The sequence below is a fragment of the Muscardinus avellanarius genome (genome assembly GCF_963383645.1).
Source record: "Muscardinus avellanarius genome assembly, chromosome: 16".
In the NCBI taxonomy this organism is placed as follows: domain Eukaryota; kingdom Metazoa; phylum Chordata; class Mammalia; order Rodentia; family Gliridae; genus Muscardinus; species Muscardinus avellanarius.
In genome coordinates this window covers 2,592,411-2,704,904 of record NC_137802.1, presented here as the reverse complement: position 1 = coordinate 2,704,904, position 112,494 = coordinate 2,592,411, and the positions used below count along the sequence as shown (strand labels likewise).

The window sequence follows — 112,494 nt, the reverse complement described above, 5'->3', positions numbered from 1 at the left end:
ATAAGAAAACAGCCAGGCCTGGTGTCACATTTCTATAATCTTTCTATTTGGGAGGCTGAGACAGGAAGAGGCCCTCCACAACTTAGACCTTGTTTCAAAATAAAAAGGAAGCTGGGCATGGTAGTGCACGCTTGTAATCCCAACATTTGGAAGGCTGAAACAAGAGGATCACGGTTCAAAGACAGCCTCAGCTATACCACAAAAATAAATAAATAAAGAGTAAAATAGGAGCCAGGCGTGGTGGCACACGCTGGTAATCCCCACACTTGGGAGGCTGAGACAGGAAGATCACACAGGTTCGAAGCCAGTCTCAGCTACTTAGGGAGGCTCTCAGCAATTTAGTGAAACCCTGTTTCAAAATAAAATATAAAATAGGTCCAGGAGCCGGGCGTGGTGGCGCACGTTTGTAATCCCCGCGCTTGGGAGGCAGAGACAGGAGGATCGGATAGCACAGGTTCTAAGCCAGCCCCGGGCTGGCTTAGGAGACCCTGTTTCCAAATAAAAATGTAAAAATAGGTCTGGGAGTATAGCCCAGAGGTAGAAGGGCTTCCAGGAACCCCAGTACCAAAAAAAAAAAAAAAAAAGGTCCAGGAGTATACCCCGGAAGTAGAAAAGTCTCTTGAGTTCCACCACCAGTAACACACACACACACACAGACACACACACACACACACAAAGAGTAAAATAGGGTGCCAGGCGTGGTGGTGCACGCTTGTAATCCCAGCATTTGGGAAGCTAAGACAGGAAGATTGTGGTTCATGGCCAGCCTCAGCTACTTAGTGAGGCCCTTTGAAACTCAGTGAGACCCTGTTTCAAAATAAAGAATAAAAAAATAGGGCAGGGGGTGCAACTTGGAGGTAGAATGCCCCTGGCTTCCATCCCTGGTACCACACACACAAAAAAAAGAATAAAATAGGGCTGGAGGTATAGTTCAGATGTAGAAAGCCCCTGGGTTTAATCCTAGTACCACAAAAAGGAAATAAAAACTAAAAAGAAAGAGATGGGCATAGTGGTGCATGCCTATAATCTCAGTACCTGGGAGGATGAAACAGGAGGACCGCACGCAGGTTTGAGGCCAGCCTCAGCAAGTAGTAAGATTCTCATCAACCTTGTGAGACCCTGTATCACTGTATCAAAATCAAAATAAAAGAGGGCCAGGAGTCAAACTCAAGAGATAGGATGACCCTGGGTTCAATGCCCAGTGCCACAAGTGGGGGGGGGGCGCTTGGGGTATAGCACAGAGGTAGACTTCCTCTGAGATCAATCCTCAGTGCTACAAAATACAAACTAAAAACCATAAAAGAGAGCCAGGCATGGTGGCCCACACTTATAAACCCAGTAATTGGGAGGCTGAGACAGGAGGAGCCACACAGATTTGAAGCCTGCCTGAGCTACTTAGGTTCTCAGCAAATTGATGGGACCCTGTTTCCAAATAAAACATAAAATATATGTTCCATCCCCAGTACCACAAAAATAAATAAATAAATAAAAAAGAAAGAAAGAAAGAAAGCTGGGTGGTGGCATATGCTTGTACTTTCAGTATGGGGGAGGCTGAGACAGGAGGATCACTGATTTGCACCCAGCCTCAGCTACTTAGGCCTGCTGCAACTTAGTGATTTAGTGAGACTTTTTTTTTTTTTTTTTTTTTTTTTTTGCAGTACTGGGGGTTGAACCCAGGGGCTTTTCTACCTCCGGGCTATACTCCCAGACCTATTTTATTTTTTTTTTTAATTTACTTTTTTTTTTTTTTTAATGGTACTGGGGTGGAACCCAGAGACTTTCTACCTCCGGCCTATACTCCCAGACCTTATTTTATACTTTATTTGGAAACAGGGTCTCACTAAGTTGCCGAGAGCCTCACTAAGTAGCTGAGGCTGGCTTCGAACCTGTGCGATCCTCCTGTCTCAGCCACCCAAGCGCGGGAATTACAAGTGTGCGCCACCACACCTGGCTCCCAGACCTATTTTATATTTTATTTGGAAACAGGGTCTCACTAAGTTGCTGAGAGCCTCACTAAGTAGCTGAGGCTGGCTTCGAACCTGTGCCATCCTCCTGTCTCAGCCTCCCAAGCACGGGGATTACCAGCGTGGGCCACCACGCCCGGCCCTAGCCCAATTTTTTATTCTTTATTTTGAAACAGGGTCTCACTGAGTTGCAAAGGACCTCACTAAATAGCTGAGGCTGGCCATGAACCATGATCCTCCTGTCTCAGCCTCCCAAATTCTGGGATGACAAACCTGCTATATACCACAGCCAGCTTTTTTATTCTTTATTTTGAAACAGGTCTCACTACGTTTCAGAGGGCCTAAGAAGCGGCCAGCCTGAGAACCTGTGATCTTTCTGTCTCACCCTCTCAAGTACTAGAATTGCTCACTGTTGCTATTTTGGCAAGAAAAATGGGATCCCGGTGTATCCTCCCCGGGCCTCCTCAACAGGTTCGCTAAGGCTCCCAGCATCAACCGGGCACTGTCGCCACCTACTGGCCAAACTTCCAGGGCCGCTGTCTCTGTCCGCCTGCCTGGGCGAGCCTCTCCCCCCCTCCTCCTCTCTCTCCTCTCTCTCTCTCTCTCTCTCTCTCTCTCTCTCTCTCTCTCTCTCTCTCTCTCTCTCTCTCTCTCTCTCTCTCTCTCCTCTCTCTCCTCTCTTCTCTCTCTCCTCTCTCTCCCTCCTCTCTCTCTCCCCTCTCTCTCCTCTCTCTCTCCTCTCTCCTCTCTCTCTTCTCTCTCTCTCCCCTCTCTCTCCTCTCTCTCTCTCTCTCCCTCTCTCTCCTCTCTCTCTCTCCTCTCTCTCTCCTCTCTCTCTCTCTCTCTCTCTCTCCTCTCTCTCCTCTCTTCTCTCTCTCCTCTCTCTCCCTCCTCTCTCTCTCCCCTCTCTCTCCTCTCTCTCTCCTCTCTCCTCTCTCTCTTCTCTCTCTCTCCCCTCTCTCTCCTCTCTCTCTCCCTCTCTCTCCTCTCTCTCTCTCCTCTCTCTCTCCTCTCTCTCTTCTCTCTCTCCCCTCTCTCTTCTCTCTCTCTCTCCCTCTATCTCCTCTCTCTCTCTCCTCTCTCTCTTCTCTCTCTCTCTCTCTCTCTCTCTCTCTCTCTCTCTCCTCGCATTCTACCTCTGAGCTATACCCTCAGGCCTTTTCTTTCCTTCTTTCTCTTTTTCTTTTGCAGTACTGGGGATGAAGCCATGAAACCCAGGGGCATTCTAACTCCTAGCTACAACCCCAGCCCTATCTTTTTTTTTTTTCTTCTTTCTTTCAGTACTGGGGATGGAACCTACCTCTGAGCTACACCCCCAGCTCTATTTTTAATTTTTTTAATTTTTTTTTTTTTTTTTTTTTTTTTTTTTGCGGGTTTGGGATGGAACCCAGGGGCATTTGACCTCCGAGTTACACCCTCTGCCCTATTTTTTACTCTTTATTTTGAAACAGGGTCTTACTAAATTGCAGAGTGCCTCACTCAGTAGCTGAGGCTGTCCACGAACCGTAATATCCTGGTCTCAACCTTCCAAATGCTGGGATTACAGGCGTGCGCCACCAGGCCTGGATTTTTTTTTTTTTTTCCTTTTTAAAAAATGTATTCAGCAAGTTAGGCCTGGTGGCCCAGGCTTGTGATCTCAGCATTTGGGAGGCTGAGACGGGAGGATCATATAGGTTCAAAGCCAGCCTCAGCTATATAGGCTGTCAGCAACTTAGTGAGACCCTGCTTCCAAATAAAGTATAAAATAGGTCTGGGAGTATAGCCCTGAGGTAGAAAAGCCCCTGGGTTCCACCCCCAGTACCACAAAAAAAAATATTTTTTTTATTCATCTGGGCATGATGGCACAAGCTTGTAATCCCAGCTTTTGGGAGGCTGAGACAGGAGGATCAGGGTTCAAGCCTCAGCTACTTAGTGAGGCCCTTTGCAATTTAGTAAGTCCCTGTTTCAAAGTAAAGAATAAACAATAGGGCTGGGGGTGTAGCTCAGAGGTAGAATGCCCCTGGGTTCAATCCCTAGCACCACACACACACAAAATCAATCAATCAATCTATCTATCTATCTATCTATCTATTTATTTATTTTGGAGCCCAGAGTGGTGACGCACACATGTAATCCCAGCATTTGGGAGACTGAGACAGGAGGATCACTGTTTGAAGCCAGCTTCAGCTACTTAGTGAGGCCCTCCGTAACTCAGTGAGACCTGGTTTCAAAATAAAGAATAAAAGATAGGGTAGGGGTGTGGCTTGGAGGTCGAATGCCGCTGGGTTCCATCCCCAGACCCCCCCCCCCCAAAAAAAAAAAAAAAGCATAGGGCTGGGGTGTTGCTTGGAGGTAGAGTGCCCCTGGGTTCCATCACCAGTACCGCAAAAGAAAAATCAGAGAAGACTTTCTGGGGCTTCGCAACGTGGATAAGTGTCACAGCGCGCTGTGGTGTCAAGTTTGCTACCAGATGAGGACAACGTGTACTGAGTCCATTTATGGCAAGTACAAAAATTGGCAAGACAATGAGTTGGTGGCAGAAATCACCTCTGGAAAGGGAGCCTCTTGGGCCACTGAAAATGGGACAGGGCCAGGTGTGGTGGCGCACGCTTGTCATCCCTGCACTTGGGAGGCTGAGACAGGAGGATGGCACAGGTTCGAAGCCAGCCTCAGCTACTTAGTGAGGTTCTCGGCAACTTAGTGAGACCTGTTTCCAAATAAAGTATAAAATAGGTCTGGGAGTATAGCCTGGAGGTAGAAAAGCCCCTGGGTTCCACCCACAGTACCACCAAAAAAAAAAAAAAAAAAAGTAAAAATAAAAGAGCTATCTCTGTGGTTGAATATTCCAGATTCAATTCTTTATACCACAAAAGAAAAAAAAAAAAGAGTTGTTGCCCCCTTTTCTGGCTCACTCTGGTCCACTGCCTGCCCCACCCCCACCTCTCAACAGCTGGGTCTGTGGTGCTATTTTAAGATGTCCCCTACTTCCTTCCTTGCTTAGGAACCCACTTCCTGACCTGGTCTCATTCTCTCCCCTTGAAATTATCTTTGACTTGGACACGCCCACACATAAATTTATTTTCTTTCTCTTTTTTCTTTTTTCTTTCTTTCTTTCTTTTTTCTTTTTTTCTTTCTTTTTTTTTTTTTTTTTTTGCAGTACTAGGGATGGAACCAGTGACATTCTACCTCTGAGCTAAACCCCCAGCCCTATTTTTTATTCTTTATTTGAAACAGGGTCTCACTGAGTTGCAGAGGGCTCGCTAAGTAGCCGAGGATGGCCTTGAACTCTGATCCTCCCGTCTCAGCCTCCTAAATGCTGGGATTACAAGCGTGGGCCACCATGCTCGGTTTATAAATATCTTACCTTAAATTGTGTTCTAGGGAAAGTCCCCAGTCTTTTATACTAAAGATCTTGCAGTTTTGATGGCCTTCTCTTACAATGGGTCTGAAGCCAGGCGTGGTGGTGCAGGCTTGAAATCCCAGCATTCGTGAGGATCCCGGTTCGAGGCCAGCCTCAGCTACTTAGTGAGGCCCCTTGAAACTCAGTGAGACCCTGTTTCAAAATAAAGAATAAAAAATAGGGCTGGGGTATAGCTCAGAGGTAGAATGCCCTTGGGTTCCATCCCTAGACCTGCAAAAAAAAAAAAAAAAGGGTCTGAAGCCAGGAATGGTGGTGCACACCTGTAATCCTAGTACTTGGGAGGCTGAGACAGGAGGATTGCGGGTTTGAGGCCAGTCTCAGCAAAGTCATGAGAACCTTAGCAACTCAGTGAGACCCTGTTTCAAAATAAAAAGGAGCTAGGCCGGGCGTGGTGGCGCACGCTTGTAATCCCCGCGCTTGGGAGGCAGAGACAGGAGGATCGCGCAGGTTCAAAGCCAGCCGCGCGCGCTGGCTTAGGAGACCCTGTTTTCAAATATAAAATGTAAAAAGAGGTCTGGGAGTGTAGCCTGGAGGTAGAAGGGCTTCCAGGAACCCCAGTACCACCAAAAAAAAAAAAAAAAAACCAAAATAAAAAGGAGCTAGCCGAACGTGGTGGAGCACGCTTGTAATCCCAGCATTCGGGAGGCTGAGACCGGAGCATCACAGATTCACAGCCAGCCTTAACTACTTAAATGAGGTCTTCTATAACTTAGTGAGACCTTGTTTCAAACGAAAGAATAAAAAATAGTGCTGGGGGTATAGCTCGGAGGTAGAAGGCCCATGAGTTCCATCTCTAGCACTGCAAAAAATAAAATAAAATAATAGTTTGGAGGTAGACTGCCCTTGAGTCAATCCCCAGTACTGCAAACACACACACACACACACACACACACACACACACACACACACACACACACACACGCTTGTAATCTTATCATTTGGAAGGCTGTCTAGCAGGATCCTGGTTCATGGCCAACCTCAGCTGCTTAGTAAGGCCCTTTGCAACTCATTGAGATCCTGTTTCAAAAGAAAGGATAAAAAAGAGGACTGGGAGCCGGATGTGGTGGTGCATGTTTGTAATTCCAGCGCTTGGGAGGCTGAAACAGGAGGATCGCGCAGGTTCGAAGCCAGCCTCAGCTACTTAGTGAGGCTCTCAGCAACTTAGTGAGACCCTGTTTCCAAATAAAGTATAAAATAGGTCTGGGAGTGTAGCCGGAGGTAGAAACACCCTGGGTTCCACCCCCAGTACCACCAAAAAGAAAAAAGAAATTGGTAAAGGCATCACTAAATTGCTGAGGTTTACCTTGAACATGCTGTTCCTCTGTCTCAGCTTCCCAGGGACTGGAATACAGACATGTACCACCATACTGGTTCAATTTCTTTCTTTCTTTTTTCTCTTTCTTTCTTTCTTTTTTGTGGTACTGGTGACTGAACCCAGAGACATTTTATTTTAGGTACTGGGGATGGAACCCAGGGGCATTCTACCTCCGAGTTACATGTCCAGCCCTATTTTTTTATTCCTTATTTTGAAACGAGGTCTCACAAAGTCGCATAAGATCTCACTAAGTACCCGAGGCTGTCCACGAACTGCAGTCCTCCTGTCTCAGCCTCCTGAATGCTGGGATTACAAGCATGCGCCACCACGCCCAGCTATATACTTTTCTTCTTTTTCTTTTTGCGGTACTAGGGATGGAACCCAGGGACATTCTACCTTCAAGCCAAACCTCCAGTCTTAATTTTTATTCTTTATTTCAAAACAGGGTCTCAATGGGTTGCAAAGGGCATCACTAAGTAGCTGAGGCTGTCTGCGAACCGCAATCCTCCTGTCTCAGCCTCCCGGATGCTGGGGTTACAAGAGTGCGCCTCCGCGCCTGGCAAAAACCTTTGAATCCTGTTCACTTCCCTCAACCTAGTTCTTGCGCTGGGATGAGGAAAACCGCAAATGAATGAGTGAATGAATGAATGAACAAATGAGGAACGAATGAATGACTGCTGGATGAATGACTGCTGAATGAACAGACAAACGAATGAAAGAACAAATAACTGTCCGAATGAATGATTGCTGAATGAATGAACGAGAGATTGAAGAGAGCTGAGGCCTCGCCCACTGCCCAGGCCCCGCCCCGCCCGGATAACTCCACCCACCCACTGGCCCCGCCCACAATCCCGCCCGCCGGAGAGCGCAGAGCCTCGGCCCGCGCATGCGTCACTTCCGGGGCGGCGGCGAGAGCGAGGCTCACTTCCGCCCGCGGGGGAGCGGCGGCGGCGGCGGCGCAGGAGGCTGGGCCCGGGCGCGGAGGGGTCGACGGACGCACGGGCGGGCGGCCGGGAGCCATGGAGCGCGGCCCCGGGGCCGGGGGGCGCGGGCCGGGGCGGTGAGTGCCGGGGGCGGGCGGGCGGGGCGGCCCGGGGCCGGCTGTGGCGGTTTGGAGAGCCGGGCAGGGCCGCGCGGCCGCGGGAGCCGGGTGGGACGCCCCGAGACCCCCACTCGTGGATCGGCCCGAGGAGTCGGGGCAGCGGGCCAGCGTCGCGGGCTCCGGCGCAGCTGTCTCGGGCCCCAGCCCCCGGCGTGGGGGCGACGCCCACCCTCTTTGGGGCTAGGCCCCGGCTTCGGGCAATGTCCGACCGACCCCGGACCTTCTCCAGAACCTGCCCCCAGCGGGATTCCCGGCTCCATCCTCCGGCCTTCCTGCCGCCGTCTTCCCCTGTCAGGCGGCATCCTGCGGACTGGGACCCCCGAGCAGGTGTTCCGTCTTGCGCTCCAGCCCATCCCCAGGTGCAGCGACCATCATCACAGCCCCTCACCTGTGATGTCCACCCCGGCTCTAGACTCCTACGTGGCTCCCTATTTCCTCCAGGATGAAGTCCAAACTCTGCTGCAGTAGGGCTACGGTGCGGCCTGAACGGGCTCTGGCTCTGTGTGGGACCCCCGGTGTTGGCCCCCTCTTCCTTCCTCGTTCTGCCCTACCCTGGATCCTGCAGTTCCCGGAACCCACTGTCACATCCCCTCCCGCCTTAGTCCGAACTCTTCCACCTGTCCAGTTCTCTGTCACCTGGCCACTTTCTTTGAACCTTTCCTTCAGGCAGTTTTCCCACCCGGACTGGCTGGGCGAGACGCCATGGCAGGCAGCCCTATGTAGGTCGTTTTTTGAGTTTCAGTTGCCTGGATGTTGTTGGTTCACAGAAGACCGGCAGCTGCCTGGGCCCTGGCCGAGGGGCGCCCCGTTATCTGCTGGTGGTTGCAATACTTGGAGTTCTGGGTGCCAGGGGTGTGTGCCCAGCGTGTCTGTGTTGACAGTCCCAAGGAGGTCCCAGGTGCTTGTGGTGGGAGAAGACACCATGGGCCCTTCCCGGTCAAAGCTGGCAGACCCTGGAGGCCCTTGGCCTCCTGTGGCTTCCTTCTTTTCCTCTTTCCGGTCTGGTGAATGGCTGCAGGAGCATACTTACAGGTCCTGCCCATTGTGGAGAGAACCCAGGAACTGTGAGAGCAAGATATGATAGCAGGATTTGGGGCTCCTTAGTGGGGTAATTGAGGCCCCAAGGCAGGAGGTACTCTCATGGTTTTTGTGTGAGAAGTTGAAAAAGACCCACCGGGTCAGTGGAACCGGACTGTAGGACCCTGGGCCTGGCCTGGCCAGCTGCAGAGGGGGATGTGGCCTTCTGGGAAGAGTCGGAGGCTATGGGACACCCCCCTCCAAAAGGAAGGTGGTAGGATTTGTGCTTTGAAAAGATTGTTCCTGCTGGGTGTGGTGAAGCCTATGATCCCAGTACTTGGGAGGTGACGCAGGAGGATCACAGGTGTGAGGCCAGCCTTGGCAACCTAGCAAGGGCCTAGACAACTTAGAGAAGGCATCTTTCATAACTGAAGAAGCGCAGGTTCAAAATGAGCCTCAGCAACTCAGCGAAATCCTTTGCAACTTAGTGAGATCCTCATTTATTTATTTTGTTTTTGTTTTTTTGTGGGTCTGGGGATGGAACCCAGGGCATTTGAGCTCCGAGCTACACCCCCTGCCCTATTTTTTTTATTCTTTATTTTGAAACCGGGTCTCACTGAGTTGCAAAGGGCCTCACTAAGTAGCTGAGGTTGTCCGCGAACCGCGATCCTCCGGTCTCAGCCTCCCAAATGCTGAATTACAAGCGTGTGCCCCCACGCCCGGCTGAGATCCTCTTTTAAAATTAAAAAAGTAAAGCTGGGTTTGGTGGTGCACCGTTGTAGTCCTAGTACTTGAGAGGCTGACACAGGAGGATCGCAGGTTTGCAGTCAGCCTCAGCTACTTAGTGAGGCTCTACAACTTAGTGAGATCCTGTTTCAAAATAAAGAATAAAATAATAGGGCTGTAGCTGGGCATGGGAGGCTGAGATGGGAGGATCACGATTCATGGACAGCCTCAGCTACTTAGGTCCTTTACAACTCAGACCCTGTTTCCAAATAGTAAAAAATAGGGCTGGGGGTGTAAGCTTGGTGGTAGAATGCCCCTAGGTTCCAACCCCAGTACAAATAAATAAATAAGGCTGGGGGTATAGCTGGAAGGTAGAATTCCCCCTGGGTTCAATCCCCAGCACCAGGAAAATAAGTAAATAAATTAATAGGGCTGGGATGTGCCTCCTGGGTTCAATCCCCAATACAGAAAGAGAAAGCCGGGTGTGGTGGTACATACTTGTAACCCCAGTCCTTGGGAAGCTGAGATAGGAGGATCACAGGTTTGTGGCCAGCCTTGGTTATTTAGTAAGGCCTTTTACAACTCAGTGAGAACCTGTTTAAAAAATAAAGAGTAATAAGCCAAGCGTGGTGGCCCATGCTTGTAATCCCAGTGACTTTGGAGGTTGAAACAGAAGGATCGCAGGTTCAAAGCCAGCCTTGGCCACTTTGCAAGGTTCTCAGCAACCTAGTGAGGCCCTGTTTCCAAATATGAAATAAATTCGGATGAGGGTATATCTTGGAGGTAGAATGCTTCAGAGTTCAATCCCTAGTACAAAAATAAAAAAATAGAGCTGGAGCCAGGCGTGGTGGCGCACGCTTGTAATCCCTGCATTTGGGAAGCTGAGACTGGAGGATCGCGGTTCGCAGACAGCCTCAGTTACTTTAGTGAGGCCCTCCGCAACTCAGTGAGACCCTATTTCAAAATAAAGAATAAAAAATAGGCCAGGCGTGGTGGTGCACGCTTGTAATCCCTGCGCTTGGGAGGCAGAGACAGGAGGATCGCACGGGTTTGAAGCCAGCCGCGCTGGCTTGAGACTCTGTTTCCAGTTAAATAAAAGTATAAAATAGGTCTGGGAGTGTAGCCCAGAGGTAGAAGGGCTTCCAGGAACCCCAGTACCACCACCAAAAATAAATAAATAAAATAAAAAATAGGACAGGGGATGTAGCTTGGAGGTCAAATACCCCTGGGTTCCATCCCCAAACCCGCAAAAAAAAAAAAAAAATAAAATCTGGGAGTGGTGGTGCATGCTTGTAATCTTGTAATCCTGGTACTTGGGAGGCTGAGACAGGAGGATTGCAGGGTTTTGGCTAGCCTTAGCTACCGAGTGAGGCCTTCCACCGTAGTTCAAAATAAAGAGTAAAAAAATAGGGCTGGGGGTGTAGCTTGGAGGTAGAATGCCCCTGGGTTCAATCCTCACTACCACAAAAAAATAAAAAATAGACCACTGGGGTGTCGCCGGGTGTGGTGGTGCACACTTAAAATCTCAGTACTTGGGCGGCTGAGACAGGATCTGGGTTCGAGGCCAGCCTCAGCTACTTTAGGCCCTTCGTAACTCAGTGAGACCCTGTTTCAAAATAAAGAGTAAAGACGCCGGGCGTGTTGGTGCACGCTTGTAATCCCTGCGCTTGGGAGGGTGAGACAGGAGGATCACACGGGTTCGAAGCCAGCCTCAGCTACTTAGTGAGGCTCTCAGCAACTTAGTGAGACCCTGTTTCCAAATAAAATATAAAAAAGGTCTGGGAGTATAGCCTGAAGGTAGCCTCTGGGTTCCACCCCCAGTACCACAAAGAAAAATAATAAATTAAAAAAATAATAAATTAAAAAAGAGTAAAGCCGGGCGTGGTGGCGCATGCTTGTAATCCCAGCACTTGGGAGGCTGAGACTGCAGGATCTTGGTTCGCGGACAGCCTCAGCTACTTAGGCCCTCTGCAACTTAGTGAGACCCTGTATCAAAATAAAGAATAAAAAATAGGACAGGGGGTGTAGCTCGGAGGTCAAATACCCCTGGGTTCCATCCTCAGACCCGCAAAAAAAAAAAAAAAAGTAAAAAATAAAGTTGGGGGTGTAGCTTGGAGGTAGAATGCCTCTGGGTTCAATCCCCAGTACCAAAAAAAAAAAAAAAAAAGTAAAAATAAAAAGGGCTGTCCGGGCGGGGTGGCGCACGCTTGTAATCCCTGCGCTTGGGAGGCGGAGACAGGAGGATCGCGAACCAGCCTCGCTGGCTTAAGAGACCCTGTTTCCAAATAAAAATATAAAATAGGTCTGGGAGTGTAGCCCGGAGGTAGAAGGGTTTCCAGGAACCCCAGTACCACAAAAAGAAAAAGGGCTGGAGTTGTAGCTTGGGGGAAGAATGTTCCTGGGTTGAAGTTGCAGTACCAAAAACCAGAAAGTGTTTGGCTGCCTGTGTTGGGGGGGGGGGCGCCCATAGTGGGCTGATGTTGGCCGAAGTGCGGCCTTTGAGCCTGGAGACTTGTTGCCCCACCCAGGGAAAGGTAGGGGGGTGGGGAACAGGAGGGTTTCAGGGAGGACACTGGTGTTTCTGGCTTTGGTAGCACGGCCTTGTCCAAGGCTTGTCGGCTCCAAGGTTGCGGGGACTTCCTACTTGCCCCTGGGCTTCAGCCAGGCCTCCCTCCCAGGCAGCACCAGCCGAGCGCACTGATTAGGGTGTGCAGTCCTTTGGGAAGATGTTGGAGCCACACCTCTCAATATTGGAGGTGAAGTACCTTACTCGCCGGGAATGAGGGAGTCTGGGCACTGTAGAGTGCCAGGCAACGTCCCTGGCCCCGACCCACTCCTTTGCCAGCCGCTCCCCTAGTCATGACAACCACAAACGTCCCCAGACGTCACTCAGTGCCCTCGGGGGAGCAGGACTACCTCTGTTTAAGAACTGGCAGTGAAGACTCCCTGTTGAGTCCTCACAGGGAGGATTGCATCTTGCTTGGGAGTGAGGGGCCGGTGCGCGCCGTCCTCGTGCTTGCCCCGGCCCCTGTTCACAGCTCCCCTGCCTGCGTGCCCCTGGGTCCTGGTGCTTGGCTCTCGCCAGCGCCTGGCCTCGCCTGCTGGGTGTTGAGGGACCAGGTGTGTTTCTGGGCCTCCAGCTGGGATGTACTGGTGTGTGGCCCATCTCTCCCTGAACTGCGTCTGCAGCCCAGTGCTTTCCCGGCGCTGTGGCCCGAGGGAGCGGCCCCGGTGTTCTCTGCTCAGGCCGAGCTGTTTCTCGTACCTCTGTTTTCTCCATAACTCCATTTGATAGCTCCATACTCAATAGAAGTTGTTTTGGCAACTTAGCTGTTGCCAATTTAACACTGTGTGCGTGTGTGTGTTACTGGGGAGTGAACCCAGAGGCATTCAACCTTTGAGAGACACCACCAGTCGCGCCAGTCAGATTTTATTTCTTACTTGGAAGCAAGGTCTCTGGGTTGATGAATCTCACTGCTTTTGGAGGCTGTCCTCGAACCTCAAAGGCTGCCCTCCTTTTGCAGTCTCCCAAGTACAGGGGTTACAGGTGTGTGCCCACCACCACGTTTGGCCCACTTGAACACATTTTAAAGTGTCCTGCCAAAAAGAGGGGTGTCTAGGTTCCTCCCCAAGCCAGGAGTTCTCCCCCTGCTGAGAGCAAGCACAGTGTCCACGTTGCAGATAAGGCCAGGGAGGCTGGCAGGGCGCAGCCGCTCACCCGGGTCAGTGCTGGGAAGGGCGCCCGGGCAGCCCTGCCCCACCCTCCCGCCACGGCCCAGCACGGGCAAGGGCCATTGTCCCAGCCCGGTGGGGCCTTTCCAGGCCTGGATGTGTCCCGCCTTTGTTTCTAAGCTTTTGTTTGTTGTTTGCTCTGTTGGGCGCCTGTTTCTGGACACCACAGTCCTCTGAGCCCGTGTGTCCTGGGGTCCCTTCAGTCTGACACCATTGCCCCCTGCGGCTGGGTCCTGCGAGGCCTGCACAGAGATGGGCGGGAAGGGCTGGGCAGCAGCATGGACAGGGGCCAGGGTGCCGAGGCCACTGCTGCAGGCCAGGGATTGCAGGCTGAGCGCAGGCGGTGGGCTTCCCTCAGGGAGCAGGAAGGCGTGGCGGGCTGAGGAGGAGCCCAGAGGGTGTGGGTAGCACGGGGCACACCTGGCTTGTCCCTCGGCTTCCCGGAAGGAACCATGTTTCCGTGTCCCCGCAGGGTTTCCCACTGCACCACATGGAGGCCTGCGGCTGCAAGGCTCTTGGGGGCTCAGCTTGGACGGCAATGGGGCCGGGCCGCGGCCTCCTAACGGGGCTGTTGTCTGGGGCGGTGGCCTGGGAGACGCCCTCCCCACTGCCCGCATCCCCGAGCACCCCCGCACCTTCCCCGCCAAGCCAGGCCGGGCAGCGCAGTTGGCGGGCACCCCAGAGGAGGCCCGGTGCGGGGCCCTGCCCCCGCCATGAACGGCCTGTCGGTGAGCGAACTCTGCTGCCTCTTCTGCTGCCCGCCATGCCCCGGCCGCATCGCTGCCAAGCTCGCCTTCCTGCCGCCTGAGCCCACCTACTCGCTGCTGCCTGAGCCTGAGCCTGGGCCTGGTGGGGCGGGGGCCGCCCCTTCAGGCACCCTGCGAGCCTCTGCGAGCACCCCAGGACGCTGGAAGGTCCACCTGACGGAGCGCGCCGACTTCCAGTACAGCCAGCGGGAGCTAGACACCATTGAGGTCTTCCTGACCAAGAGTACCCGTGGCAACCGCATCTCCTGCATGTACGTGCGCTGTGCGCCCGGCGCCAGGTGAGGCCCGAGGGTGTGGGGGGCTGGAGGAAGGGCGAGGGTGCCCTGATTCCCGTGGGCAGAGGGGCGGCTTCCCAGGTGCAAGAGCAGGCCTTCCCTGGGGCTGCCCCGGACCCTGGGCATCCCGAGCCCCCGGTGCCTCCTCAGGGGTGCCTCAGGCTCCACGGCTGAGGGCTTGAAAGTGAGGGCGGCCAGTGGCCCGGCTCCTCGGTGGCCTCCCTGCCACCTGCTTGGGAGGGCTGCTCTCTCAGGTCCCAGGCAAGGTTGAGGCAGGGGTGGGGCCTGGGGCCTTCTCACCTGGTGGGGAGTCCAAAGGGCAGACTTACCCTGGTTGGGCTGGAGCTGCTGGAAGGAGCGGCCCAGGGGGCAGCCTGGGATTCTCTCTTGGCAAGTTCTCACTGGGAACATGACTGGCCTAATTCATTTTTTGGGTATGGGGGCACTGGGATGGAACCCAGGGGTACTCTACCTCAGCTACACCCCAGCCAGCCCTATTTCACATTAATTTATTCTTTTTTTTTTTGCGGTACTGGGATGGAACCCAGGAGCATTCTACCTCCGAGCTCCACCCCCAGCCCTATTTTTTCTTTTATTTTGAAACCAGGTCTCACTGAGTTGCAGAAGGCCTCACTAAGTAGCTGAGGCTGGCTGCGAACCGTGATCCTCCTGTCTCAGCCTCCCAAATGCTGGGATTACAATCGTGCGCCACCACACCCAGCTTTTATTTATTTATTTATTTATTGTACTGGGGGTGGAACTCAGGGACCTTCTACCTCTAAGCTACACTCCCAGTCCTGTTTTATATGTATTTATTTATTTATTTATTCTTTTTTTTTTTTTTTTTTTTTTGGTGGTACTGGGGTTCCTGGAAGCCCTTCTACCTCCGGGCTACACTCCCAGACCTATTTTATATATTTTTAAAAATTTGGAAACAGGGTCTCTTAAGCCAGTGCAGCTGACTTCTAACCTGCCCGATCCTCTTGTCTCCGCCTCCCAAGCATGGGGATTACAAGCGTGCGCCACCACACCCGGCTATTTATTTATTTTTGATACTGGGGATTGTATGCAGGGGCATTCTACCTAAAGCCTTTTTAATTTTTTTTGTTTGAAACAGTCTCAGCCTGGGTGTGGTGATGCATGCTTATAACCCCAGTATTTGGGAGGCTGAGACAGGAAGGTCGCGGGTTTGCGGCCAGGGTTAGCTACTTAGGCCCTCTGCAATTTAGTGAGACCTGATTCAAAATAAGGAATAAAAAATAGGGTTGGGAATGTAGCTCGGAGGTAGAATGCCCCTGAGTTCAATTCCCAGTATTGCAAAAGAAACAAATCTTGCCAGGTTGCTGAGGCTAGTCCTGCAACCCTCTTGTCTCAGCCTCCCAAGTACTGGGATTACAGCTGTGTGCCACTAGGCCCAGTGGCCTTCTTCTTTTGTTGGGGTCAGGGTTGGGGTTCAGCTGTCCCCAGCATAAAGGGCTATTTTTGGAGGGGGTGCAGATGGCCCTGCCAACAGCAATGCCAGCTTCTGCTCCCAGGAGGTCCCAAGCAGTGGCAGGAGCCACCCCAGGGTCTGCCAGGGCCACTCCAGGAGAGCATTCGCAGTAGAGATAGCCATTTCTGCGGGGTGGGAGGGGCATCTCTCTGGCTTGCTGGGCTCACAGTGTGGACCACCCAAATGGCCTCTGCTCCACCTTCAGGTGGGGAGCTTGAGGCCCAGTGGGCTCCCACCACAGCAGGAGGCGCTGGCCACTCGCAGCCCCATGGCCTTGTGCCCTGTGTGGCTCTTCGCCCTGTGGGAATCTTGGACATGGAGCTAGGCCATCTCGCCTTGGCCTCCAGCGCTGGCTGCTGGGATGAGCGGTCACAAGTCCTCTGCCCTGGCCAGTCTCCCCAGGCCAGGCCGGTGCTCCTGTCCCCCTGACCTGTGCCCCCAGGTACACGGTTCTCTTCTCGCACGGCAACGCGGTGGACCTGGGCCAGATGAGCAGCTTCTACATCGGCCTGGGCACCCGCATCAGCTGCAACATTTTCTCCTACGACTACTCTGGCTACGGTGTGAGCTCGGGCAGGGCCTCCGAGAAGAACCTCTACGCAGACATTGACGCTGCCTGGCAGGCCCTGCGCACCAGGTGAGGGGTGCTGGTCAGCGGGAGGGCGGAGCCTGGGGGCACTGGGTTCCTGTGGCGGAGCCTTCTGGGAGGAGCTGCAGCAGCTCCTGGGGTGGAACTGGGGTGCTGCACTCTGCTTGGGGCGTAGACACCCATCCCTTGTGGCTGAGGTGGGGAGGCCTGGGGCCGCACTGGGTGGGGCTGTGGGGAGGGGAGTGAGGCTCCCCCTGGCATCAGAAGCTTGCCGGGGCATACTGGGTGAAGGAGGTGGGGGGCCGGAGCTTGGCCGAGTTCCCTGGGGTGCAGGGGCGGGGCTGTGGAGCCCGGCCTTTGCCAGTGCAGTGGTGAGCGGGCTTGCTGCTGGGCCTGTGTGGTAGTTTGAAGTCCAAGCTGGTCGGTGGTCGGTGGCGTGGGCCTTTAGCACACACTCGAGGTCTGGGCCAGCCTGGCCTCCAGACCTTAGCCACAGGGTTCCTCCACCCACACCTCGCCCTCCTGGTCGCCTGGGCCTAGGCTGGGACACAGATGTGCGCTCAGTGTTCCCCGACTGCTGTCGCTTGGGCCGCCCGTATCGCCCTTGCCTGGCCACCTGGTCTCACCCACTCTGGAGGAACCAGGTGCTATGCTGAAAGTCAGCCACCCTGGGAGGTGGGGCCCTGGTTGCTGTGGAGATGTGACAGGCAGGCCCAGCGCAGGCCCGAGAGCTGGGTCCCCTGGCACTACGCCGGCACCGGGGACGCATCTGTGTGCCGCTTCCCCAGGCACAGGTGCCAGCCTCTCCTGACTCCCCTTCTGAGGTGCTGGCAGTGCCAACCAGTGTTGTGTACTGCCCTAGCTCTGTCCATCCGCCTGCCACCAGCACCTCTTCCAGGGATCTGTCCCTTCAGCTCCACAGTTGGGCCGCGGGAGGGGAGGCTTGGGCAGTGACTCGAGGTGGGACGGGCCATACATGTCCATGCGGTGTGAGCTCCTGCTTGCAGCTGGGTGAGGGGGCTGGCTTGTGTTCTGCACAGTGGTGGCCACGAGGCCTGGGCAGGCCAGGGAGGCTGGGACCGGTGCAGGTGACTCCCGTGGGTAAGAACATGCCAGGCCCTGGCCACCAAGGGGGACAGCCCTGGGGTCCAGGCGGTGCCCATGGGAGGAGAGCGGACCACCGTGAGCAGGTGGGCGGGGTCTGGGGCCCAGAGGTGGCTCATAGGCCCTAGCATTATTGTGAGGAGCTCGGGGGGCACCTGACTCCTGGAGCTGCCCATTCCTGCCCTAGCCTGTTGTCCCAAGCCCTTGACTGGCCACTAGAGGGGTCCCAAACTGGGCTGAGACCTGGGGGACGCCGCTGCCCGATTCCCACTCCTGGGGCTGGTGGGAGGAGGTTGGAAGGAAAACAGCCCCACCTCACAAGTGTGCTCGGGGAGGCTTCTGACCGTGAAGGGCCGGGGCAGGAGGCCGAGCAGATCCAGGGCTGGGCTGTCTGCCTGGGGAGATGGGAGTGGGCAGGAGCAGCAGCAGGTGCCTGGGGGTGGTCGGGCAGACACCCTGGAGGAAGCGGAGGCGCCTGGGAGCAGGGGCCGCGGCTGGCCCGCCTCGGTGGGGGCAGGGAGGCCAAGGTCTGCAGCAGCGCGGCCTGGCGTCACTCCCCGCCCGGGCCCCGGCTAGGTACGGCATCAGCCCGGACAGCATCATCCTGTACGGGCAGAGCATCGGCACGGTGCCCACGGTGGACCTGGCCTCGCGCTACGAGTGCGCCGCCGTGGTGCTGCACTCGCCGCTCACCTCAGGCATGCGCGTCGCCTTCCCTGACACCAAGAAGACCTACTGCTTCGATGCCTTCCCCAAGTGAGGCCCGGCTTTGGGGGCGGCGGGCTTGGGGGGCGGCGGGGTGGGCGGCGGCCGGGGCTGACCGCTGCATCCTCCCACAGCATCGAGAAGGTGTCCAAGATCACGTCCCCGGTGCTCATCATCCACGGCACAGAGGACGAGGTGATCGACTTCTCCCACGGGCTGGCGCTGTACGAGCGCTGCCCCAAGGCCGTGGAGCCGCTGTGGGTGGAGGGCGCCGGGCACAACGACATCGAGCTGTACAGCCAGTACCTGGAGCGCCTGCGCCGCTTCATCCTGCAGGAGCTGCCCAGCCAGCGAGCCTAGGCTGCCCGCCGGCCTCAGCAATAAGGCGCCGCTCGCCGGCCCCGAGGGCTGCATGCGGACCGGCCTCCCAGGCCCAGGCCCTCGGTGGGCGCAGCCGGACCCCGGCCAGGGGCCGCAGCGCTGTACAGCGGGGGAGCTATGCGCTCTTCCTTTTGGAAGCAAGACGGAAAGACGTGAAAGCAAATTAAAGATTTAAGATTTTAGGGTTCCTCTCCTTTGGTGGCCCTTGCGCGCGCGCTCTCGAGTGTTGGCAGGTTCCAAGAGGCAGGGATTGCGGGACTCCCATTGGTTAAAAAATACTCATTTGCAGCCAGGCGTGGTGGTGCACGCTTGTCATCCCAGCATTTGGGGGCTGAGACAGGTGGATCCTGCTTCGCTGACAGCCTCAGCTACTTATGCCCTTTGCAACTCAGTGAGACCCTGTTTCAAAATAAAGAATAAAAAATAGGGCTGGGGCAGGGCGTGGTGGTGCATGCTTGTAATCCCAGCATTTGGGGGGCTGCGACTGAAGAATTCACAGACAGCCTCAACTACTTAGGCCCTTCGGAACTTAGTGAGACCCTGTTTGACGATAATAAAGATTAAGGCAGGGGGTATAGCTCAGAAGTCAAATGCCCCGGGTTCCATCCCCAGACCCATACACACAGAAATAAATAAAAATAAATAAAATAGGGCTGGGGGTGTAGCTCAGAGGTAGAATGCCCCTAGGTTCAATTCCCAGTACTGCAAAGAAAGAAGAAAAAATTCATTTGCGGTACTGGGGATTGAACCCAGAGGCATTCTTCCAAGCACTACCCCCAGCCTGAATTTATTTATTTAGAAACAATCTTGCTAGGTTGCTGAAAGCCTCCTAAATGGTCCATTCAAGCTTTGAACCTGAGTTCCTCATCTCGGCCCCCTGAGTACTGGGATTTCAGGTTTGCGCCCACAGCGGCGGGACTCCCAGCTTTAGTTTGCACCTCTCCTGGGCTTTACAAGCTCAGGAACCATTTCACCTACCCTTCTGGGGGGGGGGGTAGAGATGGGGAGGGATGGTCTCCTGGGAAGCTGGCTACCTTCTGGAGTCAGCGGGCTGGGAGGTGCACGGCTTGCTCTGGGAGAGCCCCTGCGCGGCCTCCCACCGCCCTCTGGTTCTAGTTACATACAGATCACAAGAGAATCCACTCTGGACGCCAAGAGGCCACAGACCCCAGGTCCTCTCCCTAGTTCTCCCTCCCTCCACGGGCCCTGCCGGGCCCTGCAGAGCTTCTGAGCTGTGTCCTTCCGTCCTACCCCTTCTCTTCTGTGTCCTTGAAAGCAGAGCAGGATCCGGTCCCTAGACTCCAGCCCCAGAGGGCTAGCTGCGACCTCCGGGGCAGGGGGCCCCTAGAGCAGGGGCTCAGCCCCGGTGGCATGACCAGGTGGTGGTAGGGCAGCCCGGTGCTGCCCCGTGTCCGCGGTCCCTTTAAGAGGGGGCGGTGCTTCAGCCTGGGGGCGGGCAGACGCCGGGGGCGTGGCCTCGCGAGGGGGCGGTGTTGGCGGGGACCCGCCAGTGTGGTCGGGCGCGCTCCTCCGTGCCAGCGCCATTCCGGGCCGGGTCGCCTGCCAGGCCGGCGGGAGGGCGCGGCGGGGCCCGCGGCCTGGCTCGAGCCCGAGCTTCGCAGCCGCGGCCGGGCAGGTCGGCCATGTCACCGTTAGAACTGGAGCCGCGGGCGAGCTGGGACCTGGCTGCGTCCGGGCGCAGTGGGCCAAGCAGCTGCTCAGAGGGCGGGAAAGGCAAGGGGCCCTGGGGATTGAACCCAGAGGATTCTGCCTCTGAGCTACACCCCTGTTATTTATGCATGCATGCAGTAGTGGGGATGGAACCCAGAGGCATTCGACCTCCGAGCTACCCCCCAACCCTATTTTTTATTCTTTATTATGAAACCGGGTCTCACTGAGTTGCAGAGGGCCTCACTAAGTAGCTGAGGCTGCTCAGCCTCCCAAGTGCTGGGATGACAAGCGTGCGCCCCCTCATCAAGCGACACATGTCCCTTAAGGGTTGGACGGTGTTTATTAGTAGTACTGTTATTCATTTATCCTGTTTTGTTAGGTTTTTTGCAGTCTTTTATAATAAGGACCAAAGCTATGTTGACTATTTATGTGATGCTGGGATGGCGCCCGGGGCCCTGAATGCAGACTATATGCCCTACCACTGTGCCACGCACCCAGCCCGATATTGATTATTCTTGTCCTCGTATCACTGGAGGACTGTTTGCATAGGTTAAGTTCCTTGGTATGGACGTGCTAGGTCAAAGGGCTTCCTGGAGAACTCGGATAGCGACTGCTATCTTTAACTGGGTTGAACCAAATCGCCCCTCCCCGCCCCAACAAAGTAGGGGGCCGATGTCCACACACAGTTTTGAAGATCTTGTTGATTGTATTTCACTGTGGCTTTATTTGAATTTTCTGTAAGTCACTTCAGCGTTTTTTTTTTCTCCTTCTTCTTAGTATGAAGATTGAACCTCCAAACTAAACCCCAAGCCCTGTTTTATTTTGAAACAGGTCTCCCTAGGTTGATGAGTCTCACTACTTGCTGAGGCTGTCCTTGAACCTGTGATCCTCCTGTCTCAGCCTCCCAAGTGCTGGGATTACAGACATGTGCCACCACACCTGAATCGCATCCATTTTGTTTTGTTTTTCCAGTACTGGGGATGGAACCAAAAAGCATTCTGCCTTTGAACTACACCCTCCTGGCCCTCAGCCCTATCTTTTAAATTTTGAAACAGGGCCTTAGTAGCTGAGGCTATCCGCAATCCTCCGGTCTCAGCCTCCGGGGTACTGGGATTATAGGCGTGAGTCACCACACCCGGTTCAGGTTCTTTTCCAAAAACCATCACGAAGTTCATCTCATTTTCTCACCCTGGTCTTCCTTGGGGAAAAAAAAAATTGCTTAGCTTTATAGATTAAATTGCAATAAAACTGCCATATTCAGGGAGTTGATGGCGTGACTATAATTCTTGTTATGTCCCTATGGCGCTATGGTATCGGATCCTTCGCGCCTGAGGACGGGACCCTCTCCCCTCCCCACCAGCGGGGACAGTCTCCATTTGTGGCCTCTATTGGTTAGGTTGACTTGGGGCGTGCATGCAGGCTCCCGCAGTCTCCTCCCGGGCCTGCCTACTTTATTGGAGGGAAACATTGGGGCCGGGCCTGGGTAAGGCAGGCTGCTGCCGGGGCCAACCTTTGTCGCTGGGTCCTGGCTCCCCGCTCTCTGGCCGCTGCTTAGGAACTCTCCCAGGGCCCCTTCTTCCCACCCACGGTGCTCTGGGGCCACGGAAGCCAGCTGCCTGTTCCAGGAAGGACCGCCCCCTCCCACCAGGGAGGGCTCCAGGTCAGGCCTCCTGGGACAAGGGCCAACTTCTCCAGTTCTCCATTTTGTAGGTTTTGCAGGACAAGCTTGTTCACACCCCGACAGCAACGGAGTTCCCTGGGCACACCTTACACTCGGGGTCCCAAAAGCAAAGACCTGTCTAGCTGGTCCCTGGTTCACCAGTTGGGGGACCCTGGGGCCAGGCATGCGGTGGTACCCAGAGAGCCAGGGGTTGGCACATGCCCTGGGGTGTGTGGCTGTGGCAGGGTGAGTGCGGGGCAGGGCAGACACCCCTACTTAAGATGTTCCCAGCTCCCCCAGTGGGCCTGGCCTGGGGTGACGCCCATACTGCCCACCCTGGCACCCTGAGCGCCCAGGCTGGCACTCCATGTGAGGCCCAGCACCTGTGGGCCGTGGGGCCTGATCTCCACTCTGGTAGCTCCTGGTCGTCTTTTCCTCGCATGACCCTGGACTGGCAGGACCCACGTAGTGGGCTCCCCCGTCTCTGTGTGGACAGCAGGACCTGTTGAGGTTTCAGAGGAAGGTGACCGCACTGTGGGGTTCTGTCCACTCCTTCACCTGTGCTGGCCTCTGATCCGAGATGGGGCCTCTGGGGCAGGGCCACGCCTTCCTCCCCCAGGACACCTGACCTAAGGCGTGCGCGCTCCTAGGGCGGGCTGGCCCTTCTGTGCACCTGGGTCCCGGTGCCCGGCTGGAGGTCGGGGTGCAGGACTGACCTGTGGACTGTGATCCAGCCAGGTGAGTGCCCGCCCGGCAGCGGGGCCGAGGGCCGGCCGGGGCCTCTGCTCGCACCTCCTTCCTGTTTCCCCCAAGCTTGATTATCACAACGCCAGGCCGCTGTGGTCACCTCACCGGCCCCAGGAGAGAAGCCCCAGGGCCCTGTCCTCATAGCCCTCAGGCACCCGGCCACTGCAGCAGGGTGACTAAGAAGTAAACAGCAAAGCGGGCGTGGTGGTGCACATTTGGGAGGCTGAGACAGGAGGATCGCAGTTCGCGGACAGCCTCAGCTACTTAGCGAGGCCCTCTGCAACTCAGTGAGACCCTGCTTCAAAATAAAGAATAAAAAATAGGGCTGGGGCTATACTTTGGATGTCGAATGCCCCTGGGTTCCATCCCCAGACATGCAAGAAAAAAAAAGAAAAAGAAAAAGAAAGAATCTTACCATCTAGCCCTGCACAGAGACATGCCTCTGTAATCCTACCTACTTGAGAGGCAGAAGAGGCAGGAGACTTGGGAGTTTCAGAGCAGTCTGAGTAAGCAAGTAAGACCCCAGAAATAAAAGATAACCTTATGACCCATCTGGCCCTGTTAGAAGGGAAAGGCTCTAAGCCGGGCGTGGTGGCGCATGCTTGTAATCCCAGCATTTGGGAGACTGAGACCAGAGGATCGCAGCTCGGGACAGCCTCAGCTACTTTTTTTTTTTTTTTTTGCAGGTCTGGAGATCTGGAGATGGAACCCGGGGGCATTCTACCTCCAAGCTACACACCCTACCCTTTTTTTATTCTTTATTTTGAAACAGGGTCTCACTAAGTTGCAGAGACCCTCACTAAGTAGCTGAGGCTGGCTGCAAACCGCAATCCTCCAGTCTCAGCCTCCCAAATGCTGGGATTACAAGCGTGCGCCACCACACCCGGCTCAACCTCAGCTACTTAGTGAGGCACTCGTAACTTAGTGAGACCCAGTTTTAAAATAAAGAATAAAAAATAGGGCTGGGAGCCGGGCGTGGTGTCGCACGCCCATAAACCCAGCATTCGGGAGGCTGAGACCAGAGGATCACGGTTTGCAGACTGCCTCAGCTACTTAGTGAGGCCCTCCGCAACTCAGTGAGACCCAGTTTCCAAATAAAAAAATAGAGAAAAAAAAAAAAAAAGGTCTGGAAATATAGCCTGGAGGTAGAAAGCCTCTGGGTTCCACCCTCAGTACCACAAAAAAAAAAAAAAAAAAAGAATAAAAAATAGGGTAGGGGGTGTAGCTCGGAGGTAGAATACCCCTGGGTACCCGCAAAAAAAAAAAAAAAAAAAAAAAAAAAAAAGCTGGGCATGGTGGCTCATGCTTGTAATCCCAGTATTTGAGAGACTGAGACCGGAGGATCATTCCTCAGGCTCTTGGGTTTCATGGATTTCTCTAGATATCATGATCCTTTGTTCTTCTGGGCCTCCGCATATTAACTCTCACTTCACCTATATACATGTTAAAACACTTTTTTCTTTTTCTTTCTTTCTCTCTTTCTTTCTTTCTTTCTTTCTTTCTTTCTTTCTTTCTTTCTTTCTTTCTTTCTGCGGTACTGAGGATGGAACCCAGGAGCATTCTGTCTGCAAGCCAACTTGGGCCCTGTTTATTCTTTACTTTGAAACAAGGTCTCACAACATTGCAGAAGGCCTCACTAAGTAGCTGAGGCTGTCAGAGGACCCATGATCCTCCTGTCTCAGCCTCCTAAGAACTGGGATTACAAGCATGCACCACCATGCCTGTGTTTTCGCCCTGGTACTGGGGATTGAACCTAGGAGCATTCTACCTCTGAACTACATGCCCAACCCTTCTTTCTCTCTTTTTTTTTTTTTTTTTTTTTTTTTGCGGGTCTGGGGATGGAACCCAGGGACATTTGACCTCCGAGCTACACCCCCTGCCCTATTTTTTATTCTTTATTTTGAAACCGGGTCTCACTGAGTTGCAGAGGCCTCACTAAGTAGCTGAGGCTGGCCGCGAACCACGATCCTCCAGTCTCAGCCTCCCGAATGCTGGGATGACAAGCGTGCGCCACCGCGCCCGGCTCTTTCTTTTTCTTTCGTTTTGTGGTACTGGGAATGGAACCCAGGGACATTGTAATTTTGAGCTACACCCACAGCCCTATTTTTTAGTCTTTTTATTGTTTTAATTATTTTTGCAGTACTATGGAGGGAACCCAGGGGCATTCTATTCTCCAGCTATCCCCCAGCCCTATTTTTTATTCTTTTCTTGTGGTACTGGGGGTGGAACCCAGGGGCTTTTCTATCTCTGGGCTATATACTCTGAGACCTATTTTATACTTTATTTGGAAACATGGTCTAAGTTGCTGAGAGCCTAAGTAGCTGAGGCTGGCTTTGAACCTGTGCGACCCTCCTGTCTCAGCCTCCCAAGTGTTGGGATTACAAGCGTGCGCCACGCCTGGCTTTTATTCTTTTTTTTTGAAACAGGGTCTCACTGAGTTGCTGAGACCCTAAGTAGCTGAGGCTTGCTGTGAATCTTGGTGCTCTGGTCTCAGCCTCCCAGAATGCTGGGATTACAAGAATGGGCCACCACGCCCAGCCCAGCTAAAACCCTATTTTAAAATTAAAAAATAAAAAGGGAGAGCAGGGCATGGTGGCGCATGCATAATCCCAGCATTCAGGAGGCCGGAGACAGGAGGATCATGGTTCGCAGACAGCCTCAGCTACTTAAGTGAGGCCCTCTGCAACTTAGTGAGACCCTGTTTCAAAATAAAGAATAAAAAATAGGGCAGGGGCTATAGCTCGGAGGTTGAATGCCCTGGGGGAACCCCCCCCCCAAAAAAAAAGAAAGAGCTGTGCGTGGTGGCTCATGCTTGTAATCCCAGTACTTGGGAGGCTGAGACCAGAGGATCACATAGGTTCAAAGCCAGCGTCAGCTACTTAGGGAGGCTATCAGCAATTTAATGAGACCCTGTTTCCAAATAAAATATAAAAAATAGGACTGCGGGTGTAGCCCAGAGGCAGAACGCCCCTGGGTTCCATCCCCAGTACCACAAATAAAATAAAAAGGGCTGGGGGTGTAGCACAGAGTTAGAAAGTACTATTCAGAGCCCTGTTCTCCCCCCCCACCCCCCCCCCAAAAAAAAAAACAACAAAAAAAAAGCGGAGGCTTCACTTTTTTTTTTGCCAGGACCCTCAGCTCTGCTTAGCAGGGAACAGCTGCTTGGTTTCTGTGTGCAAGATGGGGTGCCAACTCCGGCAGGGTCACAGTGAGGACAGGGTAACACAGCACGGGCCGGGTGGTTGTGGGGTGCAGGAGCAATCCCCGGCAACAGCGGGCCCTGGGGGTTGTTCATGTCTGGGCACCTGGGGCTCCCTGGGGCTGAACTGAAGGGTGGACTGCAGGGAGGCCTGCTGCCTGCACAGTCCACTTAAGGTGAAGGTTTAAGTCCTTCTGATAGGGACCAGAAGGGGGAGATACATGGGGCCGGGTGTCTCTTTAAGGTACAGGGCCTGGGGCTCCATGGGGGTTCCTCATGCTTTGGTGGCAGGCAATTCCCAGGGTAGCCTGTCCAGGTGGCCCACGCCGCCCCACCTTCAGAAATACAGGCTGCTCGGCCAGGGCAGGAGGGCAGATCGCTTTGCCCCCAGTGTGGGCTTCAGGGCTCAAGTCTGGGGAGAGGCCGGTGTCCAGAGGCACCTGTACCCTCCCGCTCAGAGCCGGACTCGACTCTCCCTCCTTAGGGCGGGCCTCAGTTTCCCTAGGAAGAAACACTGACACCACCCGGCACGGGCGTGGGGGGGTGTTGAACGTGGTCAGTCCCAGAGCAGAGGGGCCGAGCCGGGCCAGGTTAGTGGGCTGCGGTTGTAGGTGGGTGAGAGCGGCCCCAGAGACCAGGTCAGGCCACAGGGCAGCGGCTGTGCACTCTGGGCGGCCCTGCCTCCTGGCGGCAGCGCCGGCCACTGCACGGCCTCCGGCGCCCGGCGGGAGCCGGGAAGAGGCGGGAGCCTGGTCGCCCACTTCCGCGGGCTTGGCGCCCGGGGCCTGCCAGTGTGGGGGCCCCCGGCCATCCCTGTCCCTACCTAACTACTTAGTCTGGACGTCCTGGGGGCGTGCAGAGGCCCCAGCAGCGGGCCTGCGTTTCCCCGACCCAGCAGGAAGGGTCCTGGCCCGGGGCGGGGACGCGACAGCACGGACCCCGGCGCCCCAACAGGGCGGAGGTCCCTGGCTGTCGCCCAGGCGCCCCGAGCTCGCCCTTCCTCGGCGGCTTCGCCCGCCTCCACTTCCCCTCCCGCTGCCCGGCTCCCCCCGGCTCCCCCCGGCCCTCGTCCGGAGCCTGGCGGGGAAACAGGCCCGAGCCAGGCTCCCCGCCCCCCGGGCCGTCCGCCACCGGGCGCCCCGAAAAGGCGCCGGGGACCCCAGGGCGGGCGCGGGGCGCGCGGCCTCCGAAACCCGGCAAGGGAGGGGGAAGGGTCGCGCACGTGGCCCGGGGGCGGGGCCGGCCGCTCCCGCACCCCCACCCCGGCCACGTGCGGGCGAGCCCTCCCCCCACCCCGAGCGGGGGCGCGCCCGGGCCAAGGTGGAAGCGTCCGGGGAGGGGGCGGGCTCCCGCCGGCCGCGCGTCCCGGCGTGGGGTGGGCGCGCCTGGGGGCGGGGCGCGCCGGGAGGGGCGGGGCGCGCCTGGGGGCGGGGCGCTCCCGGGAGAGGGGCGTGGCGGCTGGCGGGCCCGCGCCCGGGCGCGAGGAGGGGGCGCCGCGGGGCGGGCCGCGGGGTCAGCGCCCCGGCGCGGGGGGAGGGGGGCGCTCGGGGCGGGGGCCGGGCGCTCTCCCGCGCGGCGGGGGCGCGCCGGGGAGGGGGGGGCTCCTCGCGCGGCCCCGCCCCGGGCCGGCTCCCCGGCGGGGGCGTGGCCGCGGCGCCCCGAGGGGGCGTCCTCCGGGCGGGGCGGGCCGGGCCGCCCCCGCGGGCTCCGGTGCGTCAGGGCGCGTCAGGCGGGGCGGGGCGGGGCGGCGAGCGCGGGCGGCGGCGCGCTCCGGCCTCCCCCTCCTCCTCCTCCGCCGCCGCCCGCACTCGAGCAGCGCCGGCCGGACGGGCGGACCCGCTCGGCGCCCTCCGGCATGTCGGCGGCCGTGGCGTGCGTGGACTACTTCGCGGCCGACGTGCTCATGGCCATCTCCTCGGGCGCCGTGGTGCACCGCGGCCGGCCGGGCCCCGAGGGCGCGGGCCCCGCCGCCGCCGGCCTGGAGGTGCGCGCGGCGCGGCGGGAGACCCCGGGGCCGCCGCCGCCCCCCGCCCCGGCCGCCGCCGCCGCCGCCGCGCCCCACCTGCTGGCCGCCAGCATCCTGGCCGACCTGCGCGGCGGGCCGGGGGCGCCCGGGGGCGGCTCGCCCGCCTCCTGCCCCGCGGCCGCCCCGTCCCCGTCCTCGGGCCGCGCCCCCGCCGCCGCCGCCGCCAAGAGCCACCGCTGCCCGTTCCCGGGCTGCGCCAAAGCCTACTACAAGTCCTCGCACCTCAAGTCGCACCTGCGGACGCACACAGGTGAGCCCCTCCCCCGCCGCCGCCGAGGGGGCGCGCCGCCGCCGCCGCCGGGGGCGGGGCCTGGGTGGGTGGGGCGCGGGGGCGTGGCGGCCACGCGGTCGGGCGGCGCGGAGGGCGGCGGCGGCGGCCCCCCCAGCCTCGGCGCCCTGCTCGGCGCGGCGGGGCGGGGGTCCGCGGGGCCGGGGCGGGGGCGTCCGGCACGCTTTCCGCTCCGCCCTCGGCCGCAGCGAGGCCGCCGGCGCGCTCGGGAAGCGCGGGCTGGGCCCGGGGTGCGGTGGCGGCTCGGGAGGGGCCCCGGGGGCGAGCGAGCCGGCCCCTCCCGGGCCTCCCGGGACCCGCGGGCCGGTGCGCCCCGGCCGCCCGGGCGCGGAGTTGGGGTGGGCGGCGGGGGGCGGGCCTGGGCGCCGCTCCAGCTCCGAGGTGTTGGCGTGTTCGCCCCTCCCGGAAGGCGCAGGCCGGCGGGCAGGAGCGGGGGTCTGGGGGCTGCGCGGAGATGGATGCGGGCTGGGGCCTCTCTCTCAGGCCGTTTTGGGGTTGGCTTTGGGCCGCGGGACGCTCGGGGAGGCGGGCAGGGGCTCCCACGGAGCAAACGCTGGACAGGATGCAGGGATCCGCGACCGAGATCCCGAGATGGCCCTGCCGGGGTCCCCGGGCGGGGCCCGCGCCTCCCGCGCCTGGTGGCGTTGGACCTCGGTGTTGGGTGTGAAGAGCCGCACCCGAAACCAGGGGCAGGAGGAGAGGAAGGAGTGGGGTGGTGGGCGCAGGGGGCCTGACTTCTGTTCGCCCCGAGTGTGCCTGGGCCCTGTCCCCCTCGGGGACCAGGAGGGGATTTAGGGTGGGTTGTACTTTGGCGTTGAGGCGTCCTGGGTGTTACTAGCCACCTCTGCGGGAGGGAGGGACATGGGTATGTGTGCGAAGGTGGCAGGGTGGTTTTGGGGGTCAGTAAAGGAGGTGTCTCTAAGCTCTAGGTTGGGGTCCAGGACTTAGAGCAGCTTGTAGCAGAGTTTGCTGGTCTCAGTAGCCATGGGGAGAAGTGGGGGTCTGTGGAGGGAGAAACTCCGACTTTCTCATCCCAAACCCTCAGTTCGGGTCCTGCCCCAAGGAGGCGGGGTGCAGATGGCCGGGCTCCTTCAAGGCCTAGTGTGCCGGTTTGCTACCTTTTCTCTCAGGCTCTCCCTGCCTGACCTGGTTTCTTTTCTTTCTTTCTTTTTTTTTTGCTGGGTTCTGGAGTTTGAACCCACATGAGCTCTGTTCACTGAGCTATATCTCCAGCCCCTTTTTGTTTTACTTTGAGGCAGGGTCTGGCAAAATTGTTCAGGCTGGTTTAAAAAGAAGTCTCTTTTTCTTTTTTTGTGTGTGGTACTGGGGACAGAACTCAGGGGCTTTGTGTCTTGGAGCTACACGCCAGCCCTATTTTTTATTCTTTATTTTGAAACAGGGTCTCACTGAGTTGCAAAGGGCCTCACTAAGTAGCTGAGGCTGGCCGCGAACCGTCATCTTCCTGTCTTAGCCTCCCCAAATACTGGGATTACAAGTGTGTGCCACCACGCCTGGCTAAAAAGGACTCTCTTGATGGAAGAGGCTTTGGTTCTCCCAGCCCCCAGGGAAGGACAGGGGGCTATGGAGCCCATTTTGGGGGGTCCTGAGGCCAGCTGGCTTCTCCACGGCAGCTCTGGAACAGCTCTGGTGAGGAGCCCTCAGGGATGGTCACCAGCTGTTCACAGAGCCATCTCTGAGGAGCACTGGTTGTAGGAGTCCTGTCCCGCTGCTTCTGCCTGGGGACGGACTTCTGGGTTAAGGTGCAGCGCTCTGGCTTAGCTCCATTTGACAGACAGCAAACTGCAGCGGGGAGCAGGAGGTGGGGGCGGTGTGAGGCCTGGCACCCCCAGAGTCTCTGCCCCACGTAACCCTGGGGGTGAGAGGCGGAGAAGACCTGGCGAGGAGGGAGGGGCTGAAGGATTTTTTTTTAATAGGAGGGTAGAGCCGGACCCACAGACCTAGGGGATCTAGCCCCTAGGGCACCCCTGCGCAGGGCGGGGAGGCCTTTGGAAGCTGTGGGAGATGTTGACGTGTTGCCGTGGATACTGCGAGAGCGAGCAGGGGATGGGGGCGGGAGGAGAGGCTGGCTGTCACTCCTTGCTCTGTCACCACCTCCATCTCCTCTATCCCCATTTCCGCTCTCCTTGGAAGGCCTTGGGCCCCTGTGGGGATCTCTGACCCCTCCCCGGAGAGGAGTCAGGCCTGGATGAGGTTTCCAGCGCTCCAGGCCCTGAGGTGCTTCTCAGGGGTGGGCCTTGCAGGGTGCTGAGCAGTGACCCTGGCTCCACCCAGTGGATGCCGAGAGCTCCCCCAGTCGTGACAGCCACAGGTGTCCCAGGGTTGGGGGTGTGGCAAGGTCACACTCCCCAGCTGCCTTTTTTTTGGGGGGGTGGTACTGGGGATGGAACCCAGGTAGGGGCATTCTACCCCCAAGATACACCCCCAGCCCTATTATTCTTTATTTGGAAACAGGGTCTCACTGAATTGCAAAGGGCCTCACTAAGTAGCTGGGGCTGTCCTCAAACCGCCATCCTCCTGTCTTAGCCTCCCCAACGCTGGTATTACAAAAGTGTGCCACCACACCAGGCATATTGCACTGTTTTTTTTTTTTTTTTGTGTGTGTGTGTGTGTGTGTGGTACTGGGGGTGGAACCCAGGGGCTTTCTATCTCCGGGCCATACTCCCAGACCTTTTTTCTATTTTATTTGGAAACAGGGTCTCGCTAAGTTGCTGAGAGGCTCATGAAGTAGCTGAGGCTGGCTTCGAACCCATGCAATTCTCCTGTCTCAGCCTCCCAAGTGCGGGGATTACTAGCGTACACCACCATGCCCAGCTGCACTGCCAGCTGCACTTTTTTATTTTTTTATTTTTTTATTGTTTTGTCCTAGGGATTGAACCCAGAGGTATTCTACTTTTCAGCCACACTCCCATCCTGTTTTATTTTTATTTATTTGCTTATTTATCTTTTGTGGGTTTGGGGATGAAACCGAGGGGCATTCGACTTCCAAGTTACACCCCCTTCCCTATTTTGTATTCTTTATTTTGAAACAGGGTCTCACTGAGTTGCAAAGGACCTCACTAAGTAGCTGAGGCTGGCCTTGAACCGCATCTGCCTCCAGAATGCTGGAATTACAAGCATGCGCCACCACGCCCGGCTACTTATTTGTTTACTTATTTATTTATTGTGGTACTGGGGATGGAACCCAGGGGCTTTCCACTCCCAGACCTATTTTAGATTTTATTTGGGAACAGGGTCTCATTAAGTTACTGATAGCCTCACTAAGGTGCTGAGCTGGCTTCAAACCTGTGCGATCCTCCTGTGTCAGCCTCCCAAGTACTGGGATTACAAGTGTGCACCATCACGCCAGGCTTTCTATTTTATCTTTATTTTTATTTTTGGGGGGCCTGGGGATGGAACCCAGGGGTATTCAACCTCCAAGATATAGCCCCTGCCCTATTTTTATTTTTTAATTTTTGAAACAGGGTCTCCCCTAAATTACGGAGGGCTTCACTAAGTAGCTGAGGCTGTCCTTGAACCAGAGATCTCTGGTCTCAGCCTCCGAAATGCTGGGATTACAAGGGTGCGCCACCACGCCCGGTTTATTTTTCTTTTGAAACAGGGTCTCACGAAGTTGCCGAGGCTGTCCTCCAACCTGAGGTCCTTGGTCTCCCAAGCACTAGGATTACAAGTGTGTGCCGCCAGGCCCGGCTTGAGCTGTTCTCTAGAGATCCTTTTTACCTAAGATTGAAAAGTATTTCTGAACCGCAGATGCCTGCTGTGCAAGGACAGTGGGGGGCAGATCTTGCAAGGAGGTTGAAGGCTGACCCCCCCACACACACTGGTTTTGAGGGCGGGGCAGGCAGGTGGAGGGCTGCACCTAATCCCATGGTTGAGGTGGGGGTGGGTTGGGGAAGCCAGGAGGCAGGCTTGGCTTCTCAGGAAAATCCGTTTAGAGAGAAGGGATTAGGACGAAAGGGGTTGAGGTGGGGCACCTCTGGAGGGAGTAGTGTGGGACATGGGGTGCAGAAAGCCAGCGTGGCCCCACTTTTCTGGTTGGGCAGCCCTATTCAACCAGAAAAGTGGTTATATGACAGCTTGCTGAAAAGGGGCCCCAGGAGAAGAGGCAGGTAGGGAAACGGGCCTGGGAGGGGAAGCAGCCCCTCACGCCCAGGCAGAGCTGGGGACTCCTGTAGGGTCAGGCTGGCAGTCCTGGAGGGTGCTGGGCCCGAGAGGGTGGAAGTGGGGTTCCGCCAGCCCCCCACTGCTCACTGCTCCCTGCCTCTACATCTAGGGGACAGCTGCAGGCTTCCCAGCTGGTGGGAGGGGGAGGATCCCCACATTGCAGGGCTCGATAACGACCCCCCACCCAGGCTCCCTGATAAAAGTGGTTCAGACGGGCTGGGAGGTGGTGAATGATACCCGTGGAGGACCGGCCTTGGGGGGAGCCGCACGGGGTGTCCCCTCATTCTCGCCCCCGAGCCCCTCGAGAAGGGGGAAGTGGCTGTGGCCTGGGCTGTTGATGGGTCTCAAAGGGTCCGCACCTCCTGTGTATGGTTCTGTGAATTGAGCTGCACCAGAGGCGACATCTCCAGCCCTGTTTATTTATTCATGGTATTGGGGATTGAGCTGCACGCACCCCATTTTAGCATTTATTTTGACAGCGTCTCACTAAGTTGAGAGTGAGGCTGGCCCCGAACCTGCCATCCCCTTATCTGGGCGGCCACCACGCCCAGCCTGCACCCCTCTTTTAAGCCAGGTTGGCTTCCACAGGGCAGCTGTGAGCAGTTGAAGGGCAGATCCCTGGCTGTGGGCTCTGTCCAGGGAGAGGTGCCAAGCCCATGCTGGCCCCTGCCCTGGGTTCACGGTTGGGCTTGGGCGGGCCAGATACCACGCCCACAAGATGAAGGACTTGAGGCCAGGAAAGCCGACCCCTCCCCTTGTGGAGTCAATGGACAGTTTTTTTTTTTTTTTTTTTTTTTGTATTGGAGATGGAACCCAGGCGAATTCTACCTCCAAGCTATACCCCCAGCCCTATTTTTTTAATTCTTTTTTGTGTGTGTGGTATTGGGGGTGGAACCCAGGGGCTTTTCTACCTCAGGGCTGCACTCCCAGACCTATTTTATTCTTTATTTGGAAACAGGGTCTCACTAAGTTGTTGAGAGCCTCACTAAGTAGCTGAGGCCAGCGAGCGCCACCATGCCCGGTGTTTTATTTCTTATTTTAAAACAGGGTCTCACTGAGTTGCACAGGGCCTCACTAAGTAGCTGAGGCTGTCCACGAAACCCGATCCTCCTGTCTCAGCCTCCCAAATACTGGGGTTACAAGCATGCGCCACCACGCAGGGCTGGACAGCATATTCTGAGCTTGCATGGCACCCCGGTGCCTGCCCGTGTGGCTGCCCCTCGCTTACCCTGGCCCTGAGGCAGAGGGTCAAGTCCACCTGCCCCGCCCACAGGCCCTCCCGCTGGCCCCGCCTGCAGCACCCTCCTCCCCGGCCACCATCCAGGCAGGCCAGGTGGCCAAATTGAACTCCACGCCGCTCGGGCTTGAGCCATCCCCACCTGCACCCCCAGACTCAGCCCCAGCCCCCTCCCCACGAGTGGCTGGTGAGAGGGTGCTGAGGCTGGGCAGGCCTTTGGTGGGCGTGTGGCCGGGATCGCGCTGCCACCCACGAGCGCACTTGCGCCCCAGCCTGGGGAGCGAGGGTGCGGGGCGGGGGCTGGCAGGCGCCCAGGCCGGCGAGGCCAGACGACCCTGGCCCGGGCCTCTGCTCCGGTGGGCGCAGGACCACGTGAGCGGGGCCGGCCGGGGCTGCGGATGACCCGCCGCCGCCCGACTTACGTGCGGCAGCTGTGTTCCCTGCGGGCGGCGCTGGCACCGCTCCCGCCCGCGCAACCTGCTCGCGAAGTGGAACCGGGGGCTGGAGGGGGATGGGAGGCGGGACCAGGCCTGGCCCTGAAAGGGGAAGTGAGCCGGCTCCTGCCCCCTGCAAGATGGCGACAGGGTGGCATGCCCCCTCTCAGAAGAACAGCCCCCATCCCGGCAGTGCTCCCGGAACCAGAGGCCCCTGCCCCCAGACCGAGGCCCTCTGGAGCTGTCAGATCTGGATGGGGAGGGGTAGAGATCCCTTTCTGAGCCCCTTGCTGCCTTTCTGCTGCCAAGCCCGCCTCTTGGATGGTTTAGGGGAGGCCTGGGGTGTGGAGGGGCCAGCCCCAGGGATATGGGGCTGCTGCTGGTCTTGGGGACAGTTTTTCCACACTCTGAAGATGGTACTAGCTCCCCTTCCCAGCAGCCTGGGGTCATACTCCTGGGACCTGTGGGTCCTCTAGGTGTGAGCGTGACCCGTGGTACCCTCCCCGCAGGCCTCGCAAGACAGCTCAAGACAGCTCGGAGGGTGTGTGCTGGCTCTGATCCCCGTCCTGTCCCTCCTGGGGTGCTCTATCCCGGGTAGCAGGTGGGGGGAGGGAAGTGTTCTTCTGGCTCTTCCTGGGTGGGGTGATGGTGGGGGCCCATTGGTGCTCAGGCCCTGCCCACCTTCCCTCCCCTCTCAGCCCTTCTCCTTTGGCCAGCCCTTGAGCTGCTTAGAGCAGAGATGTCACCAGGTCTGTCTAAGCCCAGCTTTGTGTCTAGCCTGTGGTCCCTGCCTTGGGCTTTTGGTCGCCTCTGTACTCCTCTCCTGGGTCCTCCTTGGGGCTTTTTCTCACTAAGTAGCTGAGGCTGGCTTTGAACCTGTGCGGTCCTCCTGCCTCAGCCTCCCAAGTGGAGCCCGCTGGACCTCGTTCCTTCTCCCGTAGCTGTCCCATACTGGTGACAGTGTTGCTCGGGCCAGCTTGAGTAGCTGCAGGCCCAGTAGGTGGTGCCCACCATCCTGGCCCTGTCATGGCAATACTGAGACTAGGTGGTGGCTCCCGTGGGGGACTTGGTCCTCTGTCTCCCGCGCAGACTCCCATGCCAGCCTGTCCAGACCGTGCACACCTACCCAGCTTCTCAAAACTGAGCAGCTAGCTGGGCTCAGTAGCGCACCTGTAATCCCAGCCACTGGGGAGGCTGAGGCAGGAGGACCACAGGTTCAGGCCAGGTCGCCTTACTTTAGCCAGATCCTGTTTCAAACTAAAGTAGTCCAGCCTGGTAACGCATGCCTGGAATCTCAGTCCTCCAGAGGCTGAGACAGGAGGACCCTGTTTCAAAAGTAAAAATGTAAAAATAGGGCTGGGTGTGTACCTCAGAGGTAGAATGCCCCTGGGTTCGATCCCCAGCACCCTACACACCCATGCAACAATACAAGACGTACACTTATAATCCCCGCGCTTGGGAGGTGGAGACAGGAAGATTGCACAGGTTTGAAGCCAGCGGCGCTGGCTTAAGAGACCTTGTTTCCAAATATATATATGTATATATGTATATATGTATGTATGTCTGGGAGTGTAGCCCGGAGGTAGAAGGGTTTCCAGGAACCCCAGTACCACCAAAAAAAAAAAAAAGACGAAATAAGATGTAAAAATAAAATGGGGCTGAGGGTGTAGCTCAGAGGTAGAGTGCCCCTGGGTATAATCCTCGATTTTTAATTTTGAAACAGGGTCTCACTAAACTGCAGAAGGCCTCACTAAGTAGCTGAGGCTGTCCTTGAACCGCGATCCTCCTGTCTCAGCCTCCCCAATGCTGGGATTACATGCCTGCACCACCATGCCTGGCTAGATTCATTCACTCTTTTAAGGTGCAGGGCTCCTTTGACCCCCCCCCCCACCACCACCACCACATAGTCCAAGTCCTTGGGGTCCTGAGTGACCCAATTGATTGTAAGAACAGAACCAGCTTGTCCCCTCCCCAGTCCATGGAGACCATTTGCCCAGACCACCCAGTTGTTAAACATGCTGTGTGCGCGAGGCAGGTTACATGGGGGACCGGGTTCTACAGCATTGTGTATGGGGTGTAGCGGCAGCAGCTGCTGGGCCCCTCGAGGACGGAGGGGGTCTGTGGAGGAAGTTGCTGGAGGTGGCCCTCCTCTTTCCAGTGCCCTCTGCTGGGGGGGCGGGTCAAGTGCACCTGGGCCCATCCCTTCCCTGAGGCGCCGCCCCTGGCACAGCCTAGCTCTGCCCTTTGGGTGGTAGTTCCTTTGGGCATCCTCCTGCACCGGCCCACTCCTACTCTGGGCAATGTACCAGGGGTGGAGACCAGCCCGACCTGGCTGTACCAGGCTGCAGGTGACCCGGGGTGTGTGTGTGGGGGGCTCTTCTCGTGACCCTCGATCCACAGAGGGTCAGTGGAGGGGGTCCTGCCAGGGAACCTGCCCCTGGGTCTCCTTTCTTTGCACCAGGCTCAGACACCTGAGGCCTTTGGGTGCCCCAGGGCACAGCGGGCAGAAGTGGGCAGGGTAGTAGAAAACACTTGCTTCAGGGCAGGGTCTGGCTTGGGTACCCCCGTCTGGAAGATCCTAGCACAGAGGAGGTGGGCTCGCTGGGACTTGGGGGGATGAGGAGGCTCACAGGTTGAAGGACAGCGCCAGCAGCTTGGGGAGGAGCTCCTCGTGTGGGCTCTTAAGGCTGGGTGGGGGCTGACTCTGTGGCTGTTCGTTTTATTATCTGTTACTGCTTGGTGGTTTTCCTGGGGCTGGGGATGGAACCCAGGTCCTGGTGCGTGCTGGGCACCTGTTCCATCGCTCGTCTCCCCTTGTTGACCGCGCTCTGTCCTCCCTCTGTCCAGGTGAACGCCCGTTTGCCTGCGACTGGCCCGGCTGCGACAAGAAGTTTGCGCGCTCCGACGAGCTGGCCCGCCACCACCGGACGCACACGGGCGAGAAGCGTTTCCCCTGCCCTCTATGCACCAAGCGCTTCACCCGCAGCGACCACCTGACCAAACACGCCCGCCGCCACCCCGGCTTCCGCCCAGAACTGCTCCGCCGCCCTGGCGCCCGCAGCACCTCACCCAGCGACCTGCTGCCCTCCAGCCTTGCCAGCAGCCCCGCGCCCAGCCCCGTGCCCAGCCCAGCCCCCGCCGGCATGTAGGGCCCTGGTCCACCCACCCTGAGTGTGGGCCCCGCCGGGCCTCGCCTTGGACCACCAGCAAGGGAGGACGCTCCTGCCCTCTGGGGCCTGTGCGGGTACCAGTGGGGACCCCTGGCCCCTTCCAGCCGACTGCAGACCCTGAAGATGTCCCCCGCTCCTCATGAAAGCAAGGAAGGGCCAGAGACTGGACCTGGGTCAGCGGGCCTCGGAGGTGGCCCCGGGCACCGGGCAGTGTCTGTAAATAGCCATGGTTGTTACTGTCTTCCTGTTTGTTCTGCAGGGACCCCCCCAGTGGGTCGCCCAGGCCCTCCCCTAGCCCTCTGCTACTTTCTGCCTTCCGCCCAGAGTTGGGGGTGCCCGTTGGGGGTGGAGCAGGCCCTGGGGAGCTTTCCCCTCACAGTGCTTGGCCCTCAGGCCGCTCCCTCCAGGTTGGGATGAACTGGGTACAGAGCCATAGACGGACCAGGGGTTCCTGTGGACCCCTGCCTGTCCCCACCCCACCCCACCCCACCGAAAGCCATTGGAGATGTTCAGGGAAATGGGGAGGGGTGCCGCCCAGCCCCCCTCCCCAACTCGGGTACTCAATCTCAGGTGTCCACAGGTTCTGCCCTCCCGAGGGGCCACCCAGCACCCCGGCCCCTGGGAGGGGGCAGGTGTTGATGTTTCCAGAGGCCTCCGGGCCCTGCCTGGGAGACTGAGGCAGGTAGGGAATCCCGGTTCTTTCAAGGATGATTTAGACTCACTTTGGGACAGAGCGGTGGCAGATACTGGTTTATTTATTCTCCTCTCTGGCTGGGCCAGCTGGGGGCCTCGCTCCCCCTCTGGCCGTGCGTGTGTGTGACTGGGGGGGGGGTATCGCCATGGGCCCTGCTTTTCCTGGGGTTGGGCCCCCGACTTTGGCCTCTGGCATTGCGTGACAGACAATCTCTTACAGGACCTTGGTTGTCATGGGGCGGGCAGGTAAGCTGGAGCCCCGTGTCCCTTCTCCCTGGGTACCGGAGAGGGGGTGCCCTCCACTCCCCCGGCCCCATGGACTGGAAGCAGGAGGCCCAACTATTGAGACTCCTGGGGTAGCTCGGTTTTTTTTTGGACCGGATAGAGTATTTTTTCAGGCGCCAATCCCTTTCCTGTTTGTCTGGGTGGGTGGTCCTGCCTGTCCTCAGGGGGTGTGAGTGTGGGTGGGTGGAGAGTTGTCTCTCTGGGGCCATCTGCTGGGTGGGTCTCCTGTCTTCCTGCAGAGTGGGGGTGGGTATCCTTTGGAATGGAGGGGCCCTGACTCCCTGCCCCAGACCCAGAGAGGGCCTGGCCCCGCCTTGACGCTGGCTGCAGGTTTTGGGTACCCTAATTTGTTCCAGAATCTCCTTGGTCCTCCCCTGACTGGGGTTTTTGAGGTTTAGACACCGCTGGCCTCTACCTGTACCCAGGCCCCCCTGCCCGCTCCCGGTCCCTGCAGGGGTGGGGGGGGAGGCCAGGTTTGCCCTTTGGAGCTGGGCTTGGCGGGCCACCACCCTCTGTCCTCCGCCCCCCTCCTGAACGACCTTGTGGGGCAAGCCCGTGCTCTGGCACACCCTAAGGATGCCTTAGTCTGTGGGGTGGGTGGGGGAGCTGGGGCCCTTTTCCTCGTGTCTCCGGATGTGTCTTGCTAGGTCCCAGCCCCAGCAGGTGCCTGCCCCCTGCAGGTGGGCGGCCTGCAGTCCCAGGACCCGGGGACTGCTGGGAATCGGGGGCTCCTCTCTGAAGGACTGGGGGGGGGGAGCCCCAGGAGCCTGTGCTTTTGTGAATGGTACCCTCCTCGCCTGGCCTCATCCTTGTATTTAATTAAACGAGCCCTTTTGTAAACCCTGCTCCCGTGTCTTAATGTGGTTTGTTCGCGTGGAGGGCTCTCAGCTTGGGGGTTCACTGCCCCACCCGCTGGGGAAACTGAGTCAGTGAACGGGTGGGTGGGGGAGTGGCCAAGCCTCTCTGGCTGGGACTGGAAAGGCCCCGGCCCCGAGGCCCAGGAGGGGCCGCCCGGGCCTCCCGCAGCAGTTCGCGCACACTGGCACCCACGCCTGCACAGCTGCGCCCCCCGCCTGCCCCGTTACCCGGCAACCGTGGCTGGGTGACACGGCTCGGCTCCCGGGGGCGTCCATCTTCCGCCCCCTTCCGGCGCCTGCGGAGGCCGGGAGCCTGCGCCCCTGGGGCAGCGCCATGGCGCGACTGGCCCGGCTCAGACCCTCGCTTTCCGCCCAAGCCCCCGTTGGGCCTGGCTCACGTATTGAGCGCCTGCCTACGCCAGCTGCCAACTGGGGGGCCCTTCGGTGGGCTGGATGGGGGCTCCCGGGAGCACTGAGAAGCGGGTGAGAGCTTTGAGCCCCTCCCTGGGAAAAAGAGACTCCACATCCCGCCAATGCCCCGCGGTGGGGGCGGGGCGGGCCCTCCTCTGTGCACCTGCCCTTCCCGGGCCTCGCCAAATCCCGCCCAGAGAAGGCGCTGGCCCGCCACCTGGTGGCCGCCCCTTGGCACTACGCGGCTGGTGCCAGCTCGGCTTGACCTCTCCCCGGGTCCTGGGACCTGTCCTCGGATGGGTATGCTTGTGAGTGTGTGCTGGTACGTGTGTGCATCGTACTCACCACTTGGGAAGCTGAGACGGGATCGCAGGTTCGAGGCCAGCCTCAGCTATTTAGTGGAGCCCTCCGCAACTTTTTTTGGTGGTACTGGGGATGGAACCAAGGGCCTTTGATCTCCGGGCTACACTCCCAGACCTATTTTATATTTTTATTTGGAAACAGGGTCTCTTAATCCAGCAGAGGCTGGCTTCGAACCTACGTGATCCTCCAGTCTCAGCCTCCCAAGCGCGGGGATTACAAGCGTGCGCCACCACGCCCGGCTCCCCTCTCCCTACTTACAGCCCACCTGGAAGAGGGTATACACACCAGCCCTGGTTCCCTGGTGCAGTTCTGTCCTCCCTCCCTTAGCCACCAGAGGGTACCTGTTCCCCGGAGTCAGGTCCCGAACCTCAGCCTGCACGGCAAAGCCCAAGTCCTCCAGGTGACCCTCAATGTCCCTGCACAACCCGTCCCGCTCCCTCCTTACCTCTTCTTCCTCTCCCCCCTGTTCACTCTTCTCCAGCCAACACAGGCCTCTTCCAACATGTCAGGCCCTGTCCTGCCCCAGGACCCTTGTACAAGCTCTGCCCTCTGCCTGGAACACTTTTTTTTTTCCAGCTTTTTCGGGGCACTCCCCCTTTCCCCCTCATTCAGAACTCTAAAAGCTACTTTCTCATGTGAGGCCCATTCCCTACCCTAAATAAAGGGTACCCTAGCTGGGCATGGTGGCGCACACTTGTAATCCCAGGGTTTGGGAGGCTGAGACAGGAGGATCGCACAGGTTTGAAGCCAGCCTCAGCTACTTAGTGAGACCCTGTTTCCAAATAAAGTATAAAAAATAGGTCTGGGAGCATAGCCTGGAGGTAGAAAAGCCCCTGAGTTCTACCCCCAGTACCACAAAAAAAGGTACCCTATATAGAGAAATAGACATTTCTCTATAAAAGGCCAGTATGTATGCACGTGAAAAGATAACCCATATTATTAGCCTCCAGGAAAATGTCAACCACAACCACAAGGAGATAGCACTTTATACTTACCGAAATGGCTAGCTTCCAAAGACTGATAATAGCAAGTACTGGAGAAACGGGAACCTTCACATTACTGCTTGTCGGGCTGTAACCTGGCGCAGCTGCTTTGGGGGCAAGTTCGGGACTTAGTATACAGTAGGCGCTCTATATTCTATGAACAAATGAGAGAATATGCGGTGGATTAGGCTGCCACCCCAGTGGAGGAGATTAAAGCATTGTTAAGAGCCCACTGCACACGGGGGCCACGTGAGCTTTGGAGCGTGAGGCACGCGAGGGTCTCGGGTGGGCCCTGTTCAGGTGAGAGCCGCCCGCAGGATCCGCCTTGTCCCCCAGGGGGCGCTTCAAGGCGCTGCGTTAATGAGTACGAATAAAAGATGCTATTTTTTTCTCAGGCGCGCCGTGGACAGCCCAGTCGCAGCCGGGGCCTGGGACCCAAGATGGCGAGGCGGTAGCCGCGGAGGGCCAGGCGGCGGCGCCCGAGAGGCTCCCGGGGCCCAAGAGCAGACCGTCCCGAGCTCTTGAGACCTCCTCGTGTCCCGGTCCAGGAGCCTGGCGTCCGCCACGGCCCCGCGGGAACGCGCGTTTCTGAGCAGGCGCGCCGCGGGCAGCCCTTCCCAGGGTCCCTTGCGGCGGCGTCTCGGGGGCCTCCGGGGGCCTCGGAGCAAGATGGCGGCGGCGGGGTCCGTGAGGCGCGGGCGGCGGCGACCGCGGCGCCAGTGAGGGGCCCGGGGGGCCCGGGCGGCTCCGGGCCGGGGCCCCGCCGCGGGACGGACCATGCTACGCTCCACTGGCTTCTTCCGGGCCATTGACTGCCCGTACTGGGCGGGGTCGCCCGGGGGGCCCTGCCGGCGGCCTTACTGCCACTTCCGGCACCGCGGGGCCCGGGGCTCCGGCGCGCCCGGCGGCGGCGGAGCGGCGTCCCCCGCACCAGGTAATGCCCGCTCGCCTGCCCCGCTCGGCTCTCCGGCTGGGGTCTGCACCGCGCCGCCGGGCCCGCGGCCTCCCCGTTCCCGCCCAGCTCCTTCTTGGCCTGTGCGCGGGCGACGGCCCCCCCCAGCGGCGCCAAGACCCCTCGCCCCCAGACCCAGTACAAGTGGCACGTCGAGCTTCGTTCCTGGGAATGTAAACACGTAAACCACAAAAAGGACGCGCCCTCTGGGGTTGTCGCGAAGGCGGAGTGAGATGGCGCAGGCGGGGCGCCCGGCCCCGAGCACAGGGGGCTTGGGCAACGGGCGCGGCCTCATGTCTCCGAAAAGGAACCGCTCCCGCCGCTTCCCTCGGCCCCACGTGCTCGTGGCAGCCTTTGTTTATTTGCACGACACTTTCCCCGGCCGCTCCTCTGATAGTGGCCACCGTTGGCCCCAGTAGCTGAGTCCTGGGCGGCGTAGGCGCACGGGCTATCTGCCTAAGCTTGTGACAGACACGGCGGAAAGGGAAATAAAAGGGTTAGACAGGCCGAGGCTTCCAAGGAATGCCCTGCTTGTTTGAGCCGAGAGCCCTGGTAGACTTATTTGTTCGTCCCGCCATCATGGTGATTAGCCCGTCTTGGCAGCCTTCAGGGATCAGCAGGGTTTCTCGTAAACCGGTGGGAATTGAAGTGAGACGTTAGAAACCCTGAAGATTTGGAGAAGAGCAAAGGAGGAGAGAAGCGCACAGAAAGGACTGGAGGGAGATTATTAAGATGTAGTGTCGCCGGGCGTGGTGGCGCAGGCTTGTCATCCCAGTACTTGGGAGGCTGAGACCGGAGGATTACAGGCTCGCCGCGAGGCCATCTGCAACTTACCGAGACCCTGTTTCAAATAAAAGTAAAAATAGCCGGGCGTGGTGGCCCACGCTTGTCATCCCAGCATTCGGGAGGCTAAGACCGGACAGCCTCAGCTACTTAGGCCCTTTGCAACTTAGTGAGACCCAGTTTCAAAATAAAGAATAAAAAAATAGGGCTGGGGGTGTATCTCGGAGGTAGAATGCCCCTGGGTTCCATCCCCAATACCAGGGAGGGGGGAACACGGCTGGAGTTGTAGCTCGGAGGTAGAATGTCGCTGGGTTTCATCTCTAGTACCACAAAAGAAAAACTAGTTGTAGTGTCAGTCTTCTCCCAGAGATCTCTCCTTTGGGGCCTCTCCCTTCAGGCTTGGCCCTGGTGTTATTTGATTTCCTTCTTTCTTTGATTCCCTTTCCCCCTCCCCCTAGACTTTCTTATTGAGCCTACGGCATTCCACCTCTGAGCTACACACCTAGTCCTATTTTATTTCACTTATTTATTTTTGTCGTACTGGGGAGTGAACCTATGGGCATTCTACCTTAAAGCTACACTCCCACCCCTATATTATTTTGAAACAGGGTCTCATTAAGTTGCTGAGGGCTTTGGTGAGTTGCCAGGGCTGGTTTTGAACCTGTGACCCTCCTGTCTCAGCCTCCCAAGTACTGAGATTATAGGTGTGGGCCACCATGCCCGGCCCCTAATATATATTTATTTATTTATTTGCAGGTCTGGGGATGGAACGCAGGGCATTCTACCTCTGAGCTACACACCCTGCCCTATTTTTTATTCTTTATTTTGAACCGGGTCTCACTGAGTTGCAGAGGGCCTCACTAAGTAGCTGAGAACCGTGATCCTCCAGCTCTCAGCCTCCCTCCCGAATGCTGGCATTACAAGTGTGCGCCACCACGCCCAGCTATCCTAATATCTTATCTCCCAAGATTCCTTATCCAATATCAGTTTCAAACATGTCTCACATTCTCCTTAAAACAGTGACCTTGGACTCGGGATCTTCTGACTTCAAAAAAGGACCATTCTTCCTAGATCATGGGCCTGTTTTCCTTTGCCAGAGAAAAGAGGATATGTATTTTTTCATTTCTCAACTTTCCCACATAACTGCTCAGAAGGCCTGCACCTGCAGCCAGTTGTCTGCAGAGCACTCGTGGTCAGTTTCACACCCGGCACATGGCATCCTCGCTGCACTAGATGTGTGGATTCAGAGCTGAATAGGACGCGGGCCTCCTCCCAGCCTACCATGGGCAAAGCCAGTGTGCCCGCAGACACCTTAGCAAAGGTGGGGCTATCCGGGGAGCCCTGGGCCAGCTCGGGTGGGCACTGGGGAGATGGCGGAGGGAGTGCGTGTGCGAGTCCTCAGCCATTATGCCGGCTCACTGTGCCTGTTTTTACCCTGTTCAAGTGCAGTTTCTCAACTATGTTCTTACTGGCATTTTGTGTGATTTTCTGCAAGAGCAGTTTGAGCCAGGCATGGTGGCACATGCCTGCAATCCCAGTACTTAGGAGGCTGAGATAGGAGGACCTCAGATTCGAGACCAGCCTTAACAGCTTAGTGTGATTCTATTTAAAAAAAAAAAAAAAAATTAAGGGAAAAAAAAAAGGACTGAGGGTGTAGCTAAGAGGTTCAGTGCCTAGTACAAAAAAAAAAAAAAAAAGCATCTCGATGGCCAGGCCCCTCACCAATCCTTTAATCCAGATACATCCTGGCTGTATGTGTGGGGAAGGGGCTGCTGGAGATGTACCTGTGGCTCCCTGTGTGCTAGGTCAGTGCTAACCACTAAGCAGCAGCTCCAGCCCAGCCCTGGCTTTTTGCTGTCCACATGCTGCCTTCCAAGCATGGGTTCCGTAGGTTGTTCCTGCTGTGCTATGGCAGTCTTAATGTCTTTCTATACCACAAATGGCCAGTTAGCTTCCCACAGGATCATTTGGAGAGGGGGTTCTTTGGTGATGTCCTGTGTGCCCCGCAGACCCATGGGAAGAATGCACCTGCTTACCCTTTATCCCAGGGGGGCCTTCCACATTCTCCTTTTGTTGGCAGGAAATAAACAGCTAGTTCCCATCTCATCTCTGGTGGGGTATAGGCCTCTGGTTACCTTTGGGTAAAGGCTGCCTCCCTTTGGAAAGAGTCAGGATCCCACCCGAGCTCAACTTACCTTTTTTCTCTCTCTCTCTCTCTCTCTCTCTCTCTCTCTCTCTCTCTCTCTCTCTCTTTGTACTAGGGATTGAACCCAGGGCCATTCTGTCTCCGAGCTACAACTCCAGCCCTATTTTTAATTTTTTTTTTTTTTTTTGCGGGTCTGGGGATGGAACCCAGGGACATTCGACCTCCGAACTACACCCCCTGACCTATTATTTATTCTTTATTTTGAGACACGGTCTCACTAAGTTGCAGAGGACCTCACTAAGCAGCTGAGGCTGTCCACGAACCGCAATCCTCCAGTGTCAGCCTCCCAAATGCTGGGATTACAAGCGTGCGCCATCATGCCCAGCTCCTATTTTTAATTTTTTTTTTTTTTTTGGTGGTACTGGGGATGGAACCAGGGGCTTTCTACCTCCAGGCTATACTCCCAGACTTATTTTATATTTGATTTGGAAACAGGGTCTCACTGAGTTGCTGAGAGCCTCACTAAGTACCTGAGGCTGGCTTGGAACCTGTGCAATCCTCCTGTCTCAGCCTCCCAAGAACTGGGATTACAAGCGTGCGCCACCATGCCTGTCTAATTTTTTTTTTTTTTTTTTTTTGGAGGGTCTGGGATGGAACTCAGAGGTATTTGACCTCCGAGCTACATGCCCTGCCCAATTTTTTATTCTTTATTTTTGAAACAGGGTCTCACCGAGTTGCAGAGGGCCTCACTAAGTAGCTGAGACTGTCCACGAATCGTGATCTTCCGGTCTCAGCCTCCCAAATGCTGGGATTACAAGTGTGCGCTACCACACCCGGCTCTAATTTTTTTATTTTGAAATAGGGTCTCACGAAGTTGCAGAGGGCCTCACTAAGTAGTTGACACTGGCCATGAACCCGCGAGCCTCCTGTCTCAGTCTCTCAAGTACTGGGATTACAAGCGTGCGCCACCACGCCAGCCTCCAGCACAACCTTCCTTGCCATGTGGGGCTTCTCTTTTGCCCTCTGTTTCTTCCTCTGCTTGTAGGGCAGCCGTCTGAGGGGGCTGAGGGAGTGCTGGCACTGTGCCCTGGCCCTGGGCAGGCGGTCTTTTGAGCCTCCCAGTGTGGCTCTAGGCTCCTGGATCCTGTGCAGTTCTGTGTGCTTGTTCAGCCAGGTTCTATCTGTGGCCTTCACAGGGTAGAGGGAAGAGTTGTGCTTAGTTTACAGATGCGGAAGCCAAGGCTGAGGTAGAGAAAGCCCACGCATGTGTGACCGCTGAGCGGGAGGCCGGGCCGGGCCCCGTGAAGGCCTGGTGACTGCTTGGGGGCAGAACAGAATTACTGGGCTTGAGCACCTCTTCTCTGAAAGCTGAGTGTTCCCTGTATGAGCTAAGTGCTGTGTTGCCAGAGAGGTCCGGCCCAGGAAGGGGGAGAGGCAGGGAGATGGTGGCCTTGCTGCTGTTGGCGGGGCTGTAGCGTGCTGCCCACAGGTGAAAGCTGAGTGCCCACTGGGCCCACACACAGCTTGGGGGTGACATCCTTGCCACTCTCTGCCATCTTCTCAAAGACCTAACACAGGGTGCCTTGGGGGCCCAGGCCCTGAAAGGGAGTGGACTGCCACGGAGCCTCTACTCCCAGGGAGGCCTGCCTAGGGACCCCAAAAAGCTGTGGATGTCGGCCAGCCTCGCTGCCTCCTTGGTCTGCTTTGGGTGCTAGGGGCAGTGGGAGGAACAGTTGCATGTGGACGCTGGGGCCCTTGCTCTCTGGGGAGCCTCCTGTGGATCTGGGGGCATGGAACAGCTTCCCTGCTCTTTCTTAGTGGTGGCAGCACTCCCCTCCCATCTGCCCCAAATACTGCCAGCTTCTCTGCTGGGCAGTCACCCTGCTAGGTGCCCTGGTCTTGGGTGGTTTCCTGAGGAGGCCACTTGGTTTTCTGGGGAAGCCCTTTTCCTCCCAGCGAGGAGCCTGCAGCTCAGCTAATCCTGTCTGTCAGTCCATGGGTGGCTCTGTTCTTGGTTGCTTCTGAAAATGGTTAGAGGAAAGGGCCTGGATTTCCGAAGCAGTCATCTTTTTGGAAGGACTAAATCCACCTCCCATGACTTCTACTGCCAGTCCACCTGTGCGAAAATGGCCGCTGGATGGTGCCTGCTGAACAAGTCACCTCCACTCACCTGATGCTTTTATCTTTAAAGCACTTTTTTTCTGGACTGGAAATAACAGTGTGTGTGTGTGTGTGTGTGTGTGTGTGTGTGTGTGTGTGTTTACTGGGTAATAAATCCAGAAGTGTTCTTCCTCTGAGTAACACTCCCAGCGTCTTACTAAGATGCTGAGGATAGGCCGGGCGCCGCACACGCTTGTCATCCCAGCACTTGGGAGGCTGAGACAGGAGGATCGCAGGTTCTCGGCCAGCCTCAGCTACTGAGGCCCTCTGCGACTTAGTGAGACCCTGTTTCAAAATAAAAAATTAAAAATAGGACTGAAGGTGTAGCTTGGAGGTACAGTGCCCCTGGGTTTACACATACATGATGTTGTCTCGAACCTGTGCTCGTCCTATCTCAGCCTCCCAAGTACTAGGATTATAGGCCTGTGCCACATGCCTGGCTGGGAGTGACATTCATTTGAGACTCGTGGGGGAGGCCGGGAAGGTCAGAGGTGCTCCTTACATTGCTCAGCGTGCCGAGTCCCTCCCGGATGCAAGCACGGAGCTCCCTGGGTTTGCGCTCCGCGGAGGTTGTGGCAATGCTTCACAGATGAATTCTGCTGTCCGGTGGCCTTCACCTGGGCCCTCTGGATGGCTGAGGGCTTTCGTTTCTAATTTTTTATTTGGTACTGGGGGTTGAACCCACGTATTCTACCTCTGAGCTATACCCTTATCTCTATTTTATTTTTCATTGGGGAAACAGGGTGTTGCTCAGTTGTTGAGGCTGGTCTTGAATCCACTATCCTCCTATCTCAGCCTCCCACATACTGGGATTATAGGTGTGTACCACCACACCTGGCTTTATTTATTTGGTACTGGAGCTTGAACCCAGGGATGTTCTACCACTGAGCTACATCCCAGGATCTATTTAATCATTTTTGTGGTGCTGGGTATTAAACCCAGGGGGCATTCTACTCTGTGTGTGTGTGAGAGAGAGAGAGAGACAGACAGACAGACAGACAGACAGACAGACAGACCAGACTGAGACTGAGACTGAGACTGGGGATGGAGTCCAGGGACCTACCTCCATACTATATACCCCCAGACTTTTTTTTTTGGTGGTACTGGGGTTCCTGGAAGCCCTTCAACCTCCGAGCTACACTCCCACACCTATTTTTACATTCTTATTTTGGAAACAGGGTCTCCTAAGCCAGCACGCACAGCTGGCTTCGAACCTGCACGATCCTCCTGTCTCTGCCTCCCAAGCGCGGGGATGACAAGCGTGCGCCACCACGCCCAGCCTGCCCCCAGACTTATTTTTCTTTTTGGAAACAGGGTCTCACTAAATTTCTGAGAGCCTCATTAAGTTGCTGAGACTAGCTCTGAACCTGTTATCCTTCTGCTTCAGCCCCCAAGTACTGAGGTTACAAGCATGCACCACTACTCCCAGCCAGGGTGTTCTATTCCGAGCTACTCTCCCAGCCCTATTTTATTTTTTATTTGGAAACAGGGTCTTGCTAGGTTGCCAAGAGCCTCACTAAGTTGCTGAGTCTGGCTTTGAACCTGTGATCCTCCTGTCTCACCCTCCCAAATACTTGGCCTGAAATCATGTGCCACCATGCCCAGCTTATTTAATTATTTTTTGTTCTTTTTTTTGTTTTTCAGTACTGGGGGTCAAACCCAGGGGCATTTTACCTACAAGCTACACTCCCAGAACTATTTTTATTCTTTATTTTGAAACAAGGTCTCATTGAGTTGCAAAGGGCCTCACTAAGTAGCTGAGGCTGGGCGTGAACCATGATCCTCCTGTCTCAGCCTCCCGAATGCTGGAGTTACAAGCATGCGCCACCATGCCCGGCTATTTAATTATTTTTAAATTTACTTTAATTAATTAATTAATTTTTTGCAGTACTGGCGATGGAACCCAGGGACATTCTACCTCCGAGCTACATCTCCAGCCCTATTTCTTAATCTTTATTTTGAAACAGGGTCTCACTGAGTTGCAAAGGGCCTCACTAAGTAGCTGAGGCTGTCCTCAAACCGCCATCCTCCTGTTTCAGCTTCTCAAAATGCTAGGATTATAAGTGTGTGCCATCATGCCACCATGGTACTTGGGGTGGAACCCAGAGACTTTCTACCTCCAGGCTATACTCCCAGACCTATTTTCCTTTGGAAACAGAATCTTTTTTTTTTTTTTTTTTTTTTTTTTGATGGTACTGGGGTTCTTGGAAGCCCTTCTACCTCTGGGCTACACTCCCAGACCTATTTTAGTATATTTGAAACAGGGTCTCTTACACCAGCGTGGCTGGCTTCGAACCTGCGCAATCCTCCTGTCTCCGCCTCCCAAGCGCGGGGACTACCAGCGTGCGCCACCATGCCCGGCAGGAAACAGAGTCTTACCTAGTTGCTGAGAGCCTCACTAAGTAGCTGAGGCTGGCTTCAAACCTGTGCAATCCTCCTGTCTCAGCCTCCCAAGCGCAGGGATTACAAGCCTGTGCCACCATGCCCAGTTTGAATATTTATTTATTTATTTATTTATTTGGTGGTACTGGGATTCCTGGAAACCCTTCTACCTCCAGGCTACACTCCCAGACCTATTTTATATTTTTATTTGGAAACAGGGTCTCTTAAGCCAGCGAGGCTGGCTACAAACCTGTGCGATCCTCCTGTCTCCGCCTCCCAAGTGCGGGGATTACAAGCGTGCGCCACCACGCCGGCTATTTTTATTTTTGAAACAGGGTCTCACGAGATTGCAGAGGGCCTCCTAAGTCTTCCTGTCTCTGCCACCCATGTACTAGGATTATAGCCTGCTCCACTGTGCCTGGCTTGGGCCACCTGTGAGGCCTCTGTGGGAAGAGGGGGCTGTTCTGGTGTTTCTAGAGCCTCTGCTTAGTCTGAATGGGTGGAGTAGGAGCGCAGACTGCGCCCTGTCCCGGGACCCTGAGTGAGTCTGGAGACGTGGCGGAGCTCCTGGCATGGGGCGGGTAGAGGCCAGCATGCTGCTCAGCACCCTCCAAGGCCCACGCCTGTGTCAGAGGACGGTCTGGCCTGGTACCCACATTGGTCAGCTAAGGGGACACCTTAGTCTTGTATCCCAGCACCCCCACAACTGCTGTGCCCCTTCCCCAGCCTGGGTGCCAGGGAGGGGCCTGCTGGGGCCGGTGGGCACAGCATGCCGGTGGGGAGAGGCCGGGGACTCATGCTGGTGGTTGGTGTGCGCTACCCCAAGCCCTCGTGGCTTCCCTGCCTACTCTGGGGTTTCCAGACGGGAGGCGCAGGGGCCCCCAGAGTGGAGCCCCACAGGAAGACACCTTGACCCCTCTGTGGTGCGGCCTTGCCTTGGTGTCCATTCTGCTTGGTGGGCTCAGCTGGTGCGGGCTGCGTGTGTTAACATTCTTCTCCTCCCTCTTCTTCCCAGCCCGGCCACATCGATGTCACCTGGCCCAGGGCGGCAGTGAGGCAGGCGGGGTGTGCTGTGCTCATTCTTGGGGCCATCGGTGTGCTTGCTGTGATGTGCTTTGCAGGGGAAAGTGGGGTCCTAACTGGAAGTGAGAGGCAGCCACCTTGGTGCCTGGCACCTTCCCTGCCTTGCCTTGGTACCAGGGTGAGACCTGGGAGCACTGACCTGGTCAGCGTGCGCCCTCTGGGAAGTAGATGTGGGCCCGTATGCTGGGTGGTCCCGTGGGCACCCCAAGGTTCTCCAGAAGCAGCCGTCAGGATGGAGCTCCCATCCAGGAGGGCTGCAGGGCACAGCCGAGCTTCTTGGGAAACTGCCCTCCTGCCTCCCCTCCCACTTGGCTGGGACTGGGGTGGGGGTCTGGGCACTCCCACCCGGGCCTCAGCGTCCTCTCTAATAGTGGGAGCTGCCTTGGTGCCCACCGAGGGCCTTGCCAGGGGTCTGTTTGAATCAATACCCGTGGGACTACAGGGGACTAGGTGGCAGGTTTGGGGGCCGCAGCGCAGTGCGGCCAGGCTTTGCAGCTGGCACCCAGAGGTGCAGGGGAACTGGGCCATCCATAGGCGGTTACTAACCTGGATTTTTTTTTTTTTTTCCACTTTGGTCCTGGGGATTGAACCCAGAGGCATTCTCCCTTCACGCTACACTCCCAGCCTGATTTATTGCTCATTTGGAAGCAGGTCTTGCTAGGTTGCTGAGTCTCTCTACTTGCTGAGGCTGTCCTTGAAACTGTGATCCTCCTGTCTCAGCCTCCCAAGTGCTGGGATTACAGGTGTGTCTACCACAGACTACTAATCCAGGTTTTGAGGGATATAGATACTGGGAATTGAACCCAGGATTATTCTGTCTTCGAGCTCCACCCCCAGCCCTATTTTTTATTCGTTATTTTGAAAAAGGGTCCCCTGAGTTGCAAAGGGCCTCATTAAGTATCTGATGCTGTCCTCAAACTGCAGTCCTCCTGTCTCAGCCTCCCGAATGCTGGGATGACAAGCTTGTGCCACCATGCCCGGCCCTCCAGACCTTTTTTAGTTTGAAACAGGATCTCACTAAGATGCTGCGGGTCTCAAGTTGTTGAGGCTGGCCTCAGACCTGTGATCCTCCTGTCTCAGCTTCCCAAGTACTGGGATTATAGGCATGTGCCACAGGGCGCAGCTCTGATCTGGGTTTTGAGGGTGAATAGGAGTTGCCTGGCGGCTGGAAGTATGACTGCAGATACACTACGCGGGGTCCTGGTAGGGAGGCAGAGCAGAGGGGCCTGGGGTGGCCTGTGTGGTTCTGAGTGCGTGCTTGGGGCTCCCGCACCTTTGGGAGGGTGTGCTTCGGGGCTCCCAGCAGTGCTCCCCATTGAGGTCTGTTCACCGCTTGTCCTCTAGTACAGTCTGGAGGTGCTGCTGGGGCCCTTCTAGTCTGCTCCGAAGTGGGGAGCGCGTGCTGAGGATGCAGCTTCGGAGCCTGGGTGTTTCCCTTGGGCTGTGCTGCGCCCCCTCTCCTGGCGTCTCCTCACCACAGGCCACAGCTCTGTCACCGGGTGTTCCTGGTTTACGCTCCCAGGTCACTGCAGACTCTGGGCCCCACGCCCGGCTCAGGGTGTGGAGCTGCTGGCTGGGGGCCGTAGGTGGTGGAGGGTGCACTCGGGGCTCTGGCACCGGGCTTCTCCTAGGGCGCCTCCTAGCACTGGACCAATCAGCGTGTCCCTTTGTCCTGGCAGACAGATGGCCCAATGCAGCTGACGGTCACAGGCCGCTTGGGCGCATGGCGGGGGCTGCCAGGGGCACGGCTGGTGGTACAGGAGGATCCCGAGGGCTGCCTGGAGGAAGTGGACTTCAGGGGGTGGATGAGACGTGAGGGAGGGAGCCGCACTGCAAAGGCCCTGAGCTTCCCTGCCCATGACCTTGCTGCCTGGCATCTTGCCGTGAGCGCCGTGGTGGTCCTTCAGGCCTTAGTCATGGGCAGTGCTGCCCACTGGGCGTGGGGGCAGCCCAGCAGGCCGAGGTGAATGAGCTCTCGGGGCTGTCCTCCGGTGTCTGTCTGTGCCTCAGAGCTGAGCTAGCTGTCCCCGGAGCTCCGGCTGGGCAGTGTTTTCTGTGTTTTGGCTGTGTGGCTCCACATGCCAGAAGCCCTGGTGTGGCGCCTTGGAGCAGAGGGCCGGGCTCCGAAGGTGGAGGGCTCTTGCTGATTCCCTCAGGGTGGGCTCCCAGGAGGCCTGCGCGGTGACCTGCCACCCTCCCATGGTCCACTGTGCGCAGTGCAGAGGGCATGGAGAAGCCTGGATGCCCAGGAGTAGGGCCTCAGGATATCCTGCGTCAGGGTGTCTGGGCGGCCTGGAAGAAAGTATGACAGCTTGCTGTGGGGACCTTGGACCGTGCTGCTGGAACCCCCTTCCTGGGAAAGACCAGGGCAACGGGTGCACTCGTACCAGCCGTGCCTCCGGGCTGTCCTCCACCTCGGACCCGTGCGCCATGCAGGAGGCTTCCCCTGTCCACCCGGCGACTCTCCATGTCTGGCCAGGCTCTGGGGCGGGCCCTAGCTGCTTCCTCTTTGGGATCAGGATGCTGAGACCATCCCTTAGGCGGGGGAGCTTGCTCAGAGCCCGGAGTTGGTGGGATTGTGCACAATCACTGGGCCTTGGGGAGAGATGTGGGTTGGGGCAGTGGACATCCTGAGGACTCACTGGGCCTCCAAGTTAGCGGAGACAGGCCGGGTGCCAGGGTGGGCAGCTCTCCAAGCTTCCCCTCTAGGCCCGCTTTGCTTCTCTGCCAATGGGCTGCCTGTGGTGGAGCAGTGACGGAGTGCATGGCGCGAGCCGGGGTTCGAGGAGGCCTGTGTGCTCCAGCTTCTTGTCATTCAGGGTGTTCTGGCAATTCCAAGTGCAAGGGAGCATGCGCCAGGTCTCCTGCTCACTGGGGACCCCGGGTCCCAGTTGAGGGCGATGGCAGGTCAGTGGGGGAGGGATGAGGGCCCCTGGAAGTAACGCTTACAGGTGTGCTTGCAGGTGTCCAGCCTGACCTGGAGCCCTGCTGCCGGACGCCTCTGAGGAGCTGGTCACCAGGGACCGAGGTCAGGCCTGGGTCGGGGAGGGCTCCAGCTGGGGGCTGGAGCTCCGGCAGAGAGAGCTGGCTCTCCTGGTGCGCAGGGAAGGCTCTGTCCTGGCTCTTGGGAGCACTTAGAGGCTTCCTAGCCACCCTGGCAAGTGCCAGGTCCTTTTTCTGAGAGAAAGCAAATTAATCTTGTTTACCAAACTTGTCCGCCAAGATGAGTTCTCAGCACCTCTCTCCCCTTCGGGCCCTTCCCACCTTCGCTTTCTGCTTTTTATAACCCAGGGCATTCGACTTCGGAGCTATACCCGAGCCCTATTTTATTTATTTTCAAGCCTCTTGCTTAGTTGCAGAGGCAGTTTTGAACCTGTGATCCTCCCATTTCAGCTTTGCGAGCACTGAGGTTACTGGCAGGCAGGCCCCACTGGGCCTGGTGGCATCTTTCTGCTTAAATTTTATCTTGAGGTGCCTCGGAATGAAACCCAGGGACCTGTGCTAAGCAAGCCCTGTACGCTAGGCCAGGGTCCTCCTTTAGCTGTATCTCCCACCCCACACAGGCGAGCTCCCAGGGACACTGGGCAGCATAAAAATATTTTCCAGGCCAGGAAACCTGCCTCTAAGGTAGGGTGGGGCAGTGGGCCGCTTTGGGGCTTTGGGGCATGGACGGCACCTTCTGCTTCAGGGCTGGGTTCCTGTCCCCATGGCATGGCCCCTGTGCTGTGCCAAGCTACAGGTTGTCTGACCCAGCACCTGGTGGTTGTGCTCAGCCTGTAGACCTGTCTAGGCCAGGATAATACCTTGTATTCATGTGGGGAAATGGGCCGTGGGAGTGAAGCCCAAAGGGATTGTGGGTGTGACTCCCTGGCTGGTGGTTTCTTTACCTCTGGTGCAGTGTTTCTGGAGCCTCCAGTGGCTTAGGCTCAGGTGGGTACTGTGTTTGGGCAGAGCAGCTGGCTAGGAGCTCAGGTTCTGAGCTGCTAGTGTCCGTGCTCACAGGGAGCTCGCCTGTGTGGGGTGGGAGGTACAGCTCAAGGAGGACCCTGGCCTAGGGTACAGGGCTTGCTTAGCACAGGCCCCTGGGTTTCATCCCAAGGCACCTCAAGATAAAATTTAAGCAGGAAGATGCCACCAGGCCCTTAAAAACCAGTGCTGCCAAGTGCAGTGGCACACACCCGTGATCCTGGAACTGAGAGGCTGAGACAGGATTACAGGTTCAAGGCCAGCCTCAGCAACTTAGTGTGACCTTGTCTTAAAATATAAAGAGCTTAGTACACCCTTGTAATCCCAGCACTCTGGAGGCTGAGATAGCGAGGATCCCATTTGAGGACACCCTCGGGTATGTAGGTCCTTCCAACTCAGTGAGAACTTGTTTCAAAAAATAAAAAGACTAAAAATAGGGTTGGGGGGTATAGCTCGGAGGTACAATGCCCTTGGGTTCCATCCCCAGTACAGTAAAAAATAATAAAAGTAAAATAAAAAGATCAGCGGGGCATGTTGGTGCATGCTTGTAATCCCAGCATTTGGGAAGCTGAGACAGGAGGATCCTGGTTCCAGGACAACATCAGCTATTAGGCTCCTTGCAACTCAGAACCAGTTTAAAAAATAAAATAATAAAAAATAGGGCTGGGGTGTAGCTCAGAAGTAGAATGACCCTGGGTTCCAGCCCCATAACCCCCCCCCCAAAAAAAATCCAGGTGTGGTGGGATAGGCTTGTAATCCCAGTACCTGGGAGGCTGAGACAGGTGGATTGCAGATTTATAGCCAGCCTCATCTTAGCGAGGCCCTCCGTAACTTAGTAAGACCCTGTTTCAAAATAAAATAGGTCTGGGGGTGAGCTGAGTGTGGTGGCGCACGCTCGTAATCCCAGTGCTTGGGAGGCTGAGACAGAAGGATCACATAGGTTCAAAGTCAGCCTCAGCTACTTAGGCTTTCAGCAATTTAGTGAGACCTTGTTTCCAAATAAAATATAAAATAGGTTTGGGAGTATAGCCCAGAGGTAGAAAAGCCCCTGGATTCCACCCCCAGAACCACACACACACACAAATAGGTTTGGGGGTATATTTTAGGGGTAGAATGCCCTTGGGTTCAAGCCCCAGGACCACAAAAATAAAGGACTGGGGGTATAGCTCAGAGGTATACCCCCCAACCCTTTTTATTTTGAAAGAGTCTGGGTAAATTGCTGAGGCTGGGCCTGAACCTGCAGTCCTGTCTCAGCTTCCCAAATGCTGGGATTACAAGGGTGTGCCCTCAGGCCCGGCCATGTCAGGCTTATTCATAGTAAAGTAAAAAGGGGGTAATCATCACACAGTGTTCAAGTCTATTTCTGGCAGACTTTAGTCAGACGAGGAGCCAAAGCACATTCTATTAATTACAATTTAAATTCACATTCACATAGTTCAGATCGGTTCAAGTCCAATTTGAAAGTCCGGTCTGAAGCAGAAGGTTCTGGTTGCTGGCAGTCGTCTGGTTGTCCCTGCCGTCCTGCCCCAGGCGAGCCACTGCCCCGGGCGAGCCACTCGTGGGTCTCCAGAGGGCGCGGTCAGAGGCGGGCTCATGTCTGCCCTGACACAGCAGCCTGGTGCCGGCGACCCGCAGTCAGCACTCGGGCTTATCTTGCGGGGTGACTGGGCTCACAGCGGTCCGCTCGTGGCCCTTGACAGTCACTTGCCTTGGTTGCATTTCGCAGGCTTCAGATCCTTGAAGTAGAATTTTTCTGTGCAGTCATAGATTGCTCACCTCTCTTCAGATCATTAATGGATTGCAAGAGTTACTTTTTTCCAACTGGTCACTTATAATCATAGTTTGTAACTATCCTGTAGTATTCTGCCCCACAATATTTGTTTACAACTTTGCTGTAATATGCCTGGGTGTGGTGGTGCACACTTGTAATCCCAGCATCTGGGAAGATGAGGCAGGATGGTGGCTTTTGCCGACAACGTAAGATACTTTTTTTTTTTTTTTGGTGGTACTGGGGTTTCTGGAAACCCTTCTACCTCTGGGCTACACTCCCAGACCTATTTTTTTATATTTTTATTTGGAAACAGGGTGTCCTAAAACAGCGAGCCTGGCTTCGAACCTGCGTAATCCTCCTGTCTCTGCTTCCCAGGCGCAGGGATTACAGGCGTGTACCACCACGCCCGGCTTACTTCTTTTGTTTTGCTTTTGTTTTTTGTTTTATTTTTATTTTTTTTCAGTACTGGGGATGGAACCCAGGGGAATTCCACCTTAGAGCTACACCCCTAGCGCTATTTTTATTTGGAAATGATCTCTTAAGCCAGAGAGGCTGGCTTCAAATCTGCGCAATCCTGTCTCCGCCTCCCAAGCTGGGGAATACAAGCCTGCACCACCACGCCCGGCTTTATCCTTTATTTGGAAACGGCCTCACTGAGCAGCTGAAGTTGGTGATGAACCGTGATCCTCTTGTCTCAGCCTCCCAAGTACTGAGACTACAACCTTGGGCCACCACCACCCCTGGCCAGCTTCAGCTGCTTAGTGGGACCCTTTGCAACTCAGTGAGACCCTGTTTCCAAATAAAGAATCAAAAATAGGCTGAGGATGTAGTTTGAAGGTAGAATGCCTCTGGGTTTCATCCCCACTTGTGAAGAAAAACCAACAGAACACTGTTATCTGGGCAGTGGCCCACACCTGTAATCCCAGTGCTTAGGAGCCTGAGGCAGAAGGATCATAGCCTCAGCTATTTAGGCTCTCCACAATTTAGCAAGACCCTGTTTCAAGATAAAGAATAAAAAAAAGGACTAGGGGTTTAGTTCAGAGTAGAATGCCCCTGGGCTCAATCCTCAGAGACACAATACACAAAAACTGTCACTTATAACAGAAACACACCAGCTCAGCCAGGTGTGGTGTTGGTGGCACACACTTGTAACCCCAGTACTTGAGAGGCTGGGACAGGAGGATCACAGATTCTCGTTCAGCCTCGGCAATTTACTGAGATGAAGAATAAAATAGGGAGCTGGGCGTGGTGGCGCATGCTTGTAATCCCACCATTCGGGAGGCCGAGACCTGAGGATCGCGGTTAGAGGACAGCCTCAGCTACTTGTGAGACCCTGTTTCAAAATAAATACAAAATTGGGCAGGGGATGTAGCTTGGAGGTCGAATGCCCCTGGGTTCCATCCCCAGTCTGGCAAGAAACATAACAAAAGTTCTTTTCCTACTCTTGTGCAAGTCCTGGAGGGGTCTCCAGTGCTGCTTGTCAGAACGCCCCAGGGCACCTCTTGGCTGTCCATCCGTGTGGTCCCCTATGGCCGCGGCTGCAGGCCCTCCCCTGAGCGTGGCAGTGGGCCAGGGCGTGGTGACCGAAGTAGTCTCTGGCTTCCATCCTCAGCACAGAGGGGAAAAGCATACTTGATGGCGCTCAGAAAGCATGCACACTCAGATGCAGGCAGGTCGGCACAGGGTGTCTCCCCACGGGCTGAGCGGTGCCTGGTTCATCCCCTTTGCCATGGGGTTTCAAGGCCAGTCTTCTTTATCAGCATTGCATTAGAGTAAGATACAATTGTATCTGCTGCCCCAGGGGCTGCCCTGCAGGCCACTGGCTGGCCTGTGACATCCAGTTGGTTTAGGTTCCTGGTGATGCTTTCAAAGGGAGTGAGCTCCCTTGATCCTAGCCTCTCCCTGCCTCTGTGCTCTCCCTGCCTCTGTGCTCACCCTTCTGCCTTGGTGGCCCTACATTTAGGGTTTCAGGTTCTCAATTTCTTTTGTATGGTACTGAGTGTAACACATACAAAGGTTGGTATTCTACCTCCAAGCTACACCCCCAGTCTAATTTTTTATTTCGAAACAAGGTCTTATGAGGTTGCTGCAGCTGGCCTTAAATGAGAGACCCTCTTGCCTCTGCCTCCCAAGTACTGGGATTACAGGCGTGCATCGCACCTGGCTAGAACGCTGGGTTTTTGTCATGCAAGTTGCACATGTGTATTCTCTTCTGCCTCTGGACTTTGGGAATCCTTCCCATAAGTTTTCATTTTTAGGGTATTAGAGTTCTCTGGATGCTGTAAATAGTCATCACAAAATTGTGTCTTAAACACGTCACGGACTTACCCTCGTGCAGTTCTGGAGGGCAGAGATCCTAAACTCCCATGTGTGGGCAGGGCTGCTCCCTCCAGAGGCTGCAGGGAGAGCCGCCTCTTCCAGCTCCCTTTCTCCATCTTCACAGCCAGCAGCCCAGCATCTGCTAGTCTCTCGCTTCTCCCATGTTCATGGTATTTTATTTTTTATTTTTTTTATTTTTGGTAGTACTGGGGGTTGAACCTAGGGGCTTTCTACCTTTGGGCTACACTCCCAGACCTATATTTTATTTGGAAACAGGTTCTCACTAAGTTGCTGAGAGCCTCACTAAGTAGCTGAGGCTGGTTTCAAAACTGCGCGATCCTCCTGTCTCAGCCTCCCAAGCGCGGGGACTACAAGTGTGCACCACCATGCCCGGTGTTCGTGGTATTTTAGACACCATACATTGTTTGAACATATTTTCTTTTTTACGCTAATGGTATTTCAAAGATATTTTTTCCTTAAAAGCCTTGTGTGGAAAACAAAAGTCTTGTGCAGATGTAACGAGATGGTAGTTGAGTGGATACCCTCTGTCTGCCCAGTTGTGCATAGCAGACACACTAACTGGCTTCTTTCTTGCTGGGCCAGTGAATTCTGCTGTAAGCAGGAGAGCCTGTAGGAACCAGGTGTGGTGGCGCTACCTGCAGGCTGTTCAGGAGCTGAGGTGGAGTCATTGCTTGAACCCAACTGGACATAGCAGTGCCCAGGGTAACTGCTGGCTGGGTGGGGCCACGCTGGGTGGGGCCACGCTGCCTCTCGGGTGGCCCAGCCTTGAACTGTGTGGGTTTCAAACCCACCCCCTCCCAGGTAGTTCCTGTCTGTCACGTCTGCTTCATTGCACTGTTTATTCATCATGTGAGTTTGTGAGCCTTGCCAGGAGGTCCTGGAACCCTGCCCCTTCCTCCCTCCTCTCTGACAGCCAGGGGCCCAGTGGGGACCGCTTGCCACCCTCTACACTGGGCATGGTCGACATCTGCTGGGGCCTGGCTCACCCGCTCTTCTCTCCTTTTCCCTCAGGCCTTGGCTATGACCCGTACAACCCTGAGCTGCCCAAGCCCCCAGCGCAGAGGGAGAATGGTGCCCTGGGTCGGGGGGACGAGCCCCGCTCGGACATCCTGGAGCTGGAGCTGGTCAACCAGGCCATCGAGGCGGTGCGCAGCGAGGTGGAGCAGGAGCAGCGTCGCTACCAGGAGCTCCTGGAGACGGCCCGTGAGTGCGGCTCGGCTGGACATGGTGCTGGCGGGGCCTCTGCCCTGGCTCCCTGTGGCCCTGACACCAGCCCCACCACTGGACTGGATGAGGACACCTTCCCACTGGCCTTCAACTATACCCCTGGTAGCCACAGCCTGCGAACCTCCGACACCAGCTACCAGCCCACACCGCTGGCCGCTGTGGCAGAGCCAGGCAGCAAATACTCACTGACATCTCTGGACAGGGCTCAGGGCAAGGTGGGAGGGGGTGGCGGTGCCCTGGAGTATGTGCCCAAGGCCGTGAGCCAGTCCCGGCGGTACGGCCGCCCCGCGCCCAGCGCCAAGTACGTTGTGGACAACTCGAAGCCATCAACAGACCTGGAGTACGACCCGCTCTCCAACTACTCCGCAAGGCACCTCAGCAGGGCCAGCACCAGGGCCGAGAGAGCCACCAAGCGCTCCCGAGGCTCCCGGGGCAGCGAGCCCTACACGCCTGTTCTCAAGAAGCCCTGTGACCCCTTTGGCAGCTGTGATGCCAGGTTCTCAGACTCCGAAGACGATACCACCACTGCGCCAGGGAACGGGCCTGCCACAGCTGGTAGCCCCAAGGCCGCCACAGCTGGTCCCCCCAAGGCTGTGGCCAGCCCTGAGTGCGAAGCCCCCAGGAAGCCGGCCTCCAAGGAGGGCCTGGAGCCCGAGGAGGGCGGCCTGCGGGAGACCAAGGAGATGGCTGTGCAGTACGACGTGGGGGACCTCGGGCCGCCTACAAACGGCCTGGACAGGGTGGCCTCAGCCAAGCCCAGCTCCCCAGCCAGGGCCTCGCAGGATCGGGGTGGCCCCAAGGAAGGCAAACCCAAGAAGAAGAAAAGTGGGACCCCACCAGTCCTCAGCCACAAAGACAGTGCCCGAAAGAAGGACAAGACAAAGGACAAGATGAAGGACAAGACCCGGGGGCGGTCTGAGGAGAAGCCCCCTGCCGACAAGAAGAGCCCACAGGCCGGTGGCAGCCCCCGGGGTAAGGCTGAGCGGCCGGAAGGGACCAAGAAAAAGCCATCCATAGCCACCCCGGTGGCCAGCTCAGGGAAAGGGAGGCCTGACCGCCCAGGGCCGCGACCAGGCCCCACCAGTTTGGGTTCCTGGCCCCAGGACTCTCGTCCTGGAGCTCACCAGCTACCAGACGGCAGGAGCCGTGGGAAGACGGCGTCAGGGAGGCTGGTGGAGCGCAAGGCCCGCTCGCTGGATGAGAGCACCTCCCAGGATGCCCCCAAGCTCAAGAAGCGGGCCTTGAGCCACGCTGACCTCTTTGGGGACGAGAGTGAGGATGAGGATGCGGGGCCCGAGGCGCCTCGGGGCTGGCCACCCACCCTCCCCAGCCTCAGCTCGGACTCGGACTCGGACTCGGACTCCAGCCTGGGCCTCCCCCAGACGCAGCCGCCCAAAAGGCTGAAGGCGGCTCCGCCCCCCTCCCCCGCACCGGCCTTGTCCTCTTCTGAGGCCGGGGAGGACGCGGAGGAGGATGTGGACTACTCGGCCCTGGAGAAGGAGGTTGACTTTGACTCGGACCCCATGGAGGAGTGTCTGCGGATTTTCAACGAGTCCACCAGCGTGAAGACGGAGGATAAGGGCCGGCTGGCCCGGCAGGTGAGGGGCGCCGGGGAGTCGCGGCTGGCGGCTGGGCTCCTGGTTGGGCCAGCCTGGGGTCTGGTCCCGGCCCCAGTGAGGGCCCTGCTCCGTCCTGCAGCTGTTTCCAGATGACGTGCACCTCAGCGACGGAGGAAGCTGCCTCTTCAGCGTCGGCCTCTTAACTCGTTTAAAATTCAGGAACCCTCGGTGGCTGCCTGCTGCCCCCCTGCACCCCATCCAGAAAGAGGACATTCGCTAACAGCCCGCCCAGCCGGGTTCCGCGGCAGCGTTCGGACTGACCGTTCAGAGTGACCAGCAAAGGGGTATCGGGCCTCACCCGCCCCTCCTGTCCCGCCTGCCAGCTCCTTTCTGCACTCTGCCCCGTCTTTTCTCCCTCCTCTCCTTTCCCTCAACCCAGTCTCCCCCTCTCCCTCCACCTCCCCGCCCTTCGCATCTTTGTCTTCTATTTTATCTTCTCCTTCCCTCGAGCCCTCCCTTCCGAGATTAGGGATCCCTGCTCTGGCCGCTCTGGCCGCCCTGACCCTTCTGGGCCTCCTCCTCCAGTGTCCCCCACATCAGCCACCAGAGGGAGCTCTCCCTCAACAAAGCCCTCTAGATGGTGGTCTGCAGTGGCCACCTGGTGTCAGCTGCCTGGCGGGGTTGACGGAACGCACTGCTCCGTGGGCCTGCAGGGCGGTCAGGCCAGGGGCTGGTGCTGAGTGTTGGGTCCTCTGCCAGACCCGCACAACACCCGCCAGCCCTACCTCTGGGGGCCTGGAAAGTCTCGTCCTTCACTTGGGGGGCTGAGGGGGCTTGCAGCCTCGGTGGGGCGGAGGGCGTGTGGTGTCAGGTCGTTGGGGCCTGTGTTGAGGAGAGGCTGTGTGTTTCAGCCCCCTAAGGATGAGAAGAGCGAGAAGGGGCATGCAGGCCTGACCACTCTCTTTCCGGGGCAGAAGAGGAGAATCTCGCATCTTTCCAAGCAAGGCACAGAGGTAGAGCCTCCGTTTCCTGTCCTGCGTCGAGGTTGGCGGCGGGAACCTGGGGTTGGAGGGTGCAGCCCCGTCTTCTCTCACTACTTGTAGAGCCCAGGTCCCCTGTGCCCTTGCCCATGGGTGCCTTTGGCAGACCTGCACCCAGCACTCCCCTTTCCTGGCAGAGACGTGTGCCCCGCCCACGTGCCGCCCCAGTGCTCCGGAGGTGGCGCAGAGCAGGAAGTACAGCGAATCCTGGCCCTGATGGGCTGTGTGATCTGGGGCAAGTTCCCCACCTCTCTGAGCCTTAGCTCTGCACCAGGCAGAGAACTGGTCAGACTCCTCCCTGGAGCTGAGGAGGGTCCTATCAGGAAGTTTGGGCTGAAGTTTGACTCTAATTGGATGACGGAGAGAGCTCTGCTCCACCTTGCCGCTATATAAGGGCTTGCGCAGGCTAGGTGCGCACCAGCAGGCAGCGCAGGCAGCACGGGGAAGGGCCATGGCTCTGTGCTGGTTCCTGCCAGGGCTTTCAGAAGCTTGGGTTGCTGTGAAGATGACCCCTCTTCTCCTGGAGCCCCCGCTGCCTTGCTGGCCGCCTCCCTGGAGCCCCCTGCCCTGGGTACTCCAGATGCGCAGCCAGATTCCAGAACATATCTTCACTCAGACGGAGCCCCCGAGGAGGGGCCCAGCGGCCCCAGCCCGACCCCCGACTGCCCAGGAGGTGTGCTACCGGCGGGCCCAGCAGGCGCAGAGGGCGTCCGCCAGCTGGTTGCAGGCTGCCCCACAGCCAGCCGAGAAGCCCCCCTCGGTCCACATCTCAGCCCCTGGAGAGAAGAGGAGGATCGCCCACGTCCCCAACCCCCGCGTGGCTGCCGGTGAGTCCTGCAGGCCTCTGTGGGAGAGCTGGGGGAGGCGGTGTCTTGGGAATGTTTCATTTTGGATACAGGAGGAGGCAGGCTCCAAGGTCACCGGCCTGGTCTCCCCCTGCCACATGATGACCTGGAGCATTGTTCTAGGCCCTCCATCTGTCTGTGAAGGGGGAATAGGAGCCTGCCCGCCTGGCCCTGTGCCTCAGTTTCTCCCCAGCCAGTCCCCCACCATGGCATGGGAGGCCGGGAGACCAGTGGAGACTGGCCTGAGGCGCCAGGGTGTTGCCATCCCCAGCCCAGGTGTGGCCTTGTGCATGGTAAGGACTGCATGAGTGGGCCTGGCCTTTCAGGGAAGCTGAGCTAGTGAGGCCGTGGTCAGGACGGGTCCTTGCTTAAAGACCACCTTAGACTGGGTGTGGCGGCACACGCCCATAATCCAGTCCTTGAGGGGCTGAGGCTTCAAGATCCCAGGTTCACGGCCAGTCTCAGCTACTGAGTGAGGCCCTCAGCAACTTAGTGAGATCCCTTTTCAAAGTAAAGGATAAAAAATAGAGCTGAGAAGCTGGGCGTGGTAGCACATGCTTGTAATCCCAGCATTTGGGAGGCTGAGACAGGAGGAATGTGGTTTGCAGACAGCCTCAGCTACTACTTAGGCCCTTTGCAACTCAGTGAGACCCTGTTTCAAAATAAAGAATATTAAAAAAAAATAGGGCTGAGCCGGGCGTGGTGGCGCACGCTTGTAATCCCCGCGCTTGGGAGGCTGAGACAGGAGGATCGCACGGGTTTGAAGCCAGCCTCAGCTACTCAGTGAGGTTTCCAGCAACTTAGTGAGACCCTGTTTCCAAATAAAGTATAAAATGGGTCTGGGAGTATAGCCCGGAAGTAGAAAGCCTCCAGGTTCCACACCCAGTACCACCAAAAAAAAAAAAAAAGAGGTAGAATGCCCTTGGATTCCATCCCCAGTTCTGCAAAAAAAACAAACTAGTCGGCCTGGCTTTCAGAGACCTGTGGATCTGCAAGTCTTAGGGGCCCTTGCAGATTTAGGCTTGCCGCAAGCCTGACATTTCTATTGCTGAGGACCTTCTTGACTTGCTCTGAGTCAGGCATGGTGGCACATGCCTGTGATCCCAGTACTTGGGGAGGCAAAAGCAGGAGGACCGCAGGTTTGAGGCTAGCCTCAGAGGCATCATGAGGCCCTCAGCAACTTAGTGAGACTGTATTTCAAAATAAAAGATAGAGCCGGGCTGGGTGACACACTCGTATAATCCCAGCATTTGGGAGGCCGAGACAGGAGGATCACTGTTTGCGGCCAGCCTCAGCTACTTACTGAGATCCTGTGCAACTCAGTGAGACCCTGTTTCCAAATAAAGAATAAAAACTAGGTCTGGGGGCATAGCTTGGAGGTAGAATGCCCCAGGGTTCCATCCCCAGTACCGCAAAAAATAAAAACAAATAAAATAAAAGCTAAAATAGGCCTGGGGATATAGCTCACAGGTAGAATGCTCCTGGGTTAATTCTCCAGTGCCACCAAAAAGAAAAAGCTCTAGGCCAGGCATGGTGGCACACGCGCCTATAATGCAGTACTGGGGAGGCTAAGATAGAAGGGTTGTAGGTTCAAGGGCAGCCTCAGCAATTTAGCAAAGACTTTCAAAATAAAAAGCAAAGCTGGGAGTGGTGGTTCACTCCTGCAGTCTCAGTACGGAGGCTGGGACAGGATCGCAGGTTTGAGGACAGCCTTAGCAAGACCCTGTTTCAAAACAGAAGGTAGAAAGTGGGTGTTGCTCAGACATAAACCACCCCTGGGCTCCATCCCCTGTAACAACCACACCCCCACCCAAAAAAAAGCTCTCTGGGTGGTTCAGGTCCATCTGTACCTTTTCTCAAGCCTGCATCTGCACTGGGTCTCAACTCAGTTGATGGCTGGGGGTCCTTCTGCCAGCCAGGCACTGTCAAGGCCAGCCAGGGGAAGTCTGGCATTCCCAGTGGCTGCCTGGAGCCCGCCGGGCTTGGCTGCACAGAGGTGCTACAGGTCTCTCTCCTGGCGAGAGGCCTGTGTACACCTGCTTCGCAGTTCATTTTCTGCCCAGGACCCCTTGATGGGCGACTGGCTGGCTTCCCACACAGGAGGGGCAGGGACCTGCTGTGAGGCCCACCAGGCGAGGAGAGGTCAGGGCAGTAATCCCACCCAGAGCCTGTCCCCGAAGCCTGTCACTCACCCTCAGCAGTGCCGCCCTGGGTTCAGAGCTTCTGAGCCCAAACTGAGGGCCCCCCACAGGGATCAACCTCACTTGGCTGGCCTCGGCTTCTGGTCTGTGACCTCATCAAAGGGCAGGCAGAACACCGGCCGTGTCAGCAGGCAGGTGGCTTGTCACAATGGCCAGGCCGGGGCGCCCCACACCTCTGCTCCTTTGCCCAGGAGCCAGGGCCTTCCCTCAGACGTCAATGCCTCAGAGTTGGGGGCCGGAACATGTGGCAGAGGCCCAGCACACCCCTTGCCACTCGCCAGACCACCCCGACGGCGACGTCGCCTGAGCCGGCCTCCGCAGCTGATTTGTGTTTCCCCGTCTCCATGGACTTACCAGAAAGCAGATAGAGCCTGATGTCATTCCACAGCCCGAGCTCCGCGCCCCGGCCGCTGCCCCTGCACTCAGAGATGCACGTCCTGCTGACGCTCAACGACCGAAGCTACCTGGTGCTCCGCAGCTCGGTGATGGGCATTCTCTCTTCCTGCACTCACGTCCCCTGTGCCCCGCCAGCCCCCACAGGTGCCAAGAGGACCCTCTCGGCCAGCAGCAGCCAGGCCTCCCATGGCCCCGAGCCCGGCAGCCAGCCGCTGAAGACTCGCACACTGTCGGGGATGGCGTCCAAGACTACCACCACCGTCACCCCCAAGCGCATCGCTCACAGTCCATCTCTACAGGTACTTGGCACCGGCCCGCTGCCCACGCTCCCTGGGCCGCCCGCCCGGCACCCCATCACTGGGTCCTCCAGCCTCACCTGGACCTCCCACCCGGTACCCCATCACTGGGTCCCCCACAGCTCCCTGGGCCTCCCGCCCGGCACCCCATCACCGGGTACCCCAGCCTCATCTGGGCCTCCCACTCTGGGCACCCCATCACCGGGTCCCCCACAGCTCCCTGGGCCTCCCGGCCGGCACCCCATCACCAGGCCCCCAGCCTCACCTGCTCACTGTCGCTTCGCTGCAGAGCATGCTCTGTTCTTGCCGCTTCTCTCTGGGGTGTTTTGTGCGTGTGTCTATGTTATTTTACTTGTGTGTGTGTGTTTTCAGTTAAATAGCCTCTCTTAGCTGGGCATGTTGGTGCATGCCTGTAATGTCAGTGTTTGGGAGTCTTAGGAGGATTGTGGGCTTGAGGACAGCCTTGGCAGGTAGTGAACTCACCAACCAAGGGAGACCCCCTTTCAAAGGTAAAGAGGGCTGGGAGGGCTAGCGTGGAGGTAGATCGGCCCTGGGCTCCATCCCCAGAGCTGTGCACACACTAAAGCAATAGCCTTTCTCCCTTTGGCATGTTGGGAGGAACCCAGAGCCTTCTGCATGCTTGATGAGTGCTCTGCCAACGAGCCACGTTCCAACCCTAGTGGATGGCTTTTGGAGTGGTTTTGGCTTACACAGACTGAGCTGACGGCAGCGAGCCCTGGTACCCTTCCAGCTGTTGCTCCCAGCCTGTGTGGGAGGGCAGGTGTTTCAGCTGGGGAGCCGTGTTGGCGCCACCTGCACACGCCGTGGCGTCCAGAGTTCACGGGCCTAGGCTGCACTGGGCCTGGTGTACTGACACCCTGCTGTGCCTCACCCTGCTGGTTCTCTGTTGTTCCAGAGTCTAAAGAAACCTGTTATTCCAAAAGAGTTTGGGGGCAAGGTCCCCACTGTCATCCGCCAACGCTATCTCAACCTGTTTATCGAGGAGTGCCTCAAGTTCTGCTCCTCCAACCAGGAGGCCATAGAGAAGGTGGGGCACCCAGTGCGGGACTGGGGCCACTGTTGAGCAGCGGGGCCCTGGCGGGTGCTCGGCATCTCCTTGGCTCTTGGCCAGGCATCTTCCCCAACACAGATTCCGGGCCCCTCATACATCCAGACCCAGTCACCTGGCTGCTTCGTCGAGACCCAGCTGCCTGTCAGGGCCCTGGGGCTGATTGCTGTGTCTTCCTAGGCGCTGAACGAGGAGAAGGTGGCCTACGACCGTAGCCCCAGCAAGAACATCTACCTGAATGTTGCTGTGAACACCCTCAAGAAGCTGAGGGGCCTGGTGCCCAGCACTGTGCCCAGCCTCAACAGTAAGTGGGGGGGCCTTGGGCTGCTTGGGGCTCAGGCCCCCCACCTCCATCCCAAAGTGGCAGGCCTGCCCGCAGGGGCTGCTGGGAGTTGAGGGTGGGGCTGCAGGGGCAGCACGGTGGCTGGGCTCAGGCCCTGGGCTGCTCTCTGGAGTAGAGCCGCCTGTCCTGGAACCGCCTCTTCTTGCCATTAGCGTCCTCCTCTGGCAGCGGGGCCTCCCAGCCGAGGCTGCCGCTAATGGAGCTGCTTGCAGCCTCTTCAAAGCGAGAGGCCGAGGCGCCCGGGCTGTGCTCTGTGCATTAAGCTCTGAGAGGAAGAAAGAGCCAGGGTTAAGACGTTTCATTATTGCCTCTCGAGAGGATGCATTAAGCAGTCAGTTGGCGGGTCCGTCTCACGCTCACCCCCACACCCCTCCTCCATTAGCCTCTCAGTGTGTGCTCGCGCTCCGAGGTGCCTGGGTGGCCTTTGAGGCAGGGCAGCCCTCAAAGCCATTAGATTACCTGTTCAATTAGTCCCAGCTTTCCCCCTTTTTAGGGAGGGAAAGCTCCCTGCGGGGGTGGGGTGGACTCCCAGGCAGCCCGAGGGCCTGCTGGTCCAGGGGGCTCCAGGCCTTCTGGGAGGCTGCCCCACGGCCCAGGGCCCTCCTGGTTCCTTTTTGTGTGTGTGGTACTGGGGATTAAACCCAGGGGCATTCTACCTCTGAGCTACACTCCCAGCTCTTTTTTTGTTTTGAAACAGTCTTAAGTTATTTTGAAACAGGGCCTCACAAAGTTGCTGAGGTTGACCACAAACCAGTGGTCCTCCTGTCTCAGCCTCCCAAGCACTGGGATTACATGGGTGTGCCACCACACCCAGCTCCCTCCTGGTTCTGGTTGAGACCCCAGGGGCAGTGGGGAGCCACCCCAGGCAGGGGGCTGGGGTGGGGAAAAGCCTGGGGACTGGCAGGGCTGAGACAGATGTCAGATTGACCCCTCTCCTCCCATCTCCTTTCCTTGCAGAAACCAGCAGTCGGAGGGTCGTGTCCCATGAAGTGGTGTTGGGGGGCAAGTTGGCCGCCAAGACCAGCTTCTCCCTCAGCCGCCCCAGCAGTCCCCGGGTGGAAGACCTGAAAGGTGAGCTGGCCCTGCCCCGCCGCCCTCCTGCGCCCGCCCGCCCGCCTGTAGTGGGCTGACCACTCAGCTGTCCGCAGGGACCGCCCTGTACAGCCGCCTCAGGGACTACCTGCTCACCCAGGAGCAGCTGCAGGAGAACGGCTACCCCTTCCCCCACCCCGAGCGGCCGGGTGGCGCCATCATCTTCACAGCAGAGGAGAAGAAGCCCAAGGACCGTGAGTCCCCTGCTGACTGCCCGAGCGGGAGGGCGTGCGGCCTGGGAGCAGCGGCCTCACCCTCGCCTTTCCCGCAGCCTCCTGCAGGATCTGCTGCCGCTGCGGCTCCGAGTACCTCGTGTCCTCCTCGGGCCGCTGCGTCCGGGACGAGGAGTGCTGCTACCACTGGGGGCGGCTCCGGAGGAACAGAGGTGGGCCGCTCTCGCCCCTCGGCTTTCTTTCTGCTTGTTCCTCTTCATTGCAAGAGTAATGCCCTCCTGCGGCCTTGTTCCCTTGCCAGCAGTCTGAAGGGCCTCGCCCACCCTCAGAGCGTGGAGGCTGCTGTCCGTGGGAACCAAGGGCTGTCCAGGGGGCGGGCTGGCTAGGGTCTTACCGCAAAGCCCTTTTTCCTTCGTGCCCACTCAACCCCTTGGCCGTTTTCCCCTCAGTGGCCGGGGGCTGGGAGACCCAGTACATGTGCTGCTCAGCAGCCATCGGCTCCGTCGGCTGTCAGGTGGCAAAGGTGAGTCCTGGCCCTGTATTCTCTTCTGCTGCTCCTGACCCCGGCGGGTCCAGGGCCAAGGGTTGCCGCCAGGCCTATGGCCCGACTAGCCCTTTCCAAGGCGTGGTAGGCCACGTTCCCATTCTGGGGAGCCCTGCCTCCTTTCTGGGTCCCATCCAGCCTAGGAAGCTTGCCATCTGGCATGGAACCACCAACTGGGTCTGGGGTCGGAGCCCGGACCCCAAGCCTCCTCCCTCTTCCCTCTGAGTGGATTAGAGGGAAGACAACCAGGCCTGCCCCAAGCTGCCCTAGCGCCAGCCTTCCCAGCCCTGTCCCTGAAGCCCCATCCCCGTCCCCATCCCCACCCCCCAGCAACATGTTCAGGATGGCCGGAAGGAAAACCTCGAGGGCTTCGTGCGGACCTTCGAGAAGGAGCTTCCGGAAGGTGCTCATGCGGGGATCTATGCGCTGGACTGCGAGATGGTGAGCGCGCCCAGTCACCTGTGCATGGCCCTTGCAGAGACCTCCCCAGAGGCCTTGTGGCCTCTGCCGCTGGCCGGAGGTGCGGAGCATTGGCTCAGAAAGGCCTCCCCAGAGCCAGGCGTGGTGGTGCAAGCTTGTAATCCCAGCATTTGGGAGGCTGAGACAGGAGGATCTTGGTTCAGGAACAGCCTCAGCTACTAATTAGTGAGGCCCTTTGCTACTCAGTGAAATTCTGTTTCAAAATAAAAGAATAAAAAATAGGGCTGGTGGTGTAGCTCGGAGGTTCCACCCCCAGTACTGAAAAAAAAAAAAAAAAAAAAAAAAAAAAAGCCTTCCCAGCAGCAGTTAGACAGGCACACACCTGCTTTTCCACAGCGGAGTCCCTGGGAGCTGGCTGGCAGCAGAGGGCGCCAGGGTTTCTCTTTGCTGTCTGGTGCCGGGCTCCCCGTGTGCCTGCGTCCGGCCAGGGCCTTCCCTGGGAGATGATCGTCCTGGCCCCTGGTCCTGGAGGGAGGAACTGGGTTCTGGGGACGCTGGGCCGTGTCTGAGGTCTGCCCCTCACCCTGTAGTCTTACACCACGTACGGCCTGGAGCTGACTCGCGTCACTGTGGTGGACACGGAGATGCAGGTGGTGTACGACACCTTCGTCAAGCCTGACAACGAGATCGTTGACTACAACACCAGGTGCGGCCCAGGCCCTGGCACCCACACCTGTGGCCGTCCTGCCCAGCCTGGCCTGATGCACGCCCTGCCTCCCACCCCACTAGGTTCTCGGGGGTGACAGAGGCCGACCTCGCAGACACGAGCATCACGCTGAGGGACGTCCAGGCCGTCCTGCTGAGCATGTTCAGCGCCGACACCATCCTCATAGGACACAGCCTGGAGAGTGACCTGCTGGCCTTGAAGGTACCCGTCCACATGTCCCTGGGCGGGCCTACGTCAGCGGCCTGGGCCTCACTGCCCACTCCCGCCCACCTCAGGTCATCCACAGCACCGTGGTGGACACATCTGTGCTCTTCCCCCACCGCCTGGGCCTCCCCTACAAGCGCTCCCTGCGGAACCTCATGGCCGACTACCTCAGACAGATCATCCAGGACAACGGTGAGTGGCCCAGCCTGCTCGGGCCCCGGCCTGGGCCTGGGCAGCCAGTGACCGTGTCTACTCCACAGTGGACGGGCACAGCTCCAGCGAGGATGCCAGCGCCTGCATGCACCTCGTGATCTGGAAGATCCGAGAAGACGCCAAGACCAAGCGATGACTCCTGCCCTCCCGCCCACCTGCCCGCCCGCCCGCCTCTCCTGCAGCCCCGGCCCGTCCTTAGCCCCAGGCCTCTTCCAAAACAGTGCAATAAATCTCGAGAGCTAACCCTGTGCGCCTCACCAAGAGCCGAACTGAGAAGCAGGACGAGCAGGCTTCATGAGAGTGCAGCGGAGACCACCCGGAACCCCACCCTCTCCCCTCCCAGGCCTGTCCTCCCGAAACTGCTGCACCAGGACAGGCCTCCCCGGCGCCTCAAGCCAGGCCGAGCCCTGCTGTGTGTCATGGTGGGCCCTGCCCTGGCCTTTTGTATGCGACATTGGGGGGCGGGGCGGGCTGGAGGATGGAGTTGTCTTTTTTTATCTTGTATTGTTATTTTTATTATTTTTAATTTAAACCTGTTGACTTGCACAGTTATCTTCCCCCAAGAAGGGTCAGAGCCCTGGTGTAGCCTTCCCTCCCTCCCGGGCCAGGGAGGGCGTGAGCAGACCCACGCCAGAGGGGAGTGGGGCGGCTTCACACCCACTAGCTGGGCTCCAGACAGCTCCGCCTGTCCTGGGCAGCTGGCTTCTGGAACCGTCCCCGGCCCACCTGGACTCCGTGGCCTGAGAACCAAGCCAGCCCCAGCCTCGCCTTCCAGCTGCCCAGGGCCAGACACGTCTCCCCTCCCCGGGCTCTGTACCCCTCCCTCACCCGAGCAGGGACAGAATAAATGTTTGTATGGATTTTAGATTTCCTGGTTTGTGGGTGGTGCTCTTGGTGCCTGGCAAGACCTCTGAACCCACCGTAGGGTCCACTATCTGAGCCAGAGTGGGGGTCTCACCTACACAAAGCCAGCTCCGGCTCCAGGTGGTCCCTTGGGCTCCCTGCTCTGGGGACCGCGTCCGGGGGCCCTGGAGGGTGGCCCCTGCAGCCTGCCTGCCTCCAGCTCACTCCCAGCATGGGAGATGAGGTTGGAGCTCCCCCCTCCGCTGCCTCCTTGCCCACTGTGGGGCTGTGTGGGTAGAGCCAGGGGAGTGACCACTGGCCACCTGTCTGAGGGAAGGCGGTTCTGGGCCTGCTGAGCACCTCTCTATCCCCTGTCGGGAAATGTCACAAATCGTGCTGGCACTGAGGGTAGCAGTAGGCCCAGAGGCAGTGAGGTTAGGCTCAGTCTTACACACTCAAGATCAGCTAGAGCCTCCTGGACCAGGGGACGGAGAGACCAGACTCAAATAAGCCTGCCTACAGGAGGCGCCCAGCTGTCCAGGCTTCTGAGGGCCGAGAGGGCCGGCTGGTGTGGAGGCCCCAGAGCTTGGTTGGCTTCCTTCCCAGGTTGGGACTTGGCGTCCCCAGTGCCTGAAGTTCATGTGGGGTCCTCAGTTGACTCAGGCCACTTCCACCCTGGGTGGCCGTTTTCGTGACCAAGTTGACTGGCCTTCTGTTAACAAGGCGTTTTCTAAATAAATGGTGCCGACTATTCACAGAAGCCCTGTTGTGCATGGTGTCTGCCTTCCCCTTGCCAGAGCACACCCACCACCTCAGGAGTGTGCACAGTTGGGGAGCCCCGGAGGCATGCGTCAAGCCAGCCAGTAGCCATGACAGCCCTTGTTAAGCTGGCCTGTGCCACTGCAGGCCTCAGGAGGTTGTACACTTCGTCTTCTGCTTGGGAAACTATCCCTTTGTGATTATCCCCTTTGGGGAGGGAGAACTAGTCCACCCAACAGACTCCTCAAGGTAACATTTGTCCAAACCCCTCATGGGGGGGTCTTTGTGTGCATGTGGGAGGTACTGGGGTTTGAACCAGGGGAGGGGAGTCTGCCTCTGAGCTATCCCTCCAGCCTTATTTTTTTTATTTTGAAACAGCGTCTCTAAGTAACTGCATGCTGGACTTAAGTCAGCCATCCTCCAGTCTCAGCCTCCCGAGTACTAGGATTACAGGTCTGTCAGCGGGCCCCACCACCCCCAGATCTGAACCTCCTACACAATTCTCCCAGGCCCTGCCCTGAGGCCTGCCCTGCTGCTGCAGCCTAGCCTTTACAAAAAAAATTTATTTATACCTCACTTTCTGGCCCTGTGTGAGGTGTCACTCCTACAAACCCCGCCTGGCCCCGCCTTCTTCCAGGCCCTGCCCTTGGCTCCGCCCACCACTTATACTGCAGTTTATTAGGCCCCGCCTTTTTTTTTTTTTTTTTTGGTGGTGGTACTGGGGATGGAACCCTTCTGCCCCCAGGCTACACTCCCAGACCTATTTTATATTTTTATTTGGAAACGGTCTCTTAAGCCAGCGAGGCTGGCTTTGAACCTGCGTGATCCTCCCGTCTCTGCCTCCCCAGCGCGGGTGCCACCTTGCCCCGCTGGCCCTGCCTTCTTAATGGCCCGGCCCGGATGCCCCTCCTCTACCTCATCAAGGTCCCGCCCCCACTCTGCCTCCACAAGGTTCGTCTAGGCCACGCCTCCTCCCTGGCTACTCCTTAGGCCACGCCCCATACATTCTGATAGGTTCACCCTATCTGAAGCTCGGCCTAGCCCCTCCTAACCCTTCTCAGGACCACAAATTCTGGCCCCGCCCCATCCAGAGGCCCCGCCTCCTTGACCCCGCCTCTCGGGAAGACCCCGCCCCCAAGCCCGCGCCGCCCGTTTCAGACCCGTTGGCACCCGGCTAACAGCTCCACCACGTCCCGCCGCCCTGGACGCTTGGCGGCTCGCCCTAGGCAGCCCGGCCCTGCCCGCCCTGGCCCGGGCAGGTGAGCAGCAGGTGCTCCCAGTGCTGGCGTCCCTGGGCGCCCTGCGCCTTCTCTGAGCTCCGCTGAGCTGAGAGCTCGGATCGCAGAGGAGAGGCTCGCTCCGTCGGGCCCAGGACCTGGTGCCCTAGAGCCTGGTGTCCACTAGATGGATTGCCTGGCCAGGGAGGCCCGGGGCTGTGCTCTGGGCACCCCAACCTGCATCACTGTGGCTGGAGGAATATTTGGGATTTGCGGCTAGCAGGGCTCTGGTTAGCTTAGCCGTGTGAGTAGAAACAAGCAAGCACTGTGCTTCTGACCCTAGATTAACTCAGAAGAGGGTCTGGCCACCTGAGTGTCCCTCCAGCCCCAGTCCAGCCTTATCGATTCTCCCCCACGCTCCCCTTCCCGCTGCCCAAGCCCTGCTTTATCTCAGCCATGTGCATGGCCGGGGCCTGGAGGACCAGAGCTGGCCCCGAGCCAGGCCCCGCCCCGCCAGGCCCTGGGGATACTGGTGACTCACACACGCTGTCTCCATCCCTGCGAGGCTCTGAGTTGAGCAGGTGACCAGGGAGAGAGGTGGAGGAGAAGATTATCAGAGCCAGGATGGAGGACACCCCAGGCAGAAGGGGAGCCCAGAGCAAGTGCAGGACCCAGCCTGGGCGGGCCGGGAAGTATGAGGTGGAAGCAGAAGGGTGAGGCGCTTGGCCAGGAGGAAGCTGCTGGAGTGCTATCCGGGTGGAGCATGTCCAAGTTTGGGGATCGGCTTGGAACTACTGGGTCTGAGGCTCTCTGGGCGGGGATCACTTGGGAGAACTCTTGGGGGACTGCTGTTTCGGGGGGATGTGCATAGTTACACAGGGGCCGGACTAGGGTCCCTGGTATAAAGCCAGGTTCAAATTCCTGAACCTGTTAGCAGGTTCCTGGCTCTTTGGGCCATTTGGAACCTGCTTTGACTCCCCTATCAGGTGTGACAGCAGCCTTCCCCCCCCCCCCTGCTCCCCCGGAACAGAATGAGGTGGGAGTGGTCATCTGAGGTCCATGGGCATGGGACCAGTGGCCAGAAGTGGGGTGTCTCATCCTGGGTGACTGGCTGTCATGGGGGGGCGAGGATGTAACCTCGGGGTGCTGGCTGGGGAGGCTGGTGGATGTGGGGCATGGCAGCTTTGGGGCCCCGGTGTCCGAGGGAGTTCACACAGCCAGGGGCTGCACCTTCAGAGCCCAGGGAAGTGGTTGCCGATGGACATGGAGGGTGATATTTGAGAGGTGGGACCCCTGGGCCCTGATCTCCCTGCGGACAGAGTAACCCAACATCCAGACAGAGCTGGAGCGCAAGGTGTGACTGAGACCTTGGGCCCCTGTCCCCTGACAGCCCCATCAGCATGGGAAGTGCAACCTGCGGAGACGGCCTGCAAGAAGGCAACGAAAACACAGGTTCGCATCCCCGCTCAGGATGGGCGTAGGGGGAGGGGCTGCGGGGACCACCCCAGGCCCCCTGTGAGTCTGTGGGTGTGCCGGGGCATGCCTGTCATCCCAGTACTTGGGAGGCTGCGACAGGAGGATCGCGTGTTCAAGGCCAGCCTCAGTTACTTAGTGAGTGAGACCCCATTTCAGAACAAAAAATAAAATAGGGCTGAGCCTGGAGGTAGAATACCCCTGGGTTCAACACCCAGCCGGTACCAAGAAAGAAAAAATAAAAATAAAAATAGCTGGGCGTGGTGGCGCACACTTGTAATCCCAGTATTTGAGAGGCTGAGAGGGGAGGATCACAGGTTTGTGGCCAGCCTCAACAACTCAGTGAGGCCCTCCATAACTTAGTGAGACTCTGTTTCAAAATAAAGAATAAAAATAGGGCTGGGGGTGTAGCTCAGAGGTAGAATGCCTCTGGATTCCATCCCCAGTACCACAAAAAAAAAAACAAATAAAAATAAAAACAACTATTACTAGGTGGTAGGCTAGGCTAGGTGGGTGGGGGACGGCCTGGGCTGACCTTGTGGTCTCAGAGGCCTGGGAGCCCATCGCCAGGCCTCAGTTTACCCCACCTGTAAAGTGAATGGGTGCTCGTGTTCGGAGTGGAGGGGGCTGGGTGGGGAGAGCCGCTCTTGGGGTGCGTGCGTGCCGGCACCCACTGCCTCAGTGCAGGGAGTCGGAGCCCCGATGGAGCCCTGGTCCCTTCTGTTTGTTTATGAGTGCCAGGACACCTCCCACATGCCCACACCTGGGTCCCCTGGGGTCCAGTTAGCCTTTCCCCGGGGTGCCATTTGGGTGTTTGTTCTCCGCTGTGCTCAGCAATGCCCCCTCCCCCCAGCGTTCACTTGGGAGGTGAAGGCCAACAACCGCATCTACCACAAGGAGGCCAAGGAGAAGGGGTTCCTGTGTTGGCAGAAGAAGAAATACAAGGTGGGCTGCCCCTCCCTCCCTCCTCTCTGCAGGCCTGTGGCCAGGATCGGCCCTCTGCAGCCATCTATTCCCCGGATTTGTTTGCTATTTTTATTATTTTTTTAATTTTTTTTTGTGGTACTGGGGTTCCTGGAAGCCCTTCTACCTCCGGGCTACACTCCCAGACCTATTTTTTTACATTTTTATTTGGAAACAGGGTCTCCTAAGCCAGCACGTGCGGCTGGCTTCGAACCTGCGCGATCCTCCTGTCTCCGCCTCCCAAGCGCGGGGATTACAGGCGTGCGCCACCACGCCCGGCTATTTTTTAAAATTTTTATTGGTCCATTATATTCATACATCATATTGGGGTAAAAAAAAACAAACGTGTGTGGACATACATGTATACATCACCCATTTAGCCCCTCCCCAATTCCTACCTCATCCCCTCCCCATCCCTCCTTCCCATGCTTGGCTTAGTGGTTGACTTCGATAGGTTTAAGTACATTGTGTGTCTTAGAGAATTTCCTTCTTCCTTATTTATTTATTTATTTATTTATTTATTTATTTATTTTTGCATGTCTGGGGATGGAACCCAGGGGCATTTGACCTCCGAGACACATCACCTGCCCTATTTTTATTTATTTTGAAACAGGGTCTCACTGAGTTGCAGAGGGCCTCACTAAGTAGCTGAGGCTGTCTGCAAACCGCTATCCTCTGGTCTCAGCCTCCCGAATGCTGGTATGACAAGCGTGCGCCACCACCCAGGCTTGCTATTTTTATTTTATTTTAGTCAGGAGGGCTAAGCTGGGCATGGTGGCACACTCTTGTAATCACAGTACTTGGGAGGCTGAGACAGGAGGATCACCGTTTGCAGACAGCCTCAGCTACTTAGGCCCTCTGCAACATAGTGAGACCCTGTTTCAAAATAAAAAATAAGCCGGGTGTGGTGGTGCACGCTTGTAATCCCCGGGCTTGGGAGGCGGAGACAGGAGGATTGCGCAGGTTCAAAGCCATCCTCGCTGGCTTAAGAGACCCTGTTTCCAAATAAAAATATAGCCGGGCATGGTGGCGCACACTTGTAATCCCAGTGCTCGGGAGGCTAAGACAGGAGGATCACACAGGTTTGAAGCCAACCTCAGCTACTAAGTGAGGCTCTCAGCAATTTAGTGAGACCCTGTTTCCAAATAAAGTATAAAATAGGTCTGGGAGTAGAGTCCAGAGCTAGAAAGCCCAGTACCACCAAAAATAAATAAATAAATATATATATATTAGGTGTCTGGGAGTGTAGCTCCAAGGTAGAAGGGTTTCCAGGAACCCCAGTACCACCAAAAAAAAAAAAAAAAAAGAGTAATAAATAGGTCTGGGGTGTAGCTTGGAGGTTAGAATGCCCCTGGGTTTCCTTCCCATTACCATAAATAAATAAGTGAATAAATAAATGAAAGAATAAAAAATAGGGTTGGGGGGTATAGCTCAGAGGTAGAATGTCCCTGGGTAGTTTGAGCCCTCGTACCAGAAAAAAAAGAAAAAAAAAATAATGCTGGCTGCTGGCCTTGGTTCTTGCGGTGAGCATGCGCCGGTGAGCACTGGCGCCCTGGCGCCGGGCGGGGGGCCCGGACAGCGCCCCTCCCTCGCCCACCTCCTGCTCTCCTTCTAGACCAACGTCATCCGCACGGCCAAGTACAACTTCTTTTCCTTCCTGCCGCTGAACCTCTACGAGCAGTTCCACCGCATGTCCAACCTCTATTTCCTCCTGGTCATCATCCTGCAGGTGGGCCCGGCTGCGTGCTCCCCTCAGGCGGCCGTGGGCGGCCTTCGAGACCCTGGCAGGTGGCTTCTCCCTCCACCCAGGCCACCTGCCCTTGTGCGCACTAGGCCCCCAGTGGGAGCCGTCAGGGGGTGACTGTGGGACCTCCCTGGCTGTCGGCCCCCCGAGGGGCAGAGAGGCCCTCCCCATGGACGGATGGCCTTGGCTGGGGAGGCGGGAGGAGCCTGGTGGGGTCTTCCTGATGCCAGGACAGGGCAGGGGTCTCAGAGGGGAGCCTCCTCTCAGTGGTGGGGGCTGTTGCTGGAGGACCCCTCGCTGCCCGGCATCTCAGTCCTGGCCTGGGCCCAGTGACCCACGGAGGGATTAAGCAGGCGTTGGGCGCCTACCGTGTGCAGGTCCTAGGCTTCTGTGGGTGGAGGGACCCCGCGGGGGCCCTGAGCTTCGGGAAGTGACTGGGGGGTGGGGAGGGTGCAGGAGGGAGGGGTGGGGGGCGGTTTCGGTGTTCTTGGCGGGACGTCAGGAGCCCCGCGGAGGCCTGACCGCCCTTCCTCGCAGAGCTTCCCCGAGATTTCCACGCTGCCCTGGTTCACCCTCTTCATCCCGTTCGTCTGTCTCCTCTTCATCCGCGCCACCCGTGACCTGGTGGACGACATCGTAAGCGTGGCGGGAGGCGGTTGGGCGGCCCCGGTGGGCTGGGTCCTCTCGCCTGCTGCCACTGGCCTGGCCGGGGGCCCCAGGACACGGGTGGACCTCAGGAATCGATGGCCAGCTCCCCAGGGGGTAGGGACCGTGAAGGGGGCAGGGCCACCTCTCTGACCCCGTCCTGTTGGCCCAGGGGCGACACAGGAGCGACAGAATAATCAACAACCGGCCCTGCCAGGTCCTGATGGGGAAGAGGTAGGTGAGGGGGCTGTGTGTGTGCACATGCACACCTGCATGTGTGTGTACGCATGCACGTGCATATGTGTGCATGCATGTGTGTGCATGTGCACGTGCGTACATGTGTGTACACGTGTGTATGCATGTGTCGGCGGGTGTGGCCATCCCAGGACAGTAGGCCCCAGCGTGGCCTTGGCAGGGCAGGCCCTCAGGGTGACCAGCACCTCCTGTACATCCCAGGCGACTCTGCCTGGACCTAGGTCTCCACTGATGAGGCGTCTGCTGTCTACCCGCTCTGGGATCCACCTGGGATGGGCACAGGGAGGCTGGGGCCCAAGTCACGGGACACGGAGAGACTGGGAAGGGCTTGGACAGAGGACCCCAGAGGTCCCCGGCGCTGGCCCCCAGGATGCAGGCGGGAGGCCGGGAGGTGGCCGGGACTCGGGACACTGCAGCTCGGGCTGGACTGTGGAGCGGCCGGGGACCCCAGGCCTCTGCTCCCCGCAGATTCATCTGGAAAAAGTGGAAGAGCCTGTGTGTGGGGGATGTGGTGTGTCTCAGCAAAGACAGCATCGTGCCGGTGAGCCAGGGAGCCTGCGGCGGCTCGCGGGGAGGGGCTTCCATGGCTCCTGCTACCCTGTGTCCTCCCCACCAACCCAGGCCGACCTCCTCCTGCTGGCCAGCACGGAGCCCAGCAGCCTGTGCTACGTGGGGACAGTGGACATCGACGGGTGAGAAGCCGCTCCTCTGTCACCGGGGGCTGGGGTCTTGGGCGGAGGACCCGGTCCCCGGCTGTGGAAGAGGGGACATTGAAGCCACGTGAAGGAACCCGTGTCCCTCGTCTCACCGCTCGGCCCTTTGGCCGATGTGCTGTGCGGCCTCGGGCACGGCCCTCTCCCTCTCTGTGCCCCCCGCCTTCTGTCTGGCACCGCTCGGCAGGGTGTTGAGTGTTTTGCAGCGGGTGAGCTTTGGCCCGGCCCTGGGCCTCAGTCAGCCCTGCTCCTGCCTCCTCCCCTGCACCCCCAGGGAGACGAACCTGAAGTTCAAGCAGGCGCTGACGGTCACGCACAGCGAACTCACCAGCACCAGAAAGATGGCGTCCTTCCACGGTGAGCCGTGCAAAGCGGGTCTGGCGGCCCTGGTCCCCGCTGGCCTCCGTGTGCCCACCGCGTGGCGGGTGCGAGGGAGCCCCGCCTCCTGGGCCTCGGTGGCGGCCCGGGGTGTGCGGTGGGGAGCCGGCACTGGTCGAGTTCTTCTGTACTGAGCATGTTCACTGGACTTTGGGGGCCCAGCAGCTTCTAACAGACTAGTCCTGGCCCGTCCCGTGCCCCCCTAGTCAGTGTGATTTTGGGGTATTCTTAGCCAGTGAGGTGCCACACACCTGTAATCCTAGGACTTGGGAGGCCAAGGAGGGAGGATCACAGATTTGAGGCCAGTCTTGACAATTTAGCCAGCCTCTCAGCAACTTAGCAAGACCTTGTTTTAAAAGGAAGAAATTTAGCCGGGCATGGTGGTGCACGCTTGTCACCCCAGCATTTGGGAGGCTGAGACGGGAGGATCCGGGTTTACGGCCAGCCTCAGCTACTTAGCGAGGCCCTCTGCAACTCAGTGAGACCCTGTTTCAAAATAAAGAATAAGCCGGGTATGGTGGCGCACGCTTGTAATCCCAGCACTTGGGAGGGAGGCTGAGACAGGAGCATCGCACAGGTTCAAAGCCAGCCTCAGCTACTTAGTGAGGCTCTCAGCAACTTTGTGAGACCCTATTTCCAAATAAAAAATATAAAATGGGTCTGGGAGTGTAGCCTGGAAGTAGAAGGCCCCTGGGTTCCATACCCAACACCACAAAAAAAAAAAAAAAAAAAAAACGAATAAAAATTAGGGCTGAGGGTGGGGTGTAGCTCTGAGGTAAAAGGCCCCTAGATTCCATCCCCAGTACCACACACACACACAAAAATCAAAAACAAACATAGCCGGTGAGGTGGTGCACGCTTGTAATCCCTGCACTTGGGAGGCTGAGACAGGAGGATCACAGGTTTGAGGACAGTCTCAGCAGGTAGTGTGACTCTCATCAACTTAGTGAGACCCTGTTTTCCAAATAAGAAATAAAAAAAAAAAATTGGGCTGGAGGCGTAGCTTGAAGGTAGAATGCCTCTGGGTTCATCTCCAATACCACAAAAATAACAACAAACAAAAGCAGAAAGACTCGAAGAACAGAAACGCAGACGGTTTTGTGGTTTTGTGGTTTTGTGGAAGAAGCAGCAGGGGCTGAACTGACCACTGGGCAGCGGGAGAGGAGAGGCCCCTGGGAACAGGCGCCGCGCCGCCCCACGCACCTGGCGCATGGCTGGCTCGCCCCAAGACGGCTCACACGCGTGGTGCGGGTGCGGTGACGGTGTGGCCTGATTTTGTTTTCCTGTCTCATTGCAAAGGCAAGTTACTCTCATTGGCTTGGAAGCCAAATCTTTCTCTTGAACCACAGGCTGCTGGCTGCTGACACCAAGCCCTGACTTTTCCTGTCTGTGTCATCTAGGAAAGGCCTAGCTCTGCTAGAAGGTAGCCACACTCATCCTCTCTCTATATATATATTTCTGTTTGTGTGTGGTCCAGGGATTGAATCCAGGGGTATTCTACTTCCAAGCTACACTCCAGCCCTATTTAATTTTTATTTTATTTATTTATTTATTTATTTACTTATTGTGATACTGGGGATAAAACCCAGGGACAGTCTACCTCTGAGCCCTATTTTTTATTCTTTTATTTGAGCCCGACACTCCCAGCCCTATTTTTTATTCTTTATTGTGAAACAGGGTCTCACTGATTTGCAAAGGGCTTCACTAAGTAGCTGAGGCTGGCTTCGAACCTGCTCAATCCTCCCGTCTCAGCCTCTCAAATGCTGAGATTACAAGCGTGCGCCACCACGCCCAGCTCTAATTTTTATTTTAAAACAGGGTCTTGCTAGGTTGATGAGAGTCTCATTACTTGCTGAGGGTGTCCTCGAACCTGTGATCTTCCTGTCTCGGCCTCCCAAGTACTGGGATGAGAGGTGTAAGCCATCAGTCCTTTCAACTGAACTGGCAGCCCAGAACTCTGCTGACCCCCTGGAGAGACAGGATCTGAGAAGCTGTGGCTTCTAGTCCAGCCGTCTCCGCCCCTCCCAGGTCCCGGCAGCCTGGGGCTGCGTGGCCAGGAAGCTCTCTCTGGGTCCAGGCTGGTCCCGCTGCCCAGCATTATAGCAGAACAGAATAGCCTGGGGTCAGGCGGTAGTGAGGGGTGGGCTTGCCCGGGGGGCCCTCTGCTCCCAGCCTGCCCACCCCACCCTGAGCACTTCTTATTCCTATATTCAGCACTAAGCCAGGCGAGGACCAGTCAGGATCTCTGTGGCCCTTCAGCCCCCTCCCTGCACACCCCAGCTCACTGGATACTGCCCCAGGCTGCCATTCCCCCCCAGAGCCTGTGTGCACAAATGGGGATAGCAGCCCACGACATCCCATGGGGGTGACAGTGGAGGGCATGATGGCCCAGGAACAGGATGCCGCTCCTCTCTGTGCACTTAATGAGCACCTACTGCATGCCAGTCGCTGGGCCAGGCCCTGGGGACTTTGTGTGCTGGAGGGGAGGCTCACAGATGTTCAGAACACCGTCCGCATTGCCTCAGGGGAGGAGGCTGGGCGGGGCTGATCTGGCTGGAGGGTCAGCGCGGGGGCAGCGGCAGAATGTGCCAGGGAGGCCACGTGGTGGGCAGGGGGGCCGGGAGGCGGGGCCAGCGGTAGCAGGGATGTTTCCACTGGCCCCAACTGCTCGGGACGGGTGGCTGGGGATAGATAGTTATGTGAGGCCCAAGCCTAGCCACACCATGGCCGCTGACCGCAGGCACGGTGTTGTGCGAGGAGCCCAATAGCCGCATGCACCACTTTGTGGGGAGATTGGAATGGAATAACAAGAAATACCCCCTGGACATCGGCAACCTCATCCTCCGCGGCTGCAAGATCCGCAACACAGACACCTGCTATGGCCTGGTCATCTACGCGGGTGAGCTCGCCGGGCTGCGGGCGGGCCCGGGGCCAGGGCCGCAGAGATTGGTGAGAAGCCGCAGGGGGCTGCGTCCCTGTTTGGCATGAACAAAAGAAGGGGGGCAGGCATGGTGGTGCACACCTGCAATCCCAGTACTTGGGAGGCCGGGACAGGAGGATCGCAGGTTCAAGACCAGCCTCAGCAACTTAGCGATACCTACTATTTCAAAATAAACTTAAAAGGGCTAGGGATAGAGATCTGAAGTAGATGCGGGGGACTCGTGTGTAGATGGAAGGATAGGCGTGTGGGTGCGTGGGGAATGGATGGGCGGATGGGATGGGGAACAAATGGGTGGTCCAGGTGAGTAGCCATCGGCCCAGCAACTCACGAGGCTGGAGAAGGAAGAGTGCAAGTTTGAGGCCAGCCTAGGCAACCTAGCGAAACCCTGTCTCAAAAAAAAAAAAAAAAAAAAAGGCTGGGGTTATAGCTCAGTGGGAGAGGGTCCCTGGGTTCCAACACCACTTCCTCAAAAAAAGAAAAAAAAGGAAAAAGGGATAGGTGGGTGGATGATGGTGTGGGGGGTGGCTTTGTGAGGGGGTGGAGAGATGGATGGATGGATGGATGGATGGATGGATGGATGGATGGGTGGATGGATGGATGGGTGGATGGGTGGATGGATGGGTGGATGGATGGATGGGTGGATGGGTGGATGGATGGGTGGATGGATGGATGGGTGGATGGGTGGATGGGTGGATGGGTAGATGGATGGGTGGGTAGATGGATGGATGGGTGGATGGATGAGTGGATGAGTTGATGGATGGATGGGTAGATGGATGGATGGGTGGATGGGTGGATAGATGGGTGGGTGGATGGATAGATGGGGAGATGGAAGGGTGGGTGGGTGGGTGGGGTGCTTGGGGGATGGATGGGGGATGGATGGGTGTATACATGGCAGGGTACGTGGATAGGGGGTCGATGAATGGATGGATGGATGGATGGATAGAAGAAAGGATGGGTAGATGGATGAATGGATAGATGGGTGGATGGGTGGATGGATGGGTGGATGGATGGATGGATGAATGGATGGATAGAAGAAAGGATGGGTAGATGGATGGATGGATGGATGGGTGGGTGGATGGATAGAAGAAAGGATGGGTGGATGGATGGATATATATATCCTACAGGTTTTGACACGAAGATCATGAAGAACTGTGGCAAGATCCATTTGAAGAGAACCAAGCTAGACATCCTCATGAACAACCTGGTGGTCCTGGTGAGTGCCTGGGAGCCCTGAGGAGGGCAGGGCAGCCTCCAAGCCTTGGCGCTGGTCTTCCTGGCCTCGGTTTCCGTCCTCAGCAAAATGTGCAGCCTGATATTATGAGCAGGTGTTTGGGCCAAGAATCTTTTGTTAAAATGACAATTTTTTTTGGTTCTTTGTTTTGTGGTACTGGAGATTGAACCCAGGAGCATTCTACCTTTGAACTACACCTCCAGTCATATTTTATGCTTTTGTATATTTTATTTGTTTGTGATACTAGGGATTGAACTCAGGAGCAGTCTTATCTCTGAGCTACACCCCCAACCCTAGTTAATTTTTATTTTGACACGAAGTCTTGCTAGATTGATGAAAGGCTCACTACTTGCGAAGGCAGTCTTCAAACCCGTGACCTTCCCATCTCAGCCTCCCACCTACTGGGATTACAAGCATATGCCACCACAACTATCTAACAACAGTGTTTCTATTCCCCAGTCCTAAAAAAAAAAAAAAAAAGCAGCCTGGAGGAGAGCTGGGTAGCTTAGTGGTAGAGTACTCCTGGGTTCCATCCCCAGTACTGGAAAAAAGAAAAAAATCCTTCAGGCTCTGAGGGCTGGTAAAGACCTCCACACGCCTCCTGGCACATCTCCTTCCGCACAGCCACCTGGCGCCAGCTGGACCTCCTCTCCAAGCCCACCTATTTTTCTAGTTCTCTCAGACCCCGCCCCTCTCCCACCCGCCTCACAGATCTTCCTGTCTCTGGTGGCCATATCCATCCTCCTGGCCCTGGGCTTCAGTTTCAAGGTAAAGGAATTCAAAGAGAAACACTTCTACGTCTCAGCCAAGCACCCTCGCAGCATAGCCATGGAGACCTTCTTCATGTTCTGGGGCTTCCTCATCCTGCTTAGCGTCATGGTACCCCTGGCCATGTTCATCATGTGAGTCCCTGTCTCCCACCGTGCGCCCATTTCTCAGATGGGGGAAAAGAGGTCGGGTGGAGGAGGACGTAGTAGTGCATCTCATTACTTGGGAGGCTGAGGTAGGAGGATTGCAGGTTTGAGCCCAGCTTCGGCAATTTCGCAAAGACCCTCAACCACTCGACGAGACTCTGTTTCAAAATAAAAAAAATAATAATCCCCGCGCTTGGGAGGTGGAGACAGGAGGATGGCGCAGGTTCGAAGCCAGCCACGCTGGCTTGAGACCCTGTCTCCAAATAAAAATATAAAAAATAGGTGTCTGGGAGTGTAGCCCAGAGGTAGAAGGGTTTCGAGGAACCCCAGTACCACCAAAAATAAATAAATAAATAAAAATAAGCTGGGCGTGGTGGCGCACATCTGTAATCCCAGTACTTGGGAGGCTGAGACAGGAGGATCTAGGTTTGAGGCCAGCCTCAGCCACTCAGCTTCTCAGCAACCTAGCAAGACCCTATTTCCAAATAAAAATAAAATAGGAAACTGGGTGTAATGGTGCATGCTTGGAATCCTAGTACTTGGGAGGCTGAGACAGGAGGATCATAGGTTCGTGACCAGCCTCAGTTACTTAGTGAGACTTATCAACCTAGTGAGGCCCTGTTTCAAAATAAAAACTAAGCTGGGTATGGTGGTACATACTTGTTTTCCCAGCATTTGGGAGGCTGAGACAGGAGGATCGCGGATTGCAGACAGCCTCAGCTACTTAGTGAGGCCCTTCGCAACTCAGTGAAACCCTGTTTCAAAATAAAGATAAAAAGGCCGAGCGTGGTGGCGCACGCTTGTAATCCCCGCGCTTGGGAGGCAGAGACAGGAGGATCGCGCAGGTTTAAAGCTAGCCGTGCGCGGTGGTTAGGAGACCCTATTTCCAAATAAAAATGTAAAAATAGGTCTGGGAGTGTAGCCCGGAGGTAGAAGGGCTTCCAGGAACCCTAGTATCACCAAAACCAACCAACCAAACAAACAAAAAAATAAAGATAAAAAGCCAGGTGTGGTGCTTAAGAGACCCTGTTTCCAAATAAAAATATAAAAATAGGTCTGGGAGTGTAGCCCAGAGGAAGAAGGGCTTCCAGGAACCCCAGTACCAGAAAAAAAAAAAGAAAAAAAAAAGATAAAAAATAGGCTGGGGCCAGGCGTGGTCACACACACTTGTCATCCCAGCGCTTGGGAGGCTGAGACGGGAGGATCGCACAGGTTCAAAACCAGCCTCAGCTACTTAGGCTCTCAGCAACTTAGTGAGACCCTGTTGCCAAATAAAATATAAAATAGGTCTGGGAGTGTAGACTGGAGGTAGAAAGCCCCTGGGTTCCACCCCCAGTACCACAAAAAAAAAAAAAATAGGGCCGGGGGTGGCGCTTGGAGGTAGAATGCCCCTGGGTTTCACCCCCAGACCCGCAAAAAGAACAAAAGCAAGTCCTGAGGGGCGCCCCTTTCCAGAGCCGAGTTCATCTACCTGGGGAACAGCGTCTTCATCAACTGGGACATGAAGATGTACTACGAGCCACAGGACGTGCCCGCCAAGGCCCGCAGCACCAGCCTCAATGACCAGCTGGGCCAGGTGGAATACATCTTCTCCGACAAGACGGGCACGCTGACGCAGAACATCATGACCTTCAAAAAGTGCTGTATCGGCGGCTACATCTACGGTGGGCACTCGCCCGCCCTCCCGCGTGGCCACCGCCGGCCTCCCCCGCCACTGGCCCCAGGCCCGGACGGGCCCCATGAAAGTCTGAGATTGTGTGTGTGGGGTGTGTTGGGGTGGATGCAGGGGGCCCTGGGAGCCCCAGTCCTAAAGCAGGCTCTCTCTCCAGATCCAGATAACGAGGACAAGACCCTCCCTCAGGTGAGCCCTGCTGGACTGGACGGTGGGCAGTCGATGCCAGGCAGCCACCCGCCCACACTCAGCCTGCCTCCCCGCCCCCTCCCAGGAGGACCCGTACCTCTGGAACAAATTTGCCGACCGGAAGTGCTCTTTCTACAACAAGGAACTCCTGCACCTCGTGCTGCACAGGAAGGAGAAGGTGGTGCAGGAGTTCTGGCGTCTGCTGGCCATCTGCCACACGGTCATGGTCCACTCTAAAGACGGTGAGTGCGTGCGCTCAAGCCCGGCCAGCCTGCTCGGGGTGGGGGGGTGCAGACCTGTCCTGCGGAGCCCCTCCCGGGAGTCCAGGCAGGATCACAAGCTAGCCAGGGAGGCTGAGACTGGAGGGTCGCAAGGTGGAGGCCAGCCTCTGCATGGAGGGTTCCCTAAGTTCCCAGAAACTTAGGGAACCCTTGTTTCAAGACAAGAATAAGCCGGGCATGGCGGTGCATGCTCGTCATCCCAGCACTCGGGAGGCTGAGACCGGAGGATCGCGGTTCGCGGCCAGCCTCAGCTACTTAGGCCCTCTGCAGCTCAGTGAGACCCTGTTTCAAAATAAAGAATTAAAAAATTGGGCCGGCCGTGGTGGCGCACGCTTGTCATCCCCGCGCTGGGGAGGTGGAGACAGGAGGATGGCGCAGGTTCGAAGCCAGCCGCGCGCGCTGGCTTAGGAGACCCTGTTTCCAAAATGAAAATGTAAAAATAGGTCTGGGAGTGTAGCCCGGAGGTAGAAGGGCTTCCAGGAACCCCAGTACCACCAAAAAAAAAAAAAAAAAAAAAAAAAAAAAAAAAAAAAAATTAGGCAGGGGGTGTAGCTCAGAGGTCAAATGCCCCTGGGTTCCATCCCCAGACCTGCAAAATAAATAAATAAAATAAACAAAACTAAATAAACAAATAAAATAAATGGGCTAGGGGTGCCCGGTGTGATGGTGCACGCTTGTCATCCCAGTACTTGGGAGGCTGAGACAGGACGATGGCAGGTTCACAGCCAGCCACAGCAACTTTGTGAGGCCCTCCGCAATTCAGTGAGACCGTTACAAAAATAAGACGCACACACCCACCTTCCTTCATGGGGCTTCCAGGTTGTACAAGCTGGGGGACCACTGTCCCACAAATGTGTACCTGGTACCCTTCCCCGTCCCCCACACCGCGGAGATCGGGAGGGCACCTGCCCCGTGACCCCCGAAGTGCTCCTGTGCGGCCAGCTCCCTCCGACCCCCACCCCTTGGTGCCCTCCCCGCCAGACCAGCTGGTGTACCAGGCAGCTTCCCCCGACGAGGAGGCGCTGGTCACTGCCGCCCGGAACTTTGGCTTCGTGTTCCTGTCGCGCACCCAGGACACCGTCACGGTGATGGAGCTGGGGCAGGAGCGAGTCTACCAGGTTCTGGCCATGATGGACTTTAACAGCCTGCGCAAGCGGATGTCGGTGCTGGGTGAGCCCCGGACCCGCCTCCCTGCCTCCCCGCCCCGGGCTGGGTGGGCCGTGCGGGCGCGAGTGGCAACAAGGCCTCTCCCTGCTCAGTCCGAAACCCGGAGGGCTCCATCTGCCTCTACACCAAGGGCGCGGACACGGTCATCCTGGAGCGCCTGCGAAAGAGAGGTGCGACGGAGCTGACCACAGAGCAAGCCTTGTCTGTGAGTCCCTGTTGGGGGGCTTGCGGGGCAGCGTGCCATGGCGGGGGGTGTGGAGAAGCCAGACACACTGGCACACACACCTGTCATCCCAGGACTTGGGAGGCTGAGACAGGAAGAGTGCGGCTTCTAGATCAGCCTCAGAAACCCTACTTCAAAATAAAAACTAAAGCCGCGCGCGGTGGCACATGATTGTCACCCCCATGCTTGGGAGGCTGAGACAGGAGGATCGCGCAGGTTCGAAGCCAGCCTCACCAACTTAGTGAGACCCTGTTTCCAAATAAAGTATAAAATAGGTCTGGGAGTGTAGCCCGGAGGCAGAAAGCCGCTGGGTTCTACCCCTAGTACCACCAAAAAATAAAAAATATAAATATAAATATAAATACAAAAAATAAGCCGGGCGTGGTGGCGCACGCTTGTAATCCCAGCATTTGGGAGGCTGAGACAGGAGGATCGCAGGTCAGCCAGCCCCAGCTACTTAGTGAGGCCCTCTGCAACTTAGTGAGACCCGGTTTCAAAATAAAGACTAGATGCCGGGCGTGGTGGTGCAAGCTTGTAATCCTAGCATTTGGGAAGCTGAGACCTGAGGATCCTGGTTCGCGGCCAGCCTCAGTTACTTAGGCCCTTTGCAACTCAACGAGACCCTGTTTTCAAATAAAGAATAAAAAAAGAGGGCTGGGGGTGTAGCTTGGACGTAGAATGCCCCTGGGTTCCAGCACCACAAAAATAAAATGAAAGAAAGAAAGTCTTCCTGGAGCTGCAGCAAGGAGTGCCTGGCGGGTGGGGAGGCCTAGGCCCAGGGCCCCAGAGGCGGTGAGGGGCCGGGGTCACAGGCTGGTGCACCGCCCCAGGCCTTTGCAGAGGAGACGCTGCGCACGCTGTGCCTGGCCTACAAGGAGGTGGACGAGGACACCTACCAGAATTGGCAGCGGCGCCATGAGGCCGCGGCGCTCCAGCTGCAGGGCCGGGCGCAGGCCCTGCACGAGGTGTACAGCCAAATGGAACAGAACCTCAAGGTGCGCGGAGCTGGGGGGCTGGGGGCCGGGAGTCTCTCCCCCAGACTGGGCCTTGCTCAGTGTCTTCCCGCCCCCACCCCTCCGCCAGCTGCTGGGGGTCACGGCCATCGAGGACAGACTCCAGGACGGCGTGCCGGACACCATCAAGTGTCTGAAGAAAGGGAATATCAAGGTGTGGGTGCTCACAGGGGACAAGCAAGGTGGGTGTCCGCTCCCCGCCCGCCGCGGCCCGCTGCCCGCCTCCCGCTTATTTGGGTTACAGAGTACCCTCAAATTCGTCCTTGGGAAATAAAGAAATAGGAGCCATTAAAATACCTTGACTAGTAGCCCGGCGTGGCGCAAGCTTGTCATACCCGCGCTTGGGAGGCGGAGACAGGAGGATCGCGCAGGTTCGAAGCCAGCCACGTTGGCTTAAGAGACCCTGTTTCTCTTTAAGGTCTGGGAGCGTAGAAGGGTTTCCAGGAACCCCAGTACCACACACACACACACACACACACACAGCCGGGCGTGGTGGCACACGCCCGTAATCCCAGTGCTTGGGAGGCTGAGGCAGGAGATCGCAGGTTCTCGGCCAGCCTCAGCTACTTAGTGAGGCCCTTTCAAAGTAAAAAATGAAAGGGGCTGGGGGTGTAGCTCAGATATAGAATACCCTTGGGTTCAATTCCCAGTATCAGAAAAGTGAGAGCGATATGAAGGCATTTGGGGGATTCTTTAGAGCTGGGGGGCCCTGGGGAGCCATGCCTGGCGAGCCATGGCCCTGGGAATAGTAACCCTCCACTAGGAGCTGCAGCCAAAGTCTTAGGGCTGGCTTTCATTGGCCAGTCTAGGGGGCGTGTCCCGCTCTTAGCCAATCACAACAGCCACAGGGTAGGGCGTGCCGCTGTGATTGGCTGGGCGTGCGGGGTGCTGACCAGGACTGGCTCACAGAGACTGCGGTGAACATCGGCTTTGCCTGCCAGCTGCTGTCGGAGAACACACTGATCCTGGAGGAGAAGGACATCAAGTAAGCCAGGCGGGGGCCCTGCGCCCGCGGGGGGCCTGCCCTGCCGCTCTGCTGACCCCCGACCCCCACAGCCGCATCCTGGAGGCCTACTGGGAGAGCAAGAACCAGGGGAAGAAGGACCACCTCAACTTCCTGGCCCAGGCCAAGATGGCCTTGGTCATCGACGGGGACTTCCTGGTCAGTGTCAGCCCTGGCGTGGGGCGGGAAGCGGGCGGGCTGGCCAGGGCCCCAGAGCGCCAGAACCGGCACGGGGTCTCTTGGGGCTCCCCACGGGTCCCGTGACTCAACCAAGGGGTGATTCCGCCCCCAGGGATCCTGGGTAGTGTCTGGGGACATTTCTAGTTGTCAAAACTGGGGAGCCCCTGATGTGCGAGGGTGGAGGCTGGGGACACTGCTCAGCGCCCCACAGTGCCCTGGACACCCATCCAGAGGACCAAGAAAGAGGATTCTTAGAAATAGGAACTGGAAGCCGGGCGTGGTGGCGCACACTTGTAATCCCTGCGCTTGGGAGGCTGAGACAGGAGGATCACACAGGTTCGAAGCCAGACTCTGTTGGCTTAAGAGACCCTGTTTCCAAATAAAATATAAAATAGGTTTGGGAGTGTAGCCTGGAGGTAGAAGGCCCCTGGGTTCCATCCCCAGTACCACCCCCCCAAAAAATAATAATAATAAAAAATAGGGCAGGGGATGTAGCTCCGAGGTCAAATGCTCCTGGATTCCATCCCAGGGTGGGGGAAAAAAAAATAGAAGCCGGGCATGGTGGCACACATAATCCCAGGACTGGGGCGGCTGAGACCAGAGGAGAGGATCACAGGTCATAGCCAGCCTCAGCTACTTAGTGAGGCCCTCCACAGTTGAGTGAGAACCTGTTTCAAAAATAAAAAAGACAAGCCGGGCGTGGTGGCGCACGCTTGTAATCCCAGCATTCGGGAGGCTGAGACAGGAGAATCGCGGTTCACGGACAGCCTCAGCTACTTAGTGAGACCCTCTGAAACTCAGTGAGACCCTCTTTCAAAATAAAGAATAAAAAAAAAAGTAGGGCTGGGGGCATAGCTCGAAGGTAGAATGCCCCTAGATTCCATCTCTAGTACCGCAAAAATAAATAAATAGATAAATAAATAATGAAAAAATAAAAGGACTAAAAATTAAGGCTGGGGGTAGAGCTCAGAGGTAGAATGCCCCTTGGGTTCCATCCCCAGTACTACAAAAAAAAAGAAAAGAAAATGAAAATGTGTTCAGGGGGTGACTGGGGAGGCTGACTCGGGAGGCTGTAGTGTGTGTGTGCGCACATGCGCAGCTGAGCAGCCGGCGGGATGACATGGTCCTGCCTTCCTGCCCCCCCAGGACAAGATCCTGCTGTCCTTGCGCAAAGAACCGCGGGCCCTGGTCAAGAACGTGGTGGTGGATGAGGAGGAAGGTGTGGAGTCAGGCCAGAACAAGGGAGACTTCCTGCAGGCCAGGCGCATATCCATGATGTGGCGGAGTCTCGGGCTCCCGCACAGCTCCTCGGGGCAGTCTGTGGTCTCCAAGGCCGAGGAGAACCCGGAGGTGCGGCGGGAGCAAGCCTTTGTGGACCTGGCCTCCCGGTGCCAGGCGGTCATCTGCTGCCGGGTGACGCCCAAGCAGAAGGCCCTGGTCGTGGCGCTGGTCAAGAAATACCAGCAGGTGGTGACCCTGGCCATCGGGGACGGCGCCAATGACGTCAACATGATCAAGAGTGGGTGGCGGGGGCCGGGGTGGGGGCAGGTGGCGGCCGCAGGCCCGGGAGGCGGGCTGGGGCTGACCGGCCGCCTCTGCCCCGCAGCCGCGGACATCGGCGTGGGGCTGACCGGCCAGGAGGGCATGCAGGCGGTGCAGAACAGCGACTTCGTGCTGGCCCAGTTCAGCTTCCTGCGGCGGCTGCTGCTGGTGCACGGACGCTGGTCCTACATCCGGGTGTGCAAGTTCCTGCGCTACTTCTTCTACAAGACGGTGGCCAGCATGATGGCGCAGGTCTGGTTCGCCTTCTTCAACGGCTTCACGGCCCAGGTGCACTGCCGGCGGGAACGGCCCTGTGCGGGAGGGGCTGGGGGGCCAGATCCCTCCTGACTCCAGGAGCCAAACACCAGTGGGCACACCTGAAACCCCGGGGTCCCCCATGGGGCCGGTTCACCTCAATTCACATGGCCATTCAGCCTTTTTTTTTTTTTTTTTTTTTTTTGCGGAACTGGGGGTGGAACCCAGGGACGTTCTACCTCCGATCTACACCCCAGCCCTGTATTTATTTATTTATTTATTTGTTTGTTTGTTTATTTACTTTGCTGGTACTAGGGGTGGAGTCCAGGGGCTTTTCTATCTCCGGGGTATACTCCCATACCTATTTTATACTTTATTTGGTATCAGGGTCTCATTAAGCAGCTGGCTTTTATTCTTTATTTTGAAACAAGATCTCACTGAGTTGCAAAGGGCCTCGCTAAGTAGCTGAGGCTGGCCGCGAACCCTGAGCCTGTCTTAGGCTCCCAGATGCTGGGATTTTCAAGCGTGCGTCACCATGCCTGGCTTAGAGGCTCCATTTCTTTCTTTCTTTCTTTCTTTCTTTTTTTTTTTTTTTTTTTGGTGGTACTGGGGTTTCTGGAAGCCCTTCTACCTCTGGGCTACATTCCCAGACACCTATTTTTATATTTTTATTTGGAAACGGTCTCTTAAGCCAGCATGGCTGGCTTCGAACCAGTGTGATCCTCCTGTCTCTGCCTCCCAAGTGCGGGGGATTACAAGCGTGCACCGCCACGCCCGGCTAAAGGCTGCATTAAAAAAAAAAAAAAAAGCCGGGCGTGGTGGTGCACTTGTAATCCCCGCGCTTGGGAGGCGGAGACAGGAGGATCACGCAGGTTCGAAGCCAGCCTCGGCTACTTAGCGAGGCTCTCAGAAACTTAGTGAGATCCTGTCTCCAAATAAAATATAAAAAAGAGGTCTGAGAGTATAGCTCGGAGGTAGAAAATCCCTTGGGTTCCACCCCAGTACCACCAAAAAAAAAAAAAAAAAAAAAGAGCACCCCTGTACCAAAAATACATCCGTAATAACACACACACACACACACACACACACACACACACACACACACACACACGAATTAGACCGTATGCCTTTCCCCTGACCAAGCCAAGCTTAACCTAACTGGTCTCAGCCCCAGCCTTGGCTATGATGCCACCTGCCGGGCTGGGGATGCACAGGGTCCGGCGGTCCAGTCTGTGTGTCCGGCAGCTGAGGCCTGTCCTGCTCCCCGCCCGCAGCCCCTGTATGAAGGCTGGTTCCTCGCTCTCTTCAACCTGCTCTACAGCACCCTCCCTGTTCTCTACATCGGACTCTTTGAACAGGTGAGCGTGTGGTTGGCGCCTGGACGCCTCGAAGATGGGGCCTGGGTGGTGGTGAGACCCCGGGGCGGGGCCGGCGTGGGGGTGCGGGTCAGACTTCTCTCCCTGCGCACAGAGGTCCCCCTGCTCCTCGGAGCCCCAGCTTGAGAAAGCCCCATCAGAGGGCTCCCCGAGCCAGGCGCAGCGGCACACACCTCTAATCCCTGTACTTGGCGGCGAGACGGGGTGCGCAGGCGCAGCAACTTACAAGACTCTCGGCACCTTAGTGAGACCCTGTGTCAGAGTTAAAAAGCAAGGCCAGGCGTGGGGGCGCACGCTTGGAATCCCAGCATTCGGGAGGCTGAGATAGGAGGATCGAGGTTTGCAGCCAGCCTCAGCTACTTAGGCCCTCTGCAACTCAGTGAAACCCTGTTTCAAAATAAAGAATAAAAATAGGGCTGGGGGTGTTGCTGGGACGTAGAATGCCCCTGGGTTCCATCCCCAGTTCTGCAAAAATAAATAAATAAATAAAATAAAAAGGGCCAGGGGTATAGCCCAGAGGTAGAATGCCCCCTGGGTTCAATCCCTAGTACCCCCCAAAATGGGAGACGTTTGTGGGGACCCCCAGTTCAAGACCCGGGTCTTCTGTCCCGTAGTTGAGAGAGGGAGTAATGAGGCCCCACCTACGCGGTCCAGACGAGGGGTCCCAGTAGAACATTCCAGATTGTGGGCACCGCGCACAGAACCCTGTCCACTCGCAGCAGTGTGGAGGTGCTGGCCGCGTGTGGCCAGTGGTGAGCGTCTGCGCTGTGGCCGGTGGAGCCAAGGACTTGGCTCTTCTAATTTCATGTTGTTAGGGTTTTTTGTTTTATATGTGGTATTGAAGATTGACCCCAGGGGCATTCTACTTCTGAGCTATGCCCCCAGCCCTTGTGCGTGTGGTACTGGGGATGGAACCCAGGGGCATTCTACCTCTGTGTTACAGCCCCACTCTTATTTTTGTGTGTGTGTGTTTCGTACTGGGGTTCCTGGAAGCCCTTCTACCTCCAGGTTACACTCCCAGACCTATTTTGTATTTTATTTGGAAACAGGGTCTCACTAAGTTGCTGAGAGCCTCACTAAGTAGCTGAGGCTGGCTTCGAACCTGCGCGATTCTCCTGTCTCCGCCTTGCTTATCTTTTTTTTTGTGTGTGTGTGGTACTGGGGGTGGAACCCAGGGGCCTTCTACCTCCAGACCTATTTTATATTTTATTTGGAAACAGGGTCTCACTAAGTTGCTGAGAACCTAAGTGCTGAGGCTGGCTTCGAACCTGCGCTCCTCCCGTCTCAGCCCCTCAAGAGCTGGGATTACAAGCGTGCACCACCATGCCTGGCTTTGTCATTACTTTTTTGAGACCGGGTCTTGCTAAATTGCTGAGACTGGCCTCAAAACCGGAGCCTTCCTGTGTTGGCTTCCGATCTTCAATCCTCCCATCTCAGCCTCCCAAGGACTGGGGTTTCTAGAGGGCACCCCACATGCAGCCCTCCCCCCTGTATCTTAACTCGCTTGTGGCAAGTACCGCAGAGGGGAGGCGCCTCACCTTTTGGGGGGCCGCCGCCTGCTCCCACCCTGTCTCCAGAGCCTGCCTCTCCTCCCACGCCCAGGACGTGAATGCGGAGAAGAGCCTGGACATGCCGGAGCTGTACATAGCCGGCCAGAAGGATGAGTTCTTCAACTACTGGGTTTTCCTCCAAGCCATTGGCCACGGCCTGGCCACCTCCATGGTCAACTTCTTTGTGTCGCTGTGTATCAGCTGCAACTCGGCGGGGCCGGCCAGCTTCAGCGACTACCAGTCCTTCGGGGTCGTGGTGGCCCTGTCAAGCCTGCTGTCCATCACCCTGGAGGTGGGCGGGGCTTCCTGTGGTCCCGCCCCTGGTGGGAGGGGCCTCGGCCTCCCAGCCCCAGCCTCAGCCGAGCCCCCCCCCCCCATCCAGGTCATCCTGGTCATCAAATACTGGACCCTCCTGTGCGTGATGACCATCGTGGTCAGCCTGGGCTCCTATGTTGTCATGACCTATGTCACGCAGAGCTTGTGGCTTTACGAGGTGGCCCCCGCCACCTTCCCGTTCCTGTGTGAGTCCCCGGGCCTGCGGCGGGGTGGGGGGGGACCCCGGGGGAGGCGAGCCCCAGGATGGCCACGGCCCTCCGCGAGCGTCCCGAGAGGGCGAGGGGACGGGGAGGGCCGCGCCTCGGGACCCGCAGCCGACTCTGCCCGCCGTCCTCAGACGTGGACCGCAACGTGCTGACGCGCCCCTCGGCCCTGCTGGTCATCCTGCTGAACGTGTCCCTCAACACGCTGCCCATGCTGGCCTTCCGCATCATCCACAAGGCCCTCAGGAAGCCCAGGCCCACGGTGAGCCAGGCCGGCCGGCCGGCGTGCGCGCAGCCACCGCCCGGGAGGCTGAGTCAGCACTGCGGCTGTCAAAGGGCTGGGGGTGTAACTCGGAGGTAGAATACCTGTGGGTTCTGTCTTTAGTAACACACATGCGTACACACTCACACGGATTATGCAGTCACTTTTATGTCACATGTATTTTATTTATTTATTGGTACTAGGGATTGAACCCAGGGGCACGGTACCTCCGAGTTATACCCCTAGCCCTATGTATTTTTTTCTTTTTTTGTACCGGGGATGGAACCCAGGGGCATTGTACCTCCGAGCTACACCATCAGCCCTAATGTTTTTAGTCTTTTAATTTTAATTAATTTATTTTTTTATTGAAAAAAAGTGTGTGTGTGTGTGTGTGTGTGTGTGTGTGTGTGTGTGTGTGTGTAACCCAGGGGCATTTGACCTCCAAGCTACACCCCCTACCCTATTTTGTATTTTTATTTATTTATTTATTTATTTTGTGGTACTGGGGTTCCTGGAAACCCTTCTACTTCCGGGCTACACTCCCAGACCTATTTTTATACTTTTTTTTTTAAATTTGGAAACAGGGTCTCTTAAACTGGCTTCGAACCTGCGCGATCCTCCTGTCTCCGCCTCCCAAGCGTGGGGATTACAAGTGTGCGCCACCACCCAGAGGCTTCTACATCCAGGCTACACTCCCAGACCTATTTTATATTTTATTTGAAAACAGGGTCTCACTAAGTATCTGAGGCTGGCTTCGAACCTGTGTGATCCTCCTGTCTCCGCCTCTCAAGCGCGGGGATTACAAGTGTGCGCCACCACTGTCTGGCTCACCCAGCTATTCTTTATTTCTGAAACAAGGTCTCACTAAGTTGCAGAGAGCCTCAGGAAGTAGCTGAGGCTGGCTATGAACCTGTGATCCTCCTGTCTCAGCCTCCCAAGTACTGGAATTACAAGCGTGCGCCACCACGCCCAACTTTCACATGTATGTTATCACTATAAAAATGAGAGTACTTGCTATCTCATGTAACCAAACCATGGAAGCATCGGTTGCCATGGAGAAAGACCTCCAATTTGGTTGGAATAGTGGACCAGGGTCTCCTATTCTGGCTCTACCAGTAGAGAATGGCTGCTCTGGCGTTAGGTCCAGGGAAGGGCTCTGATTGGCTCGTCCGGAGTCAGGTCCCAGGGAAGGGCTCTGATTGGCTGGTCCGGAGTCAGGTCCCAGGGAAGGACTTTGATTGGCTGGTCTGGAGTCAGGTCCCAGGGAAGGACGTTGATTGGCTGGTTCCATCCCCGGGAAGGACTCTGGTTGGCTGGTTCGGAGTCAGGTCCCGGGAAATGACTGGCTGGTCTGGAGTCAGGTCTCAGGGAAGGTCTCTGATTGGCTGGTCTGGAGTCAGGTCCCAGGAGGTCTTCAGTAGGCTTACTTGGGTCGGGAAGGACCTGGCCACGGGCCTGAAGGACCTCCTCAGAGACGTGCCCACGTGTGGGGCCTGATGGCGCTGCCCCTTTTGCTCCGCAGCCGCAGGAGGAGGAGGAGGAGACCCCGAGCGAGGAGGTGGGCGCGGCGGAGCCCGTGCCTCATTTCCGCCGGGACGTGCCCGCCCGGCGCTCCAGCTACGCCTTCTCCCACCGCGAGGGCTACGCGGACCTCATCACGCAGGGCACCAGTCTGCGGGGCGCGCCCGTGGCCAGCAGCGAGGTGCTCTCGCACTCCCCGGCCGCGTCCGACGAGGAGCTGTTCCTGAACTGCCACGAAACGCACCTGCACCCCAGGAGGTTCTCCATCCTGAGGATGAGGAGGCACCCGCCGCGCGGCCGGGTGTCGTCCGAGGACGTGCAGGCGCCCTCGCCCATGAGCTCCGTCGTGACCATGGACAGGCAGTCCAGCGTCTACTTGGATGCCCAGTCCTCTCTGGCCATGAAGCTGCCCTCCGCCACCGTCAGGCCGTCGGAGTCTTTCCTGGGGAAGCTGCCGTTGGTGGCCGAGAGCCAGTCTTCGTCCTTGGGGGCGCGGTCCCAGTCCCAGCCGCTGACCGGCCCGTCGCGGCCGTCCTCCCAGAGCTCGGGGGGCCAGCGGGAGCCCATCGAGGGCAAGGCATCCTGGACGCCCTTCTGGAGGAGCTGGCACTCCCGAGAGGACGCCGCGTCGCTCCCCACCCACACCCTGTCGTCCCAGGAGAGCACGCTGCCGTCCACGGGGCAGGAGTCGTCCCTGAACGAGCTGCCCGTGGAGGCGCCCTGGTCTGCGGAGCGGCAGCCGCCATCCCTGGAATGGCTGCCCGTGGCCCTCCAGGGCCAACCCCCACCTGCCTTGGCAGAGCAGCCAGGCCAGTCCTCGCGGGACCCAGGGCCCTCCAGAAGCCAGCCGGAGAGGCAGAAGCTTTCCTCTCGAGACGAGCTCCCCGCGCGCTCTTCCTCTTCTAATAAACCAGGGTCCAGCTGACCCCGGGGCTGCTGCGGGCTCGCTCTGTTCCTGCTGCCTTTTTCTTTTTCAGGTCTGAGGATGGGAAGGGGCTTCATTCGACCTCTGAGCTGCACCTTCTCTAATTGGAAACGGAGTCTCACAAAGTAGCTGAGGCCGTCGGCGAACCGGAATCCTCCTGTCTCAGCCTCCCGGGCTGGGATGACTAGCTGTGAGGCTCCCGCCTGTCTTTTGGTGGATTCCCTGGTTCTGGAAGATCAACACACTGACTCCTAGTGGCTACTGGGAGATTTGTAGCAAAGCCACCTCCTCCTCCTCCTCCTCCTCTCCTCCTCTCCTCCTCCTCTTCCTCTTCCTCTTCCTCCTCCTCCTCCTCCTCCTCCTCTATCTTTCCCCTTCTTCTCCCCCTTCCCTCCCCCTTTCCCTCCTCCTCTTCGTTGGTTTTTTTGTTTTTGTTTTTGTTTTTATGGCAGAACTGGGTATTGAACTCAGGGGCATTCTACTTCCAAGCTGCACCCCCAGCCCTACTCTTATTTTTTATTCGTGTGTGTGTGTGTGTGTGTGTGTGTGTGTGTGTGTGTGTGTGTACGCGTTACTGGGAATGAAACCCAAACTCGGGGACTTTCTACCTCTGGGCTACACTTCCAGACCTGTTTTATATTTTATTTGGAAACAGGGTCTCACTAAGTTGCTGAGAGCCTCACTAAGTAGCTGAGGCTGGCTTCGAACCTGTGCCATCCTCCTGTCTCAGCCTCCCAAGTACTGGGATTACAAGTGTGCGCCACCACACCTGGCTTTTTTATTCTTTATTTTGAAACTGGGCCTCACTAAGCACCTGAGGCTGGCGGTGAACCCGCGATCCTTCTGCCTCAGCCTCCCAAGTGCTGAGATTACAAACCTGCCCACCTCCCCGGCTCTTCCTCCTAATCTCCTGCGTCCCCCTCCCCCTTTTCCTGCCCCCCCCCCTTACTCTTTGCTCTAGGTAGACGGTGTAGTTAAGCTTCACTGCTCTTGAGGGAGCTGGGAGCGGGCTCCCGCCACCTGTCTGCAGCCCCTTTGGGGAGCGTGAGGCTCCGGGCCCCTACCTCCAGCGCAGTCCTCCCCAGCCTGCCTGGGCTCCTCCGCTGCCATAAACAGCTGCCCTCTTGGTTGATGGGGGACACCTCAGAAGCAGGTCCTGGCAAGGTCTGCACCTTGGGACCCACTGGGCTCAAAGCCCCCCCGCTGCCCTGAAAGGTGGGGGGTCACAGCCCAGGAGGCAGGGCCCCTCTTCCCGCACCCCCCCATTTTTAGGGCACCCCATATCCACCTGCTTTTCCTCACCCTACAGCAGTTGGTCAGCGCACGTGCGCGTGCGCACACACACACACGCGCACACACACACACACACACACACACACACACACACACAAAGTGAATGACTAAAAAATAATTTATTGAAGAAAAACAACAAACCCAGCACAGCAGTAGTTAACAATGGCAATGACTTTTTTATTTTTTACTTTGAGCCTGTCGCCTGAGGGTGGGGTGGAGCGGGAAGCCCCCCCTCTCGCTGGGGAGAAGGGTCTCCGGGTGGTCCATACAGGGTCTTCCCTGTGAGCACCCCCACTTTCCAGTCTTTGCTGGAAACACCCCCAATGATCAACCAAAGGTGGGGGGCCACGGGGTGGGGTCCCAGGGGCCTGGTTTGGGCTGAGGAAGGAGAATCCTTGCCACTGTCGGGGACCCCCCAGGGGCTCAGCCCTCCAGAACCATCTGTCCTGTGAAGTGTGAGGGGTCCCCTTTGGCTACCTCAGGCCCCTGTGCAGGCCAGGTCACCTTCCCTCTGTGGCCTCCGGAGCCCCCCAGAAAGAAAGCACAGCTACCCCAGAGCAGCTCTCTGGCCAGCTCGGGGGGCTGCGGGGGGGCTGGCAGAGCCGGCTTCCACAGAGAGGTCCTGGATCCGCCCTTCCTGATCCCGGGAGCGTGGGGGGGGGGCCCTGTCCTCCAGGGTCCCAAAGTGGGCCAGGAGGGAGGGCTCATTACAGGGGTGTGCCGCCCCACTTACAGGGCCAGGCAGGAAGGCGAACTCACGCCCAACCCAGGGCCTGGGGGCTAAGGGTGGATCTGGGGAAGTCGGGGCACACCCCAGGCCCCACCAGCACCACCACCCTGGGCGACAAGACTCCAAATGCCTGATTGTCTGTCTCCTCTGAACAAGACACTTAGTAAGTCCATGCTGAAGCGAAACCAACCGGGATGGGGGGCGGGGGGTCCTAAATGCTGACGCCACCCATGTGCGCCCAAGATCCGGGAGCGGGGCCCTGTGGCCCCCCGCCCGGCGGGACGGGCAGGTGGAGCCGGGGGTGAGGAGACCCGGGGCTGCGGGCCCTCTGGCTCAGGGACCCCCGTCCTCTACCCGGGGGCTACGGGACACAGTTCTTTAGACACAGAGGGTTAGGGTGCGGAGAACCACCGGACACAAAGTAGATAACAACAGATCCCCAGGGCCACAGCCCCCCCCCCGCCCCCCACCATTAATACATCAAAAAGAGTACATTAGCCATGCAGCGAATCAGAATCCAGTTCATCTTTTTTTCCTTTTTTTTCTTAAATTACATTTGAACACAGAACACATAATATAATAAATACTCTCATAAGACATGACTCCAAAACCGAAATGCAAACAAGAAACCGCACAAGCCAGAGAACAGAAAGGTTACTTCTCTCTCTCTCTCTCTCTCTCCCTCTTTCTCTCTCTTTCCTCAAAGACTCGTGGAAATAAAAAAATCTGTAAACGCCGCTGGTCCCTGTCCCTTGCCAGCCTCCCTCTGACCACCGGCTCCGCTGCCCTGACATTCAATATGTCTCCTACGGAAATGGTCAAAGAAACTGCATGCCGTCGTTTGCAAAATTATAATTTAACAGTATAAAGCTTCAAGTCACGTATTCCAAAAACTAGCTAAGGATTTTTCTTTTTCTCACATAAACTATACATTAAATATTTTGAGGTATTTCAGAGAAAATTGTCAAAGGCTTGAAGGAATTGTGCTGGAGGTGGGGTTCCCTGCGTGGAGAATGGTCTTTGGTATGGGGTGACCAGCAGGGCGTGGAGGACAGAGTTGGGGGGCCTGGCGAAGGGGCTGCCCTAGCTTGGATGGGACCTGGGAGCCAGCGAGTGTGCGTGAGAGTGTGTGTGTGTGTGTGTGTGTGTGTGTGTGTGTGCGTGCGTGCGCGCGCGTGTGTGTGCGTACATTATGTGGGGACTGTGTCTGAAAAGGTTCTATTGAGGCTGGGAATGTGTACCTCAGTGGTTAGCGCTTGCCCAGCATCTGCAAGGCCTTGAGTTCCATCCCCCCAACACCAACATGAAAAGAAAACAGAAAAGAAAGGAAAAAGGCCGGGCGTGGTGGCCCACGCTTGTAATCCCCGCACTTGGGAGGCGGAGACAGGAGGATGGCGCAGGTTCGAAGCCAGCCGCGCTGGCTTAAGAGATCCTGTTTCCAAATAAAAATATAAAATAGGTCTGAGAGTGTAGCCCAGAGGTAGGAGGGTTTACAGGAACCCCAGTACCACAAAAAAAAAAAAAAAAAAGAAAAAAAAGAAAAAAAAGAAAAGAAGCCGGGCCTGGTGGTGCACACTTGTCATCCCAGCATTCGAGAGGCTGAGACCGGAGGATGGCAGTTCGAGGACAGCCTCAGCTACTTAGTGAGGCCCTCTGCAACTCAGTGAGACCCGGTTTCCAAATAAAGAATAAAAAATAGGGCTGAGGGTGTAGCTCAGGGGGCGAATGCCCCTGGGTTCCATCTCTAGTACCACAAATAAATAAATAAATACATAAATACATAATTTAAAATAGGGCTGGGGGAGTAGCCCAGAGGGAGAATGCCCCTGGGTTCCATCCCTTGCACCACAAAAAAGAAAACAAGGAAAGAAGGAAGGAAAAATGCTCTAGAAACCCAGGGCTCTTTGATGACAGTGAGGTTTCACGAGATTTAACTACCATTCTTGACTTCCACAAGGTCTGTCACTCCCAAACGAGGGGCCGGAGGAGCCGCCCACCTCGGCCCTGGGGCCTCGGAGGCTGGGTAAAGGTGAGGGTCTCACCCAGCACAGGGGCCACAGAAACCCCTACCCAGACGCGAGGGCGTCCAGGTTCTATTTCTTTTCTTTCTGTGGTCCTGGGGATTGAGCCCAGGGGCATTCTACATCCGAGCTGCACCCCCAGCTGTGTTTTATTTTTATTTTGAAACGAGGTCTTAGTTGCTGAGAAGGCCTTGAACCTGCCATCAGCCTGTCTTGGCCTCCCAAGTCCCAGGACATGGATTTTCTTTGAAGGGTGGGGACATGGATCAATTCATTACCTTTAAAACCCCTTCCTCCATTAAAACAAGGAATTATATATGACAAATATATTAACATGAAATGTTACATTTTCTTTGGCCTCGTTTATTTTCTTCTTTCTGATTTTGGTGGGGGGTGGCCACTGGGGGTTGAACTCAGAGGTATTCTACCTCTAAGCTACACCCCCAGCCCTATTTTCATTTTTATATTGTCAAACAGGGTCTCCTAGTTTACACCGCTGAGGCTGGCCTTGACCTTGACGATCCTCTTGTTTCAGCCTCCCAAGTTCTGGGATTACAGGAATATGCCACCATGTCCAGCTTTTCTTTCTGATTTTAAAGAAAATTAAAATGTTTCTGTGGCACCTGGACCTGCAGGGTTCAAATATGTTGACCTCCTGGCTGGCTGGGCAGCAGAGGTCTTAACCCACCCATTAAGAATTTTTGGGAAAAACTGGGTGTGGTGGTGCATGCTTGTAATCCCAGCACTTGGGAGGCTGAACCTAGCGAGGCCGTCAGCAATTTAGTGAGGCCCTGTTTCAAAAGGGTGTGGGGGCCGGGCGTGATGGCACCAGCTTGTGATCCCAGCGCCTGGGAGGCTGAGACAGGAGGATCGCACAGGTTCGAAGCCAGCCTCAGCTACTTAGGGAGGCTCTTGGCAACTTAGTGAGACCCTGTTTCCAAATAAAGTATAAAAAATAGGTCTGGGAGTATAGCCCGGAGGTAGAAGAGCCCCTGGGTTCCACCCCAGTACCACACACACACGCACACACAAAAAGGTGTGGGGTGGGAGGGGTGTCACTCTAACGTAGAATGCCCTGGTGTTCAATCTTCAGTATCACATACACACACACACACCAAAAAAAAAGTTAAATTAAATTAAAAATAAAAAAGGCTAGGAGTGTAACTAGGAGGTAGACTACCCCTGGGTTTAATCCCCAGCATAAAAAAGAAATAAATAATCAGGAAAGTAGGAGAGGAAAGGGGGCCCCAGGTGTTACTGGAGGGCCCGCGTCCCCCCACCCCCCCAGAATAAAGCCCTCAGTGCCCAATGACCACAAAAGGGGATGGGAACCCAAGCCGGGCGCGGTGGCGCACACCCGTCATCCCGGTACTTGGGAGGCTGAGACAGGCAGATCGCGGTTCGCGGACAGCCTCGGCAACCTTGTGAGACTCCCGGCAGCTTCGTGAGACCCTGTTCCAAAATAAAGAATAAAATAGGGCTGGGGGTGTAGGTCGGAGGTAGATGCCCCTGGGTTCCATCCCCAGCACCGCTAAAAAAAATAAATAAATAAAAAAATAAGAGAGAGAGAATGGAAATGTGTGTGTGTGTGTGTGTGTGTGCATGTGTGTGTGTGTTAGTGTCTGGGTCCCCGTGTGTCGGTGCGTGTCTGCGCAGGTGTGGAGCAGCATGGGTCTCAGGGGTGGGTTAGCCGCTGGGTGGGAAGGGGATTCTGCCCCCACACCCAAAGGCCCTACAACCATCCCTCACATTCCTAGCTGCAGAAACTGGGAGAATACCGCGTCGGAAACGACAGAGGCCACTCCATACACATCTTTGGTTCAAGAAAAAGGCACTCATAGACCTTGCTATCCTCTCTCTCTCTTTCTCTCTCTCTCTCTCTCTCTCTCTTTCTTTTTCTCTCTCTCTCTTCCTCTCCGGGGTGGGGGTGAGGGGCAGGGAGGCCGAGGGAACCCTGGCTCCAGCACAAGTCCTTGGGGGAAATCTTTGGTATCAGACGTGATTTTTCCAATCACAAACTTGAATGTTGAGTGAGGTAGCCTTTACCTGGGGGAGGGAGGAATTCACTAGAAATGTCTTTTGCATTCTCTGGGGGCTGGGGTTGGGGCTGGGGAGACTCCTCCCCGGGGGGCAGCCCACGGACAGTGGGGGTCTTTTTTGGGGGGTGAAGGGGCGAGGGGGCGGTTCCTTCCAGCCTCTGGATCTGGAACCCCGGGGAGGTGGGCTCTTGGGATCCAGCTGCTGGTCGGTCTCAGAGGTCACCCAGACGAGAGGAGCCGAGGGAGGTGGGGGCGGGGCTCGTCTTCATTTCTGACCATTTTTTGGCAAAAAAAAAAAAAAAAAAAAAAATGGGGCGAGTAGATTCCAGCCTCGTCGACATCTTCCTTCTCTCCTTGGAGAGGGGTGTAATAAATAGGAGGTTCTGCCCCAGGGGTCCCCGGTTCTGCATCCCCACCAGGACGGGGGTCCAGGGGATCTGACGTCGTCTTCTTCCTGGGTTACAAGCTTCCCTGGGCATCATTCTTCAAGGTGCCGAAAAGTTAAAGTGGGTGGCCGAGGGGCGCGGGGAGGGAGGCGTCTGGGATCTACCCGCGAGGGGGAGCCGCCGCCCCCTCGGTCCGGGCGGGGCGAGAAGGACGCGCCCCGGCCCCTCCCCAGGCTTTAAGGCAGGGGATTCTTGGCACAAGGAGTCCTGGCCGCTGGGAGGGGCAGCTGGGTCTTGGCTGGGGGGTCGTCCTGCCAGGGGGGGGCGCTGTCAGGATCCAGCTTCAAGGGGGTTTTGGCGACTTCCGAGGGGCAGAGGATCTGCCCTCCCCCCTCCACGGGGCGGGGTCTGGGATTCGCGATTCTTTAAAAATCCCTTTTGCTTTTAAATACCCGGTTTATATTTCTAGTGTGTGCTTCTTGACCCGATTTAGGGGACGACACAGTGAGCCCTGGTTTTCCTCGAGGCCCCCTGGGCGCCCTGAATCGAGGGGGGCGGGCCGGGGACCCCTTCCCTCTCCCCGTCCCCTCTGGGGCGGGGGGTGGGCGTCCTCTGGCCTGGGGGCTGGGGGGCTTTGTGCACTCGGCCGGGGCGCCGGCCTCAGGCCTTGGAGAAGGTGGCGTTGGCGCCCTGGGGGCCCCCGGCGGCGGCGCCCGGCTCCTCGGCCCAGCGGTTCATGCAGCGGCGCCGCGCGTTCATGAAGAAGTTGCTGACGGTGTTGAGCTCCAGGCCCAGCTGCTGCGAGATGGTGACCTGCATCTCCTTGGACGGCCGCTTGTTCTCTCTGAAGATGGCGATGAGCGTGCGCCGCTGCAGGTCGGTGAACACCAGGCGCTGCTTCTTGGGCTGCAGCGCGCGCTCCTTCTGCTGCTCCTGCTCCTTGCGCTTGCAGGCTGCGGGCGGGCGGGCCGGCGGAGCACCGGCGGGGAGGACGGAGACACAGAGGGCGGAGCACCGGCGGGGAGGACGGAGACACAGAGGGCGGAGCACCGGCGGGGAGGACGAGGACACAGAGGGCGGAGCACCGGCGGGGAGGACGGGGACACAGAGGGCGGAGCACCGGCGGGGAGGACAGGGACACAGAGGGCGGAGCACCGGCGGGGAAGATGGGGACACAGAGGGCGGAGCACCGGCGGGGAGGACGGAGACACAGAGGGCGGAGCACCGGCGGGGAGGACGGGGACACAGAGGGCGGAGCACCGGCGGGGAGGATGGGGACACAGAGGGCGGAGCACCGGCGGGGAGGACGGGGACACAGAGGGCGGGGATGTCCCAGGGAGGGCGGCACGAAGAAGGACCAGGCCAGGGCAGGTCAGGGAAGGCGAGATGATGGCGATGGTGGGGGGCGGATAGGGTGGGGAGGGGAGAAAGAGAGCCAGAGTGAGTGAGTGCTCTCTGCAATAAGGCGAGGCAGGCTCTCCCCACCACCCCCGGCCCCTCCCCTGCTCGCCGCCCAGGCACCCCCTCCCCAACCTCGACCCCCACGTCCTTCCCTTCTCTTAGCCGAGGCGCGGGTCTCCCAGCCCCCCCCCCCCAGGCTGCAGAAACTAGTACAGCTGCTCGCTTTCTTGTTGGGGACACCCCAGGCCAGTTATTGGGTCAGTATAGACGCGAGTTATTGGACCAGCAGAGACGTGGGGGGAGACACGGGTAAGCTGGAAGGGGGTGCTGCGGGGAGACCCCTGGTAGGTAGGCCTCCAGGCCTCCTCCGCGTGAGTCTGGCCAACTGGGAGACCCCGGGCCGGGCTGTTGGCATCTGCAGACCCTCTTTCCCTTGACTGCCCTGCCTCCCCCCAGACAGAAGTGGGGAGATGGGGGCTGGACTAGAAGGGTCCTGTTGACGACCCGCTTGGGTGCCAGCCCTGGTGACCCAGTGGGACTGCACAGCAAGCTCGTTGTTTTTGGTTCCGGAACAGTCTGGACCAATTGGCAAGCGTGATCAATGCCTTTGCAAAAATAAATGAATGTTCCTGCACTCTGGCTCATTTCTTTCTGAGAGACAAGGCTTTGCCCCTGACCAGGGGTGCTCCGAGCTTCTAATTGGCCCCTTCAGGTTTTATGATTAAGCACGATGGATGCAGGCTATCAGACATTTTAGGAAGTCATCTAATGAGAGAGAGAAAAGGAACTGGGAAACATAGTCGAGAAATCAACAAAGGTGAAGCTGTAATTATTTCAGAGAAGTGGCAGAAAGGTATTGTACCCATGAAACAAGAACAGGGTGCTGCAAAAGAAAAAAAGATAACTAAAGAGAAATAGAATGAAGGTGGGAGTCAGGCATGGTGGCCTGTGCCTGTCAGCATGGTACTTGGGAGGCTGAGACAGGAGGACTGCAGGGTTAGAGGACAGCCTCGGCAACTTAGAAATCCCCTCAGCAGCTTAGCAAGAACCTTTACATATTTAATTTAAATATATATAAACATTTAATATATAAACATTAAATTTATATATTTCAAAATATAAAATAAAGCTGGGCATGACACACATATAATTCTAGCACTTGGGAGGCTGAGACAGAAAGATTGAAGATTTGAGGACAGCCTCAGGAAGTAGCAAACTCTCAGTTTCCTAATAAAACCCTGTTTCAAAAAATAAAAAATAAAAAAGAGTTGGTGGTGAGCCGGGCGTGGCGGCGCACGCTTGTCATCCCCGCGCTTGGGAGGCGGAGACAGGAGGATTGCGCTGGTTCGAAGCCAGCCGCGCTGGCTTAAGAGACCCTGTTTCCAAATAAAAAAAATATAAAAGTAGGTCTGGGGGTGTAGCCTGGAGGTAGAAGGGTTTCCAGGAACCCCAGTACCACCAAAAAAAAAAAAAAAATAGAGAGAGATACCCTGATAGACCACTAGACAAGAGTGCCCCGGATGTGCATACAAAGGCGCCCTCCCCACGGAGCTACTCCACCAGTCCTATTTTTTATTCTTTATTTGGAAACAGTTTTTCACTGAGTTGCAAAGGGTTTCACTGAGTCTCGCTGAGCTGCAGAGGGCCTCACTAAGTAGCTGAGGCTGGCAGCGAACGGCGATCCTCCTGTCTCAGCCTCCCGAATGCTGGGATGACAAGCGTGCGCCACCACGCCTGGCTGGTTTTGCGTGTGTGTGTGTGTGTGTGTGTGTGTGTGTGTGTGTGTGTGTGTGTGTGTGTGTTACTGGGGAGTGAACCCAGGGGCATTCTACTTCCGTGCTACACCCCCAGCCCTATTTTATTCTTTATTTGAAAACAGGGTCTCACTGAGTTGCAGAGGGCCTCCCTAAGTAGCTGAGGCTGGCCGCAAAGCGATCCTCCTGTCTCAGCCTCCCAAGGCCTGCATGACAAGCGTGGTGCCCGGCTTGTTTTTGCATTTTGCTGGGGATGGTGGGAAGGATTTGTGATCGGCGAATATTGGCTCCTGGAACATCAAAGAGTCGCGTGAGAAAGGAGTCCAAGGGCTCTCTGCGGCTTGGCTGCGGCCGCCGGTCCACGAAAGCACGGGGTCGTCACCGAGTATTGATTTGGGCACAGGCTGCCTTTGTGACTGCACTTGCCAAGCGGCGGGGGAAGGCTCGCGCGGGAAAATACGGCAGGTGCTGGAGGTTGTAGCTCAGCGATAGAGCGGGTGCTTAGCATGCTCCAGGGCTGGGTTCAGTCCCCAGCACCAATGCATAAATACTGATACAGGTGCTTCTGTGCGCAAGCGTGTGTGTGTGCGTGTGTGTGCGTGCGTGCGTGCGTGTGTGTGTGTGTGTGTGTGACTGGGGATGGAACCTAGGAGGCTTTCTACCTCTGAGCTACACCCCCCAGGACTCTTTTAGTGGTACTGGGGGTGGAACCCAGAGGCTTTCTACCTCCGGGCTACACTCCCAGACCTATTTTATATTTTATTTGGAAACAGGGTGTCACTGAGTTGCCGAGAGCCTCACTCAGTAGCTGAGGCTGGCTTCGAACCTGCGCGATCCTCCTGTCTCAGCCTCCCAAGCGCGGGGATTACAAGCGTGCGCCACCACGCCCAGCGTCCCAGGACTATTTTATATTTTATTTGTTTAGTTATTTGTGGTACTGGGGATGGAACCCAGGGGCCTTCTACCTCCGAGCTACACCCCCCAGCCCTATTTTTTAATTCTTTATTTTGAAACAGGGTCTCACTGAGTTGCGGAGGGCCTCAGTAAGTAGCTGAGGCTGGCCGGGAAATGCGACCCTCCTGTCTCAGCCTCTCAAATGCTGGGATTATAAGTGTGCGCCATCACGCCCGGCTCCTATTTTATCTTGAAATAGGGTCTAAGTTGCTGAGAGCCTCAGTAGCTGAGGCTGGCTTCAAACCTAAATCCTCCTGTCACAGCCTCCCAAGTAGCGTGCGCCACCATGCCTGGTTCAATCTCGCTTTTAATTTTAAAATGTATTTATTTATTTGGTGCTGGGGATTGAACCCAGGGGCATTCCACTCCCAAGCTACACCTCCGGCCCTTTTCATTTTATTCCTTTCAAATGTGGTCTTGCTAAATTGCTGAGGGCCTCACTAAGTTGCTAAGGCTGGCCTCACAGTTAACGGTCCTCCAGTCTCAGCCTCCCACATGCTGGGATTACAAGCCTGCGCCACCACACCTGGCTTAGCTCAGGCTTTTAACTTTCAGTAGAGGCCTTTCTTGCACACCTGCTGCGGACTTCATTAATTCACCCAAGCAATTCACTCCGGAGTTCATTCTTCATTTTCAGTAGGTAGAGAAACACAAATGCTGCTTGCACGGCTTAGGAGACCCTGGTGTCGAGAGCCTGACAGAGATCCCAGCTCTGTCTTCAAGGCAGGAAGTCCAGAAGGTGAGCCTTGCTCTCCTTTGGCTCAGAGAAGGTAAGTCACCAGTGGAGGGAAACCAGAGCTGGCTGGCTCAGGAGGGATGAGGGACTTGGGGGGGCAACACTTTCCCAGCTGGGGACGCAGGGCGGGGGGGGGGCGGCGTCTTGGCTCATCACAGCTGTAAAAAGCTCCGCTGCCCGCCACGCTCCTCCCTGTTCCATCCAATTACAGCTCCTCCAGCCCTATCAATCGATCGCCATCGCAGCTCCCTTCAGAGCTGTTGCCTGGGAGGGGAGTAGCTTTTGTGTCATCCCCCACGCGCCAGGCGAGGAGCCACAAGGCCCCAGAGAGCCGAGCGGAGGCTGGGAGGCCGGGGCACTCAGCCGCTGGGGAGGAGTCTGGCCTCACCCAGCCTGGACACCGGCACCCCGCATTCCCACAGGAACCAGACCCACCACAACCACAGGGGCCGCACCTCCTGGACGCCCTCCACCCCGCGTCTGTTTATCCCATCTGCCCTCCTCCATGAACTTCTCCATCTCCTCCTCCATCATCACCTCCTCCTCCATCAACCCTCCTCCATCACCTCCTCCTCCATCACCTTCTTCTCCATCTCCCCCTCCATCACCTTTTTCTCCATCTCCTCCTCCTCCATCTCCTCCTAATCACCACCTCCTCCTCCATCATCTCCCCCTCCATCACTGCCTCCTCCATCACCACCTCCTCCTCCATCCTCTCCTCCTCCTCCATCACCTTCTTCTCCATCACCTCCTCCTCATCTCCTCCTTCATCACCTCCTCCTCCTCCTGTATCTTCTTTATCACCTCCTCCTCCATCTCCTCCTCCATCACCTTCTCCATCACCTCCTCCTCCTCCAACTCCTCCTCTATCTCCTCCTCCATCACCTCCTCCTCCATCACCTCCTCCTCCTCTATCTGTTTCTGCATCACATTCTCCTCCTCCATCTCCTTCTCCTCCATCTCCTCCTCCATCACCTCCTCCTCCATTACCTTCTCCTCCATCACCTCCTCCTCAATCTCCTCTTCCATCACCTCCTCCTCCTCCATTACCTCCTCCTCCATTACCTCCTCCTCTATCTCCTCCTCCTCTATCTGTTTCTGCATCACATTCTCCTCCTCCATCACCTCCTCCTCCTCCTCAATATCCTACTCCATCACCTCCTCCTCCATTACCTTCTCCTCCATCACCTCCTCCTCCATCTCCTCCTCCATCACCTCCTCCTCAATATCCTACTCTATCACCTCCTCCTCCTCCATTTCCTCCTCTATCATCTCCTCTTTCATCACCTCCTCCTCCTCCCCATCACCTCCTCCTCCATCTCCTCCTCTATTACCTCCTCTTTCATCAACTCCTCCTCCATCTCCTCCTCCTAATCACCTCCTCCTCCCCCATCATCTCCTCCTCCATCACCTCCTCCTCCCCATCATCTCCTCCTCCATCACCTCCTCCTCCCCATCACCTCCTCCTCCATCACCTCCTCCCCCCCCATCATCTCCTCCTCCATCACCTCTTCCTCCATCTCTGCTGTCGGCCTTGCCCTGTCCCCTCTACCATCTCCATGGCCTCCGCTGAGCCACCCATCTCCTTCCCACCAGTGCCACCCACCGCCCGTGCCTTCACCCCACCACGATCACCAGGCAGCAGCCCCGACCTGCAGCCCCTGTATCAGCCTCACTCCTTGGAGGCCCCAGGGGCCCACCTCCTCCCCCTCTGCCTGGTGCTCAGGATTGAACCAGGGGCATTCTACCTCCAAACTACACTCCCAGTCCTTTTTAAAAAAATTGTTTTGAGCTGGGCGTGGTGGCGCACTTGTCATCCCAGCACTTGGGAGGCTGAGACAGGAGGATCACGGTTCACAGCCAGCTTCAGCTACTTAGTGAGGCCCTTTGTGACTCATTGAGACCCTGTTTCAAAATAGAGAATAAAAAATAGGGCTGGGGGTGGGGCTCGGAAGTAGAACACCCCTGCACTCCATGCCCAGTGCCACAAAATATATATTGTTTTGAAACAGGGTCTTGGCACACACTTATAATCCCAGTAGCTGGGAGGCTGAGGCAGGAAGGTTGCAGGTCTGAGACCAGCCTTAGCAAGGCCCTCAACAATTTAGTGAAACCGCTTCAAAATAAAAGATAGCGCCGGGTGTGGTGGCGCACGTTTGTAATCCCTGCGCTTGGGAGGCGGAGACAGGAGGATCGCCGCAGGTTCGAAGCCAGCCGCGCGCGCTGGCTTAGGAGACCCTGTTTCCAAAATGAAAATGTAAAAATAGGTCTGGGAGTGTAGCCCGGAGGTAGAAGGGCTTCCAGGAACCTCAGTACCACCAAAATAAATAAATAAATAAATAAATAAAGATTCCATAACATCAGCTCACTCCCTTGTTGGGGTTCCGGGGTGAGGATCGGGGGCTGGCTCCTTGGGGGGGTCTCAGTGGCCCTGGGAGGACAGCCAATGAACATCGAGGAGAGACTGAGGTCCCCAGCTCAGACAGAGCCCGCGCACAGGGTGCCCAGCACCTGCCGTGTCCAGGCCAGGAGGGGCAGCATTCTCGACTTCCAGCACTGACAAGACCCTGTGTCTTGTCTTTCTTTTCTTTTCTATTCTATTATTTTATTTTTTGTCTATTTTCTACACCGGTCGAATCAGCGGCCGCCCCTTCTCCCCGCGATTCCTTGCAGTTCCCGCGGGGTCCAGCAGAGGGCA

The 112,494-nt window shown here is 57.0% G+C and overlaps 5 protein-coding genes across 6 annotated transcripts in view; 4 read left to right on the top strand and 1 right to left on the bottom strand.

Annotated features, from left to right (window-relative positions):
• Nucleotides 1-13,969: 13,969 nt before the first annotated feature.
• ABHD17A (abhydrolase domain containing 17A, depalmitoylase) lies at nucleotides 13,970-18,548 on the top strand (the record flags this gene model as incomplete). 2 transcript variants are annotated; one of them, XM_080712649.1, is made up of 4 exons in its annotated part: nucleotides 13,970-14,301; nucleotides 16,233-16,427; nucleotides 18,060-18,239; nucleotides 18,323-18,548. In XM_080712649.1, the coding sequence occupies 4 exons, from the start codon at nucleotides 13,970-13,972 to the stop codon at nucleotides 18,546-18,548; spliced, it is 933 nt and encodes a 310-aa protein (XP_080568775.1). The 2 variants fall into 2 exon arrangements, with proteins under 2 accessions (XP_080568775.1, XP_080568774.1); XM_080712648.1 differs by having other exon boundaries at nucleotides 16,167-16,427.
• Nucleotides 18,549-27,701: 9,153 nt separating this feature from the next.
• On the top strand, nucleotides 27,702-37,163 carry KLF16 (KLF transcription factor 16; the record flags this gene model as incomplete). Its single annotated transcript, XM_080713896.1, has 2 exons — nucleotides 27,702-28,122; nucleotides 36,862-37,163. The coding sequence occupies 2 exons, from the start codon at nucleotides 27,702-27,704 to the stop codon at nucleotides 37,161-37,163; spliced, it is 723 nt and encodes a 240-aa protein (XP_080570022.1).
• A 4,390-nt stretch (nucleotides 37,164-41,553) lies between these two features.
• REXO1 (RNA exonuclease 1 homolog) lies at nucleotides 41,554-70,844 on the top strand (the record flags this gene model as incomplete). The annotated part of the gene is made up of 16 exons (XM_080712552.1): nucleotides 41,554-41,710; nucleotides 59,371-61,184; nucleotides 62,057-62,158; nucleotides 62,802-63,012; nucleotides 65,763-65,926; nucleotides 66,840-66,971; nucleotides 67,173-67,296; nucleotides 68,293-68,406; nucleotides 68,484-68,621; nucleotides 68,699-68,812; nucleotides 69,050-69,123; nucleotides 69,475-69,585; nucleotides 70,155-70,270; nucleotides 70,354-70,492; nucleotides 70,567-70,687; nucleotides 70,756-70,844. 16 exons carry the CDS (start codon nucleotides 41,554-41,556, stop codon nucleotides 70,842-70,844), a joined length of 3,720 nt encoding a protein of 1,239 aa, XP_080568678.1.
• Nucleotides 70,845-74,151: 3,307 nt separating this feature from the next.
• ATP8B3 (ATPase phospholipid transporting 8B3) lies at nucleotides 74,152-98,482 on the top strand (the record flags this gene model as incomplete). The annotated part of the gene is made up of 29 exons (XM_080713895.1): nucleotides 74,152-74,240; nucleotides 74,558-74,563; nucleotides 74,918-74,979; nucleotides 75,854-75,945; nucleotides 77,579-77,692; nucleotides 78,245-78,343; nucleotides 78,525-78,586; nucleotides 79,076-79,148; nucleotides 79,229-79,299; nucleotides 79,595-79,677; nucleotides 82,439-82,597; nucleotides 83,764-83,852; nucleotides 84,582-84,772; nucleotides 86,240-86,529; nucleotides 86,614-86,645; nucleotides 86,731-86,887; nucleotides 87,908-88,096; nucleotides 88,186-88,298; nucleotides 89,147-89,311; nucleotides 89,400-89,511; nucleotides 90,239-90,314; nucleotides 90,386-90,491; nucleotides 91,659-92,031; nucleotides 92,119-92,342; nucleotides 93,584-93,667; nucleotides 95,288-95,527; nucleotides 95,618-95,756; nucleotides 95,909-96,036; nucleotides 97,565-98,482. 29 exons carry the CDS (start codon nucleotides 74,152-74,154, stop codon nucleotides 98,480-98,482), a joined length of 4,536 nt encoding a protein of 1,511 aa, XP_080570021.1.
• Nucleotides 98,483-105,611: 7,129 nt separating this feature from the next.
• The window catches only part of ONECUT3 (one cut homeobox 3), a gene marked incomplete at both ends in the record, with an annotated part of 20,619 nt that continues 13,736 nt past the window's right edge, over nucleotides 105,612-112,494 (bottom strand). Inside the window, one exon of the mRNA XM_080713443.1 lies at nucleotides 105,612-105,904. Within this exon, the coding sequence (XP_080569569.1) occupies nucleotides 105,612-105,904 (293 nt within the window). The remainder of the gene's footprint in view (nucleotides 105,905-112,494) is intronic.